The following is a 144179-nucleotide window of genomic DNA, read 5'->3' as shown; positions in this document are numbered from 1 at the left end:
CTGGTAAGATTGGCAAAGGTGAGTACGGAGAACGCTTCCGCACGGATCAGAATTGACAGCACGTCGTCGGAACTCCTCATTGACACCGGGCTTAGACAAGGAGATCCTCTCGCCCCCCTGCTGTTTGACTTTGCACTAGAACATGCAGTAAGGAAAGCTCAGCCACAACTGACAAACGGATTTGCCGCCCAAGGATCGAAAATACTATTGGCCTTTGCGGATGACGTGGACACAATGTGAAGTTTTCACCCTATTCGAGAATGGAGCCAAGGAAGTTGGTCTTAAGGTCAACGAGGACAAGACCAAGTACATGGTGGTGACGAAGAACCCAAGACCAGGGGTTAGACAAAACGTAACAATTAATGAATACAACTTTGAAGTTGTCAAAGAATTCAAGTACCTGGAACCGATCATAACATCTGAAAATAAATATGAAAAGACCGTGGCAGTCAGGATCATTGCAGGAAACAGGACATATTACTCAGTAATGACCGTACTTAAATCAAAACTACTCTCAAGACCAGCAAAAATAAGAGTATATAAGACGATAATTCGTCCCACAATAACGTATGGAAGCGAGACATGGACTCTGAACCAGCGAGAAACGTCAAAATTAGTGGTACTTGAAATAAAAGTACTGCGGACTATCTATGGGCCTTGCAGAGATGAGGCAACAGGAGAATGGAGAAGAAAACACAATGATGAACTTCAGACAGTATACGGAGATGAAAAAATAGTACGCTACATTAAAGCAAACCGAATAAGATGGGCAAGCCACGTGCTAAGATCGAGTGACGAAAAACTTCTGAACGCCACATTCTAGGAAAAGCCCGATGGCAAAAGGTCAGTTAGTCACCCAAGAAAGAGATGGAAGGACGCAGTAGCCAGTGATCTACGAAAAATGGGAGTACAGCAATGGGAAATAGCTGCGTAGGACCCACAACAACGGAGGGAAATAGTAAACGTGGCCAAAATTCACATAGAGTTGTAGAGCCAAATGATATTATGATGATGATGGTAACGTAGTGTTCGATTATGTGGTATAATAAAAAATAAATTTCGGTAAAAAGCAGACTAAATATTTCATTAACCCACATAAAATATAGTAATACCACGCTACTCGTATAAGGAGTATTCACTTCTGTCGGCATCCCCAAGTGCTACGCGTAGTTTTACCTTCACATTAACATTAACAGCCCTACGAGACAATTTAATATTCGACTATATTTTTTGTATAATGGATTAAAGAAAAAGACGTAAATGCCTTTTTAATGTACTACAGAATTCAATCATTTCATGTGTAACCTCGTCTTTACGAAGTCGTTTATTATGGATTCTGACAAAGACGTATACGTTTTAAATATGCTATATCGACACGGGGGCATTTTTGGCCCTTTTCCCTATAAAACTAATATTTCTAAAGTTTTTTGCTTGATAATATGGTTTACAGTGTTGCCAACAATATTTTACATACAAATTTTGGCTGATCGATACAGGGCTGGATCATGGGAAATGACTTTTGCAATTTTCCACTTCATGCTTTTTGTAACACTTAACGTAAGCTTTGTTTGTGATAAAATGGTATATAGTAGAGTGTGGAAAAAATTTATGAAAAACATAAACAAGCTTCATAGACCCGGAGAAGAAAACAATCCAATATCACACTGGATTCAAATTTTTTTTGTTATCTTGCCTCTAATAACTTCACAAGTACTAAGTATAAGACTTTTTATTGAGGTTTCAATAAAAAACCTCATTCAAGATTTCTACTTATTTCTTACAGACATTCAACTCATATATGGATACCTAGTTTTCTGGGAAATTTGCTATGTGTTTTCCAAGAGATATGATTATTTAAGGAAATCCATCAATGATATATTTTTTATAAAAATTTACACCAAAAATTTATATGTAGAAGAAATCAAGCTAAATAAATTATATTTGGTTATGATGCATAAGGAAGTTGTACGATTTAATAGACTTACTGATCGATTTTTATTTTTCTGGCTAGCTGCCACCTACGTTTTTATTGTATACCAGTTTGTTATGATCTTTACTTTTGTGAGCAATTCAAATGTTCCACACACTTTTAATACCCATACCGTTATTCAGATGTCATTGGGAATTGTAAGTATTACTTTATTTAGATATAATAACTAATTTAGATATACTTTTCAACCTAAGTGCCATTAATATCTATATGAAGCAACCAAATTTCGTTCCAATCGGAGCCTATTTACCATATATTGTTAGCTACTATTTGTAGTTCAAGGTTACCCCTTTTGGAATGAACATCTCAAATTAAGATTTATATCGATTTTCCAAATAAGTTTTTAGTTTGTGAAAACTGTCATTATACATAGATAGCAGTGCGTGAAGTGTTTAAAGTGTGCGTGAAGTAACAATGTATTTTAAATGGGACTTACTTTTTTGCACTGTTTTTAACACACTTTCATATAATCAAAATTTGATTATATGATATTTAGAGCACGAACGATAGCGGAGCGAGTGATATACATCGCGTAAGTTCGCAAAAAGTACTTCACGCACAGTTTCATACAATATTTTATCTACTCTACCATAAACAAATAAAAAAACTGTAACTCTTCGTCACTGGAATTCATTTCTATTCTACAATTTTTAGAACTTTGACATTTAAAAATTCTAACTTCTTTCAAACCACAAAACTCTCAAAACTTTTGTCGTAATTTATTGCTCATTATGTCATCACCATGACAACGTGAAAGTTAAGGATATTAAATATCCTTAATACAAAGCAATAAAGAAATTACGACAAAAGTTTTGAAAATTTTGTGGTTTGAAAGAAGTTAGAATTTTTAATGAGTCATCTCCTAAAATTGTTCCTAAAGGTAATCCATACGAGAATTTACAAGCTATCTGAAAGTCAAATTTCGTCCAACCAGTTGGGGTTCATAAACGCTGTTGGTACGGTGCGAGAGAGGCTTTGTTTTCAATACAAGTCTTATTTCAGAGATACAGAGACGTAAGCGACGTATACGCATGTCTGGTTGATTACGAGAAGGCGTTTGATCGAGTACAACACGCCAAGATGATGCAAATATTAAAAGAAGCAGGAATTAACAACCAAGATCTGAAAATAATTAGAAACCTTTAATGAAATCAGACTACAAACCTCAGAGTTGACGGTGAACTCACCGAATATGTCAAAATCATTCGTGGAGTGAGGCAAGGCTGCATTTTGTCCCCCGTAATTTTCAATCTTTTCTCTGAAAGAATATTTATCGAAGCTTTGCACGAAACTGAAAAAGGTATTCTACTAAACGGGTACCGGCTAAAAAATATCAGGTATGCAGATGACACCATAGTATTTGCGGACAACCTAGAAGACTTTCAAGTCCTCATAGACAAAATCACGTATTACAGTCAACAATATGGACTCAATATAAACGTAAAGAAAACAAAGCTTATGATCGTCAGCAAGAAAAAGATAACAGTAGGTCAACTCTATATCAACCAAACCCCTGTAGAAAGAGTGAGGCACTACAACTACCTCGGCATCATGATAAATGAAGAATGGACCAACAACCAAGAAATAAGAGCGCGCATCGGAAAAGCTAGATCAATCTTCAACCGTATGGGGACGTTTTTCAAGAGCACGTTTCTCTTGGTATAAAAGTAAGAATGCTGGGATGTTACGTCTTCTCTGTCCTTTTTTATGGTGTTTAATCATGGACCTTAAACGAGGATATGTGCCGAAAATTGGAAGGATTTGAGATGTGGCTATATCATAGATTTCTTAAAATCCCACGGACTGATCGGGTCACAAATGAGGAGGTTCTTGGAAGAATGGGGAAGAATCGAGAAGTACTAACCACCATCAAATTTCGAAAGTTGGAATACTTTGGACACATTATGCGAAATGAATCCAGATATGCCCTTCTACAAGCCATCCTGCAAGGAAAAATATTTTTAAAGCGAGGTCCAGGAAGAAGAAGATCCTGGTTAAAGAACCTCAGAACCTGGTTCAACACAACATCTGTACAGATTTTCCGCGTTGCTGCAGATAAAGTGAAGATTGCCATGATGATCGCCAACATTCGTCACGGATAGGCACATTAAGAAGAAGAAGAATTTTTAAATATCAAAGTTCTAAATGGAAATGGAAATAGAAATGAATTCCAGTGACGAAGAGTTACAGTTTTTTTATTTGTTTATGGTAGAGTAGATAAAATATTGTATGGAACTGTGCGTGAAGTACTTTTTGCGAACTGACGCGATGTATAGCACTCGTTCCGCTGTCGCTCGTGCTCTAAATATCGCATGCGTTCGCAAAAAGCATACTTCACGAACTGTTTTATAAATAACTATTTTGCACCAGGATACTCATTTTTGTTTTTAAAACAGGTTCTAAAAATTCTACAGGTTTTCATAATATTTCATCTTTAGATTTTTTCGTAATTACGCCATATTCCCAAATTGAACCGCCATCGCCAGGCGGTTTGCTGGATATGTCGATTTGACTATTCTTTGTTTGATTTTCTAATTTTTAGAGAAATATCCTTTGAAAGAAGATCTCAATACAGCTTTCAAGGAAAACAAAAGTAGGTAATAACGATGTTCCTGCCGTTCACATATAATCTCCAGATAGTAATATTTTGAGAGACGTAGATTCGGTCGATGAAGATGAGGCTAGTTTTATTGAAAATCTAAATTGTAACTATCTATCTTCAGGCGCGGAAACTGTATTTTCGGATAATACTAGAATCGGAGGCAGTGTTGAAGACACGATCATAGAAGAAACCACTTAGATCCACCCCGTACTAGCAGAGTAATTCCATCTACTCGCACTTCTACTGATGGAGGTCTAATTATGTTCACGGTGGTAGCAAAATGCAGATTAATGCGAAGAAAGAGGAATTAGTTCCTACAGTGTATGATTTTCCCGAGGTTAATTACTAAAAGTATGCTGGTTCAAGCCCTACAGTAATTTGTGAATTACACCAACTAGACCTGTCAAAAAGTTTTCAAAAAAAGAGAAAAACCACATTGTTGTTCTGGGGCCAAAAATATTGTTTCACAATACAATAATAATATGGGTGGCACCAGGGACGCGCCAAGTAACTTCGGCGCCGTCGTGCGAAATATTGATAAGCGCCTTTATCAAAATTACCAGGGTAGAAATATTATAATCAATCACCCCATCACATTTCAACGTGGAAAATTATGTAATTTTTTCTACATCTACCTAGATTTTTTTGAAGGAAACAGTAAGTACCCAGTGCACTTACAAAAAATAATATATTAAACACTATATTCCACAATAAAACAGAACAGAATATAAACTATATAAAGTTATAAAACATTACTTAAAATTATTTAAAAACTAAAGATCAAATAGAACATATTTATATTACGATTTTTTTTTAACAAATACACTTATTATGATGGAAACCAACGAAAATTTCTTCTAGAAATTGAACTTGTCTTGCTTTACTTTTGGCAAATTCATTAATTTTAGATTTTCAATATTCAGGTTCTTTAAAAACTCAGATTCTATAGAAATCCTATCTAGATTTTCTAGCCGCTCCTGATCCATTCTAGATCTTAAGTAATATTTAATTAGTTTTAGTTTAGAAAATGATCTCTCGGCTGAAGCTACAGAAATCGCTATAGTTAATAATATATCTACTAATATAATGTTTTCCGACGCAAATCTGTAGAAATTGTAATTCGGTTAAAGGTTCCGTTCCGTCTATGTCTCTCTCGTTTCGATTTTTGTCAGTTAACGTTTTTTCAAGTTTTTTACAAAAATTAAATTGATCTTCCACCAAAATTTGAAAACATCGACATGGGAGGATAACAGCTCAAATCTTTCATTACAGATGAAAGAGTAATATCTAGTATTAAAAAAAAACAGTTGACTTTGAATTTTAAATCTTGGTTTTCAATTGGCTGATCTTCACTTTGATAGAAAAATTGTTTTTTTATTCTTCGTGGCCGTAAGGTTTCTGCACTTTTGAATTTCGCATCTACGTCCAAGGCAGTTGCTAATTCTTTGACATCTACTAGCATGTTACTGAAGCTTTTATCTGAACACTATTCTTTTAAAAACGCATTTAGGCTGTTCAAACTTTCGCAAGAATTTAAAATATTAAATTTTTCAAACTTTCGTAAGAATTTAGAAATATTAAATTTTTTAGTTTGCAAAATCTTGATAACAATTCATGGTGTTATCAGTAATCAGTCAGTATTGGTGGGTAATAAAATTTTTGTTTTTTTATGTTGATCTTTTGTAAAGCGTCAGAAAATATTTAGTTTTGAATTGGATATTTATTTAACTTTGCCGACTCAAAGGGCGCCTTTAACGCCTTGGCGCCGTCGTGGCCGCACGACCTTGCCCATATGAACGGCGCGTCCCTGGGTGGCACTGGTTTGATGCAGAGCAATGTATCTTGCTATCGAATTGGAATGCGTTCCAAAAAAATGGTACTGGTATATTTTTACATAACTAGTAGGTGCAAATGTAACCAAAAAGATATAAAAACTCACTGAAAGCACCAGGAAGAGTGTCCGCAGCTGCAAGAAGTGACTCTCGAATTGTAGCTTTTCTGTATGACGGCGACGGAAAACATCATTTTGTGGTTTCTGTCTTCTTCTTCTTAAAGTTCCCTCTCCTATCGGCGGTTGGATATCATAATGGCTATGGTCACTTTGTTGGCTGCTGCTCTGAATAGTTGTAATGAACTACAGTTAAACCATTCTCTAAGGTTCCTCAGCCAGGAGATGCGTCTTCTTCCTATGCTTCTTCTTCCTTGGATCCTTCCTTGCATAATAATTCTCAGCAACTCATATTTTTCTCCTCTGGTAATGTGACCCAAATATTCCAGTTTTCTAGTTTTTATACTTTTCATAATTTCTAACTTCTTATTTAAACGTCGTAGCACTTCAACATTGGCAATCCTTTGAACTCACCAGAGGCGTGCGGTCCATGGAAGCGGGGGAAGCGCCGCTTCCCTATTTATTCGTCGATATAAGAAAATATATTATTAATTAATATTTAATAATAAAATTTCTTTCCCTAATCCAAATAATCTACATATTACCTAGCCAATAGGCATTGAAAAATATTAAAAATTAATTGCGTACGAACGAACTCAATATGCACACAATTCAACTATTTGGTCCACTCCTGGCAGAAGCGCATCTCAAAATCGCCGCTTGTCATGCAGTTGTCCCTTTTAAAATTGGTCAGGGTTCAATGACCGCACCCACTAGTCGCGCGAATTTTGGTATGCCATGGAAGCGCTCGTCGTATCGCCTTCCCGAAAGTGAGATGCTCCGACTGTTACTGCTGCTAAGGGGTGCTTAGGTATTACATACATTCGCTTAAAGGATATTTCGATTTAAATTTTTTGCAGAGATATTTCCTTTTACTGATCTTTTATTTGACATTTTACAGAAATCAAATGGTATTGCATTTTGTATGCGACAAATTGATGACTTTATTAATACGATAATTAAAAAAACGAGAGCAGTTTAAAAATATTTGGGATAAAACTGAACATATGGGGTTTGAACATGAAAGAAAAATAATGAAGATTGATAATTTCGGAGACAGAGAGACAGAGAAAATAGAGGAAACAAAGAGACCTTTTGATAATATTCTACAACAAATTAATTCTAGCTTTCAAAATTTTAACGATTTAAAATTTGTAGAATTATATATAATCTTAATATTTCCAATTATAATTCATCAAAATTTCCCACAGAGGAATTTATGTCATTACGATTAAATACTGAAAATTTTTTGATATCCCAGCTTTGCATTCTCAGTTAAGTATCATTTATGAAACAACTGACATGAATGATAAAGAAATACCCAGAAATCTAGGATTTCTTTATAACTACTGGTTTAAACAAGTCGCTGTGTGAAGTGGTCAAGTTGTGTGAATTAGTACTACTAACTATCCCAGCCACAAGTGCATCAGTTGAACGAAGTTTTGCAGTATTAAGATGCATTAAAAGTTTCAAATTAAGAGTTTAAAAGAAATTCAACAAGCGAAGACAGACTTTAAAAGTTAGCCCTATTATCCATTAAAAAAGACTGCATTCAATAATTATCAGAAGTTGATAAGAGAATAGACCTCGAGTATAAATAAGTGTCATTTTAGTGAAAGTTGTGTGTTGTGGAAAATGCCTCGGAGTATAATTTTTTTTTAATAGGATTCTTCTTTAGAAAACCAAGCCCGGCGCGAGGACTCAAGGCCCGAGCTAGCAATACAGATCAATGATAGGTCACTAGTCACTAGAAATAGCGGGAATAGAGTGCCTCACGCATTCACGCGTCACGGATTTAGTGTGAGTCCTTGTACGCAGGACGTCTCACATAATTAAGTAGTTTGCTGATAGAGAGCCCCTGCGCATCAGAGTGTTATCAGGTGGAAAGTTACTCGACCCTCGACCCTTAAGAAAAAATTTTTATATCCTTATTGAATCGCTTCCCCTTTCGAAAAAGTCACCGCACGCCACTGGAACCCACTGAATTTTCAATATTCTTCTGTGACACCACATTTCGTGGTTTCTGTACCAAAAAACAAAAGAAGAAGAACTCATACAGAAGTAAAATTTTCAAGTTGTATATTGGTATAAAATCGTTTATTAAAAAACTTCACAAAATGTCATCCGAATGGATTTCAAAACGTTTTCGTTCTAAATTAGAACATCTTCAGTGCCTAGAATGAAGTATTTCCACGTTAGATTAAAGCAAAAAGTTAAAATTGTGATTAACTATTTAGATTGGAAATAAGCCACAATTAAATTGAAAAAATAATTTTATTAACGTTTCGACGCCCAAATCGGGTGTCGTTGTTAAAATACAAAATACTACTAAATTAAACAAAAATATTGTTTTTAAGTAAAAAACTTCTCCTAATAATTTATTTAATCTGACTCATTTATATTGGCAATTCAGACGTATACCTATTATACATTTTAAAGAAGAAGACTTTAAAATGATATCGCCAATATTTATGAGTTGCATTTGGTTGTCTTTTTAAAGACAGATCACATGCTATGATTTTTTTGTGACGGATATTCTTGAGTTGGGATTGATTTCATGGAATCGAAGGACCTATCTTTTAGTAAAGTCGTCCCAGAAACGCAACTCATAAATATTGGCGATATCATTTTAAAGTCTTCTATTTTAAAATGTATAATATACGTCTGAATTGCCAATATAAATGAGTCAGATAAAATAAATTAGAAGAATTTTTTTACTTAGCAACAACATTTTTGTTTATTTTAGTTGTATTTTGTATTTTGACAACGACATCCGATTTGGGCATCGAAACGTTAATAAAATTATTTTTTCAATTTAATTGTGGCTTATTTCCCATCTAAAGAGTTAATCCTAAAAATGCCACAAGGAAATAGCTTCAGAACAACTTTAAAATTGTGACTGTTAATAAGAAAAACATGTGGAGAATACTTACATTCTGCTGAGTAATTGGAACTAGCACACTATTTAAAGGGGTAACCTTATAATATATGGTTTACATCGTATTGATTAATAAAACATGGTGACTACAAGTCGATGTTAAAAGATTAAATTATACAGGGTGAGTCATGAGGAACTGTACATACTCCTACCTCGTATAGAGGCCCCTATGGGGAATAACAAATGACCATTAAAAAGTGTCTGCTCCCATTGTTTAATAATATACAGGGCGAGTTTCGCATTTTGACAGAAATTTTATTCGTCATAATTTTTGAACGGTCAGATCGATGTGTCTCTTATTTTGGTCAATCGTTACACTATTGCCACCTAATCAACTGATTTACTCAAACTAGAAAAAAATCAGGTCCGGCTTTAAAAAAATTAGTTCGTTTTGGTCTTAGAAAAAATTTCACCCTGTATAAGCTTTTTGAAAGCTCTAATATGAATTTTACAAGTTAGACAAGTAGGTATAATTAAAATAACATATTTATTTTTTTTCCGCACACGATTGGTTAATTTTTTATAAAAAAAATAAATTTGATTATGAATTAAAAGTTTGGTAAAGTGAACCATAGATTTAACAAAATTAACTTTTATTACCAAAATTAATTTTTTTTAACAAATATTTAATTTATGTTACCACCAATCAACTGATTTATTCAAACAAGAAAAAAATCAGGCCCGGATTTAAAAAATAAGTTCGGTTTATGTTCTTAGAAAAAATTTCACCCTGTATACGCTTTTTGAAAACTCTAATATGATTTTTACAAATTACACAAATATGCAATTAAAATTGCATATTTATTTTTTTCCCTACACGATTACTTAATTTTTTATAAAAAAAAATCAAATTTGACTATGAATAATTAAAAGTTTGAAAATGAATTTTTTTTGAACAAATATTTAATTTATGTTATCACCCAATCAACTGATTTATTCAAACTAGAAAAAAATCAGGCCCGGATTTAAAAAATTAGTTTGTTTGGGTCTTAGGAAAAATTTCACCTTGTATACGTTTTTTGAAAACTCTAATATGAATTTTACAAATAAAACAAATAGGCAATTAAAATGGCATATTTATTTTTCCCCACACGATTACTTATTTTTTTATTAAAAAATCAAATTTGACTATGCATAAAAAGTTTGGCAAAATTTTTGCATAGATTTAAAAAAATTAACTTTTTTTACAAAAATTAATTTACAAAAACAACGTTTTTCTTAAAATTAAAAGTTTTAACATTTTTTTTTTCTATAACACGTCTACATCTAAAAGTTCCCATAACACTTCTTTTGGACCCTATAGTTTAACATGGACGTGATCAAATTGATAAATTTTAAATTTTTCCACCTAATTTTTGCGATTTACAACTTTGCAACTTTTACAAGAAGAAAACTGAAAGTCTACAACAATTTTCATAGTCTTCACAATGGTAAGAGGTATGTGCTGTAAAAATTTCAGAAAAAAAATATTAAAATGGAACAGAGTTGTAGCGAGTTAAACCGTGAGTTCATTTTTTTTTCATTTTTAGGTTAAAATTCCGATTTTGAAAAATTTTATTTTTTAATAAAAAATTAAGTAATCGTGTGGGGAAAAAATAAATATGCCATTTTAATTGCCTATTTGTCTTATTTGTTAAATTCATATTAGAGTTTTCAAAAAGCGTATACAGGGTGAAATTTTTTCTAAGACCAAAACGAACTAATTTTTTAAATCCGGACCTGATTTTTCTCTAGTTTTAATAAATCAGTTAATTGGATGGTAACATAAATTACTTATTTGTGCAAAAAAAAATTAATTTTTGTAATAAAAGTTATTTTTTTTTAAATACATGGTTCACTTTACCAAACTTTTAATTCATAGTGAAATTTGATTTTTTTTTATAAAAAATTAAGTAATCGTGAGAGGAAAAAAATAAATATGCCATTTTAATTGCCTATTTGTCTAATTTGTAAAACTCATATTAGAGTTTTCAAAAAGCGTATACAGGGGAGAAATTTTTTCTAAGACCCAAACGAACTAATTTTTTTTAAAGCTGGACCTGATTTTTTTCTAGTTTGAATAAATTAGTTGATTAGGTGGTAATAGTGTAACGATTGGTCAAAATAACAGACACATCGATCTGACCGTTCAAAAATTATGACGAATACAAATTTCTGTCAAAATGCGAAACTCGCCCTGTATATTATTAAACAATGGGAGCAGACACTTTTTAATGGTCATTTCTTATTCCCCATAGGAGCCTCTATACGAGGTAGGAGTATGTACAGTTCCTCATGACTCACCCATACATGCTTAAAGGGCAACATTTTTCTATGCTCGAAAAAATGCTAGGTAGTTGCCAGTTCAATGGGCACAGACCAACTGAGAAAGTTGGAAATTGGCATTCATTATGACAAGAGTGACATGACAAGACAGGATAAAGCCAATTTTTGGTTAAGAACTTTAAAAAGTGTAGTTTTTATTTTAACTAAAATCCAAAATTAAAACTACATTTTTTAAAGTTCTTAACCAAAAATTGGCTTTATCCTGACTTGTCATGTAACTCTTGTCATAATGAATGCCTATTTCCTACTTTCTCAGTTGGTTTGTGCCCATTGAACTGGCAAATACCTTTTGCCATTTTTGCCAAGCAGATGCTTGCCAATACTGGCAAGCATTTTTTCGAGCAGAGAAACATGTTGCCCTTTGAGCATGTATATAATTTAATCTTTTAACATCGACTTGTAGTCACCATATGTTTTTAATCAATACGATGTAAACCATATACTATGAGGTTGCCACTTCAAATAGTGTGCTAGTTCCAATTACTCAGCAGAATGTAAGTATTCTCCACATGTTTTTCTTATTAACAGTCACAATTTTAACAATTGATGGATTCGACCGTAACTTGATGGAAGTTCATTTTATCTGACAATAAAACACTAAAAACGTTTGTTTTCTATATGTCCACAACCTTTATTATAACTATGTGACTACAGCTGTTTCGGCAGAGTGCCTTTCTTAAGTGATTGGGTTTGCCTTTTTAAAGTGTTTAACTGAAGAGGTTGAGGAGTGGGAAGCTGTTTGTATAGAGTTGGCCATTCAGAATTATATCTGTATTTTTTAATTTATTAATTTCCATAGATTCTCATAAAGATAGCTTAAGGCCTTTATTTTGAATATGCAGAATTTGAAACTCTTCATTAAAAGTATGGTTTTGATCTAGAAGGCGAAGTGCGTATGTAAAAGTGTCTGTTTGTCAAAAGTTCTGCCAAATTGGTGGAGATACGTGGATAATATACTAGTATGCTTTACAGGAACTAACAGGCAACTTAACTAATTTCTATCATACATTAATTCACTTCATATTAAAATTGAGTTTACAATAGAAACAGAACAGAATAAGTCCATAAACTTTCTAGATGTAACAATTACCAGACCACACAACAAACAAGAGTTCTCCGTATATCATATACCTACCCATACTGACACAAATATACACAATTCATCATCCCATCCTACACAACACAAATTAGCAGCCTACCATAGCATGATACATAGACAGACAGAAATTCCCATGTCAAAAAATAACTTCGAAATAGAACTGAACATCATTAAACAAATAGCAGGGAACAATGGCTATAACGAACAAACAATTAATAAGATTTTAAACCAAAAACTCCATAAGAACGCCCTGAAATTAGTCTATTCACCACCATAGAAAGAACCCAGTACCTTCTGCTCTAGGTATCACACATACTGGCAAGATAACAACAAAAATAGCCACATACATAAAAAAGAAAGGAGTAACACCAGCTTTCAGAACTAACAACAACTTAAGCAAATATATTAAGAACAATAAGAGCCCAAAGAGAAAACAACTACAGAGTGGTGTCTACAAACTAACTTGTGGTGACTGTCCCAAAAATTAAATCGGTCAAACTGGCAGAACATTTGACAAACGGATAGCAGAATACAAAAGGCTTTCAATAATAGAAAATCAGACACTTCTATATACGCACTTCACCTTCTAGATCATAATCATTCTGAATATTCAAAATAAAGGCCTTAGGCTATCTTTATTAGGATCTATGGAAATTAATAAATTAAAAAATACAGATATAATTCTGAATGACCAACTCGAGACAAACAGCTCCCCACTTCCTCAACCTCTTCAGTTAAAGACTTTAAAAAGGCAAACCCATAGTAAACTTAATCACTTGAGAAAGGCACTCTACCGAAACAGCTGTAGTCACATCGTTATAATAAATTTTGTGGAAGTATAAAAAACAAACGTTTTCAGTGTTTTATTGTTACACAATTTTAACTTTTTGCTTTAATCTAACGTGGGAATACTTCATTTTAGGCACTGGAAATGTTCTAATTTAGAACGAAAACGATTTGCAATTCATTTGGATGACATTTTATGAAGTTTTTTAATAATCGATTTTATACCAATATACAACTTGAAGTTTTTACTTCTGTATGAAATTTTAAACTATGGCATACAGCCAGCTACTGGGATTTTCCCATTGATTTTAAAAGAAGAAGAAACGGACGAATTATATTTTTAAACCGGAGGAGAAAAACGTGCTGTAAATCTGATGTGGTCCTTTGTATTTATAGGCCTTGGGCCCGCATATACAATTATTATTTATGACCACACCGTTGAAACTTTTTGTACTTGTTATTTGGATGGAGTCGGACAAATTTTGAGCTTGGCGCATTATGGTAGTGGGGCGTTTGTCTGTCAAGCGGTGACGAAGTTGTCAATTTTATGCAAGAAAAAAATTTATTACCACATTGGTCATTCTATTTTAATCAATGGATTTTATCATATAAACAACGAAAACAATTTTGTCGGACAAAAATATTGGGGCATATGACGCGTCGGACACGCTAAATATGTCAAATTTATGAAAATAATAAATTTATTACCACATCGATAATTTTAACGGTATCTATCATAAAACCTTTTTACAATAATGTGGTAACCTTGTCGGACAATTTTCACGGGGCATATGGGCAGTCGGACGCGCCGAAGATGTCAATTTCCTGAAATTTTTTTATTTACAACCATTTTTCCGACAGCATTAGTAGGTTATAAGTAATTATATTCTTAATCAAAAAATCAAAGCGTCGGACAAAAATATTGGGGCAACTCGACAGTCGGACAAAAAATTTAATTTTTATTAGTAAAGTATACTTTCAAATTATGCTGGGTTCGTGCATCCCTTATCTTTACAACCATTTTTCCGACAAAAGTAGTAGGTTACAAGTAATTATATTCTTAAACAAAAAATGTAATTGTCTGACAAAAATGTTGGGGCAAACGAACAGAAAACTTAATTCTTTTAGGCTATCGACGAGGAGGTATTATCAAAAAAAAAAATTTAAAACAGTGTTTCTCGGTTACTTTTGAATCGATTTAGCTGAAAATTGGTACACACACTAAGTAAAGCATTTAAAAGGGTATGACGCAGATCGGAACCCAAAATTTTCTTAAAAAATTTTCCGACAAGAGGGAAAATTTTAGAAAAATTGTGATCTGATAATTTGTGTACATACTCCTTGAACAACGACAAACATCGTTCTGTATTTTTTTTTCTCGAATTAAAAAAAATTTTCAGCACATGTATCAGGTTATAAGTAGTTATATTTCAAATCAAAAAATCTAAGTGCCCGACATAAATAGTGGGGCACATCCAAAGTCGGACAAAAAATTTAATTTTTATTAATAAACTATACTTTTAAACTATTCTGGGTTCGTGCATCCCTTATCTTTACAACCATTTTTCCGACAAAAGTAGTAGGATACAAGTAATTATACTCTTAAACAAAAAATGTAATTGCCTGACAAAAATGTTGGGGCAAACGAACAGGAAACTTAATTCTTTTAGGCTATGGACGAGGAGGTATTATCCAAAAATATTTTAAAACAGATTTTTTCGGTTATTTTTGAATCGATTTAGCTGAAAATTGGTACACACACTAAGTAAAACATTTAAAAGGGTATGACGTAGCGCTGTACCCAAAATTTTCCCAAAAAAATTTCGGACAAGAGGGAAAATTTTAGAAAAATTGTGATCTGATATTTGCGTACATACTCCTTGAACAACGACAAACATCGTTCTGTAGTTTGTTTTCTCGAAATAAAAAAAATTTCCGACACAAGTATTAGGTTATAAGTAGTTATATTCCAAATCAAAAAATCTAAGTGTCCGACAAAAATATTGGGGCAAATCCAAAGTCAGACAAAAAATTTAATTTTTATTGATAAACTATACTTTTAAAATATGCTGGGTTCGTGTATCCCTTATCTTTACAACCATTTTTCCGACAAAGGTAGTAAGTTACAAGTAATTATATTCTTAAACAAAAAATGTAATTTTTTGACAAAAATCTTGGGGCAAACGAACAGAAAACTTAATTCATTTAGGCTATCGACGAGAAAGTAATATTAAAAAATTTTAAAAGAGTTTTCTCGGTTATTTTTGAATCGATTTAGCTCAAAATTGGCACACACTAAGTAAAACATTTAAAAGGGTATGACGTAGAGCTGTACCCAAAATTTTCTTAAAAAATTTTCCGACAAGAGGGAAAATTTTTGAAAAATTGTGATCTGATATTTGCTTACATACTCCTTGAACAACGACAAACATCGTTCTGTAGTTTTTTCTTTCCAATTAAAAAAAATTTCTGGCACAAGTATCAGGTTATAAGTAGTTATATTCTATATCAAAAAATCTAAGTGTCCGACAAAAATATTGGGTCAAATCCAAAGTCGGACAAAAAATTTAATTTTTATTAATAAACTGTCTTTTAAACCTTTCTCGGTTCGTGCAACCCTTACCTTTAAAACCATTTTTCCGACAACATTAGTAGGTTATAAGTAATTATATTCTTAATCAAAAAATCAAAGTGTCGGACAAAAATATTGGGGCAATTCGACAGTCGGACAAAAAATTTATTTTTATTAGTAAAGTATACTTTCAAATTATGCTGGGTTCGTGCATCCCTTATCTTTACAACCATTTTTCCGACAAAAGTAGTAGGTTACAAGTAATTATATTCTTAAACAAAAAATATAATTGTCTGACAAAAATGTTGGGGCAAACGAACAGAAAACTTAATTCTTTTAGGCTATCGACGAGGAGGTATTATCAAAAAAAAATTTTAAAACAGTGTTTCTCGGTTACTTTTGAATCGATTTAGCTGAAAATTGGTACACACACTAAGTAAAGCATTTAAAAGGGTATGACGTAGATCGGAACCCAAAATTTTCTTAAAAAATTTTCCGACAAGAGGGAAAATTTTAGAAAAATTGTGATCTGATAATTTGTGTACATACTCCTTGAACAACGACAAACATCGTTCTGTAGTTTTTTTTCTCGAAATAAAAAAAATTTCCGATACAAGTATCAGGTTATAAGTAGTTATATTCCAAATCAAAAAATCTAAGTGTCCGACAAAAATATTGGGTCAAATCCAAAGTCGGACAAAAAATTTTAAACTGTCTTTTAAACTTTTCTGGGTTCGTGCAACCCTTACCTTTAAAACCATTTTCCCGACAACATTAGTAGGTTATAAGTAATTATATTCTTAATCAAAAAATCAAAGTGTCGGACAAAAATATTGGGGCAACTCGACAGTCGGATAAAAAATTTATTTTTATTAGTAAAGTATACTTTCAAATTATGCTGGGTTCGTGCATCCCTTATCTTTACAACCATTTTTCCGACAAAAGTAGTAGGTTACAAGTAATTATATTCTTAAACAAAAAATATAATTGTCGGACAAAAATGTTGGGGCAAACGAACAGAAAACTTAATTCTTTTAGGCTATCGACGAGGAGGTATTATCAAAAAAAAAATTTAAAACAGTGTTTCTCGGTTACTTTTGAATCGATTTAGCTGAAAATTGGTACACACACTTAGTAAAGCATTTAAAAGGGTATGACGTAGATCGGAACCCAAAATTGTCTTAAAAAACTTTCCGACAAGAGGGAAAATTTTAGAAAAATTGTGATCTGATAATTTGTGTACATACTCCTTGAACAACGACAAACATCGTTCTGTAGTTTTTTTTCTCGAAATAAAAAAGAATTTCCGACACAAGTATCAGGTTATAAGTAGTTATATTCCAAATCAAAAAATCTAAGTGTCCGACAAAAATATTGGGTCAAATCCAAAGTAGGACAAAAAATTTAATTTTTATTAATAAACTGTCTTTTGAACTTTACTGGGTTCGTGCAACCCTTACCTTTAAAACCATTTTTCCGACAATATTAGTAGGTTATAAGTAATTATATTCTTAATCAAAAAATCAAAGTGTCGGACAAAAATATTGGAGCAACTCGACAGTCGGACAATAAATTTATTTTTATTAGTAAAGTATACTTTCAAATTATGCTGGGTTCGTGCATCCCTTATCTTTACAACCATTTTTCCGACAAAAGTAGTAGGTTACAAGTAATTATATTCTTAAACAAAAAATATAATTGTCTGACAAAAATGTTGGGGCAAACGAACAGAAAACTTAATTCTTTTAGGCTATCGACGAGGAGGTATTATCAAAAAAAATTTTTAAAACAGTGTTTCTCGGATACTTTTGAATCGATTTAGCTGAAAATTGGTACACACACTAAGTAAAGCATTTAAAAGGGTATGACGTAGATCGGAACCCAAAATTTTCTTAAAAAATTTTCCGACAAGAGGGAAAATTTTAGAAAAATTGTGATCTGATAATTTGTGTACATACTCCTTGAACAACGACAAACATCGTTCTGTAGTTTTTTTTCTCGAAATAAACAAGAATTTCCGACACAAGTATCAGGTTATAAGTAGTTATATTCCAAATCAAAAAATCTAAGTGCCTGACATAAATAGTGGGGCACATCCAAAGTCGGACAAAAAATTTAATTTTTATTAATAAACTATACTTTTAAACTATTCTGGGTTCGTGCATCCCTTATCTTTACAACCATTTTTCCGACAAGAGCAGTAGGACAAAAGTAATTATACTCTTAAACAAAAAATGTAATTTTCTGACAAAAATGTTGGGGCAAACGAACAGGAAACTTAATTCTTTTAGGCTATGGACGAGGAGGTATTATCCAAAAATATTTTAACACAGATTTTTTCGGTTATTTTTGAATCGATTTAGCTGAAAATTGGTACACACACTAAGTAAAACATTTAAAAGGGTATGACGTAGAGCTTTACCCAAAATTTTCCCAAAAAAATTTCGGACAAGAGGGAAAATTTTAGAAAAATTGTGATCTGATATTTGCGTACATACTCCTTGAACAACGACAAACATCGTTCTGTAGTTTTTTTTCTCGAAATAAAAAAAATTTCCGACACAAGTATCAGGTTATAAGTAGTTATAATCCAAATCAAAAAATCTAAGTGTCCGACAAAAATATTGGGTCAAATCCAAAGTCGGACAAAAGATTTAATTTTTATTAATAAACTGTCTTTTAAACTTTTCTCGGTTCGTGCAACCCTTACCTTTAAAACCATTTTTCCGACAACATTAGTAGGTTATAAGTAATTATATTCTTAATCAAAAAATCAAAGTGTCGGACAAAAATATTGGGGCAATTCGACAGTCGGAAAAAAATTTATTTTTATTAGTAAAGTATACTTTCAAATTATGCTGGGTTCGTGCATCCCTTATCTTTACAACCATTTTTCCGACAAAAGTAGTAGGTTACAAGTAATTATATTCTTAAACAAAAAATATAATTGTCTGGCAAAAATGTTGGGGCAAACGAACAGAAAACTTAATTCTTTTAGGCTATCGACGAGGAGGTATTATCAAAAAAAAAATTTAAAACAGTGTTTCTCGGTTACTTTTGAATCGATTTAGCTGAAAATTGGTACACACACTAAGTAAAGCATTTAAAAGGGTATGACGTAGATCGGAACCCAAAATTTTCTTAAAAAATTTTCCGACAAGAGGGAAAATTTTAGAAAAATTGTGATCTGATAATTTGTGTACATACTCCTTGAACAACGACAAACATCGTTCTGTAGTTTTTTTTCTCGAAATAAAAAAAAATTTCCGATACAAGTATCAGGTTATAAGTAGTTATATTCCAAATCAAAAAATCTAAGTGTCCGACAAAAATATTGGGTCAAATCCAAAGTCGGACAAAAAATTTAATTTTTATTAATAAACTGTCTTTTAAACCTTTCTGGGTTCGTGCAACCCTTACCTTTAAAACCATTTTTCCGACAACATTAGTAGGTTATAAGTAATTATATTCTTAATCAAAAAATCAAAGTGTCGGACAAAAATATTGGGGCAACTCGACAGTCGGACAAAAAATTTATTTTTATTATTAAAGTATACTTTCAAATTATGCTGGGTTCGTGCATCCCTTATCTTTACAACCATTTTTCCGACAAAAGTAGTAGGTTACAAGTAATTATATTCTTAAACAAAAAATATAATTGTCTGACAAAAATGTTGGGGCAAACGAACAGAAAACTTAATTCTTTTAGGCTATCGACGAGGAGGTATTATCAAAAAAAAATTTTAAAACAGTGTTTCTCGGTTAATTTTGAATCGATTTAGCTGAAAATTGGTACACACACTTAGTAAAGCATTTAAAAGGGTATGACGTAGATCGGAACCCAAAATTTTCTTAAAAAATTTTCCGACAAGAGGGAAAATTTTAGAAAAATTGTGATCTGATAATTTGTGTACATACTCCTTGAACAACGACAAACATCGTTCTGTAGTTTTTTTTCTCGAAATAAAAAAAAATTTCCGATACAAGTATCGGGTTATAAGTAGTTATATTCCAAATAAAAAAATCTAAGTGTCCGACAAAAATATTGGGTCAAATCCAAAGTCGGACAAAAGATTTAATTTTTATTAATAAACTGTCTTTTAAATTTTTCTCGGTTCGTGCAACCCTTACCTTTAAAACCATTTTTCCGACAACATTAGTAGGTTATAAGTAATTATATTCTTAATCAAAAAATCAAAGTGTCGGACAAAAATATTGGGGCAATTCGACAGTCGGACAAAAAATTTATTTTTATTAGTAAAGTATACTTTCAAATTATGCTGGGTTCGTGCATCCCTTATCTTTACAACCATTTTTCCGACAAAAGTAGTAGGTTACAAGTAATTATATTCTTAAAACAAAAAATATAATTGTCTGACAAAAATTTTGGGGCAAACGAACAGAAAACTTAATTCTTTTAGGCTATCGACGAGGAGGTATTATCAAAAAAAAAATTTTAAAACAGTGTTTCTCGGTTACTTTTGAATCGATTTAGCTGAAAATTGGTACACACACTAAGTAAAGCATTTAAATGGGTATGACGTAGATCGGAACCCAAAATTTTCTTAAAAAATTTTCCGACAAGAGGGAAAATTTTAGAAAAATTGTGATCTGATAATTTGTGTACATACTCCTTGAACAACGACAAACATCGTTCTGTATTTTTTTTCTCGAATTAAAAAAAAATTTTCAGCACATGTATCAGGTTATAAGTAGTTATATTTCAAATCAAAAAATCTAAGTGCCCGACATAAATAGTGGGGCACATCCAAAGTCGGACAAAAAATTTAATTTTTATTAATAAACTATACTTTTAAACTATTCTGGGTTCGTGCATCCCTTATCTTTACAACCATTTTTCCGACAAAAGTAGTAGGATACAAGTAATTATACTCTTAAACAAAAAATGTAATTGTCTGACAAAAATGTTGGGGCAAACGAACAGGAAACTTAATTCTTTTAGGCTATGGACGAGGAGGTATTATCCAAAAATATTTTAAAACAGATTTTTTCGGTTATTTTTGAATCGATTTAGCTGAAAATTGGTACACACACTAAGTAAAACATTTAAAAGGGTATGACGTAGCGCTGTACCCAAAATTTTCCCAAAAAAATTTCGGACAAGAGGGAAAATTTTAGAAAAATTGTGATCTGATATTTGCGTACATACTCCTTGAACAACGACAAACATCGTTCTGTAGTTTTTTTTGCTCGAAATAAAAAAAATTTCCGACACAAGTATCAGGTTATAAGTAGTCATATTCCAAATCAAAAAATCTAAGTGTCCGACAAAAATATTGGGGCAAATCCAAAGTCAGACAAAAAATTTAATTTTTATTGATAAACTATACTTTTAAAATATGCTGGGTTCGTGTATCCCTTATCTTTACAAGCATTTTTCCGACAAAGGTAGTAAGTTACAAGTAATTATATTCTTAAACAAAAAATGTAATTTTTTGACAAAAATCTTGGGGCAAACGAACAGAAAACTTAATTCATTTAGGCTATCGACGAGAAAGTAATATTAAAAAATTTTAAAAGAGTTTTCTTGGTTATTTTTGAATCGATTTAGCTCAAAATTGGCACACACTAAGTAAAACATTTAAAAGGGTATGACGTAGAGCTGTACCCAAAATTTTCTTAAAAAATTTTCCGACAAGAGGGAAAATTTTTGAAAAATTGTGATCTGATATTTGCTTACATACTCCTTGAACAACGACAAACATCGTTTTGTAGTTTTTTTTTTCCAATTAAAAAAAATTTCTGACACAAGTATCAGGTTATAAGTAGTTATATTCTATATCAAAAAATCTAAGTGTCCGACAAAAATATTGGGTCAAATCCAAAGTCGGACAAAAAATTTAATTTTTATTAATAAACTGTCTTTTAAACCTTACTGGGTTCGTGCAACCCTTACCTTTAAAACCATTTTTCCGACAACATTAGTAGGTCATAAGTAATTATATTCTTAATCAAAAAATCAAAGTGTCGGACAAAAATATTGGGGCAATTCGACAGTCGGACAAAAAATTTATTTTTATTAGTAAAGTATACTTTCAAATTATGCTGGGTTCGTGCATCCCTTATCTTTACAACCATTTTTCCGACAAAAGTAGTAGGTTACAACTAATTATATTCTTAAACAAAAAATATAATTGTTTGACAAAAATGTTGGGGCAAACTAACAGAAATCTTAATTCTTTTAGGCTATCGACGAAGAGGTATTATCAAAAAAAAATTTAAAACAGTGTTTCTCGGTTACTTTTGAATCGATTTAGCTAAAAATTGGTACACACGCTAAGTACTACACTTAAAAGGGCATGACAAAGAATTGTACACAAAATTTTCCAAAAAGATTTTCCGACAAGAGGGAAAATTTCGGAAATTTTTTTTTAAATTTTAGAATGTTCTCTACAAGGTGGAACCCGACATCCGACGCCCTGAAGGGCACTAAGGATTATGAGAAAGAAGAAGAAGAAGGAATGTTCTCTACGTTACGTCCTTATAAATATTATAAGGTGTATTTCTACAAATTTTCAGTTTGATCTATGTAGATCTAACCGAGAAAAATTGTTTATAGTTCGCTTTGGTCTCCTTGATGCTTATTATTTTTTTATATCCCAGAGAGCGGCTGTTCCCGTACATGCGACACTATATTATACAAGAAATTTTCGATTTTCTAAATGTGACTGAATTGAAAAAATTGGGCCAAATCCAATCTTAAAATATAGGAAAAGATATATATGTCAACCATCCATTTTGGTCCAAGGGTGTGGATTTTACGTCCCATTTAGAGTCTGTTTTTCGTTCTCGTTCCCAAAACTCCCAAAAATTTAGAAAATTTAAGTCCGGCTTTACAGCTTCCTTTAGTACTGAACATTACCTTTCCAAAGCATGTTTAATTTTGAAAATTCTTCTCTTCTTCTTCTTCTTCTTCTTCTTCTTCTTCCTTTTATATAGACATTACTCTGTCTGTTTTTCAATGTGCCTCCAGTAAGTTGTCATTCCACCTTTTTCGTGGTCTTCCCACTGATCGTCTTCCTATTGGGGAACCTTCTCTGACCGTCCTTACTACTCTATTTGTTGTCATTCGGCTTATATGGTCGTTCCATTCTACTCTTCTGCTTTTCACCCCATAGGCGTAACCAGGGGGTGGTTTTGGGGGTTATAACCCCCCTTTTGGATGTACTTTGAGCTCTATACGCTTAACACAATTATTATTCCATAACCCCAGAGACCTTCAAGTAGACGTAACTCCCCCTTAGGATCATCCTGGTTACACCTCTGTTTCACCCAGTTATTAATGTTGTCCACCTTGCATCTCCTTCATATATCTGCACTTCTAGCTCTATCCCACAGCGTCTTACCATCGATTTTTCGCAATGTTTTCATCTCTGCTGTTTCTATAGCATTCTTTTTGTCCTTTCTGTATCAGGTTGTGTTTCTGCCGCGTATGTCATTATTGGTCTGATGACTCTTTTGTAAATTCTGCCTTTCACTTCTTTTCTGATGTTTTTATTTCTCTATATTGTTTCATTCAGGCAACCTGCGGCTCTGTTTGCTTTATTCACCTGATCTTCCACTTTTGTTTCGAGCTTTCCGTAGCTGCATAGTGTGATGCCTAGGTATTTAAACTCCATGACTTGTTCTATTATTTGACCCTCCAGCTCTAATTTACACCTTATTAGATCTGCTGTTATAACCATGCATTTAGTCTTTTTTAGGGAAATTTACATGTTAAATTTTCTAGCGGTTATATTAAATTCGTGCAGCATACGTTGTAAATCATCTTCACTTTGAGAGATTAGTATTGCGTCGTCTGCATAGCAGATTATTTTAAGTGGTTTTTCTCCCATTTGGTATTCTTTTTTTGTTCTTACTTTTTTTATTATTTCGTCCATGATCAGGTTGAACAACAGAGGACTCAGGGAATCTCCCTGTCTTATCCCATTGTAATTTTGAAAATTGTATATACCATTCAAAAGTTACCGATCTCAGAAATTTTATTCAATTTCTATTTAAAAAGGGAAAAATGTTTTTTCTCAAAGTTCGCATCACCCCGTGGAATATTCTAGCATCTATAAAATACTAAAGTTAAAACCTAACTATAGCCTCATTCCTTCTCAACATTCAGTTTTTTCATTCATTCGTTTATGTTGGATAATAAAAAAGTTAAGGACTTTAATAACTAGCCATGTTTTTCATAGACAAAGTGTGTTTTTAAATGGCAAACTTTAAGGAGTAATTGTGCATGACAAAATAAAGTCAGTTTGCTTTACGAGAAAAACGTATGTCCACAAATGCATCGTTTCCGAGATAGGGGGTGTTGAAGTTTTTCTGACAAACTGACGATTTATTTATTGCTTTAAAACCAGTTGAGATATGCAAATGAAATTTGGTGGGTTTTAAGAGGTAGTTATTGCACATTTTTAACTACAGTTAAGAATTTAATATTCACCATTGGCGCGCATACGGGTAATATGAGCCGAAAAATACGTAATTTAATATGAAGTCAAAAATGTATAAAAATAAATTTTTTTTAAATTGTACCAAAACGCCCCATTATTTTTGTCCGACAAGTGATCCAATATGCATTACACATGTAAAAAAACAGTACAAAATAAAAATAACATCTGTGGTAATAAATAAAAAAATTTCAGGAGATTGACATTTTCGGCGGGTCCGACTGCGCATATGCCCCGTGAAAATTGTCCGACAAGGTTACCACATTATTGTAAAAAGGTTTTATGGTAGATACCGTTAAAATTATCCATGTGGTAATAAATTTATTATTTTCATAAATTTTAAGTTATTTTTCGGGTGTAACTTCAATGATATTATGCTAAAAATGATGGTGTATCGCATATTTAAAATGCGTTTATCTCGAAAACGGTTGAGTTTAGGAAGATGAAAGAAGTATACCTTTATTAAGTAAAACTAATAGGAAAATAAAAATTTTAATGTCAAAATTATACAGAGTGAGGGATAAAAAAAATTGAACGTAATAAATGAGTGCTGAAAGGCATATGTGGCGCCCTCTGGGCAATGCATAATTTTTGGTAAGGAATTTAGATTTCTCGACCCAAGAAACCCCCAAATATAAAATTTCAGGTTGTTATCTCATACCTATCAGGAAATATTAAATAATAAATAAAAAAAAAGTTTAACTTTGACACCCTGTATCTCGGCTATTATAAACTTTGTACTAAGGTAAGTTAGCTTAAATCGGCCTATTTTAACCTCAGGAACCTGAGGTTAAGCTATGGCCCATTCTTTACCAAACACCCTGTATGCATAAAAATTACTTCTTCTTTTAATTGTACCAAAACGCCCCATTATTTTTGTCCGACAAGTGATCCAATATGCATTACACATGTAAAAGAACAGTACAAAATAAAAATGACATCTGTGGTAATAAATAAAAAAATTTCAGGAAATTGACATCTTCGGTGCGTCCGACTGCGCATATGCCCCGTGAAAATTGTCCGACAAGGTTACCACATTATTGTAAAAAGGTTTTATGATAGATACCGTTAAAATTACCGATGTGGTAATAAATTTATTATTTTCATAAATTTGACATATTTAGCGTGTCCGACGCGTCATATGCCCCAATATTTTTGTCCGACAAAATTGTTTTCGTTGTTTATATGATAAAATCCATTGATTAAAATAGAATGACCAATGTGGTAATAAATTTTTTTCTTGCATAAAATTGACAACTTCGTCACCGCTTGACAGACAAACGCCCCACTACCATAATGCGCCAAGCTCAAAATTTGTCCGACTCCACCCAAATAACAAGTACAAAAAGTTTCAACGGTGTGGTCATAAATAATAATTGTATATGCGGGCCCAAGGCCTATTATACTCTGGGCTAATTAGCAAAATTCATGGAAAAGTTATTTACCAGCAATTTTATTACTGGAATCGAATTATAAGATCCTATATATTAATAATATAGGTATGCAAAGTCCGCAGATAGTGTGCTACTTTTTTTATAAACAAAATGGCGCCGACAAATCGTATTTTTTTAAATAATTGCTCTATAACTCCAAAGAATTTAACATTACAACAAAAATACTCGAATAAAAATTCACCGCAATTAAGTTCTGCATAGAGATATGTTTTTCCCGATTGGCTCCGACGAAAATTTTCCTCGGAAAATGCGGGTTTTCCCAACAAAAACTCTAAATTTCAAATAAAGTTTTAGGTAAGTAAATATTAATCAATAATTAAATAGCTTAGTGACATCAAAGCTTTCTTGGTATAGATTGTAATTCCAGAAGCCGGTTAAAATTAAACGATTATTTTAGCAACAATTCAATTGTTAATTAACAATTTACGATCGTAATAATAACCAAAATAATCATGATACATTGATCAAACTTATAAAGATTATAAAGATGAGATGCTTATTTAATATTTTATCGACAAAATATAAATTTTTTGTTTTTTTTGCATAATTATTAAATTTTGAAAGAAAAATAGTTATAATACGCTGGTATAATTAGTAAAGTACAAAGAAAGGTTATTTACCAGCAATTTCATTGCTGGAATCGAATATTATGATCCTATATATTAATAATATAGGTATGCAAAGACCGCAGATAGTGTGCTACTTTTTTTATTAACAAAATGGCGCTCCCAAATCGTGTTTTTTTCAATTATTGGTCTATAACTCTGAAGATTTTAACTTTACACCAAAAACACTCAAATAAAAATTTACCCCAATTTAATTCTACATATAGGCATGTTTTTCCCGATTTGCTCTGACGAAAATTTTCCTTGGAAAATGTGGGTTTTCCCAACAAAATCTCGAATTTTCAAATAAATTTTTTGGGCAAATAATTATTTATCAATAACTAAATAACTTGGTGAAATAAAAGCTTTCTTGGTATAGATTATAACTGCAGAAGTGGGTGAAAATTAAATGAATATTTTAGCAACAATTCAATTGTTAATTAACAATTTACAGTCGCAATAAAAACCAAAATAATCATGAGACATTGATCAAACTTAGAAAGATTATAAAGATGTGATGCCTATTTAATATTTTGTCGACAAAATATAAATTTTTTATTTTTTTGCATAATCTTTAAATGTTTAAAAAAAATAGTTATAAACAAATTAACATTTCTCAGGAATTGTTTATTATATTCTAATTTTAAAAAATACTTCAAATGTGTATTTCAAAGGTCTTGACAATGAATGCTTCAAGAAAATTTTCCAACCATTTGGAAAAAAGTTATGAAACAGCAAAATAAATATACGATTGTTCCGTTGTTTATAATTTGTTTTAATTGTTTTGAAGCTTAAAAGTAAGTCTGTGGTACAATCTAATTACTCACAAAAAATATCACATATTAGTTCAATGGTTCTATTTTAATCAAAGATTAAAAATACTTTTTTTTGTAATTTTTAGCGCGAAATTAGGCTTGATACAGAGCCGGAGATAAAATGTTCACTCGAAGCGACTGACACGCTTTAAACTCGCGCGAGTTGTGTATGTGGACGGGTATAATACATAATACATAGCTACGGTACTGTATTAGTCAACTTTGGCGCGTGCAAATTACAAAAAAAAATATTGTTAATCTTTAATTAAAATATAACCATTAAAGTAATAATCATTATTTTTTGTAAGCAATTAGCTTGTACTTTAAACTCACTTTTATGCTTTGAAAGAATTAAAAATAATTAAAAACAACGCAGTAATCGTATGTTTACTTTGCTGTTTCATAACTTTTTGGCAAATGGTTGTAAAAAAGTTTTAAAATATTCATTTTCAAGATAGTTGAAATACGCATTTTAACTATTTTTTAAAATTAGAATATAATAAAAACTTTCTGATAAACGTTAATTTGTTTATAACTATTTTTTTTAAACATTTAAAGATTATGCAAAAAAATAAAAAATTTATATTTTGTCGACAAAATATTAAAAAGGCATCTCATCTTTATGAGATTTCAAAGTTTGATCAGTGTATCATAATTATTTTGGTTATTATTGCGACCGTAAATTATTAATTAACAATTGAATTGTTGCTAAAATATTTGTTCAATTTTCACCAGCTTCTGGAACTATAATCCAAACCAAGGAGGCTTTTAAGTCACCAAATTATTTAATTATTGGTAGATAATTACTTATCTAAAACTTTATTTGAAAATTAAAGATTTTGTTGGGAAAACCCGGATTTTCCGAGGAAAATTTTCGTCGGAGCAGATCGAAAAAAGCATATCTCTATGCAGAATTTAATTGTGGTGAATTTTTATTTGAGTGTTTTTGTTGTAAAGTTAAAATCTTCGGAGTTATAGAGCAATAATTGAAAAAAACACGATTTTCGGGCGCCATTTTGTTTATAAAAAAAAGTAGCACACTATCTGAGGACTTTGCATATCTATATTATTAATATATAGGATCTTATAATTCGATTTCAGCAATAAAATTGCTGGTAAATAACTTTTCCCAAAAATGGCCTATTCTCCGATAATCAGCCCAGACTATTACTGTTTTCGCAATTTTCAGACCAAGTATGTAACTTTTAAAGAATATATATCGGGTTCTCGTCTAGTGGTCCCATAAGGGAACGGTTTTTCTTAATTATTATTATTTGAGTTATAAATAATTTTTTTCTTACGTTAGGTAGAGAATACTTAAAGATGTTTAATAAATAAATTAAATACATTTTGTCAAAATCAAAAAAAAATTTTTGTCAGCGTTATTGGGTTAATTAAATTATATTTGATGATGAATCACATGGAAATTGTACGATTTAATAGATATACCGATAGATTTTTTTCTTCTCGTCATTTGTTGTTTTATGGTGGACCAATTTATTGTAAGCAATCAAAATGTTCCGCACAATTTTAATATCCATATCGTTATCCAGATGTCATTGGGAGTTGTAAGTATTACTTTATTTAACAAAAAAAAAACACTGAAAACGCTTGCTTTCTCTACTTCCACAAAATTTATTGTAACTATGTGACTACAGCAGTTTCGGCAGAGTGCCTTTCTTAAGTGATTTAGTTAACAAAAAATGGATAACCATTTTCAATTTCGTTGCAAAACGAAAATACAGCCGAACCATATTCTAGTCCAATCAGAGAGTGCAGCAAGCACCTCTACCGGTTTCGAAACTTATTAGTCTGTCATCAGGAGGCACATATGCTGCTCTCCCTCATCCAACCAAAACAAACCCCAGCGTGCAGTCCCGGATTGCAACGAAAGAAATGGCATAGATGCCCTAGCGGCAATTGCTACAACAATACTAAGTTTTTACTCTAATGGCATATAAAATAACATAATACTATTCTACACCCCACCAGAATGAAAACAATGGGAACCTTCTCTGGTTACACCTCCGAGGCTTCTACAATATGCAAGCTATACGGATGCTGAGACTAAGGAAGATGAGGGAATTCTAAAATTTAAAGAGTGACGTGAATTGTAAATTATAGGTATAAGGTGTATTGATAGGTGTAACCAGAGAAGGTTCCCATTGTTTTCATTCTGGTGGGGTGTAGAATAGCATTATGTTGTTTTATATGCCATTAGAGTGAAAACTTAGTCTTGTTGTAGCAGTTGCCGCTAGGGCATCTATGCCATTTCGTTCGTTGCAATCCGGGACTGCACGCTGGGGTTTGTTTTGGTTGGATGAGGGAGAGCAGCATATGTGCCTCCTGATGAGAGACTAATAAGTTTAGAAACCGGTAGAGGTGCTTGCTGCACTCTCTGATAGGACTAGAATAGGGTTCGGCTGTATTTTCGTTTTGCAACGAAATTGAAAATGGTTATTCATTTTTGATTTATATTTACTCTGATTGGAGTATGAAGGGAACCATTCTCGTTGGAACTTTACCGCGCTGAGCAGATGGGACGTGAATTGTAAATTGTAGAATTCCCTCACCTTCCTCAGTCTCAGCATCCGTATGGCTTGCATATTGTAGAAGCCTCGGAGGTGTAACCAGAGAAGGTTCCCATTGTTTTCATTCTGGTGGGGTGTAGAATAGAATTATGTTGTTTTATATTATGCCATTAGAGTGAAAACTTAGTCTTGATTTAGTTTACTATGTGTTTGCCTTTTTAAACTCTTTAACTGAAGAGGTTGAGGAATGAGGAGCTGTTTGTCTCGAGTTGGTCATTCAGAATTATATCTGTATTTTTTAATTTATTAATTTCCATAGATTCTAATAAAGATTGCTTAAGGCCTTTATTTTGAATATGCAGAATTTTAAACTCTTCATTAAAACAATGATTATGATCTAGAAGGTGAAGTGCGTAGGTAGAAGTGTCTGTTTTTCTATTGTTGAAAGCCCTTTTGTGTTCTGCTATCCGTTTGTCAAAAGTACTGCCAGTTTGACCGATGTAAGTTTTCGGACAGTCACCACAAGTTAGTTTGTACACACCACTCTGTAGTTGCTTGCTCTTTCGGCTTTTATTGTTCTTAATATATTTACTTAAGTTGTTGTTAGTTCTGAAGGCTGGTGTTATTCCTTTCTTTTTTTATGTATTTGGCTATTTTTGTTGTTATCTTGCCAGTATATGTGATAGGGCAGATAGGTACTGGGTTCTTTTTGTGGTGGTGAGTAGACTAATTTGAGGGCGTTCTTATGTAGTTTGTGGTTTAAAATTTAATTTAATTGTTTGTTCTTTATAGCCATTGTTTACTGCTATTGGTTTAATAATGTTTAGTTCCATTTCCAAGTTATTTTTTGACATGGGAATTTTTGTCAGTCTATGTATCATGCTATGCAGGCAGTAGGCTGCTAATTTGTGTTGTGTAGGATGGGATCATGAATTGTGTATAGTTGTGTCAGTATGGGTAGGTTAATGATATGCAGAGAACTCATGTTTGTTTTTTAATTTATTTAGATATAACAACGCATTTTGCAGATTAGTAGAGAGCAATATCCTTTCAAGATTCGTCTTACTACACTTTTGAGCCTAAGTACCGTAACTAGCCCATAACTAGTGTTGCTACGCCACTGGTAGCAAAATTACATATACATTCATAGAACCTACCGGATAATTTTTCCCAGCAAATTGCCAAGAAAGCCCGTGTATAATGCACTCAAAAGATATTTTTAACCATTGAAAACTTGTACCTAGGATTCCCCGGTGAGCAAACATTCAGACGTGTAATTTTACCTACTTATAAAAATGACCTGTCCATGAAATTTGTCCATTCCGAATGTGGGTGGAATTTCTTTTGATGGTCAAACAGATCTATTAGTTTTGAACAGGAAGACGACCAGTGTGATTTATAAAGAAGAAGTTATCAACAATATTATTCCACATTTTTACACCGCTATTGCTCAAAAGACTTGGTACATTCCATGTCAAATCACTCAGGCAAAAACTTTTGGATCTCCGATTTTTCTGAAACTTTGGTTTAAGGTCAAAAAATCTTCTTCTTTTTTTTTTCTCAAAATGTTATTTTATGCGATCTTATAGTAATTTGGTGTTTATTTAAACAAATTTGCATTTTCTATCGTAAAGTATCAATGGAAAACATAACATTTTAATGTAAGGGGGGATTCAAAAATGTCATTAAATGGCATTATAACAAGTTATTTTCATTCAAAACAAGTTTTTGATCAAATTTTATAGCGTAGAAAACGTTAAAATACCGTTTTTTACATTTCCTCCATTTTCCTCCATTCCCAAAATACATCACAATCGAGTTGGCTGAAAATTTGCCCACAGATAGCCAAAATATAGGACTTTAAGTGGTTAGAAGGATTGGAATTATATTACAATACCAAAAAAGTTACATGCAATAAAATCAAAGTCAAAAGTATATTAGTTCAGTCGGGATATAATTTGAACTTGCATGACGAGCTGCCCAAAATTTTATTTTTCTAATCTTTAGTGGGGTCAATAGTAGCCTTAATTTAAAATCGCGGATGAATTCCTCTGTTACGTTAACCGCCATATTGATTTTAAAGAAGAGCGGTTTTTGCTCAATATCTCCTCCATTTTTAACTTTTCGACAAAAATGGTAAGAACTGAAATTGTTCCAAATAAATCGTATTTACAATTATTACAATTTCTTTTTAACAATTGTTGTCGTGAGGTCGATATTTTCCGAGTTAATTATTGTACTTAAAGTAGACGCCTATATTTCTGACTATGATATTGCATGTAACTTTTTGGTATTGTAATATAATTCAAATTCTTCTAACCACTTAAAGTCCTACGTTTTGGCTATCTGTGGGCAAATTTTTAACCACATCGATTATGACGGATTTTGGGAATGGAGTAAAATGTAAAAAAAAAAAACAGTATTTTAACGTTTTCTACACTATAAAATTTGATCAAAAACGTGTTTTGAATCAAAATAACTTATTATAATGCCATATAATAACATTTTTGAATCTCTTCTAATAAAATATTATGTTTTCCATTGATACTTTATGAAAGAAAATGCAAATTTTTTTAAATAAACACCAAATTACTGTAAAATCGCATAAAATTAACATTCACAGTAAAATCGCTCCACAATTTGAGAAAAAAAAAGAAGAAGATTTTTTGACCTTAAATATCTTATTTTTAGGTCCGTAGATGCTATATACCAATTTTCAGACAAATCGGAGGTCCAAAAGTTTTTTGATTCAAAATTGAGTGATTTGAAAAGGAATCACCCACTTCCTTTTTCTTGATGATAATGCCACTCCTCACCGGTCTGACACTGTAGCTGAAGCTCGAGAAAATCAAGTATTTCCTCATTATTCATTACCCAGGAAATCTCATAATCTCAACTGCATAGAACATGCTTGGGATCAACTCTAGAGAGCATTAGATGCACACGAGTAGTGTTGCCACATGCAAGACCAAGACGAGATTTAGACAGTCTTGGTCTTGGTCTTGCGCCAGTATACCTGGTCTTGGTATTGCGCCAGTACACCTGGTCATGGTCTTGGTATTGCACTTCCGGTCTTGGTCTTGGTCTTGGTCTTGCAGCACGAGCCTTGCAAATCTCGCAGTTGCCCATTAGCCTATTGCATATCTTAGAACAACGTAACAGAGAGGTACATTTTAAGCTTGAATATCATAGCCATAGTAAAGACTAGCCAAATTAATAAATATCTAAACAACTGACACCCGGTGGGGTTTGAACTCACGGTCTAAGTGATCCCTGCCTATGTTCTAACTAACTAAAGTTAAAACTACCTCTTAAAACCCACAAAATTTCATTTGCGTATCTCAACCGGTTTTAGAGCAATAAATAAATCGTCAGATTGTAAGAAAAATTTCAACCCCCCTATTTGGTAAACAAACATTTATAGTAAAAGTTTATGTAGCAAACTGTCATTGCTTTTTCGTGAAGAATTACCCATTAAATTAAAGTGTGCCATACTTATTTAAAAACATTCTGTATTGATGAAAAACATGGCTAGTTAAAAAAGTACCTATCTTTTTTATTATCCAATATAAGTGAATGAATAAAAAAACATAATGTTAAGAAAATATGAGGCTATGGTTGGGCTTTAATTTCAGTATGCTATTGCATGCTAGAAAAATAAGTTAGCATAATGCTACAATATTCCACAGAGTGAGAAAAAACACAGTTTGATTGGTATACACTGACAATAATTGACCTGTCTAGCAACAATATCTATTATTACTGCGATATTTATAAAGAATAAGACGAAATATTTAAAAAAATCACTTAAATTGAATAACAGGTTTAGGAAATTTGAGACATTAAAAATGACCCGTTTCTAAGGTGGTGCATTAATTTCTTGGAGAAGTGTATATCGTTATAATAATACATATTTCGGTATAATGTTTACACGATATCCGGTATTACCTCTATTACGCCTGAATCCCGCGTACGAAAAAAAAGTTGATTAATAGCAAGCTGAAAATTTGTTAATAGCTTAAGGGTGTCTAGTCGGATAAACTTTGGTATATGGGAACACTGTAACAGGGGTAGTTTTAATTGTGGAACAGGTTAAAAATTTGGAACGGTCAGACCATGAAAACGGCACATTTATTTTGTCCGACAGAACAGACCTAAACTCTCCGAACAGAGATTAAACTCTCATGCAAAAATCAGACTGCTATTTATCAGCTGTCATAATTCCTGTCATTTGACATATTCTATATGTTCTACTCATTAAAACGCCCATTTGGTGATAAATAACAGTCTGATTTTTGCATGAGAGTTTAATCTCTGTTCGGAGAGTTTAAGTCTGTTCTGTCGGACAAAATACATGTGCCGTTTATATGATCTGACCGTTCCAAATTTTTAACCCGTTCCACAATTAAAACCTCCCCTGTTCCAGTGTTTCCATATATCAAAGTTTGTCCGACTAGACACCCTTAAGCTATTAACAAATTTTCAGCTTGCTATTAATCAACTTTTTTTTCTTACGCGGGATCCAGATCTATATACTTTTGTCTGGTTATGATACTTATAACTAGTGGCCGCGCTGTTTCGGCAAATTTTGTTTAGGCGAGTGACCTCATAACACAAGACACAGTCAGCAGAAACAATACATAATAGTGTTACTATAATAATGTATACTGATTTCTGGTGTTTAGATTCCTAGAAACTAATAATGAAAAAAATTATTTATGTAAATTTATATAAGTGCTAAGGTCATGGTACAAAGACTCCTCGTCTTTGTCTTTGTACCATGTGCTAAGGTGATATATTTTTAAAAGAGTTTGGATACGATATTCGATATTACTGTAGGCGTCGCAACGCAGGAATGTTGTGTTATATGAATATGATTAGAAGACGACTATTCTCAAAACCAGGACAATTAATTTCAGAGCAAAGAAATCGGTTGCTGAGAAAGATTGTACTAGAAAATTTTATTTTTACATTATAATAATGACCTTCGAGTACATGGAGTACATGTCAAATGTATCGAGTGTTCTCTTAAGGGATATTTTGATTCGCTATGTATGTTTATGGTATTGTTCGTAATGCGCATAAGTCCAATTTTCACAATTTTTGTTACAATTTTTTTTGTTTCTTATAGAGTATCTAAGAATATAGCCGAACTCATATACTCCCTAAAATGACCCTCAGTTCTAACTGCAAGACGCAAGAGACTCGCAGGCTTAGTCTTGTTCTTGCTCAAGTCTTGCACGGTAAGTCTTGGTCTTGCTCTTGCTAAAATTAGGCGGTCTTGGTCTTGGTCTTGCGAAAGCGCAAGAACAAGACCAAGACTGCAAGACCAAGACCGATTTTGGGCAACACTACACACGAGCCACTCTTCGACGCTCAAACTCTTCAGAAATTAAGAAACCTATTGCCACAACTTTTAATGAAGATCACCCAAGATGCGCTTAACAATTTAGTGGAAAGTATACCAATATGTTGCCAAGCAGTTGTTGAGGCTCGTGGAGGACACACCACCTATTAAAGAACTTTTTGTTGGAATTTGAAAATTATACGGCGGCTACAAGAAATTTTTTTATTTTATTTACGAAACTAATTTTGAGTTGTGTATGCACTTTTGGTATGCACATGTGTATGTATGCACTTTTGGATGCATTTTATGCACTGTAAGTGGAATCATGCCTTTCCACCCATTTTTCTATTGTAGACATTTTTTCCTGACGTCATCCTGAACACAATGTAAACAGTTGAAAGTAGGGAAGTGCTGTATTTAAAAATCAATTTATTTTTCCTAAATGTCCAGGTCTATATGCTACCCCCCGTAATATAATGTGGTAAATCGAACTTATAAATGTATTTTTACTTCTTGTAACAATTTATTTTTTCTATTTACTCAATTCACTTCATCAATTAATTATACTGAAACATAAATTCAATATTATTATAATGGCTATGTCGTTTTAAACAAACGCATTCCAGAATTTTATTATCATTTTCCAACGCACACTGACTTTGCCAACTTGTTTCTACATAGATTTTTTGACTAAAATGGATGTGTTAAATACATTGTATAAATATGGGGGTATTTTTGGTCCCTTTTCCAATAAAAATCGTATTTCCAAATTATTTTATTTGATATTATGGATATCACTGTACACAATATTTTTATACATACAATATAACGATTTTAAAAACATTCCGTTGGTTACACGTATGGAATATAGGTACATACTGGTTACCATTATGCACATTAGTACGTTTATAATATTTAATACGTGTTACATTTATGTTAAACTACGATATCAGCTAATGTGGAAAAAGTTTATGGAAAATATGAATGAACTGCATAGAAACAGAACACGAAAGAATGTTTTAAGATACTCTATCCAGATTTGTTCTATAAGTTTTCCTCTATTAGTGAATCATGGAATGGATCTTCAATGGTTTATTCTCTCTTTCGATTCGATAAGAAGTATTATTCCAGAAATAATTTCATTTATTGCAGATATACAACTTTTATATTTTTCTATTGTTGTTTGGGAGATCTCTAACATCTTTTCAGAGATTTGTGACTACCAAGTAAATTTTATCAAAGAAACCTTTCTAACAAAAATTTGACACAGAAACAGATTTTTGGAAGACGTAAACTTAATAAAAAAACTACTGATAATGATTCATAAGCAAATTGTACGATTCAACATGCTTACTGACATTATTATATTTTCATTTATTCTCTTTTTAAATATATATACCATAGATCAATTTTTAATGATATGTCTTAGTGTAAGTGGCCAAAGCAATACGCCACTTAACAAGGGTTTAACAGTTATCTACATGTTTTTGACAATAGTAAGTATTTCTTTTTCTTTTATTAATTAAAAAACCGTTTAGGTAGTGTGAGAAATTTTAACTTTTTCTATTGTTTATAATCTATTCAATTATCACCCATTACTTAGTCAAGGTTGTGATGCCGTAGGAAAAATTTTCTTATTCGTGTTCGTTGCTGATTAGTACCTATAACAATAAATATAAAATATAAAAACTAATAAAATTAAAATCAAAAGAGATGTTAGACAAGGCTGTGTCTTGTCGACATCACTGTTTAATGCATAGTCTGAGAAAATACTCAAAAAGCATTAGAAAATTGAAGCGTTTTACATGTCTGCTCTAATGGGGACAGGGATAAGACTAACTACTTAAATACTGGGGGTCGAAATGGGGCTAGAGAAGAAGAAGCAGACACGCAAACCTTCATGCGAACGGCAGCTCATTGGTTGTGCGATGGCAGGTCGCAGATCCGTTAGGGAGGGTGAGAGGGGTGTTAAGGAGACTAACTACCATAACCAACTACAAAAGGGTGCTTACTCAGACTAGAGGATCTTTCTACTATTTAAAAAATGACGCCGTTCGAAACAAATCCTCTGGTTCACTTACGGGTACCAATTGGGGGGACATTCATCATAGATTCCTCGTTTGGGGTTACACTGGGCTACTATTTACTGTATTCTATGGCTTCTAGGACATTTCTTTTTCTTCTTGTACTTTAAAACTCATTACAGTTGCATTAGAATCTAGTTAATAATTTTCCATAGGGGTTAGAAAAACAAAAAAGGTACATTTTACAATGTTTATTCAAACCTTTATGACTTTATTGTTACTATAAAAAAAATACTCTCAAATCTGAAGTTACAGTTATTACATACATGACTACTATGGACGATAAAGGATTTACAATATTTTCTAACTTCCAAAAATATACAAAATTTATTATTTCACATGATTTTACATTACAAAAGAACTTTTAAGCTTGTTGGACAGTATATGTCAAGAAATATGTCAACATAAGATTTGACGTAGCTGTCAAATGTCAAAGTCACTGCCATTTTATTTTATGTACAAAAATTTACCATGTTGAAGAGAGAATATCTTTATAAAGATACTTAAACTTTTTACCAGCAAACTTTAATGTCCACTTGGAATTTAATCTAAATCAAAATATCTCATACCTTTTAAAACAAAATCCCATCGTCACACTTCAAACACTACACGGGGGCGGGGGAAACTTCATCAGACAAAGAGACTTCAGTGTCCTTGACACGAGGTGCAGGGGGGATAACAGGCACAACTTGGAAACACGAACATATACTGGAAACAAATAAGGGACAATACATCTCATCGGGACATCGTGAACTTCAATAGGAAACATCAAACTTCATGGCTAACAACTAGGGCTTCAAAATATAACAGAACCACCATCATACCGGCCTAAAACTACGTCGCCACAATTTGTTACTGCGTATGTACCCGATTTCCACTATAAAAATCCATCACTATGGAGTGAAATCTTGCACGGGTTTCTTCTATGGTCACAGAACAATATATCAAACCATTCTTTTGATTAAACTTAGCGACAACAAACAATTTCAAGCCGGCAGGTGCGGCATCTGGAGTTCCACGGCCGGCAGCTATGTTACCAACACGAAGGGTACTTAGGAACTGAACTGCGCTTCGCTCTGAAGACACAGATCGAGAAAAGTACCGCGCAATTACAGCGCGATTTTGATCCAATGCTTATTCGACAAAACACTTATTTACCTCGGACGGGCTCAACCATCTTTTCAAGTTGAGTTGGGGTACTTTCCCAACATATTTCAATGTTACGCAATACATGCTAACACTTTGAACAGGGTGGGCTTTAAAATATTTATGGTAAATTACGTCATGAAATAAATTGGAAAGATAGATTTTTTTGGGAATTAGGATAAAAAATTAATGAACAATATTAGCAAAACATTGTAGCGAGAAATTCATCTGCTACAAAATGAAGTAGCAGGCATAAAGATAAATGGCCTACCCATATGTGAAATTAGATGCTGATGATACAATACTAATAGCAGAAAATATTACCTACAATTTTTTAACAACAGCTTCTGAAATTAGATTAAAAAATGTTGTTGATAAGGCAACACATTTTCTAACTCCACTTTCAATATCAAACGCCTTTGTCATACCTCCAACTATTTTCACCATAGCTTTGGAACCCTCCATAGTCATCCGTATAAGTGTAACTAACTTATTGGGTATCCCTAACGTAGATAGTAGCTTTAACATATTCTGTCTATCTACTCCATCGAACGCCTGTTTGCTGGTCAGGGCTATGTCTTGTCGCCATCACTGTTTAATGTATACTCAGAGAAAATACTCAAAAAAGCATTAAAAGATGAAGTAGCAGGCATAATAATAAATAGCCTACCCATATGTGAAATTAGGTATGCTGATGATACACTACTAATAGCAGAAAATATTAACTATAAGGAATTTTAGATAACGAATGAAAAATTTGGTCTGTCACTAAACATAAAGAAAACAAAATTCATGGTTATATCAAAGAAAATATTGGAAACATCAATCTACAGGTAAATAATAAGATGATAGGACGAGTTCAGAATTATAACTACTTAGGGACAAACATTAACGAAGCAAAGGATTATACCAAAGAAATCAGAGTTAGAATAGGAAAGGCTAGAAGGGCATTCAATACTATGAAAAAATTAGTAGAAGAGACCTCAGCCTAAATCTCAAAAAACGAGTAATAAAGTGTTATGTATTTTTGGTTCGTTTGTATGGGGTGGAGACAGGGCCTCTTAATAGATTTAAACTATTTGAAATCTGGACATATCGAAGAATGCTGAAAAATCGATTTATTTTTTACTAAATGCCCGGGTCAATATGCTACCTCCCGTACTATAATGAGATCAATCGAATCCTCTAAATGTGTTTTTAATGTTACGCCTTCTTATAACAAATTTATTTTTTCTATTTACTGAATTGACTTTATCAATTAATTATACTAAAACATAAATTTAATATTATAACGGTGAAGTCGTTTTAAACAAATGCATTCTTGAATTTTATTAGCATATCCCAACACAAACTGACTTCGCCAACTTGATTTTCATAGATTTTTTGACTAAAATGGATGTGTTAAATACATTATATAAATATGGGGGTATTTTTGGTCCTTTTGCCTACAAAAACCGTATTTCCAAAATAGTTTACTTGATATTATGGATACCACTGTACACAATATTTTTATACGTGCAATATGGCGTTTTTAAAAGAATTTCGTTGGTTACACGTATCGAATATGGGTACATATTATTTACGATTATGCACATTAGTACGTTTATGATATTTAATACGTGTTACATTTATGATAAACTACGATATCAGCGAATGTGGAAAAAGTTTATGGAAAATATGAATGAACTGCATAGAAAGAGAACACGAAAGAATGTTTTAAGATGCTATATCCAGATTTGTTTTATAGGTTTTCCTCTATTAGTGAATCATGGAATTGATCTTCAATGGAGTGTTCTCTCTTTCGATTCGATAAGAAGTATTATTCCAGAAATAATTTCATTTATTGCAGATATACAACTTTTATATTTTTCTATTGTTGTTTGGGAGATTTCTAACATCTTTTCAGAGATTTGTGACTACCAAGTAAATTTTATCAAAGAAACCTTTCTAACTAAAATTTGTCACAGAAACAGATTTTTGGAAGACGTAAACTTAATAAAAAAACAGCTGATAATGCTTCATAAGCAAATTGTACGATTCAACACACTTACTGACATTCTTATATTTTCATTTATTCTCTTTTTAAATATATGTACCATAGATCAATTTTTAATAATATTGCTTAGTGTAAGTGGCCACAGCCATATGCCACTTAACAAGGGTTTAACAGTTATCTGCATGGTTTTGACAATAGTAAGTATTTCTTTTTTTAACTAAAAAACAATAATTTTGTTAATGTGATGGACAAAATTTCAACTTTTATCTGTTATTATTACCAGAGAATGGCAGTTCTCGTCAGTGGCGCACAACCCCAACAACAATACCCCTACAAGCGACACTATATATGTATACACGAAATTTTCAATTTTCTAAATCTGACTGAATTGAAAATTGGACCAAATCCCATTTTTAAGTTTAGGACAAGACTCACCCATCCCTATGTGAACTTTCGATTTTGGTTCAAGGGTGTGGATTTTACGGCCCTTCCCATTTAGGGTCTGTTTTTCGTTCTCATCCGCAAAACTCCCAAAAAATTCAAAAATTTAAGTCCTACCTTTACGGCTTCTGATAATACTGATCATTACATTTCCAACGGATGTCTAATTTTAAAAATATGAAGATATGTTTGTATGTATGTATTGTTATATTTCTATTTGATATGAAAATTAAATTTTGATAATTATAAACAGAATTCAATTTAATATAAAATATTTTCAATTTTCTCAACCACGGGCATATAAATTTAGAACAACCTGTATACAACAAATTGTTATATTTAATTTTAAGAAGTGATTAAATAAGACTCAAGTGAAATCGTTAATAGGCCATTATCGTTGTTCGCGGAAGGATCGGTCATTAGCCGATGCTAAATAAGACTAAGTGGAAATAGAGAATAGGTCATTAAAATTTGTATATAGTAGAAAGTAATTTTAGAATGGGAATTAACTATTTTCTTTGAAATCCATTAAGCATATTTAGAAAGTTTAAAAATTGGTTTTGAGGAATACTGCGAATGAGAGTTGGTGGTGGAAGTTTGATTTGTGAATCTGGAAGGGATATTTAGAAAGTAGGGGAATGAATGACAAATAGAGATCAGAATGTTTTGAGCTGTCGAGAAGTGAAGTCGAGTAGTAGACGGTAGTGTACGGAGAGTGAGAAAGCCGGTGTAGTTCCGTGAGTGTGGAGTATCTATCGTAGAACGAGAGGTAGGCCAGGTTGAGAGTAAAAGAACCTCCTTGAGCCAAGAGTTCCCGGTAGCTGATTGCAGTTTCGAAAAAGGTAGAACACAGCATCACGACAGAAGCAGGAAACGAGAGCTATACGAGCTAGTTTCAGAGGAGAACATTACTGGAAGCCAGGACGAGGTTTTGATTGCAGCCAAGGATAGCAGGAAACGGGTCTTGTGTGAAGACATTCTCAGTGCACCAGAAAAAGGTCAGTCTCATTTGTTTGGACATGAATGTATGGGTTTTTCGTAGTAAATACCACATTTAAAATTGAAAACACATAATCAATAATATCAGAAAAGCTTCATCAAACTTAAATAGAATTGTTGCTAATAAATCATAATAGTTAAATGTTAATAAAAACTTTCAATTGGAAATCAAAAGGAAATAAGATTCCCATGTGTAAATGTTATGTTTAAGAATAATAAGATATAGCAAATATTAAGCAGTGATTGCCATTTAAATAAAATAAACAATATTTTGATTACAATTGTAACCCATATGTGTTATTATTTTACTCTTTTCTTTCCTATCCCGATTAGGAACCATTAAGAAATACTTAGAAGCCACGTATGTAAGTAATTAATTTTATAAAAAGCCCTGAGATTGAAAACATATTGATATGTGATCTGGTAAATTAATTAGATTATTAGTAATGCATTGATTAAATTAAATGACATATAAAAATATTATCTCATATCAATAATCAAGATCACAACAACTGTCGTCCAACGTGGAGGGCATTGTAAAGTATTTCTAGTGGCAAATTTGAAGGATAGAAAGAGTAAAGCCGGTATTTGAAAATTTATATGCCTGTGGTAAAAAGTGAGATACTTACATTTGATAACATAAAATTTTAGATCTCTTTAGGTACAAATTTTACATGACTGATTTAATATTTTATTTTTACGATATTTACATTTGATATATTTATTGACAATTTATAATATTTGGGTGAGAAAAAGTCGTCTTGGTAACATACTAGTAAAATTTCATATTTGGCGGGGACAGTACTTCTTGAAAACAAATGTCTGTGACAAGAAGCCAAAGCAAAGACAACAAAAAACAAAAAGAACATTCAGACCAAGAAGATATTTTAGACACGACAATCATGGCATCAGAACAGCAAGAATTATCAGGAATAGATAAAATATTACAACTGATGCAACTCCAGTCACAAAAAATGGATGAAGCAAAAAGGACAATGGATAAAAATCAAGAAGAAACATCAAAGAAAATGGATAAAGTGGATCAAAAAATGGATGAAACACAACAAAAAATGGATGAAACACAACAAAAATTGGATAAAAAAATGGATGAAACAAAAAGAATAATGCAAGAAAATCAGAAGGAAACAAAACAAGCCATAGAAGAGAACAACAAGAAAATGGAGGAACGCATAGAAAAGTATGAAATGAAAATTCAAGATAAAATAAAGGAGTTAACGAATGGCCAGAAAAAGGAAATAGAAAATGTGGAAAACAAGTTTGAAAACGCTATTCAAGCAATCAGAGAAGAAATGGAAAGAAAGATTGCGGAAATCAATATTCAACAAAATGTAGGAGAAAGAAGAGAAAATGTTATACATAGCACAGATGACGTGAAGATAAGGTTTGGCGGGGATGTAAGAAGATTACACCCAGTGCCGTTCATAAATAGCCTGAAAAAGAAAATACAGCACATCGGAAATTTCGAAACAGCAAAAGAAACTATCAGAAACCATCTAAAATATGAAGCAAGCCTATGGTTCGATTGCAAAGAAGAAGAATTTGACAGTTGGCAACAATTTGAACAAAAATTTTTGAATTATTTCTGGGGAAAAGTCCAACAATTGGAAATTAACAAGGAATTGCAAAATGAGAAATTACATGAGGACAATGGGCATATCGGTAGCAGAAAAGTTTGGCTCGTTTTTAGGGAAAATTACATAAGCCGACAGGATTACCGCATTGCAAAGGAAATTACCCAGAAGTGCGATGTATGTCAAAAATATAAGAGTCGGAATTTCAAAAACGAAAATGTTGCCAAAAATATTGAAGCCCGAAACAAACTAGACATTGTAGCAATAGATATGTTAAGCGATCTAATTATGACCACTAAAAGGAACAAACATATTCTGGTAATGGTGGATGTGTTTTCAAAATACGTAAAATTATATAGTTGCCGCACCACAAAGGGGGAAGAAATATTAAGAAAAATCGACAATTTTATAGCCATAGTAGGAACACCAAAAAAGATTCTACTGGACAATGCAACGTATTTCCGAAACGATCGTTTCAAGGGACAACTTCGAGAACGAGGAATAGAGACAAATTTTGTCAGCATCAGGCATCCACAGAGTAATCCTTCGGAACGATTCATACAGGAAGTGACGAAATTTCTTCGCATTGCAACACATGGTCAACATCGCCACTGGGACAGGAAAATGGCGGAAATAGAAAGGTATCTAAATACAATTCCGAGCACAGTAACAAAAGAGAACCCAGAATACATCATGAAGGGTGTACTGCCGATAAGGCCATGGGAAGACCAAGAGCCAAAAGAATATCAACAGGTGATTGAAACCGTACAGAGAAGATTACGGCGAAGCAACGAAAAATATATCCAAAGACAGGAACAAAATAGAAAAAGAAGACCAGTGACTTTCCAAAAGGGTGAAAAAGTACTCGTGAGGGCATTACGAGTATCAAATCTTCCTGGGGGCATTTGCGCAAAGTTGATGCCTGTTTTCGAAGGCCCGTATATCGTGAATAATGAAAATGGGATAAATAGTTATGAGTTGAGGCACAGGAACTCGGAAAAGATCCGAGGAATTTATAATATTCACGATGTATACAAATATCACGAATAAAAGACAGATACATGAAGTAGATAGTAAGTTAGGAAATAAGACGTAGATTAAAGTAAGGAAATATACAGGGAGTTGGTTTTGCCTCGAGAAAATTTATTTAAAAATGCAGATAAATTTTATCGAATACAAGGCGGGGATTTGTTATATTTCTATTTGATATGAAAATTAAATTTTGATAATTATAAACAGAATTCAATTTAATATAAAATATTTTCAATTTTCTCAACCACGGGCATATAAATTTAGAACAACCTGTATACAACAAATTGTTATATTTAATTTTAAGAAGTGATTAAATAAGACTCAAGTGAAATCGTTAATAGGCCATTATCGTTGTTCGCGGAAGGATCGGTCATTAGCCGATGCTAAATAAGACTAAGTGGAAATAGAGAATAGGTCATTAAAATTTGTATATAGTAGAAAGTAATTTTAGAATGGGAATTAACTATTTTCTTTGAAATCCATTAAGCATATTTAGAAAGTTTAAAAATTGGTTTTGAGGAATACTGCGAATGAGAGTTGGTGGTGGAAGTTTGATTTGTGAATCTGGAAGGGATATTTAGAAAGTAGGGGAATGAATGACAAATAGAGATCAGAATGTTTTGAGCTGTCGAGAAGTGAAGTCGAGTAGTAGACGGTAGTGTACGGAGAGTGAGAAAGCCGGTGTAGTTCCGTGAGTGTGGAGTATCTATCGTAGAACGAGAGGTAGGCCAGGTTGAGAGTAAAAGAACCTCCTTGAGCCAAGAGTTCCCGGTAGCTGACTGCAGTTTCGAAAAAGGTAGAACACAGCATCACGACAGAAGCAGGAAACGAGAGCTATACGAGCTAGTTTCAGAGGAGAACATTACTGGAAGCCAGGACGAGGTTTTGATTGCAGCCAAGGATAGCAGGAAACGGGTCTTGTGTGAAGACATTCTCAGTGCACCAGAAAAAGGTCAGTCTCATTTGTTTGGACATGAATGTATGGGTTTTTCGTAGTAAATACCACATTTAAAATTGAAAAAACATAATCAATAATATCAGAAAAGCTTCATCAAACTTAAATAGAATTGTTGCTAATAAATCATAATAGTTAAATGTTAATAAAAACTTTCAATTGGAAATCAAAAGGAAATAAGATTCCCATGTGTAAATGTTATGTTTAAGAATAATAAGATATAGCAAATATTAAGCAGTGATTGCCATTTAAATAAAATAAACAATATTTTGATTACAATTGTAACCCATATGTGTTATTATTTTACTCTTTTCTTTCCTATCCCGATTAGGAACCATTAAGAAATACTTAGAAGCCACGTATGTAAGTAATTAATTTTATAAAAAGCCCTGAGATTGAAAACATATTGATATGTGATCTGGTAAATTAATTAGATTATTAGTAATGCATTGATTAAATTAAATGACATATAAAAATATTATCTCATATCAATAATCAAGATCACAACAGTATGTGTGTGGAAAAGTTACACCGATCTGAATTTTGTTTTCTTTGTTTCAAGTAGGTGTGAGGGCCTATTCAGCACCGGTGTAATTTTTGACTTCTGACTACCCGTAAGCCAGCTAGAGGGCTAGGGAAATACAAAATAGCATATTTTTGGGCGTATCTTAGGTTCAAGGAGAGACAGGAAAGGCACGATACACCAAATCAATAAGGTTGAATTAAAATTTCAAATGGTGGCTAAGCTATCAAGATGAAACATATACACTGCTTACCATAGCCGAAAAACTGAAAAATTGAACTTTGAAAATTTTGGTTTTTCTACAATTACACAAAATTTCAACCTACGAATTGCGCCAATAACTCGGCATTTGTATGAGATCTCTAGTCGCGTTTAACGGTGTATACCTCATATCTGGGAAAATTCGAATTTTTAAGTTATAGGCTTCATAAGTATGATCAAATCTATTTCTTATAGGAAAAACGGTTTTTCAAGCTCCATAATTCCTATTATACGTTCAGTTATCATATTATTTTATCAAAATCAATGGGAAAGTCCCCGTAGCTGGCTGTATACCATAGTTAAAAAACCATACAGAAGTAAAAACTTCTTTTGTATATTGGTATAAAAAGTTTTATTAAAAAACATAAAAGTCCTCCAAAAGGATTTGCAAAACGTTTTCAATCTGAATCAGATCATCCTCAGTGCCTAGAACGAAGTATTTCCACTTTAAAATGAATGCAAAAGGTTAAAATTGTGACTAGGTTAAAGAAAAATGTGGCAATACTTACGTTCTGCTTCGTGAAAGAAACTAGCAACTTTTTGAAAAAGGTTACATCGATATTAATGGTTTACATAATAATTAAGTGATATTTGTAGGGACTCCAAGTCGATGTTACAAGATGAAATGTGCTAGGAGTGCTCAAAGGGCAACATGGTTCCCTGCTCGTTAAGAACTTGTGGTTCTTGTCAGTTCAATGGACACAGACCAATAAAAGTGAAGGAGATGACAATCTAATTATCAGACCGAAGTGACATGACAAGATAGGTAGTCAATTTTTGGTTATGAATTTCAAATTATTATTGTTGATTAAAAAATTTTTGGATTATATATTAGTAACTGTATAAAATTTGAAATTTAAATTATAATAATTAGATTTTATTGTAAAAGTATATAAGGCAACTCTCTACTCTCTGTTACAAAAAGAACTGTTGTTAGTGTTAGGTAGATAAAATGCTAGTCAGTGACGTCATCGGTGATTAAATTTGAGAAAGAAGGCAAACAGTTTTATTTAGTTTGAAAGAAAAGGAAAATTAGTTCTATGTACACCACCTATATGATAGGTACCAAGATAAGGTGTATATTAATGTTGTAAAAATAGCTAGGTGAGGTTGGTTGCCTATGTATATGTTTGTAATGTTTATTGACAAATTGAAAATATTATAATTTAATTGGTTGTCTGAATTAGAGAACTAGAACTAGAAAAAATAATGGAGCAAACAGACTGATATGATAGTAATGTATATTATTGTGAAGCTTCCCACATAGGCGAGAAGATTGTTTAGCAAAATCAAGTTGAGAACGAGTGATGGTGGTTGCCTGATATTATAGGTTGAAATTAAAATTGTTTAATTAAAATTACTGAAAAAATATTAGTTATTTAATGATAATTACCTAAAAGATGTCAGAAATTTTTTTTTTTTTAATTTTTAAATTTTATAATTATGATTTAAAAGAATCCAGTCAAAGATGGAATAACCTGAATGATAATATCAGAAATGCAAAATGAATTATGTGTCAAACAATTGTTATTATTAAACTGAATAGATGAAGTTAATGAGTTATAACATAAGAGGCAACCATAGGAATTAGTTAGGGTGTGAGTATATTGGAATGGTATTTATATAATACAGGCTAAAAGTTGGGGTTATTGTCAATATGAGGCAAAGATCTTGATGGAATAATTCATTGGATGGGTTAACTGAAAATTTGAAATTTTATAGTCAGTAATGGAAAGCAGGTTGATATATTGTTGAGAGAAAAGTAGAGGGTAGTGTTGCCAAATGGAAAAAAGAAGAAGAACAACCAGATCAAGAAATGCATGGGGAACCGGAAACATCAGAGACAAGAGGTATGGCCATGTAACTATGTGGATTGGGAAAATGTATGAGAGGGGAATGGTAATGGAAGAAGGTAAACTTTGTTGTGGTTGGTAATCTAACTTAGATTTAGGGAAAATGTGTGAAGGAAGATTGGAAGAGAAAGGAGGTAAACTGTGGTAAGGGTGGGATAGATAAAAAAGGGGGGACAGAAAGAAAAGAATAAAAGAGCATATTTGAAAGTGTTAATGGGTGATTAGTAAGGAAATAATAAATGTTAAATGTAAGTGGGGTGAAAGGAAAGAGGGAAACAAAGTAAGGAAATGATTGATGAAACAAAAATATATAAAAATAAATAAATAGATAAAAAATGAAACAAAAATATATAAAATAAAGAAAAGAATGGAGGATTAGATCAAAATATTATTAAGGGAATAATTGTCGGTGAATAGGAGTAAAAGGTCGATTTAAAGTATTCTGGCGGTTAACGCAATTGGGGCTAGTCCTCATGTCTCTAGAGATCTCCAGGTCCTCATACAAATCCAACCGTCAAGAGTTCTTATCCTGAATATTGTGAATCAGTTTGACACCCTCAGGGATGTTCAGGTGGTGTTCGTTAACTTTAAGGTGGTGGGAGAAAGCTGATGTATTATCTCTTTTTGGATGTTCGGCAGATCTAGTTGAAAGTGATCTATAAGTCCTACCTATATACGAAGCATCACAATCAGAACAAGTCAGGCTGTAGACTCCACTACGATTCATACTCCACTACATACAGTAGACTACATGAATCGTAGTGGAGTCTACAGGCTGACTTGTTCTGATTGTGATGCTTCGTATATAGGTAGGACTTATAGATCACTTTCAACTAGATCTGCCGAACATTCAAAAAGAGATAATACATCAGCTTACTCCCACTACCTTAAAGTTAACAAACACCACCTGAACATCCCTGAGGGTGTCAAACTGATTCACAATATTCAGGATAGGAACTCTTTACGGTTGGATTTGTATGAGGACCTGGAGATCTCTAGAGACATGAGGACTAGCCCCAATTGCGTTAACCGCCAGACTACTATAAATCGACCTTTTACTCCTATTCACCGACAATTATTCCCTTAATAATATTTTGATCTAATCCTCCATTCTTTTCTTTATTTTATATATTTTTGTTTCATTTTTTATCTATTTATTTATTTTTATATATTTTTGTTTCATCAATCATTTCCTTACTTTGTTTCCCTCTTTCCTTTCACCCCACTTACATTTAACATTTATTATTTCCTTACTAATCACCCATTAACACTTTCAAATATGCTCTTTTATTCTTTTCTTTCTGTCCCCCCTTTTTTATCTATCCCACCCTTACCACAGTTTACCTCCTTTCTCTTCCAATCTTCCTACACACATTTTCCCTAAATCTAAGTTAGATTACCAACCACAACAAAGTTTACCTTCTTCCATTACCATTCCTCTCTCATACATTTTCCCAATCCACATAGTTACATGGCCATACCTCTTGTCTCTGATGTTTCCGGTTCCCCATGCATTTCTTGATCTGGTTGTTCTTCTTCTTTTTTCCATTTGGCAACACTACCCTCTACTTTTCTCTCAACAATATATCAACCTGCTTTCCATTACTGACTATAAAATTTCAAATTTTCAGTTAACCCATCCAATGAATTATTCCATTAAGATCTTTGCCTCATATTGACAATAACCCCAAATTTTAGCCTGTATTAGATAAATATCATTCCAATATACTCACACCCTAACTAATTCCTATGGTTGCCTCTTATGTTATAACTCATTAACTTCATCTATTCAGTTTAATAATAACAATTGTTTGACACATAAATCATTTTGCATTTCTGATATTATCATTCAGGTTATTCCATCTTTGACTGGATTCTTTTAAATCATAATTATAAAATTTAAAAAATTAAAAAAAAAAAAATTTCTGACAACATCTTTTAGGTAATTATCATTAAATAACTAATATTTTTTCAGTAATTTTAATTAAACAATTTTAATTTCAACCTATAATATCAGGCAACCACCATCACTCGTTCTCAACTTGATTTTGCTAAACAATCTTCTCGCCTATGTGGGAAGCTTCACAATAATATACATTACTTTCATATCAGTCTGTTTGCTCCATTATCTTTTCTAGTTCTAGTTCTCTAATTCAGACAACCAATTAAATTATAATATTTTCAATTTGTCAATAAACATTACAAACATATACATAGGCAACCAACATCACCTAGCTATTTTTACAACATTAATATACACCTTATCTTGGTACCTATCATATAGGTGGTGTACATAGAACTAATTTTCCTTTTCTTTCAAACTAAATAAAACTGTTTGCCTTCTTTCTCAAATTTAATCACCGATGACGTCACTGACTAGCATTTTATCTACCTAACATTAACAACAGTTCTTTCTGTAACAGAGAGTAGAGAGTTGCCTTATATACTTTTACAATAAAATCTAATTATTATAATTTAAATTTCAATTTTATACAGTTACTAATATATAATCCAAAAATTTTTTAAACAACAATAATAATTTGAAATTCATAACCAAAAATTGACTACCTATCTTGTCATGTCACTTCGGTCTGATAATTAGATTGTCATCTCCTTCACTTTTATTGGTCTGTGTCCATTGAACTGGCAAGAACCACAAGTTCTTAACGAGCAGGGAACCATGTTGCCCTTTGAGCACTCCTAGCACATTTCATCTTGTAACATCGACTTGGAGTCGCTACAAATATCACTTAATTATTATGTAAACCATTAATATCGATGTAACCTTTTTCAAAAAGTTGCTTGTTTCTTTTACGAAGCAGAACGTAAGTATTGCCACATTTTTCTTTAACCTAGTCACAATTTTAACCTTTTGCATTCATTTTAACGTGGAAATACTTCGTTCTAGGCACTGAGGATGATCTGATTCAGATTGAAAACGTTTTGCAAATCCTTTTGGAGGACTTTTATGTTTTTTAATAAAACTTTTTATACCAATATACAAAAGAAGTTTTTACTTCTGTATGGTATATTATTTTATCTTGGATCCATCAAATACTACTTGTAAATGCGTTTCAAACTCATGTTTATTGATCAAAATCGGTTAAGCCGTTCAGAAGTTATAAAGCTCCAAAAGTATAATTAGTCCAGGAACTGAAACTTTTCACTTCGCAATTTTTACAGAATGGATTGATTTGCTTGAAAATTGACAATATAGTCATACTCCAAGGATCAAAATCTATGTGATGCCGAAAGACGCTTTTACCATGGGGTGGTTGCCACTCGATCTCGGGGGTGAAAATTTTTTATTATATTTTGACCGCAAATGTTGGTAAAAACATTAAATGTGAGAAAAAAATGTTTTATACATTTTTTTTATTAAATTAATGGTTTTCGATTTATTGGTTATCGAAAGTGTTGGTTTTATGTCGAAAAAATCAATGTTGTTAATCAGTTTTCTGCTAAGAACTCAAAAAGTTTTTGTTTTATCAAAACAACTTTACTTAACGAATATATACCTTTTAAAAAAGAAACAAAGTGTTTTTTTTTAAATTTTATTTAAGACCAATAGTAATCGAGCTGTACTTTATTATATGTTAACTTTTCTTTGTTAAATACTAAATATTATAGTTTCAAAGTCAAAAGACGGAAAAACTATGCATTATCGACGATAACTTATAGAAACTAATTTTAAATGTTTAAAAATAGACTAGTAAGGATCTGTTTTTAGGTGGATGTGAGAGGTGGCATTCCGATTTTCGCGGATAAAGTTAGGTGATAACTTCGTTAATAATAATTGATTTATGCTCTTTCTCAAATATGCCCGGAACATTAATAAAAAAAAAATAAAATTTTTAAAAATTTTTAAAAATTTCGTTTTTTTTTCTAATTTTTTGGCTTATAACTTTAAAACGATTCATTTTGGAACAAAGTCGTATAGGAATAAAACAAAGATAATTAAATTTTCTATCAGATGCGATTAGTTAAAAATGTCTTAATTTATCACCCTTGCTGCAAAATAGCAATAAATATAAAATAAGGGGGCAAAACAAGCCAGTCTTTAGTCAATGATTTTCCATCACTTAGGTTACACTTGGAACCTTCCTAATTCGCTTAGAAAATTTTTGTAATGTGCTAAAACTGTACACCAAACTTTATTAAAATTGACTTACTAGATTTTGAATAATGATTTTGCAATCTAAACTTTTTTTAAAAAATTAAAATTTTTTAAAATCTTGCACAACAAAAACTAGAACATACAAAGACTTGTCAATTTTTTTACTTATAAAGAAGCACTGCACCTATCTAATGCACTTTACAGAATTGAAATCGGATTGTTCAAACAGCCTCAGCAATGTTTTAAAATTATAAACAATTTTTTGGCTTATAAACAAATTTGTCCTGTGGCCAGAAGGGGGTGCTACGGGCTCCTTTATCTAGATGTACTTACCCAAGATTTTTATGTATTTTTTGACCCGTAGAACACGATTTTTTTGGGTACCTAACAGTTGATTTTTCGCAAAATAAAATATTTTTTTGTATTTTTTGGGTAATTCTAAGCAATAAATGTTCTTACAAGTTTTTTCGTAGGATGCATAGTTTTTGAGATAAACGCAGTGGAACTTTCAAAAATTCGAAAAATTGCAATTTTTGAACGCAAATAACTTTTGATTAAAAAATAAAATAGCAATTCTGCTGACAGCATTTGAAAGTTTAAGTCAAATTATACAGGTTTTAATTATTTTCATTGCTAAAAATTATTTTTTTTTATTATTAAACAAAGCTATTTGTTTATAAGCCAAAAAATTGTTTATAAGTTTAAAACATTGTTAAGGCCCCTTAAATTATCCGATTTTAATTCTGTAAAGTGTATTAGATAGGTAGAGCACCTCTTTATATGTAAAAAAATTAGACAACTTCTAAACGGTCTACTTTTAGTTCAGAAAGATTTTAAAAAATTTGAACTTTTTTAAAAACATTTAAATTGCAAATTTATTATGCAAAATCTATTAGGTCGATTTTAATAAAATTTATAAAACGGTTTCAGTGTTTTACAAAGAATCTCCTCAGCGAATTATTAAGGTTCTAACTGCCACCAAAGTGGTTAAAAATATTGAATAACAACAGGCGTATTTTGCTCCTTTATTTTGTATTTATTGCTATATTGCAGAAAAGGTAATACGTTAAGACATTTTTGACCAGTCGTATATCATACAAAATTAAATTATCTTTATTTTATTTCTATACGACTTTGTTCCAAAACGAATCGTTTTAAAGTTATAAGCAAAGAAAGCAGAAAAAAATCGACGTTTTTCGAAATTTTTAAATATTTTAATTAATGTTCAGGGCATATTTGAGAAGGAGCATAAATCAATTATTATTACTGAAGGTGTCACCGAACTTTATCTGCAAAAATCCGAATGCCACCTTTCACATTCAAAAATAGACGTTTTTTCACAGATCCTTAGTGGTCTAAAAGATCTATCTTCAAAAATAAAAAATAAAGTCTGTAGCTTAAAAATTAAGTGACTTATAATGAAAAGAATGTCAGTCCCTATTTTTTCAGTCAAAAACTTATCGGAAACAACCCCCTTATTACTACCCTAATTAAAATTAGTCATCGACCTTATTCCGTATTTTTTATTTGCGTATTTTTAATAGAATACAGAAGTTTGACCGGCTTAAAACAATTAGTTTTTAAAAAACTGGAGTTAAAAGCGAATAACGAATTTTTGTTGTTTGGTAAAACATGCTCTTTTTTACATATGAGAATTTAGCTTGTTTAATTCTTAAAAACCTGGTTTACGAAAATTTTCTCTATGACAAAAATTGAGTGAGCTACAGACAATTAGAAATTGTAATAGCATGCAAAAACCACCTGTACCAACCCTTTTAAAATCACCTCTTTTTGCGACTGAGGGTTTTGAAAGGATTTAATATTAATAGTCTTATTGATCTTATAAAAACCTAAAAAAGAATTTTTTAACAAACTTTCTAATATAAAAAATAAAAAAGTTAGGTTAAAAAATCAATAAATTTTTTTGAAAAAAAAAAAAATGGAAAAATCCAATTGGAAGCATAATCCTGTAAGTTAGCGGTGTTTTTTGTATGGTGTACTTATATGTGTACGGTGTATAAAAACTTATTACCAGAGAACGGCAGTTCTCGCCAGTGGCGCATAATATCCCTACATGCGACACTATTTTTAAAGCTTAACGTGTATTCGATAAACATTGCATTCAACTTCATACATTAAATTTTTTATAAATAACTTTGAAAAACTCCTTATACAAGAGTAAAAAACCGCTATACGCCGTAAAAATGAGTGGCGCACACAATAGTCCAGGTACAAAAGAGCTGATATGAATATTACGTGGCGCGATAATGTATTTTCATTCTGATGGAAAATAAAATTCTAGTTTTATTTTAAAAGATTTTTCCATAATATTTCGCTAAATTTGAAGTAAAACGCGCCACAAAAGAGCTTCAAATGCAAATTGTGTCAAAGTTATCCTTTTGTGGCGCGTTTTACTTCAAATTTAGCGAAATATTGTGGAAAAATCTTCTAAAATAAAACTAGAATTTTGTTTTCTATTAAAATGAAAATACATTATCGCGCCACGTAATATTCATATCAGCTCTTTTGTAGCTGGAATATTGTGTGAGCATCTAATTTTTACCTGGTCGAAAGTAGAGTAAGGGCTAGAATTTCAAACATCAAAAAGGAAAGAGGCTCTAAACATGAACGATACAAGGTAAAAGGACTCAAAGAAACAAACAAAAATAAAGAGTATAAAGAAAAGATAAGCATCAAACTAGAAAACAGACCAAAACATGAAAACCCAAATAAGGAGTGGGAAGAGTGCAGAGAAATCATAAAAGAGACAGCTAAAGAAGTGTTAGGCATAGAAGGTAAAGAAAGAAGAACAAGAACGAATGACTGGTTTGACGAAGAATGTCAGATTATAACAGACAGAAAAAACAGAGCATATTTACTGATGCAACAGGGGTACAGAACCCGACAAGCAGAGGAAGAATATAAACAACTACGCAGAGAAGAAAAGAAAACTCACCGAAGAAAAAAGAGAGAATATATGAACAAAGAACTTCAGGAACTGCAAGAACTAAGTAGATCGACAGAGACAAGAAAATTTTATCAGAAACTGAACAAAAGCAGAAAAGACTTCAAACCGAGAACGACGATGTGTAGAGATAAGGAAGGTAATATATTGACAGAACAGCAAGAGATACTAAGAAGATGGACAGAACATTTTACGGAAAAGCTTGAAGGAGATGGGAGTGAGACGAACCCTGATATACCATTAGACCAAGCAGACAACAGAGAAAAGAGTCCACCAACAATAGCCGAGATTAGAACAGCAGTAGACAAATTAAAGAACAATAAATCACCGGGATCGGATCAAGTAGCATCGGAATTACTGAAGGAAGGAGGAGACGCACTACAGAAAACAATACATGTATTGACAACAAAGATATGGTCAATTAAACAGCTACCAGCGGAGTGGAATAGTGGTATTATTGTACCATTACATAAAAAAGGGAATCAGTTAGAATGTGGAAACTACCGTGGAATCACGCTGCTGAATGCAGCATACAAAATAATGTCCAACGTCATTTATGAAAGACTTAGACCACACGCTGAAAAAATAGTTGGCAGGTACCAAAGTGGCTTCTGTAGACAGAAGTCAACAATAGACCAGATATTTGTTCTGCGACAGATCCTTGAAAAAACAAGTGAACATAACATCGACACACATCATCTCTTCATAGACTTCGAAAGCGCATATGACAATATAAACCGAGAATTCTTAATAAAAGCAATGAAAGAATTTAATATACCAACACAACTAATAGAACTGATAAAAGAATCTCTAAAAGTAGAAAGTAAAATCCGGATACAAAACGAACTAACGGAAACAATAGATGTGAAAAAGGGACTACGCCAGGGAGACGCTCTATCATGCATCTTGTTCAACATTGTACTCGAGAAAATAATGAGGGACACAACAGTCAATACTCGAGGAAAAATAATTAATAAAAGCGTGCAAATACTAGCATTTGCAGATGATGTTGACATAATCGCAAGATCAAGAAGAGAAATGATAGAGGCATTCAATCAAATAGAACGAGCTGCACAAAATAGTGGCCTGAAAATCAACCAGAACAAAACAAAATATATGCAGGTAAGTAAAAACACAGAAATAAGGCAGCCACAAAATATAACAATAGGAGAATACAACATTGAGGGGGTAAAAAACTTTACATACTTGGGATCCCTAATCACATCTGATAATAACGTAGCAGAGGAAGTGAAGAGGCGAATATTTATTGCCAATAAAAGTTATCATGGCTTAATTCGGCAACTAAGATCAGACAACGTCGCAAGGAAAACAAAATGCCAAATATACAAAACCCTAATAAGACCGGTCCTCACATACGGCTCAGAAACCTGGACACTCACTAAAAGAGAGGAAACATTGCTAGCCATCTTTGAAAGAAAAATCTTGCGACACATATATAAGGGCACAAAAGAAAATGGAATTTGGCGAAGAAGGTACAACTTTGAACTATACGAAATATACCAGGATCCAGATATCATAACATTCATTAAAATAGGACGGCTGCGTTGGATGGGACATGTAGAAAGAATGGAAGAAGGCGAAATACCAAACAAAATATTTAAACAGATGCCAGTAGGAAAAAGAACAAGAGGAAGACCGAAGCTGAGATATTTAGAACAAATAGAAAATGATATAAAAACCTTAAAAATAAAAAACTGGAGAAAAAAAGCACGAAACAGATCAGAGTGGAGAAGAATCCTGGAACAGGCCAAGACCCAGAAAGGGCTGTCGAGCCAATGATGATGATGATGATGATGATCTAATTTTTACGGCATGTAGCGGTTTTTTATTCTTGTTTATTATCTAGTCCGTAAATAATTTGTACAACAAGCAATTGGATACCGTAAGTAATAGGTTTTTAGCCAAAGTGACTGAAAGTAGACCCATAGAAAGTCATATTGGAACTCTTTCTTTCTAACTTTGTGTCGATTGATATGGGATTCTACTAATAGTCCAGGGTAATAAGGATTTTTCCATGACACTTAAAAGCCAGGGTACTGAAGCGTTTTTTAGACAGGTAATACCTATAAGAGCAAATTGTAACTATTTCCTGCGTAGGATATGGCGGCCATTTTTATTTATGAACAAATAAGTGTCAAAAAATGACATTTTTCACTTTTTTTTTTCAAATCAATGGAAAACAGGGAAACTTATGGTTTTTTTAGTACAAATATCTTCGAGATTATGGAAAAAGCTTTAAAATTACGTATTACAAAGTTTGATATGCTCATTTATTGTTAATATAATTGCGAAAAAATTCTGAATCGCAAAGAAAATTATTTTCGCAATAACTGTTGTAAAAATTAGTGTAGAGATCTGAAATTTTTGTCAAATAAGGGTTCTTTGCTGCTTAATGTGTGATAAATATTTCAAAGCGATTCATTCAGTTGTTTAAATTTTATTCAAATTGTTTTTCCCAGAGAACATTTTTTTTGCAATAACATAAGTCAGAAAAAATGACGTTAAAACCATTCCACATGTGTCAAATGAAAGAGCATGAGCTATATTTTCAACTTGGTTTAAAAAAGTGAATAAAAAAGGCATTTTTTAGTAATAAATAATTATGCAAAAGTATCGTAAATCTTTCCTTATAAAATTTTTTTTTGGTTATATAAGAAATTATATATTTATTATAATTTTTTATCAATTATAATATAAATAACATTACTCGACAGTTGTACACTTAAAACAGGGTAAAAAAGTTAATATTTTAAATTTTCATAAATAAATAATTATTTAAATAATTTAAAATTTTTTATTTCATTAGTAATTCCAAAATGACACAAAATCTAGGCATCGGATAAAAAAGTTTGTATTTTTTTGTTCTTCTTAATGGCGGTACAGGCTCGTTTTTTAATATTGTATTTAATTACAGAGTAATTTCCACATATTAATATATTTTTCAAATTGGGCTCTGTACCGCCATTCTTTATTACATTACGAATACGTGTGTCAAATATCTCGAAAAAATATTCATAATTACAGCCGCAACCTTGGAACGCGTTTTTGGTACCTGTTGATCGCTACTGTTTCCTCTTAAGAATAAACAATATTCGCTTTATTTTGAAATTTATTGCCTAATTTTGCCAATTGCGCTAACAATATTTTGGAAAATTGAAAATTTTCTGTGAACTGTTTATCTTATAATTCCATAAGGTTCCAAGTACAAGGCTTAGCCCCGGCGCAAATTGATCCTAAGCCAGACACAACCTGCGTCGGCGGACTGCGTAGACCGTTCTGCGCATCCTACTATTAGTTCATGCGTTCGCAGGTCGAGCTTGGGAAGGCCTGTCGTCAACGTACAGTTTTCTGGGCCTTGGGACAGGTGACTCACCGCCAGATGTATATTTTTACGTGTTTTTGTTTGCGAGATGGAAATATCTGAAATAAATAAGCGGCGATATATTTTACATTATCTTGAATGAATAACATTTTATTACTCTGTTGTATCAATCAGCACTACTCTACAAGTTTTCGTTTATTCGTTGTAATATTTTATTGCAATAGTAGGGAATATAATATATCTGATTAAAACAGTGAAATTTTATGTTAATTATTTTTAATTTCTTGTGAACTATCTAGATAGTGTGGCTTTAGCCAATACATCAAAGTTATGCGTTTACAAGAGCATATTATTTGAAAAATAAGGAGTACCATAATGTGTCATAATTATAATCTCCTTTATACAGATCAAAAAATTGTTTAGTATGTATTTCTAAATCCACACAATCATTGGAAAATGATTCATGGTAAAAAATATCTATTAATGACACTGTTATCGACAAAGTCGATCAATTTTAAACTTGTCATTATATATTTATTAGACTTTTGTTTATGGTTAAAAATTAAATGATGGTTGTGAATTGTATTTTTTGTGTTATTTAATATTTTAGCAAAACCGTAATCAGCAAAAATCTTATTTAAAACATGCGAACCGTTTTTGCAATCACAATCAATGCAGTGTTTAACTTATGCTTGTTATTATAAAGGTATGTAGAAATAGAATACTTAGTGTAAGATATCTTTTTATGCACCCGCTTATGATCAAATTCAATGTTTTCGAAAGTCACTACCGCTACGACTACTACGGACGTGTAAGATATTTTTAAAACGTTACTAGTTACATGTACGGAACTACCGTTTTTTAGTTGCCTACTCAATTCAGTACAAGGATCAGATACATCAGTATTTTGTAATCAGTATTTGTACTCAGTACCATTGAGAACCGGTATCAATAGTAACCGTTACACGTTTGCACTTATTTTGCCCGTCTCTATTCGTTACTGCGATAGCCGACGGTCGGGTTAGCTTGTGTTCAATATGCGGCACGCTAGAAAAATAACTGCAAAGGTCACCCGTCCCACCGGCGCAGGTTGTGACTCGCTTAGGTTCAATATGCGCCTGGGCTTATAGTGCATTAAGGTTCCAAGTATACTGTAGACGTCGTAAAAATGTTACATAATCACACATTAGAATCTTACTTATGACATTATCTAACTTGAGACGTTGTTACAATCTACACTGTAACAAAGTTATGACACTTTAAAATTAGAAATTTGTTTCCTGAAAAATTTATGAAATGGCGCTTGGAACCGTATTGTTCTCAGCCCTCGATTGGTCGAATATTTCAAATATAGGTTTAAATGTAATGTATTAAATGTAAATGGCCTGTTTTATTTTCCCTTTTTCTTACAGTTTTGTCCAGTAGTTGTCTTGAGTAGGTATTTGATTTTGTTGGCCAACTGCCTAGAGCGGAGTTGAACAAACTACATGTAACTTATATGTCTCTTTTATTTTGGCTTAATCTGTATAATTGGTCATATTATACAGGGTGTCACTCACTTACCTATATAGGGTGAGGCAGATAAAGGGCCTATTAGAAATATCTCGAGAACTAAAAGTAACTGAATTATGAAAATTTGAATAATGGGGTTTTGAAGACTGATCTATTTAATTAAAATATTTTCATCTACTTGGTACTTCCGGTTATACCGGAAGTTGCTTATAACTTCGTTTTTTTAATGGGACACCCTGTATATTTAGACATTTTTGGGTTCTCCTCGATTTATTTTTTCTTAAAATATAATGTTTTGTAACAATACAGGGTAGGTTAAAAGATAATTTACGTTTTCTTATTAATTTCGTAGCAATATTCACACCCTGTAGGATTGTAGTAGTTTGACATAATAAACTCTATTTATGGTAAAATGATTTTCAATGTAGTCTACTATTGTTAGCAATTATTAGTATAGCTAAATGTTTAATTTTAGTATACAGGGTGGGTCTAAACTCGGAATGAGTATTTTCTGAGTTTTCTTAAATGGAACACCCTATATTTTAGTATTGTAATGAAATGATATTTCATGGTATTTTTTTATTTCTTAAGCATTCCCTATACCTAACTGCTTCAATTTGTGCTTAATTGTTAATCGCACCAACAATCTTTACTTCGATGGTATTTTGACAGTTCAACCATTATTGGCAATTTTAAGTATCAGTCTAGATTAATATGTATTTATTTCCAAAAAAATATTTGTGATTGAATATTTTTACGGCCAACCTAATACAATTTCACATGTTTTGTGTTGCAATTAATGTTTTGCTTGAATCACCAATAACTCACAAATTAAAGCAGTTAGGTATAGGGAGTGCTTAAGTAATTAAAATGTACCATAAAACAATATTTCATTACAATACTAAAATACAGGGTATTCCATTTAAGAAAACTCAGAAAATACTCATTCCGTGTTTCGACCAACCCTGTATACTAAAACAAAAAATTTAGCTATACTAATAATTGTTAACAATAGAAGACTATATTAAAAATCATTTGAACATAAATAGAGTTTATTATGTCAAAGTACTACAAGCCTACAGGGTGTGAATATTGCTACGAAATTAATAAGAAAACGTAATTATCGTTTAACCTACCCTGTATAATATTACAAAACCTTATATTTAAAGAAAGAAGAAATCGAGGAGAATCCAAAAATGTAAAAATACACAGGGTGTCCCATTTAAAAAAAACGAAGTTACAATCAACTTCCGGTATAACCGGAAGTAGCAAAGAGACCAAAATATTTTCATTAAATAGTTCACATCTCAAAACCCTTGTATAACAATTTTCATGATTTTCTTACCTTTAGTTCTCGAGATATTTCTAATAGGCCCTTTATCTGCCTCACCCTGTATACAATAGTGCACACAAAAAAAGTTACAGCCCTTTGAAGTTACAAAATAAAAATCAATGTTTTTTGTTATATCGAAAACTCTTAGAGATTTTTTATCGAAAATGGACATAGGTCATTCTTATGGCAGCAACATTTCAAAAAAGAAATGAAGTGAAATTTGTGCACCCCATAAAAATTTTATGGGGGTTTTGTTCCTTTAACCCCCCCCCCCAAACTTTTGTGTACGTTCCAATAAAATTATTATTGTGGCACGATTAGTTAAACACAATATTTTTCAAATATTTTTTTTTCTTAGTACTTTTTCGATAAGCCAGTGTTTATCGATATATTTTGAATATTTGTCGAATCCACCACATATTTGTATACCTATGGTTAAGTACGATTATAGAGACCTGTTAATAATCTGAAAATTTATTTATAATTTACAGTTTTAGATATATTTTTAAAAAGAAGCCACATCTCGATAAAAGGTGACTTGTCAAAAAAAGACTAATAGGCAAAAAAGTTTTAAAAACACTGAGTTTAACTAATGGTATCACAATAATAGTTTAATTGGAACGTACACAAACATTTGGAGGGTTTAAAAGAACAAAACCCCCATAAAATTTTTATATAAATACACTCCTGGTCAAAAAAATTGGGACACCTTAAAAATGGGTCATTTTTGATGTCTCGAATCTCCTAAACCTGTTGTCCGATTTGAGTGATTTTTTTAGTATATTATAGACTTATTCTTTAAGAATCTCGATTTAGTAATATTGTTGCTGAACACGTAAGTGTCCTAATATACCAGGTGTAACAATACTACTGTGTTTTTTCCTCAAAGTTCGGAATACCCTGTGGAATATTCTAGAATTTAAAAAATATTGAAATTAAATCTCAATTGTATTCTTAGGCTTTCTTAACATTATGTTTTTTGACTCATTCACTTATGTTGGATAATAAAAAAGTTAGGTTTAGCCATGTTCTTCATCAATACAGGGTGTTTCTAAATAAGTGCGGCAAACTTTAAGGGTTAATTCTACATGAAAATTAATGACAGTTTGCTTTATAAACATACGTCCGCGAATGCTTCGTCTTCGAAATAGGGGATGTTGAATTTTTTCTTACAAACTGACGATTTATTTATTGCTCTAAAACCGGTTGAGGTATGCAAATGAAATTTGGTAGGTTTTAAGAGGTAGTCATTTTACATTTTTTGACATACAACTAAAAATTTTATATTTACCATTGGTGTGCATACAGGGTATATGACCGGGTTATATGACCCGTATGCACGCCAATGGTGAATATAAAATACATAATTGTACGTCAAAAAATGAGCAATATCTACCTCTCAAAGCCCATCAAATTTCATTTGCATCTCTCAACTGGTTTCAGAGCAATAAATAAATCGTCAGTGTGCAAGAAAAAATTCAACATCCCGTATCTCGGAAACGAAGCATTTGCAGACATATGTTCATAAATCAAACGGTCATTATTTTTTCATGCAGAATTACCCCTTAAAGTTTATCGCGCTTATTTAGAAACACCCTGTATTGGTGAAAAATATGGCTAGTTGTCAAAGCACCTAACTTTTTCATTATCCAACAGAAGTGAATGAGTCATAAAGTAGAATGTTAAGAAAAGCTAAGGCTACAATTGAGTTTTAATTTCAATATTTTTTAAATGCTAGAATATTCCAAAAGGTGATGCGAACTTTGACAGAAAAACACAGTAGTATTGTAACACCTGGTATATTAGGACATTTACATGTTCGGCAACAATATTACTAAATCGAGATTCTTAAAGAATAAGTCTATAACATACTAAAAAAATCACTAAAATCGGACAACAGGTGTAGGAGATTCGAGACATCAAAGAACACCCATTTTTAAGGTGTCCCATTTTTTTGGGCCAGGAGTGTATATTAAAAAAGAAGCCGCATCTCGATAAAAACTGGCTTATCTAAAAAATACTAAGAGACAAAAAAGTTTTAAAAACGTTGTGTTTAACTAATGGTACCGCAATAATGAATTACTTGGAACTTACACAAAAGTTTGACGGGGTTTAAGGTAACAAAACCCCATAACATTTTTGTGGGGTGGACCAACTTCACTATAATTTTGTTCCTATCATAAGAATGATACATGTCCATTTTCAATACAAATACTCTAATAGTTTTCGATATACTGAAAAAAATCGATTTTTATTTTGTAATTTCAAAGGGATGTAACTTTTTTTAAGAGCATATTTGTACTAAGGTAGGTTAGGTTCAATCGAACTATTTTTGACCCCAGAATATTTGGTATGACCAATCTTTTCGGGACTCCCTTTATAGCTTCTCTATGATGTGCAAATTATAATAGTGCAGCCGATATGTAAAACAATTGTGCATTTAATGATAGAAGTATATAATTTGGACCACACATACTACACATATAAAGGTTCAAATTTAGATAAGAGGCCATCTCAGATTTTGGCTTTTACAAAAATGGCGGGCATTCAAAATCGCGACTATACATATTATGTGACTAATAATACGATAACATTTGAACGAGACGTCAGATTTCATTCAAATTTGGTATATAGGTTCCATTTTTGATGAAAAAGATCGAGGTCTTGAACCGGAAGAATCGGTTTACCAGAAGTTGTGTTTCTCCTGGTTTTAATGTAAAAATATGTTGTTTTTTTCTCAATTCTTTCACCCTGTTTGTATTAATTTTTCAAAAAGTTAGTACCGCCATTGAAAAGAGCGTAGTAATGTGTTTTAGGAAATATTTTGAACTTTTTAGTTCTTTTAATTACCATTTAATAAATGCATAACGTATCTTCACATGTACCTATGTGTGGCAGATTCGTGCAAATATTATAAGAATTATTGTGCATTTAATGTTAGAAGCATTTAATTTGGACCACATATACTACTCATATAAAGGTTCAAATCTAGATATGAGGCCATCTCAGTTTTTGTTTCTTTTACAAAAATGGCGGGCATTCAATATGGCGACTATACAAATGTGACTAATAGCACCGTAACCTTTGAACGGGACGTCAGATTTCAACTAAATTTGGTATATAAGTTCTTTTTTTGATGAGTAAGATCGAGGGGTTGAATCGGAAGAATCAGTTTACCAAAAGTTGTGTTTTTGCTTTTTTTTTATGTAAAAATATATTGTTTCCTTTTCAAATATTTCACCCTGTATATATAATTTTTTCAAAAAGATAATACCGCCATTAAGAAGAGTGTAAAAATTTTTTTAGGAGATATTTTGAACTTTTTAGTTATTTAATTACCATTTAATAAATGCATAACGTATATTCACATTTACCTATTGGCTACAGATTCATTTTGAATGCCGGCCATTTTTGTAAAAGACAAAATCTGAGATGGACTCATATTTAAATTTGAATATTTGTAGCTGTAATATGTGTGGTCCAAATTATATGCTTCTACCATTAAATGCACAATAATTATTGTTATATTAATATTCGCACGAATCTGCCGCACATAGGTACCTACATGTGAAGATACGTATGTAATTAATATAGCTGATGGGTTCCTAAAAAATATTTTACGCTCTTTTTAAAGCCGGTATTACCATTTTGAAAAGTTAATATATACAGTGTGAGAGAATTGAAAAAATAAACAACATATTTTTACAAAAAAATCAGGAAAAACACAACTTCTAGTAAACCGACTCCTCCGGATCAAGAGCTCGATCTTATACATCAAAAAAAGAACTTATATCCCAAATCGGACTTTTCGTTCAAAAGTTATTGTGCTATTAGTCACATATGTATAGTCGCCATTTTGAATGCCCGCCTTTTTTTTAAAGGCAATATCTGAGATGGCGTTGTATCTAAATTTGACCTTTATATATATAGTATATGTGGTCCAAATTATATGCTTCTACCATTAAATGCACGACAATTTGTATAATATGTTCACGCATCTGCCGCACATAGGTACATGTGAAGATACGTTATGCATTTATTAAATGGTAATTAAAAGAATTAAAAAGTTCAAAATATTTCTTAAAACATATTTTTACGCTCTTTTCAATGGCGGTATTATCTTTTTGAAAAATGAATACAAACAGGGTAAAAGAATTGAAAAAAAAACAACATATTTTTATATAAAAAACACAACTTCTGGTAAACCGATTCTTCCGGTTCAGGAGCTTGATCTTATACATCAAAAAGAGAACCCATATACCAAATTTGGTTGATGTCGGACTTTTCGTTTAAAAGTTATCGTGCTATAAGTCACATATGTATCGTCGACATTTTGAATGCCCGCCATTTTTGTAAAAGGCAAGATCTGAGATAGCCTCGTATCTAAATTTGAACCTTTATATGTGTAGTATATATTATGGTCCAAATTATGTGCTTCTATCATTAAATGCACAATTCTTATAATATTTGCACGAATCTGCCGAACTATAATATAATTCTGGACCTTGGAGGTAAACTACACTATGTCGACATGGCGTTGTTTTGTTTCTATTCTTTTAACTCACTCAGCTCTCCAAGAGCTTTCTAGAGGTATACTACACTTAATACTAATGACCACGAAAACAAAACTACCAAAAAAATAGAACACTATGTTCAAATAATTTGAGAGGTAAAAAGCGCCATGTAAGCTTGGGTGTTTTTACCTCACAGTTACTAACTGAGTTTTGATCGCAAACAACACTATGTTGACTTAGTGCACTGAGCACCTAGCGGTAAAGGGGTCATAGGTAACTATTCTTCTGACCAGAAATAAATCTCTTTGTTTTCATCTATTCTTTTTTTTTTATAGTTACCTAGTTGTTTTTATAAAAATCGTGGTTATTAATACATTGTAATAAACAAGCAACAAATAGTGTGTACCTTCTCTTAAAAACTGGTGTTTCTATTTCGAATTGTATTATTCTAATTATACATATAGTTTCAAAAGTTATGCATCACTTAAAATTATGCTAAATTTAAAAAAAAATATATATAAAAGAAACAGAAATAACAACAAATATTATTAAATATTATTATTTTGTTGAGTCACAATATGTCAGCAACAAACTGCCAACATTGTTGTTATTCCTGTTTTCTTTCAAGAGTCAATAAATACATAATGGTTCATTAATAATAATGTTCTATTTGTGATAAAATATATAAAATTAAATGGACAACCAAACAATATACCTTGTGTCTGGTACATACATAAAACCTATTTAGTATTACAATGGTATTACCTCATAATAACCATTTTTTAAATCTTTTATAGTGCGTCTAATATTTTGGCCAGAGACTCTATACTACGGAAAAAACAGAATCTGTTCAGATTGTTATCAGATGTTAGCGTTTAGTGAAGCGTTTTAAAGAATTCTTCAACTTACTTTTATTTTTTTATAATACAGCTAGAGACCGACCGATTAATCGGCTTCGGCATCGGCTTCGGCATCGGCTTCGGCCACCTTCGGCCAATATTTAAACCTTCGGCCAAAATTCGGCTTCGGCCAAAATGAAGCCGAAGGTTTCGCCGAAGGTGTAATAATAAAATGCTCCGAGTATACTATACTATATAAATAATCTCTAAACAATATGCTTCGGCGAGCCTTTGATACTTTGAATAATATTTACACCCTATTTTATACCCTAATAAACCAAAACGTTTTACAAACTTTCAGGTAGTAGGTAGGATATAAATTTTAACAATAGGCCAAGATGTCTCAAAGATCTTCATTTGGATATTTCTCACGTAGTAAAATTCTGAGAAACTATAATAATTTTATTGTATTTGTTAAAACTCAAGAATACTGGTGTTTTGACTACCTAAATATTAATGGCAAACATCGACCATCAACTATCCCTACTATAAATGCAAATATTTAGTCACCTTCGGCTTAGGCTTCGGCTTCGGCCGAAGGTATCCTTCGGGCCGAACTTCGGCATCGGCTTCGGCTTCGGCCAAAAAAGTCACATTCGGTCGGTCTCTAAATACAGCTTCATAATTTTACAAAACTATATTTTTCGGCAAACTTTTGTAAATTTAAACCAGACTTTTCACTTTCTCAGCTATTATAATATTTTTATTATGTTTCTTAGCGACAAAGGTTTCTTATTTTACAACATCCTTTCTTCGTGTTCGCCAACACCAACCCTTATGCAGGTTATTTTTAATCTCATTTTAGATAAATACGATAAGTAATAAAATAGTATAAGGTATTTCGCAATACTGAGTATTATCAACAAGTACCTATACAAAAATATTTTGGCCGATAGTAACTGGTAAATTTCTATAAAATGGGTTTTTAAAATAATAAGATTATTTGGCCGCGCCCATATTATATAAATGGCCGTTAGTACAGGTTGCCGATTTTGACAGGTGGCCGTTAACACAGGTTTTAATATAATAACATTTAACTAAAATAAAAATTTGTTTCATGGGAAGTACCTACCTATTTTTTGCGCTTAAATACCTTTAAATTCAATAAATATTTTATAAGCTTAGATCAAACCTATCAGAGGTAAACTGTACTATGTCACTGTAAATTACCATTAATTACAGTAATTAGGGCAAATTTTAACGTTTCATTAGTTGGATTGTACAAACTAGTTATATGTGATGATTAAAACACGATCGCATTTTCTTTCAGAGCGAAATATACCTAATTATGGGATATATAAGATTTTTAAAACATTCAGAGGAAAACTGCACTATGTCACGGTAAATTAGCATTAATTACAGTAATTAGGGCAAATTTTACCGTTTTATTAGTTGGATTGTATAAACTAGTTATATGTTATGACTAAAATATGATCATATTGTCTTTCAGAGCGAAAGATACCTAATTATGGGAAATATAAAATTTTTAAAATATTCAAACGGCCCTACTGAAAAGTTGCTTAAAATGACATAGTGTAGTTTACCTCCGAGGTCCCGAATTATGACTCGATTTTGTTTCCTTTGATTCTAATCTCTAGTCGTTTAAGACATAAAACTTCGATTTCTTCTACTTCTACCTTTTTTTCTTAAAATTCTTTATTTTTCTTGGATTTTGCAGTAAAGTAAGAGAAAAAGGAAACATTTAAACTTTTTATTGTTTTTATAAAATCCAATAAGTTTTTATACTTTATATCGATATAATCAATCAGAACAAACTGGAGTTGCCGTTTTTACACAATCTTCTTTAGTACGGAAATTGTTTTTGGTCGGATTGCAGCCTCCATAGATGGCTTTGACACATTTTTTCTCAGCGTCGCTCCATTTGTATACGCGAATATAGGCCTCACATGTGGATCCGTCTTTTTCTACACCGAGACTACAATCTATAAAAAAAATGTTAAATCACATTATTTACTGTCATAATATTGTTGAGGTGCATTCCTGGGACGACTTTATATGAGAATACTTCATTTGTCTGCATGTAATCAACTTTAATATGAAAATACCCGACAACAAAATAAAATCATGTGGTCTGTTGAAAAGGAAACAGCTCATCATGACCAAGCTCACCCTTTTTAGTCGTAAAACACTTTATATAGTATTTTTCCAACAACATCACGTTAAAGGGCGAATCAGAATGCCATTCGAATAATTTAAGTACAGTACAACCTCGTTTATAAGTATAATAAGGTTAATAAAACTACATACAAGAGCGGAACACCCTCAAAAAAGAGCTTAGTTTTCGAGATACTGACCACGGAGGGGTGAATGGCTAATTTTATTTATACTATATATTTTCGAGGGTGCTGAAAACGAAAATGAATTTTATTTTGAATTTTATGTGGGGGAACATTGTCAAAATCGCAATTTTAACCTAAAAATAAAAAAAATAAAATCACGTTTTTTTGCGTTTACCTCTCTACAACTCTGTTCCTTTTTAATATTTTTTTCTGAAATTTTTACAGTATATAGATCTAACATTTCTGAAGACAACGGTACCTGCCTCAAGCTTTTATTCTTATCCTGATAAAGGTTATGAATTTTTCAAAGGAAAAGGTGCGGATTTGTGCATTGCAAAGTTTAATCGCAAAAGTTGTACGACGAAGTTTAAAATTTAGCTTCCTAATCACATTTGTGTTAAAGTAGAGAGTACAAAGAAGTTTTTTGGTAAGTTTTAGATCAAAATATATTATAGAAAAAAAAATAGTGTCGACTTTTAATGTCGACGTTAGAAATCCCCAATATAACTCTTATTTTTCGAGATACTGACCATGGGTGGTGAATGGCTAATTTTGGTCTTAGATTATACTTTTCACCGTGACAAAAACGAAAATGAAATTTATTTTAAATTTTACGCGGGGGAATATTGTCAAAATTGCAATTGTACCCTAAAAATAAAAAAAATGAAATCACGTTTTTTTTTTGCGTTTAGCTCATTACAACTCTGGTCCGTATTAATATTGTTTTCTAAACTTTGTACACTAAATATATCGCTCACATTTCTGAAGACAATGGTTCCTGCTTTAAGCTTTTAGTCTTATTCTAGTAAAAGTTATTAATATTTTAAAGTACAAGGTGCAGATTCGTGAATTGCAAAGTTTAATCGCAAAATTTGACTGAAAAAAATTAAAATATAGATTTTAAATCAAAATCAAAAATAAAACATGAGTACAAAGAAGTTTTCTGGAAAGTTTTGGATCAAAATGTTTTATAGAAAACAAATGGTGCAGCGTTTATCATTTACGTTATAAATCCCCAAAATAACGCAAATTTTTCGAGATACTGATCATTGGTGGTGAATGGCTAATTTTGATCTTACTTTATGTTTTTGATGGTGCTGAAAACGAAAATCAAGTTTATTTTGAATTTTAGGTGGGAGAACATTGTCAAAATCGCAATTTTCCTCTAAAAATAAAACAAAGTTAAACCACGTTTTTCTTAAATTTAAAAGTTGCACCATATTTTTTTCTATAACACATCTAGACCTAAAACTCCCCATAAAACTTCTTTGAAATCTATGGTTTAACATGAATGAAATATAATAGATGAATTTTAAATTTTGTCACTTAATGTTTGCGATTTAACTCTACAATTCACGAATCTCTACCATTTATTATTAAAAATTCATAACTTTTATAAAAAACACTGAAAGACTACAGTTACTTTCATAGTCTTTACAAAGGTGAGAAATATATTGTGCTGTAGAAATTTTAGAAAAAAATATTAAATTGGAACAGAGTTGTAGTGAGTTAAACGTAGAAATTCGTGACTTCACTTTTTTTCATTTTTAGGTTAAAATTGCGATTTTGACAATGTTTCCTCACATAAAATTCAAGACAAACCACTCAACAAGAGTCAACTTTTTTATAAAGAGTTTGATGGATTCAAGAGAAAATTTGAGGTAATATCTGAAAAATAATGAAAGATACGTAAAAAAGTATAATAATGAAAAAATATTTCTTTTTTACAAAAATTTTGGTTTGCTTGTTTTTCCTATCACACAAAAATTGACAAAGATATGATTGATTAAACAGCGCGCGGCAGCGCAACCACAGCCTCTCTCGAGCCCTTTGACCCTTCACCGTTTCAAAATAAAAAAATTTTCAATACATATTATAATAAAAGAAGTTGTAGGTCTTTTAACCCGCCATTACACGCGCTATGAGGGAATCCCTCACCATATTTGTTTATAAGCAATGAAATTGTGTAAACTAATACGATAACCTTAAGCACCCAGGAATGCCTTTAGCATGGTTCATGAGAGGGTATGAAAAAGTTATAGAATATTTCAGACGGTCAGTGTGCTGTGTGATAGTTGAAAGAAGAGACATCCCTCTTCAAGTGAGGGAATTCCTCACTGCGCGTGCAATCACGGTGAAATCACATTTCTGTTATCTCAAAGAAACTTTTAGGTTTTTATTTAATATTTAGATAGGTTTAATTAAAATATTGTTTGGATTAGGTTAGGAACAGTGGCACACCGAGGGGGGGGTTTGGGGGTTAAAATCCCACCCAGAGCATAGAGAAATATATATAAAAGAAGGTAGGAAAATGTAACTTGTCTTTCACAAATAATACAAAAAACTTTCGGTGCCTAATTCCTATCCCCTATCCCCCCAGAGGAGAATTCTAGGTGCGCAACTGGTTAAGAACCCATTTTTAAATTTACCTATTCTAATTGGGAAATAAGCCACAATTTAACTTGAAAAATTAATTTTATTGACGTTTCGAATTCCACCTCGGACGTCTTTATCAAAATACAAAATATTAATAGTTAATTACATAAATGCCACAAAGAAATAGCTTCAGAACAGTTGTTAATTTTAATTTGTATTTTTAGTAAAATTAATTCGCGTAAAGAACGTTAATTTCTTCAGTGGCTTGCTGAAATTGAAAATTAAGAAAACTTGCTTTTGATCTATATTATTTTTACTTTTGTTTTGTTAAATTAATAAAAAAAATTGGTTTACGAGTATTTCTATAATATGTGAGTACAACCCATTTTATATTTATACATGTTGACATTCATTCTTTCTCGAAATAAGTCGAATTTATGTAGGTGAGGGCGACGCTCATACGCGTGCAACCACGTCACAATAGAAGACGCGTGTAACGGCGGGTTAATTACCTTCAAAATGGTTGTTTATAAGTTGTGATAGCTTCAAAATTGAAGTAGTTATGGCCCAAGAACTAATCGTATTTTTTTCTACTTAGTAAACTAAACATTTCGGAGCGTGAATTTTTGGAAGGTAAGTCTGTGTATTGTTGATAGTCTACTGTGCTTGTTCAATTTTTCCGTTACGAATTTCTTAAATATGTATGCTTTATATTTAGGGGTAGTTTGAAGGGTTAAAGAACTTGAGCATATGATTTTCCAACATAGCTTTTTCGAGAACGTGGAACGATATTTAAATCCGTTTTAGTTTATCAAAAGAAATTTTGTATAAAATTTTTAATCAAGGTGTCGATTTTAAGGGTTGAAAGGGGTTAACAATTAAATAATTAATATAGAGAACGTAAAATATTATTTACTCTATATTTAAGTCTTCTTGTCAAACCAAATTAATTTTTTGAAAATTTTTTCTTATTAGGCTGTTGTTTTTAAGGATTGAAAGGGGGTTAAAAATATAATAATTAAGATAGAAAACGTAAAATATAATTTATTCTATAATTACATCTTTTTATGTCATACTAAATTAATTTTTTGTAAAATTTTTCGATTTAGGGGTTGTTTGCAAGGGTTTTACGGTTTTTAAGGGGATAAAAATGAATTAAGCATGCGTTTATTGTGTTAGAAAACACTTCACTATGTCACTCTTTATTATTAAACATGTTTTCTGGCGATAAAATGGCTTAATGTCAATTTTTCCATTAAGGGGTTGTTTTCACCGCTTAAAAATAAAAAACGTAGTTCGGGTCAATATCACTTTTGAAGTTAAGGGTAAGAGAAGCCTAATTCCAAAATCTCATGTAAATAGGTTCATAATAAAAAATTTCGTAGGTAAAAAACCTATTTTACGCTTCAATGACTGCACTATAAGTATTTTTGAAAAATTTAAACGCAGAATGAAAGATTTAGTATATTAAGTATGGAGAACGGTAAGGGTTTTATACCGATCTCAGACAATTATTGTCTGAGATCGGTTACCCTTAAGGCTGATTCACATTATAGCTCAGGTCACGGTCCGCTCACGCTCAGCTCAAGGTTCGGTCAACTATTCTTACACGCATTTTAATCATGCTATCCGCACTAAACACGACGGTCAAATTACGTCCCTTTTTTTTGACCGCGTGGTTTCTCCGAGAGAATATTTTGATCGTGGCTTGAGCTGACCGTGAGCGGAGCGTGACCTGAGCTATTATGTGAATCAGCCTTTAACGTTCGACATGCTTATAACGTTTTTTGCACGATTGACACCATTATAAATTATAAAATTAAACATTTTCGTCATATTGACTATAGTTGATTTTTTTACCAAGAGGAGTAAACTAAAAAGAAAGATTCACACCCAAGAAAGTTACTAGAAATGTCACCAAATTCATCTTCTTTTTTCGTTGATCATATCAGCTTTCGATGATAATCCATACATATTATATTATACTAACACATCGCTAAAGAGTTCTAAAAACAACTGTTTTTATATAAAAGTAGACTAAAAATCTAAAAATTAAAGGAATAATGCAGAAAACAAAAAAAATCGCAGATATACTTAATTAACCTATAAAATGACAGAAGTGTCAAAATTTGATAAATGTCATTAGTGTCAAAATTTAATAACAGTGGAGTAAACTTGCCTGCCGTTGGACCAATTAGAAACAAGCATTACGGCGCGGTAAATTTGAATCACTCCTCTTGGTTAAAAAACAAACAATAGTTTCATTCATTTTATCAAGATATATACTTTGGTTGTTAGGTAGTAACTAGGGTGCATAACAACAATGGAGAATTGAGTTTTTATTTAGTTGTCAATAAGTTTAAGTACAATTTTGATTATTATAAATTAAAATATGAGCGAAAGTGAATTTGAAGAAATTGAACGGGCTTGGGAAGAAGGGTGTTCCGCAATTATTCCCGAAAAATCCAAAATCCGTTATCAAAATACCTACCAAAGTTTTAAAGAATGGTGCGAAGGCAAGAATTTAAGAATCGAAGAAAATACTCTATTGGCATATTTCATTCAAAGACATATGCAGTTGAAAGCTCCTGGAAGCCTCTGGGCAGAATATTCAATGATTAAATCCACCGTTTTTCTTTATGATGGCATTGATATTTCCAAGTTTTCAACTTTGATCGCGTATTTGAAGAGAAAAAATGTTGGATACTGCTAATGTATGCGATTCTGCAGGAGTTTCTGTTAGAAGTGAAACTACAGCCCAAACAGGTGGGATTTCATTAAATAATTTAACAAATTGTACCATATGTTTCAATATTAATAAATAATTCGTTAGTTTTCTTTATTCTTCCAAAAAATATATTAAAATTAAGAGACTTTTTAACTCGACGGTTAGTGAATTACTTACCGTCGAGTTGGAGTACTTACCGTCGAGTTGGATTACTTACCGTCGAGTTGCTAGTAATTGTCACCTACTGACGTAAAATATGTCACGGTAAACAGTCAAAAATGATCAATCGTGCAAAAACGTTATTAACGAGGGCCGAACGTCCCTTAAAATAAATAAAAAGTTTCTTTTCTGGAACAGGGGAAGTTTTGATTGTGGAACAGGTTAAAAATTTGGAACGTCACTACGAAAACGTTTCATGTATTTTGTCAGACAGAACTTCCAATAGATTTGTTACCCTTTCAATAAACTCTCATGCAAAAACCAGATTGCTATTTATCACCAACATAATTCCTCATTTAACATGTTTTACGTGTAGGACTACTAGTTTTCACAATCATAAATTTGTTAGGATAAGAAGTTCCACAATTAAAATCACGTTCCACAATCAAAACTTCCCCTGTTCCAGTGTTCCCATACATCAAAGTTTGTCCAAATAGACACCGTTAAGCTATTAACAAATTTTCAGCTTGGACTGTTAAACTAACGTCAGAACGTGTATGTATCGATCTGTAAATTGGTGCCGAAATTTGTAATTTTTACTATAAATACTAGTTATTAAAATTAGTTTTCGCGCAAATAGTGACTAATAACAATAATTGTGTTACGTGTAAATCATCAAGAACAAGCCGTAACTTCGTTCAGTAAGAAATTTTTTACTTAATAATCTTTCAACTTAAACAAATTCAGTGTCAAACTGTCAATAGTATTTCACTGTTGCTATCACGTCGCAATGGACGCCAACAGTTAGGCAACCAGTATTGCAGTGATGTATCGAAGGTTATCACTTATTTCCAGACATCCAAAGCGTTAATATAAACAAATTCAAGTTACTTTTGACTACATGAGTAACAATTTAAATCAATGTTCCCCCACTGTTAGCAACACCATGTCTGGACCCAATTCTTCCAGTAATCTTACTAGTTCATATGCAACTGCTACTATGACTAAACCGCGTCCGAAGTATCCGAAGAAGACCGAAGCAATTTTAATTCATGCAGAACCAAATTTAGTACTCGACTATGTCAAGGCCATAGGTAATATTGTTAATCCGAAAAACATCTGCTTCGCCTCAAGAATTTCGAATAACAGAATCTGTATCTACCTTACAAATTCTGAACTCGTCGATCAAATTATAACTGAACATCCTACAATTAAAATAAATACAGTTGAACTACTAGTACGCACACTAGTAACACCAGCTAAAAGGCTTATATTTTCCAGCGTTTATCCATCAATCCCACACGACATCATAGAAAAACATCTCAAGGATCTAGGTCTACAACTCGCGGCACCAGTCTCATATCTAAAAGCTGGAAACCCTGGTGATGTATTTACTCATATTATGAGTTTCAGAAGACAAGTATATGTCACTCCATCCACAGAAAACTTTGAGCTCCAAACTTCAATAGTAATCTCTTTTGACAACAACTCTCACAGGATGTTTCGCTCTACGGATAAAATGGTTTGTTTTTTATGCAAACTACAAGGTCACACGGCAAATAATTGTCAAAATCCTCCTAGAAATCCTTCCCTAAAAGAACAATCGTTCCCTACTGAACCCAATTCCACTTCCCCAATATCAAATAATGACACACTTTCAAACCCAACAAATAATCTAGATCTTAGTCAACAAATAAATACATTCGATGTTCCCATTACTTCCATAACCCCAAATATTGATTTTCTTCCCCCATCCACCAGTCAGAAACGAAGTCGTTCTGACATCAGTGATACAAGCTCTTTAGAAACACAAACTTCTAAAAATACACCCATTAAATCAATGAAATGCCCACATCAGATGTAATTGTTCCCACTAAGCATAAAGCCAAAAGATCTAAGAAAGACTCCCCCGATAAGTCTAAATTAACTAATTCCACAATTCACACTATCCAAAATCTTTTTCAAGAAAATCCAGACTCATTTTCCCTTCCTGTTGAAAATTTCCTAGCCTTCCTTGAAAATACATTCGGCAGTGATAACCCCTTGCACGAAGCACAGGAGTTCAGTCCAAATGTCCAGGCACTCATTGACGATATGTCAAAAATATACCCCTCACTTGAAGACAGAACAGCGAAAAATAGATTCACAAGAGTCTCTAAGAAAATTAAAAATCTAAAAAGAGTCTCAATCAACCAATAATGATAACGATTATCTCTCAGACTCTTCCTTAACTACCTAAAGCCATTACTTTCACGCTAGTTCAGTGGAATTGCGATGGGTTTTACCCTCGCTTAGAACGCATACAACAGCTATAGACTAGGGCGCATCTGTAAAAATATTAGTACATTTGGACGTTGAGAGGTGACTCAAATTTTTTTGCAGAAATTGCTTAAAAATAATTCAAATAATAATCTTTAAGTTATCCTCCCTCTCAAAAAGGTCCGGAACATTGTTTAAATAATCAAAATGTCAAAAAATGAAGAAGAAATTCGATTTTTTTCTTGGTTTTTCATTATAACTTTAAAAGTATTCATTTCCGAGAAAAGTTGTACTAACATAAAAGTTGCGTAATTAAATTTACTATAATATAGAGTTAATCAAAAATTTAAAAAACAGTCAACCTTGTTGCAAAATAGCAATAATTGCGAAAAAGCCATACAAAAACAAGTATGCGAATTTTACGTTTTTAACCATTTATGCTACACTTAGGACCTTCATATTTTACCCAGAAAAATTTTATGATACAGTAAAACAATACTGTAGATTTCAGTAGGATCGGTTCAATAGATTTTGCAAAATAAACTTTGCAATCCAGCTTTCGCAAAAAAAATTCATTTTTTCAAAATGTTACAGGACTGAAAATAAAGCAGATAGTTAGTTGCAATTTTTTTTGCTTATAGAAGTGTATTGTACCTTTCATTTGCAATTTGCAAAATTAAAATAAATTAACTACCACGGCGTCACGAATTTTTTTAAATAAACATTAATTATTGGTGCTGCGCGCAGGACAGCGGATAGTTTGTTTTGATTTGGCATTCCAGTGACCTTTGATAATGATTGATACATTTTAATTTTCATTACACTTTGATATAAATAAGTAAATTTGTTTATTGCAAAATAAAAACGCATGCTCTATCCTTTGAAATAACACTTTTTTTGGCAAAAACTTTCTTTGTTCCTATATTTTAATTTAGAAAATAAAAGTTAATTATTTTTAAACATATGCAATTGTCTAAACAATATTTCACAAATAGTAATAAAATTAGTTTGATTTTTGTGGAATTAAAATATTAAAATACAACAAAATATATAGTAAGAAAATAATATATTAGATAAAGATTGGAAGACATTTTGGTGGAAATCAACTTGTGTGAATCGAACACCGCTGTCCTGCGCGTAGCACCAAAAATTAATATTTATTTAAAAAGGTACAGTACAATTCTATAAGCAAAAAAAATTCAACTTACTATCTGCTTTATTTTCAGTCCTGCAACATTTAAAAAAAAAAATGAATTTCTTTTGCAAAAGCTGGATTGCAAAATTTATTTTACAAAATCTGTTAAATCGATCTTAATAAAATTTACAGCGTTATTTTACTATATTATAAAGTTTTTTTAGGTAAAATATAAAGGTCCTAAGTGTAGCAGAAATGGTTGAAAAACGTAAAATGCGACTACTTGTTTTTGTATGTTTTTTTTTTTCGCCATTAATGCTATTTTGCAACAAGGGTGACTATTTTTTAATTTTTAACCAATTCTATATTGTAGAAAATTTAATTGTGCAACTTTTATGTCAGTACAACTTTTCTCAGAAATGAATGGTTTTAATGTTATAATCAAAAAACCAATAAAAAAATCGAATTTTTCCTTCATATTTTGACATTTTGATTATTTAAACAATGTTCCGGACGATTTTGAGTGGGAGGATAACTCAAATATTATTATTCGAGTTATTTTTAAGCAATTTCTGCAAAAAAATTTGAGTCACCTCTCAACGTCCATCTCAAAACAGATGCGCCCTGGACTACTAATCAACAATACAGAAGCCGATATAATTTGCTTTCAAGAGACTTATTTTAAAGACTCTCATAAACGAGAGCTTAAAAACTTTGAAGGTTACCATTTTCTTCGAACAGCATTTACTAGAGCAAGTGGAGGAACCTCTATTTTCGTGTCTAACGATTTATTTTCTTTACATCATATTCTAACCACTAATTTGGAGGCTATAGCAGTAACTATCTGGTGTCCTGGTAAAATAACTATATGCAGTATTTATATTTCACCTAACTATAACCTCACTGAAATCGAGTTAGATGATTTAGTCCGCCAACTACCTAGCCCATTTATACTAGTCGGAGACTTCAACGCCCATAATACTATGTGGGGCTCCAAGAAAACATTCGGAAGAGGAAAAATCATAGAAACCGTATTGAATTGCAATAATGCTTGTTTGATGAACAGTGGAGCTAACACATATTTTAATATCGCATCAGGAAGTTACTCGTCTATTGATTTAAGTATATGTGATCCCAAGTTAGCTGACTCACTCTCATAGTATACGTTAGATAGCCTATACGATAGTAATCATTTCCCGATAGTCATAACAAATAGTCATAAAAAACATTGCACCGTCACTAAGTGGAATATTGCTAAATCAGACTGGAATCATTTCAAAAGTAGTGCCGAAAACCTACTCTCATTAGTACAAGAGTCTGAAGATATTGACGAGACAATAACTCTTTTTAACAATTGCATTATCATGGCTGCAGAAACTCATGTCCAGAAAATATCAATATGCTCCTCTAAAAAGGCCGTACCATGGTGGAATCCAGAATGCGAACAAATAGTACAAGAATGTAAAACTGCTCTTAACAGGTATCGAAGCAGGAGAAGTCAAGAAAACCTGATTTGCTTCAAAAGACTAAAAGCTAAAGCTAAATATATTGTTAAAAAGTAAGAAAGATTCCTGGCAAAATTTTGTTTCGACTCTTACCAGTGATAATTCTCCAACACAAGTGTGGACAAAAATAAGACAAATTAAAGGACAAAAATCTTCACCAAAAATTCCAGCAATTACACAGGAAGGAAAGGTAATTACAGATAACCAATCAATTTCGCATAATTATGGCTGAATGTTTCGCACTGAAATTTAGATATGAACTCGAGCATAACCAAAATCTAAATGAGCAAAATTCGTTTAACTTCTCACACTCCTCAAATTAGTAGACATGATATAGCGGCTATCAACCTCCCTTTTACACTAGAAGAATTAACATTAGCTCTAGCGTCTTGTAAAAACTCCACTGCCGGGCCAGATAATATTCCATACATATTTTTAAAAAAATTATCTAAATCCAGCCTTGCAAAACTTCTAAATCTGTACAATAAAATATGGCTTACTAAGAAATTTCCTCGTATATGGTCCGAATCAATCATCATACCAATAAAAAAACCCGATCAATCTTCCAATCTGCCAAAATCATATAGGCCAATTTCACTGACCTGCTCGTCATGCAAACTTCTCGAGAAAATTATTAACTCAAGGTTAACTTGGCTTCTAGAAAAATATGCTATAATTAACGAAGCCCAATCTGGCTTCAGACGACACCGTTCCACACTTGATAATTTAGTGTTACTGCAAACACAAATAGCTACCGCCTTTTCGAATAAACAAGATGTTATCGCTACCGCTTTTGATATAGAAGGAGCCTTCGATAACATTTCACGACCAGCCATTCTTCAAAAGCTTCTTCAATGCAATATTACAGGAAATATTTATTTCTTCATACAAAACCTTAAAAAAAAAAGAACTTTCAAGGTAAAAGTAAACGGTGAAATATCTGCAACATACCCGCAAAATAATGGAGTCCCACAAGGTTCCGTACTCAGTACAACCTTGTTTATACTCGCAATAAATGACATCTGTTCGAGTGTTTGTCAACCAGTCAAATATGTAATGTATGCGGATGATCTTATTCTATATTGTCAAGGAAAAAATAAAACCGCCACATGTAAAGTACTGCAAACCGTCGTAAATCAACTTAACGAATGGGCTAAAAAGACAGGATTGATACTATCACCTTCCAAATCAAAATTAATTCGATTTAGCAGAAGTCCTTGTAGCCAAAATCCTATTGTATATCTCAACGAGCAAACTGTAACACACTACAAAATAGTTGGTTTAATTATTTTTGATAGTAGATTAACTTGGAAAGAGCATATTAACAAACTAAAAGGAGATACCATGAAGAGGTTTAATATAATCAAGGTACTGTCACAGTATACTTGGGGTGCAGACGAAAGTATTTTACTCAATGTCTACAGAGCCTTAATTCTCTCCAAACTGGACTACGGTAGTTTCATTTACATGTCTGCATCAAAGTCTGACTTAAAGTTACTCAACTCTGTGCATAATACTTCCATTCGTCTCTGTTTAGGCGCCTTCAAATCCAGTCCTGTAGAGAGCCTTTATTGCGAGACTAATGAACCACCCCTCTGGATTCGACGAGAGTATCTCCTACAATCTTAGTTTGCTACAGTATCCGCAAATCCATCTAACCCCGTCTATCGTATAATAAATTCAAAACCTCTCTCAGATTTACCCAGAACGATCCAATCAATTATTGAAATCCAGAAATCAACCTTAAGAAATCCCATCGATCTTTCCAAAACACTTACATATCCAATTCCAGCTACCCCTCCTTGGAGCAGATCAATCCTACATTTAAATACTTCTTTGTTGACCTACAACAAACAACGAGAACAACCAATTCCAAAAAATTTTATACACAGATGCTTCCAAAAGTGAAATAGGAACTGGATGTGCTGTTATCACAGTTGATAAGACTATAAAAGCATTTTTATTACCAGATGTATTCAGCGTATATCCTGGAGAATTATACGCGATATTAGAAGCTTTTGAATCCTTAGAAATCGATAGTAAAACCAAGCAATATGCACAGATTCCTTATCATCACTCTTATCCATAAAAAGTTTATATGTTCAACATCCTTTAGTTCACGAAATCCATAACATCACTTGCTTCTCAAGGCGTTGTTGTTACTATCATCTGGATACCATCCCATATCGGTATCCCCGGTAATGAAAAAGCAGATCACGTCGCCAAACTAGCCTCTACCCTAAATGGTCAGCATTCAAAAGAACATGTTCAAATCCGTAGTGATTTGAAGCAGATGTTTAAGCAGCAACAACATATCTTTTGGCAAATCCACTGGAATACAATCAAAAACACATTACATGAGATCCGGCAGACTGTCAATATATTTGAACTCCCAACTATGACTAGAAAAGAAAAAGCAGTCATTAGAAGATTGAGAATTGGACATACCCGATACACACACGAATACTTACTGAAGTCTGAACCGAAGCCTAATTGTCAAACTTGCTTTAGTGTTTTAAGCGTAACACATCCTTACTGAGTGTCCTCAGTGTGTGACGCAGAGAAATCAACATAAACTTAAGTCAAATATTAAAGATATTTTAAACTCTTCCGATCAACTTCGTAACCTAATTAGTTTCTTGAAAGACATTCAATTATTTAACACAATATGATCTTTTGTCTTTATAATCTCTACCTGTTATTCAAAATTCAGTAATTAATAATTAATTATTATAATTAATAATTAATAGTTGTTGTAATAATTAGTTGTACGTCTCTATATCCCATGATTGTATATCCAATTTTTTTTCTTCATACTTTTTACCTAATTTTATTTAAGATTAAGAAATTAACTGTTATAATAATTAGTTTTAAGTCCTTATTGTAATTAATTATTGTATAACCAATATTGTTTGTGTCAATGGCCATTGCAGCTGAGACACATAAATTTAAATAAATAAATAAATAAATTTTCAGCTTGCTATTAATCAACTTTTTTTTTGGTACGCGGGATTTAGGCCCATGATGTGTAAATGACAAATAAAGTTTATTAATAAATATCGAAAATGACTTACCCGCCTTTGTAAACGGTTCTGGAACGCCATACACTTGGCTGTTGGCTAGAATGCAAAAGCAGAACACTAAGAGAGCAATTTTCATTTTTTTCTTCGTTCTTTACTATGTAGTTTGTTGTCTGGAAGATTGTTACTGATTATGTATAACATCAGGAGCGAAATACTTTATATTATCAAACTGCAGGATGTGACATATTGCATCTTTGATAACATGAAGAGCATAAATTATCATTCTAGCACTCGAATAGTAAACATCTATTTCGAGTGTATTATCAGCGTGTAATTATTAACTTGCGATTCAAAAACCAAACCCATTAACAGTTGAAGTGTAAATATTATAATTTTAATATTTAAATGTGAATGTGTGTGAATTTCAAAAAATGGATGATTAAAATTACATCCAAGGAGTAACAAAAACATCTTTGCAGTATGTATAGCCATCCCAATAATATACGGGGTCATCAAAACTTATCTACATCTGGTAATGTACCGGGTGTCCCAATAAGAAGGGCTCTCGGCCATATCTCAGGAACCGTTTATAGTACAGCTTTGGGAAAAAAATTATAACAAAAGTTACCTCGAGAAAAGCCTGGAAATTATTTTCATATTTGTAAGTCCACCGCTAGAGGGCGTAATTGAATGTCAAAAATTTAAAAATCAAAATTTTACAAAATTTACATAATGAAAGGGCACTGAAAATCCAATCATCGTATTCTTCGCAAAATTCTGCGAATATTTGATTTCACAAGTGTAACTCTACCCTTGCAAATAAGAGGTAGGGGTGAGTGGGAACCTTGTTATAAAAAATGGCTGTAAGTCCGGTTCTGCTTAATAGATTTTTGCAAACTTGGTCTCGTTGAAAACAAATCTTTTTCGTTAATGTAAGAGTTATAATTACGAAACAGCCTAATGAGTAATATGCCAGCTAGGGGGCGCTATTTTATGTTTTTCAGAAATCTAGTTTTCTTTGGAAAATATTAAATACAAGTATGCACTTTTAACCCTGTATTACAAAATTAGACAAAATTATTAACAGAATATCGAAAACCGCATGTCGATACCTTTTTTCTATCTCGAGATATCTTAAGAAACGTGTTAATTTTTAAACATGACTGATGATGTCTCCTGTAAACGAAGGTACGGAAATCAAAGTGGAAAAAAGTAGTGTGCTGTGGAAAAAAATTAAAACGTGACACTTGCGGAATGCCGACAGAAGTGAATACTTATTTTAGAATAAGCGTACGAAACTCGGAACAATGTGCTTAGATAAACAAAGTGAATGACGCGTACCATTATCGTTCTTCTCGGAAGGTCGATCATTAGCCTATGCTAAATAAAACTCAGTGAAATAGATGATAGTTCATTATCGTTTTTCGCGGAAGGTTTCGATCATTAGCCTATGCTGAATAAGACTCATTTGAAAGAGAGAATAGGTCATTAAAATTTGTAAATAATAGAAAGTAAGTTAGAATGGGAATTAAATATTTTCTTTTGAAATCCATTAAGCATATTTAGAAAGATTAAAAATTGGTTTTGGGGAATACTGCGAATGAGAGTTGGTGGTGGAAGAATGATTTGTGAATTTGGAAGGGATATTTAGAAAGTAGGGGAATGAATGACAAAGTGAGAGCAGAATGTTTTGAGCTGTCGAGAAGTGAAGTCGAGTAGTAGACGGTAGTGTACGGAGAGTGAGAAAGCCGGTAGTTCCGTGAGTGTGGAGTATCTATCGTGGAACGAGAAGTAGGCCAGGTCGAGAGTAAAAGAACCTCCTTGAGCCAAGAGTGTCCCGGTAGCTGATAGCAGTTTCGAAAAAGGTAGAACACAGCATCACGACCGAAGCAGGAACGAGAGCTATTCGAGCTAGTTTTTCAAAGGAGTACATTACTGGAAGCCAGGACGAGGTTTGATCGCAGCCAAGGATAGCAGGAACGGGTTTTGTGTGAGGACATTTTCAGTTCACCAGGAAAAGGTCAGTCTCATTTGTTTGGACATGAATGTATGGGTTTTTTGTATTAAATTCCACATAAAAATTGAATAACATAATCAATAATATCAGAAAAGCTTCATCAAACTTAAATAGGGTTGTTCCTAATAACTCCTAATAGTTAAATGTTAATAAAAACTTTCAATTGAAAACCAAAAGGAAATAAGATTCCCATTTGTAAATGTTATGTTTAAGAATAATAAGAAATAGCAAATATTAAGCATTGATTGCCTTTTAAATAAAATAAAAAATATTTTGATTATAATTGTAACCCATATGTGTATTTTTTTTTACTCTTTTCTTTTCTATCCCGATTAGGAACCATTAAGAAATATTCAGAAGCCACGAAAGTAAGTAATTAATTTATAATTCGCCCTGAGATTGAAAACATATTGATATGTGATCTGGTTAATTAATTAGATTAGTATTAATACATTGATTAAATTAAGTGACATATAAGAATATTATCTCATATCAATAATCAAGATCACATCAATATATAATTTAATACAAATATATAATATATACCTAATTTATTACATAATATTATATACTAGTGATTTCACCCGTTAAAATTAGGAGTAATAAGATATACAGATACATAAAGCTTTAAATTATTATTTTTCTTAATAATGTAACCGATATTTTTTAATTTAAAAATTTAATTACTGATAAAGTATAGTAAATACTTCGTGTAAATTTTAATCGTAAATAATGCATGGAAAAGTTCATTTATTTTTAGATACTCTCATTAAAGGGGAGGCCGTTATACAAAAGTGACTTTTTTAAATTTGTTGATTAAATTATTCCTTTCAACCTACTTATCCTCAAATTGTATTTTTAAACATCCCATTCATTTTATATAATAATAATTAAATTCACTATCAAATTTAAAGTAAAACTTCTTTTGAAAGTTTGTTAATTCTAAAATTAATGGGTAAAATCACTAGTATAGTTTGTCAAACGTAGCAAAAAGTTTAAAAATTTCGGCGATTGTAAGATTTTTAAACTCTTTTCTACGTTTGACAAACCATATATATTATGTATTAAATTGGGTATATTTTAAATATATTAAATTATAAGCATAATTATAATAAATATAATTAAATCCAATTAAATGGAATCGAATTGAATCGAACCGAATATAATTGAATCTATGAGAAATATTCCCTTCTGTCGGCACTCCGCAAGTGTCCCGCTCTAATTTGTTTCCATAGCACACTACCTGTTTTCACTTTGATTTACTTAACTACGTTTACCGGTGACATTATTAGTTTGTTTACAATTTATACGTTTCTTAAGATATCTGAGATAGAAAAAAGGTATCGACATGCAGTTTTCGATATTCTGTTGATAATTTGGTCTAATTTTGTAATACAGGATTAAAAGTGCATACTTGTATTTAATATTTTCCAAAGAAAACTAGATTTCTGAAAAACATAAAATAGCGCCCCCTAGCTGGCATATTACTTACCAGGCTGTTTCATAATTATAACTATTACATTAACGAAAAAGATCTGTTTTTAACGAGACTAAGTTTGCAAAAATCGATTAAGCAGAACCGGACTTACAGCCATTTTTCATAACAAGGTTCCCACTCACCCCCACCTCTTCTTTGCAAAGCTAGAGTTATACCTGTGAAATCAAATATTCGCAGAATTTTGCGAAGAACACGATGATCGGATTTTAAGTGCCCTTTCATTATGTACATTTAGTAAAATTTTGATTTTTAAATTTTTGATATTCAATTACGCCCTCCAGCGGTGGACTTACAAATATGAAAATAATTTCCACACTTTTCTCGAGACAACTTTTGTCATCAAATTTTTTTTCCCAAAGCTGTACTATAAACGGTTCCTGAGATATGGCCGAGAGCCATTCTTATTGGGACACCCGGTACAATTTTATCCTAATACACAATGCAATACAAATATACAGGGTCAACAAGCATGTTTATAACTAATACTTTGCCTAATAATTATAATATGATACCAAACTTTAACACACATGGTCGGCAAATTTTTTATATTCCTCAAAACCAATCATTGCAACCTAACACTAGCATGCCGAATCCGATAGCACCTGACGTTCCACCAGGACCTTCAGCGTCAACACACCACATGGATGATTTGGACTGCAGTCATTACTCCGATTATTCAATGAGTAGCAGTGATGAAGAAACACAAAATCCAAACCCAGAAACAGACAAACATTCTGGCAAGATGTTATTAAACAAAAGCGAAAAAGGTAAAAAAGGCTAGCACAAATACTGATAAACAAAACACACTTACTTCAAACAAATTTGATGCTTTACATAGTCTTGAAGACACAAATGAGGATACAAGCAAAAGTACATCTGAAAATAATAATACAGCAATACAATCCAAACCTCCGCCTATATACATCTACGGTGTTACTGATTATGCTGCTATGTTAACCAATTTATCAAACGTTTTAGCGGAAGAAGAATTCCACACTCGAACATTATCCGAAAACACTGTCAAAATATATTCCAAAACAGTAGACATTTACAGAAAACTAGTAAAATATTTGCGAGAAGAAGGAATAGTTCACCACACCTATCAACTAAAAGAGGAACGTGCCTACCGAGTAGTTATTAGAGGACTCCATCATTCTGTAAAAGTTAATGATATACAACATGAATTACAGTCCTAGGGACACAAAGTTAGAAATATAGTCAACGTTACACACAGAGTAAGTAAAGTACCTCTACCCGTATTCTTTGTAGACTTGGAGCCTCAAACTAATAATAAGGAAATATTTGATATACAATATTAACACTACACAAGAATTATGGTTGAGCCTCCTAGACCGTATAATGGAATAATTCTGTGTATGAGATGCCAGAGGTACGGACATTAAAAAGCATACTGCACAAAACCATTCAACTGTGTAATATGTGGGCGTGGACATGACTCAAAAACCTGCCAGAAACCACGTAACACTCCTGCCACATGTGCTTTATTTAATGGAGGCCATCCAGCCAATTTTAAGGGCTGTTGGACCGAGATTTAATTAACAAGAAAACCAACAATAGGGTCTACCTCAAATCCACCAACAAAATCAAGAAACAGTACACCAAATGCCTACTATTAATACTACTTTCCAAAATCATGATCCGAACATAAAGCCGACTTATTCTGCTATATTACAAAATAATCCCAACGGGCAGTCAACACACAATGAGACCGCAAATTTAACAGAGGTCTTAAGCAGCTTCCTTAACCAATTCAGAGACATGTTCAACCAGCTGCTTAATCAGAACAGCATAATCTTAACAATGCTCAAAACTGTTATCATATACAGGAGATTATTGTTTTTCTGAACAGCATGATCTTAACAATACTCACAACTGTTATTAACAAGATTGCACACTAATGGCTCATACACTTATCATAGCAGCTTGGAACTCTAACGGACTTGCAGATCATATACAGGAGATTATTGTTTTTCTGAAAATGCACAAGATTGATATACTTTTGATTTCTAAAAGTCACAGCACTGACAGAACTGTAGTTAAAATACCCAATTATGTGACATATTTATTATGCCAATCATCCCGATGGCGGAGCTCATGCAAGATCTGCTGTAATTATTAAAAACTCTATTAAACATTATGAACTGCAGCCGTATATTACAAACAAAATACAAAGTGCAAGAGTAAATATACAAAGCACAACATGGCATATTACCATAGCTTCACTATACAGTCCCCCTCGACATATGATCTCAACTGAAGAATATAATGAACTTTTTGATTGTCTAGGCTCCCACTACATAATTGCTGTAGATTGGAATGCAAAACACAGTACCTGGGGTTCAAGACTTATTACAACCAAAGGAAAACATCTCCTGGAAACAGTTCAACAAAAAAATCTCAACTATTTATCAACTATCGTTTATCAACTGGCGAGCCAACTTATTGTCCCACTGATAGAAATAAAATTCCAGACCTATTAGATTTTGCTATAATCAAAAGTATACCAATCCATCAATGTGATATTAAATCAAACTTTGACCTTAGCTCCGATCATAGTCCCATCATCATCAATGTGAGTAGTGAAATTCTGCAAATAGTTTCTCCTCCTAGACTATGTTCTAAACGAACTGACTGGCAATAATTTCAAGAGATCGTCAACACCAACCTAAATCTCAACTTAAGGCTAAAAACAGAAGAAGAAATTGAAAGAGCAGTTAACGATTTCACAAATCTGATGCAAAACGCGGCCTGGAAAGCAACACCTGTACATCATAAGAGAAAGACAGATGATGTTCCCAGATATATTAAGGAGTTGGTAACCGAGAAGCGTAGAGCACGCAGAATCTGGTAGCACACAAGAAACCCAGCGGAGAAAACCAATCTCAATAGACTGACTCACAGAATACATTCACCACTTCAAGAATCCAGAAATGCATCTTTTGAATATTTTATCAAAAATCTGACTCCCAGTAATCACTAAAAAAAAATAAAAAGACCCGTCGTAACAGCTTCTCCATTAAGACAGAACGATAATGCATGGGCTAGATCAAATAAGGAAAAAGCAAGAGTTTTTGTGGAACACCTTGAAAAAGTGTTTGCACCAGTAGATTTATTCAAAGATGAAGAAATAAATAGCTATTTAGATGCTCCCTGTCAACTATCACCACCTGCTAGATCAATTACTCCATCAGAAATTATGGAAGAGATAAAGAAAATCAACTCCCATAAAGCTCCAGGTTATGATCTAATAGTGGGAGAAATTCACATACATTTACCAAGAAAAGCTATCGTGTTTCTCACTACTTTATACAACCGAATTCTTTATCTTTGCTACTATCCAACGCAATGGAAAGGACATCGCACACATCTTATGGAAAATATAATGTCACTCAAATTCAATAAAATTTATACCAATAGATTCGTTTTAAATTAACGATCAAATCTTATTGCGCCAACTCTCTATTTTCAAAAATAAGAGCTGAAATTGATATAAATAAATCTGAAATCAAATGGGTAGGTACATAAGTTAGAGAGAGAAAAAATATTTTAAAATACCCAGATTTTCGGTACTCCATAAATCAGCGGATTAGTTTTACTAATCCGCTTAGGCCCAGCGGGATTTAAGCTGTTATGAATAGCACTCAGAGCAATAATGATTGTAAACTAACATTTTATGGACTCCAAAAATGTGATTTCGATAAACTTTAATTGCAATTTGCGCCGTAATTAATCATAATTAAGAGTTGGCGCAATGATAAGAATTGATCGTTATATTAAAACGAATCTAATCGTATAAATTTTATTGAATTTGAGTGACATTATATTTTCCATAAGATGTGTGCGATGTCCTTTGCTGAAATTATCAAGATCGCCAAACCTGGAAAGCCTCCAACAGAAGCTGCCTCTTACAGACCTATAAGCCTGCTGCCTATACTTTCTAAAATATTCGAGCGACTACTACAAAGTAGAATAAATAGTATAACCTCGATTAATAATTTAATACCAAATCATCAATTTGGCTTTATAGAAAAACACACCACAACTCAGTAATGCCATAGGATAGTAAATATATTCAGAGATGGTTTGGAAAACAAGAACATTTGCACTGAAGCATTTCTAGATATTCAGCAAGCCTTTGATAAGGTCTGGCACCAAGGGCTATTATACAAACTAAAAACAAGCATTCCGAGTCAGATTTACTTACTTCTAAAATCCTAACTTTCTAACAGACATTTCGATGTCAAAATGGAAAAAAATAACAGAAGATACCAACTCATAAAAGCAGGAGTACCCCAAGGCAGTGTTTTGGGACCATTTTTGTACTTATTATACACTGCTGATATACCAACTACTAACGAAACAACGGACGTGGCACAGCCCTGACGGCAAAGTAAAAAATGATATTGACTTTATACTCTCTAACTTCAAAAATATTGCTAAAGATGTTACTGTACTAAATTCTGTCGACACTGGTAGTGACCATCGATTAGTTAGGGCGCGAATAGAAGTAAATACGAAATTCGATAGAAGAAAATCATTAACACAGGATAAATTACCAAACATAGAAGCACTCGAAATGAATCAAGAGGAATATCAAAGTGAACTAAAAAAGAAACTAGGACCTTTACCAGTATTCAACACGAAAGATATAAATGAAATAACACAAAAATTAACGAATGACATAACGTCAACTACAAAAAAGATCTGTGGTAAAAATAAAAATCCGAGAAAAACGAAACTTAAACAAACAGCACTGGATTTAATGGAAGAAAGAAGAAGAACATCTAAAGAATTACCAGAATATAAGGCTATCAACAATAAAGTTAAAAAGAGCATAAGGTCAGACTTGCGGGCTTATAAAACAAAACAAATATTGCAAACCATCGAAAACAATAGAAACATGAGAGTATTGAAATCACATTTAACTAAAGGAAAATCGAAGATAACTAAAATAAAAAACCAACAGGGGAATACGGTGACGGAAAAAACTCAAATAATCAAGGAAATACAAACGTTCTACAAGAATCTTCATACATCCACTATACAGAACCCCGGAACAGACCATAGAACAATTCTAAACGTCGGCTCGGAAACTCTCCCTAAAATAACTTCTTCGGAAATTAGACATGCCTTATAGCAAATGAAGAATAAAACAGCTCCAGGCGAGGATCATATAACGTCTGAAATGTTAAAAATGGGTGGCAACACCGTTGTAGAGGTTGTGGAAGTCTTGCTGAATAGGTGTCTAATAGAGAAAAGAATACCCAATCTGTGGGAAAACGCCGAAATAATACTTTTACACAAGAAAGGAGCCACTACTAATATTGAAAACTACAGGCCTATAAGTTTGTTGTCACATTTATACAAATTGCTAACAAGAATAATAACCAACCGCATAACACAAAAACTTGATTTATATCAACCGGTTGAACAGGCGGGATTTCGAAAAGGGTTTGGTACTAACGATTACTTACAAACCATCAGAACACTGGTAGAAAAAACCACAGAATATAATGTACCCTTACATATGGCATTTATTGACTTTCACAAGGCTTTCGATAGTATTGAAACCTGGTCCTTTTTGTCAGCCCTCAGGGATGCTCGAATAGACTCACGGTACACTACACTCATTAAAAACATTTATGAATAGGCCACATTCCACATCCAAATCAATGAAGACCAAAAAACCGAAAAAATACGCCTTGGTAAAGGTATTAGACAAGGTGATACTATTTCACCAAAACTTTTTACCTTAGCATTGGAAAATGTATTCAAACAGCTCGACTGGGAGGAAAAAGGTCTAAACATTGATGGTGTACGTTTGAGTCATTTAAGGTTTGCGGACGACATAGTATTATTCAGTACAGATATCAAGGAACTGGAACTAAACCAGCAGTCAAATAAAATAGGTCTCAAAATGAATCTTCAGAAAACAAAAATAATGAGTAATGTACAAACTAATCTTGTTATTGACAACGTCAGTCTTGAAAATGTAGACAACTATATATATCTTGGACATACCATTAAAATCGGCAAAGAAAACCAAATAGCCGAAATAAAAAGACGCATACAATTGTCTTGGGTAGCTTTCGGCAAGTTAAGCTTTATCTTCAAGATTAGAGATATACCAATGTGTCTAAAACGTAGAGTTTATGACAAATGTATCTTGCCTGTAACTACATATGGACTGGAGACCATGGCCTTTACAAAGAAAACCTTAGAGCAGCTCAGTACAACTCAAAGAGCGATGGAGAGGGCCATGCTAGGGATTAGTTTGAGAGACAAAATTCGAAATATCGACATTCGTGAAAGAACAAAGATTACTGATGTCGCAGAACGTATAGCAAGGCTCAAGTGGCAATGGGTCGGACATGTTGCCCGAGATAATCCCGAAAAATGGACACAGAGACTAACAAACTGGAGACCAAGAGAGAACAGGCGAGGAGTGGGCAGACCGCAGAAGAGGTGGGCAGATGATATCAAACAAGTCGCGGGCAAATAGTGGATGAGAATTGCCAAGAGTAGAAATCGATGGAAGCAAATGGAAGAGGCCTATGTCCAGCAGTGGACGAACACAGGCTGAAGAAGAAGAAGAGAACGAAACAACTATCGCCATCTTTGCCGATGATACAGCAATATTTGCGCTTGACCATGATCCAGTAGTGGCCTCTAACAAGCTACAAACATATTTAGATCGATTACAAAACTGGCTCCAAAAATGGAAAATCAAAGTAAACCACGAAAAATCGTCTCACATAACATTTACGAACAGACATGTAAATTGTCCACATGTTACAATAAACCACCAAGTTATCCCAATAAAGATCGAAGTCAAATATTTAGGTATTCATCTTGATCAAAAACTAACATGAAAAGCGCACATTAAAGCTAAAAACAACAACTCCAATTAAAAACCAGACAAATGAATTGGCTTCTTGGTAGAAGATCACAATTATCCATAGAAAACAAACTGGCAATATACAAAATGATACTAAAACCTATATGGACCTACGGGATTGAACTATGGGGATGTACGAAACCATCAAATACCAAAATTCTGCAGACATACCAATCAAAAACTTTAAGAATCATTTCAAATGATTCACAAGATTTCAAATAAAAAAAAAATTAAGAGCATAAAATAAACCAAATATTTTGATTCTAATAATCGTTTCAAAACGCATCTTTGATAACAGGAAGTGCATAAAATAGACCAAAATGTTTTAAATCTAATAATCGTTTCAAAATATAACTATTTTGGTATGTTTTGGAAATTTTCGAAAATTTCCTCGAACTATTGATGCTTTTTTACTGCTGTCGAAAAGTATAAGTTGATTATTTCGTGACCTTAGTTGAATATTTTAACAATACAAGAGTATTATGTAGAAACATAAGGGATCTTATCATGTGTCAATTTCGAAATAAAGTATTTATAAAAAGTAGTAAAAATAAAGTATAGAAGTTATACTCTAATGGATAAGTCTAATGGATTAATTCCTGGATCTCCGCGTGCAAGACGTTTTTGTAGTTTTGTTCCAGCTATAAAGAACGTATTTTTTACTTATAAAACACAACAACAAAGAACGGTGACTTACGTCCACAGTACTGATAACCGCCAGGAATATGTAGTTCAAATGGCAGTTTATTAATTAGGGAGTTCACGAGACCGCCTCCTTCGAAGACCAACATTGGACTGATGTCATACAGGTGGTGACATCTATAATATATTGCCGTATTTATTTACTACACTTGTCACACGATGAAGGTCGTTCAACAAGAGCAGACGCTGCCAATTGATAATCTGGACATTTTCCAGAAAGTGACAGTCAGTAAACATGGTAAATTGCTACCAAACTCATTTAGAGCTATTATTTGCGGTCCAAGTGGGTGCGGAAAAACGAATTTCATGCTATCACTGTTATTTAATCCGAATGACGCCAAGTTCAAAAATGTCTATGTTTATTCGAAATCCCTCTTTCAACCGAAACACCAACTACTGCAAGATGTAATAGCGCAAGTCAAAGGTGTTGGGTACTTTCCATTCAAAGACAATGAAGAAATTATCGGTCCAGACGAAGCTCACCCAAACTCAATTTTTTTATTCGATGATGTTGCATGCGATGGTCAACAAAAGATTGGCAAGTATTATTCCATGTGCAGACATAAAGATATCGATGCCGCTTATTTATGCCAAACATATTCAAAAATACCGAAGCAACTAATAAGAGACAATTGTAGCATGATTGTATTATTCAAGCAAGACGGGATAAATTTGAAGCATATATTTGATGAACACGTATCGCCAGACATGTCATTTGATCAATTTAAAAAACTCTGTTCAGAATGTTGGATGAAAGACCGCTATGGTACTTTGGTCATTATGAAAGATTTTTCCCTCAACAATGGTCGATACCGCAAAGGATTTGATGAATATATAAAATTGTAAGTAGAGTGTTTAGTCGTCAACATAATGTCTTATGATGCGGTTGCCATTGCCATGCGCAAGAAAAAAGTTGCCGAATTGGTTAGATCAATTCGCAAAAAATATTTGGCATTGAAATTAGGCAAAACAGAACGAGATGAGTCACTAAATAAACTTTTTAAACCAATCTCGAAACCTCTCACGGACATTGCACAATCATCAAAAATGTTTCATCATGCTATCGATAGCAAGTTTAGACAAGTTAAAAAAGAAGAAGAAGAGGTGAAAAAGGAAGAAGTAGGACTCAAAAAAGAGCCGAATATAGAAGAAAAGCGTACACCAACACCACCAGTATCATTTATTAGTGATGGAGATGTGTTTGAAAACAACGATGAAGAAGATGAAGAATATGAAGATAGCATAGAAACACACCAATCGCAAGATAACGAAACCGAACAAGAAATGTTTGATCCTGATAATATTTCTGAAGATGCTTTCAACTTATATATGGAGCAATATCCTCCGATGAGTCATGAGTATATAAAAGAATTTTGGATGAAGTCTGATAAAATCGATAAAAACTATGGACCTATTTACAATGATTTGTTTGGCTGGACGTGGGGTAAACGACGAATAAAGTTTAACAAAGACGGTGCTATAGAAGTTATGGATGACGCCAAACATGGTCAATGAGGATCGGTGCAGGAGACGCCTGGCCTATATCACCTTATTTTCTATGATAATCCTGATACTGAATACTACAATGAAGAAGATAGAAATTTATACAAAACGTTATTAGAGGAAACCGAAGTTCATCTGGATTCAATAGGCCGCCTTAAAGGTTCAAGTGGAGACAAATATCATTATATTATTAAGCCATTGTTTAGACCTGCATCTACATCAACGGTAGCAAAGAAACCGTCACAGTCTACATCAACGATAGTAGAACTATCAACTAAAACAGCACAACTAAAAGAAGCTAATATAATAGAGTAACTGTGAATGACAGCATCATTTCCATTATGAGTGTCGACAAATTCGGTCATCATTCTCGTGGTGGTGGTGGTGGTATCACTCAAAAGGTGACGCGAGTTACATTTCCACATATTTCTGACGGAAATATTAATGCCGAAATTGTAAAAATTTGCAATGTCAAGGACCCATCGGAAAATGGTGATGCTGCAACGAAAAAATACGTTGATGCGCAAATAATGGACTTGCGTAACATACAGTCACCATTAATTCAAACACATGGTGAGTTGTTGCAGCAAAAAACTGAGGAGATAGAAGGTTTAGCCATCGGACTAAACGAAGTGAGAAAAGAGCTTCATAAAACCACATTTCCACTTCTCGAGCAAAAGTTACAGAAAATAATGAAAAATGAGTTGAATACTCTAAAAGAGGATACGGAGAATAATGTAAATAAGTTGCTGAAGCAGAAAACTAATGATATACAAGATTTATCCATTGGACTAAATGAAGTGAGAAAAGAGCTTCATAAAACCACAGTTCCACTTCTAGAATAAAAGTTGCAAAAAATAATTAAAGATGATTTGAATACTCTAAAAAGGATACGGATAAGAATATGAAATCTGCCGCAGAAACAATTGCAAATCATGCGATATACGATATGAAGATGAAAAAGGAGATAAAAGAAATAAACGAGGTATTAAAGGATGTAGTAGACAACCTTCATTCGATGAATATAGATACTCGCCTAAAAGCAATTGAAAGTCGTATGTAAGAATGTCTCAAGAAAAGAAACAGGTGGTTTACGAGTTGCATAAACCAGCACGAAAAAACTATCCTCGTCGACGAACAATAATCAAAGGACTCGATGACGTGTGGCAAATGGATTTGGCTGAAATGCGTCCTTATGCGCACCAGAATAAAAATTACAAATTAATACTAGTTGTAATTGATTGTTTTTCAAAATTTGTATGGACACGCCCTCTAAAGACTAAGACAGGTGAGGAAATTACTCGGGCATTTTCGGACATTCTCGCCCATACTCAACGAGTGCTGAAGAACCTACAATCCGATCAGGGAACGGAATTTTACAACAACAAATTTCAAAATTGAATGAAAAAACACGAAATTAATCATTACAGCACCTACACGATTAAAAAGGCTGCCATTTGTTAAAGAGTTATTAGAACGTTAAAAGCAAAGTTGTACAAGTATTTCAGTTTACATGGATCATACAAATGGCTGGATGTCCTACAGATAATCACCGAGGAATACAACAATACGAAGCACAGTAAAACAGGATACAAGCCATCTCAGGTCAACAAATCCAACGAAAAAAAAAGTCATTTTACACAAAAGTTATAGTCACTTAAAGATTGCCGGCCCGCGAAAATTTAAAGTTGGCGACATTGTACGTGTATCAAAGGCAAAATATTTCTTTGAAAAGGCCTACACACAAAATTGGACTCCAGAATTATTTAGAATTGTACAAGTGAAGATAACGAATCCTATAACTTATTTGCTAGAAAACATGGACGGTACACCGATTAGCGGTGGTTTTTACGAAGAAGAATTACAGAAAACAAAAAATCCCGACATTTACCTAGTTGAGTACTTAGACGAAAAGGCAATAAGATGTATCAAAACGGCAAACAGGTGTATGTTTTCAAAAAACTTTTGAAAGTGTGTAAAAAATATATTTTATATCAGCTAAGTACTTTCAGCACATAACGTGCCATCATCAGAGCTTCGTCCTCTTAAAATACCTTCATAGAAGAGCAATTGCTTAACAACACAACAAAAAACATGAATACTGGGCAAAAGCCACAGATATAGGGTAATAACCCTTTACAGTGAATAGAATCACATCTAAATTCTTTTATTAATTTATCAAGGCAACATGGCTGAGTCAGACCATTTTGAGCCCACGTGAACAGCAGATCAGCTGAGGAAGACTTGTCTTCTTACTGTAAAGGGTTATTACCCTATATCTGTGGCTTTTGCCCAGTATTCATGTTTTTTGTTGTGTTGTTAAGCAATTGCTCTTCTATGAAGGTATTTTAAGAGGACGAAGCTCTGATGATGGCACGTTATGTGCTGAAAGTACTTAGCTGATATAAAATATATTTTTTACACACTATCAAAAGTTTTTTGAAAACATACACCTGTTTGCCGTTTTGACCTATTCAGAAGTGTGTACAAGTCTTGCAGTCTTTTCCAATTAAATAAGATGTATGTTAAATGGTTAGGATTGGATAGCAAACACAACGGTTGGATTACTAGCTCAGATGTAGTTTAAAGATATTGGCCTATCTCCAGCCCGACAGTTTTCTCCATCCATTATTCTGTGTCGACAAATTTAAAGGAATAATTTTAAACACATTCGAGTGGACTAATTAAGATGTTCATAGAAGAATTCTTCATACCACCTTGCCTATGCCGATGATCCAATCGAATTTGAGTGTGGTGATTTCTGCAACCCTCCGTCACCCGTTGGATTATTTTCATGTACCGCAAGAAATGTGGATCGTTGACGACACTGGTTTTCTTCTACTGTAATACCGTTGTAATTTTTCTATGTATAAATAAATAATTTAGAGATTTTTTTATTAATAAATATGTTGGAGATTTTGTTGGTTTTTTATTTAAACATCTTATTTACTGATCAAGTCTTATATTACATGAAGATTCCAATTTTCTCTTTACAATTTCAAAAATAATTTTTAAAATTAAAATAAATACATATGCTAATATTACACAAGACAATGCAAAGACATTGTCTATCTCACTTTTCACATAATCGCTGGTGTTGTTGCTGGCACTTATGGTGTAGGCTGAATACGTCTCAATGGATATGTAGCTTGTGGGAGTTTTCGAAAGACGTAAAGGCATTGCTGCTGCTGTTGTAACTCTTCAAGTTTCCATGTTTTGTCCTCAATATGCAGACTATCGAATTGTTTTTTAATTTGTTTTATATATTCATACGATTTAATATCTTTATTTAACTGATTAAGTTTACTTTGAAATTCCATCATCCTATGTATGTACTCAATGGGATTCATACTAATATTGATGATGATGTTCTGCGTGATATGTCTCATAAATGTCAACAGTCACGTCCTTCTTCGACTGTCACGTCAATGCCACGTTCTGCGTCGTTTCACGTCAAATGTCAGGTCATGCGTCGAATATCACGCTCTGCGTCGAATGTCGGACGGAAGACTGAACAACGTCTCATAATGCGTTCTACGTTGAATGTCACATAAAAGTCACGTTCTGCGTTGAGTAAGCGTCGAACGCCACGCCATTCACGTCAAATGTCACGTCATGCGTCGAATGTCACGTCATTCACGTCAAATGTCACGTCATGCGTCGAATGCCACGTCATTCACGTGACATTTCACGTCAAATGTCACGTCATGCGTCGAATGGCACGTCATTTACGTCAAATGTCACGTCATGCGTCGAATGTCACGTCATTCACGTGACATTTCACGTCTAATGACACGTCAAGCGTCGAATGCCACGTCATTCATGTGACATGTCAAATGTCACGTCATGCGTCGAATATAAAGAAGAATTGGCAGTTTACATTGTACGTTGACAGAAGGAGAATTCACTTTTTCACGAAGTCGTTGACATTTAATATTGGAGACGTTGAAGACAGGTCCCCACCGCTTGACACCCCATACGTCACGATGGGACCAATAGAAACGGAGATACGATATAGTGCCGTTTTGGCAGTGCCACCATCTTTATTTTTTATCTCAACGTAGTCGTTACCCCCTCACCTTTCCAACGAGTCCTCTTACGTCACGATCGGACCAATAGAAACGAAGATATGACTTAATGCCGTTTTGGCAATGCCGCCATCTTTGTTTTTGTCTCAACGTATTCGTTACACCCTCCCCTTAATGTTGAACGTTGACAGAAGAAAGTAGATAGGCAAAGCGGTTTCTGGCGCAACCCCTAAATCGCAACCCTTAAATAGCAACCCCCGGTCGTAAATGCCAAACGGCTTAACGTAGGATGACGTGTGACGTATCGTTGGAAAGGGGATGAAAAAGGGGGTTGAATGCAGTATGTGGCGTGCGCATCAGAATATGCCAAAAGGGCATTACGTCATATCTTCGTTTCTATTGGTCCGATTGTGACGTAAGAGGGCTCGTTGGAACGGGGAGGGGATAACGAATAAGTTGAGACTCCTACCCCTCATACCTCTCTTTGCTGGTCTTTCGGCACAAGAGTAGTGAGAAATAAACTCCAAAAAAGAGGCTGACGACGGGACAGAAGCCAACTGTCAATTCTTCTTCTTCTTTTCGTTTGTCAATTCTTCTTCTTTTCCGTATAGTGCCTAACAGAACGTGACATTCGACATCTTTGTTGTCATTGGTCCGATTTTGACGTATGGGGTGTCAAATGAAAGCGGTAACGACACAGAAGCCAACTGTCAATTCTTCTTCTGTTAACGTTCAATATTAACTGTCAATTCTTCTTCTTTTCCGTATAGTGCCTAACAGAACGTGACATTTGACGTATGACGTGACATTTATATGACATTGTTCAGTTTTCCGTCCGACATTTGACGCAGAACGTGGCATTTGGCGTAGGACGTGAATGACGTGAAATTCGACGCAGAACGTGACATTTGACGTAGATATGTGACATTCGACGTAGGACGTGAATGACGTGAAATTCGACGCAGAACGTGACATTTGACGTAGATATGTGACATTCGACGTAGGACGTGAATGACGTGAAATTCGACGCAGAACGTGACATTTGACGTAGATATGTGACATTGTTCAGTTTTCCGTCCGACATTCGAAGCAGAACGTGACATTTGAACGTGAATGACGTGACATGTGACGTAGGACGTAAATGACGTGACGTGAATGACGTGAAATTCGACGCAGAACGTGACATTTGAACGTGAATGAGTGACGTGAATGACGTGACGTGAATGACGTGACCTGAATGACGTGAAATTCGACGTAGGACGTAAATGACGTGACGTGAATGACGTTACGTGATTGACGTGACGTGAATGACGTGACATTCGACTTGCTATCTTCTACTACCGTCTGCTAATCTCTATTACCTTCTGCTTCGCTCTGCTACACTCTGCTGACCCCTTATACCGCTCTGTGATCGTCTGTGCCTTCTGTTAGCGTGTCTCTGATGACGTCTGTACGTCTCTGGTACCCTCTGTGACCCTCTGCTACCCTCTGTGACCCTCTGCTACCCTCTGTTACCCTCTGCTACCCTCTGTTACCCTCTGCTACCCTTTGCTGTTACATTAAAAGTGGTTTAGAATATGACGTCTGTACGTCTCTGTGATCGTCTGTGCCTTCTGTTAGCGTGTCTCTGATGACGTCTGTACGTCTCAGGTACCGTCTGTGTCTTCTGTTAGCGTGTCTCTGATGACGTCTGTACCCCTCTGTGAGCCCAATCGTCCGCTGTACGACTTGGACATTGCACATTACGCGAAAATACTTAACATACCACATTTTCGAGGAGTTTTCATGAATGACGCTCTGCCTAGAGACGGTCCTCGACAACGGGAATGTGCAATAGTTAACTTGGATGTGTCCGCGCATAACGGAACACATTGGGTAGCATATAGAAAGATAAACAACGACGTGGAATATTTCGATTCATTTGGTAATTTGAAGCCGACCAAAGAACTTGTGAAATATCTGGGTGCACGTGCCAGAATTTTCTACAATAATCACCAGTATCAAACTTACAATCAAATCGTTTGTGGGCATTTATGCTTAAATAAGTTGAGACAAAAAACAAAGATGGCGGCAGTGCCAAAAGGGCATTACGTCATATCTTCTTTTCTATTGGTCCGATTTTGACGTAAGAGGGCTCGTTGGAACGTGGAGGGGGTAACGAATAAGTTGAGACAAAAAAACAAAGATGGCGGCAGTGCCAAAACGGCATTACAGCATATCTTTGTTGCTATTGGTCCGATTTTGACGTATGGGGTGTCAAATGAAAGCGGCGGAGACACAGAAGCCAACTGTCACGTTCTGTTAGGCACTATACGGAAAAGAAGAAGAATTGACAAACGAAAAGAAGAAGAAGAATTGACAGTTGGCTTCTGTGTCGTCACCGCTTTTATTTGACACCCCATACGTCAAAATCGGACCAATAGCAACAAAGATATGCTGTAATGCCGTTTTGGCACTGCCGCCATCTTTGTTTTTTTGTCTCAACTTATTCGTTACCCCCTCCACGTTCCAACGAGCCCTCTTACGTCAAAATCGGACCAATAGAAAAGAAGATATGACGTAATGCCCTTTTGGCACTGCCGCCATCTTTGTTTTTTGTCTCAACTTATTTAAGCATAAATGCCCACAAACGATTTGATTGTAAGTTTGATACTGGTGATTATTGTAGAAAATTCTGGCACGTGCACCCAGATATTTCACAAGTTCTTTGGTCGGCTTCAAATTACCAAATGAATCGAAATATTCCACGTCGTTGTTTATCTTTCTATATGCTACCCAATGTGTTCCGTTATGCGCGGACACATCCAAGTTAACTATTGCACATTCCCGTTGTCGAGGACCGTCTCTAGGCAGAGCGTCATTCATGAAAACTCCTCGAAAATGTGGTATGTTAAGTATTTTCGCGTAATGTGCAATGTCCAAGTCGTACAGCGGACGATTGGGCTCACAGAGGGGTACAGACGTCATCAGAGACACGCTAACAGAAGACACAGACGGTACCTGAGACGTACAGACGTCATCAGAGACACGCTAACAGAAGGCACAGACGATCACAGAGACGTACAGACGTCATATTCTAAACCACTTTTAATGTAACAGCAAAGGGTAGCAGAGGGTAACAGAGGGTAGCAGAGGGTAACAGAGGGTAGCAGAGGGTCACAGAGGGTAGCAGAGGGTCACAGAGGGTACCAGAGACGTACAGACGTCATCAGAGACACGCTAACAGAAGGCACAGACGATCACAGAGCGGTATAAGGGGTCAGCAGAGTGTAGCAGAGCGAAGCAGAAGGTAATAGAGATTAGCAGACGGTAGTAGAAGATAGCAAGTCGAATGTCACGTCATTCACGTCACGTCAATCACGTAACGTCATTCACGTCACGTCATTTACGTCCTACGTCGAATTTCACGTCATTCAGGTCACGTCATTCACGTCACGTCATTCACGTCACTCATTCACGTTCAAATGTCACGTTCTGCGTCGAATTTCACGTCATTCACGTCACGTCATTTACGTCCTACGTCACATGTCACGTCATTCACGTTCAAATGTCACGTTCTGCTTCGAATGTCGGACGGAAAACTGAACAATGTCACATATCTACGTCAAATGTCACGTTCTGCGTCGAATTTCACGTCATTCACGTCCTACGTCGAATGTCACATATCTACGTCAAATGTCACGTTCTGCGTCGAATTTCACGTCATTCACGTCCTACGTCGAATGTCACATATCTACGTCAAATGTCACGTTCTGCGTCGAATTTCACGTCATTCACGTCCTACGCCAAATGCCACGTTCTGCGTCAAATGTCGGACGGAAAACTGAACAATGTCATATAAATGTCACGTCATACGTCAAATGTCACGTTCTGTTAGGCACTATACGGAAAAGAAGAAGAATTGACAGTTAATATTGAACGTTAACAGAAGAAGAATTGACAGTTGGCTTCTGTGTCGTTACCGCTTTCATTTGACACCCCATACGTCAAAATCGGACCAATGACAACAAAGATGTCGAATGTCACGTTCTGTTAGGCACTATACGGAAAAGAAGAAGAATTGACAAACGAAAAGAAGAAGAAGAATTGACAGTTGGCTTCTGTCCCGTCGTCAGCCTCTTTTTTGGAGTTTATTTCTCACTACTCTTGTGCCGAAAGACCAGCAAAGAGAGGTATGAGGGGTAGGAGTCTCAACTTATTCGTTATCCCCTCCCCGTTCCAACGAGCCCTCTTACGTCACAATCGGACCAATAGAAACGAAGATATGACGTAATGCCCTTTTGGCATATTCTGATGCGCACGCCACATACTGCATTCAACCCCCTTTTTCATCCCCTTTCCAACGATACGTCACACGTCATCCTACGTTAAGCCGTTTGGCATTTACGACCGGGGGTTGCTATTTAAGGGTTGCGATTTAGGGGTTGCGCCAGAAACCGCTTTGCCTATCTACTAGGCAAAGCGTAGTAGATAGGCAAAGCGGTTTCTGGCGCAACCCCTAAATCGCAACCCTTAAATATTAATAAATGCCAAACGGCTTAACGTAGGATGACGTGTGACGTATCGTTGGAAAGGGGATGAAAAAGGGGGTTGAACGTAGTATGTGGCGTGCGCATCGGAATATGCCAAAAGGGCATTACGTCATATCTTCTTTTCTATTGGTCCGATTTTGACGTAAGAGGGCTCGTCGGAACGGGGAGGGGGTAACGAACACATAAAAAAGATGGCGGCAGTGCCAAAAGGGCATTACGTCATATCTTCGTTTCTATTGGTCCGATTTTGACGTAAGAGGGCTCGTCGGAACGGGGAGGGGGTAACGAACACATAAAAAAGATGGCGGCAGTGTCAAAAGGGCATTACAGCATATCTTCGTTGCTATTGGTCCGATTTTGACGTATGGGGTGTCAAATGAAAGCGGTGGCGACACAGAAGCCAACTGTCAATTCTTCTTCTTCTTTTCGTTTGTCAATTCTTCTTCTTCTTTTTTCGTCCGTTAAATCTTATGTCAACGATTGCGTGGAAAAGCCAACTGTCAATTCTTCTTCTGTCAACGTTCAATATTAACTGTCAGTTCTTCTTCTTTTCCGTATAGTGCCTAACAGAACGTGAGATTTGACGTATGACGTGACATTTATGTGTGACGTGGCAAAGCGCTGAAATTCGACGCAGAACGTGACATTTGACGTAGATATGTGACATTGTTCAGTTTTCCGTCCGACATTTGACGCAGAACGTGGCATTTATGAGACATTGTGACACTGAGCATGTTCAGTACTGATATGAATCCCACCGAGTACATACATAGGGTTATGGAATTTCAAACTAAACTTAATCAGTTAAATAAAGATATTAAATCATATGAGGATATAAAACAAATTAAAAGACATTTCGATAGTTTGCATATTGAGGACAAAACGTGGAAGCCTGAAGAGTTGAATTTACAGCAGCAGCAGCAAGGTCTTTACGCTTTTAGAAAACTACCACAAGCTACATATCCATTGAGACGTATTCAGCCTACACCATGGGTGCCAGCAACAACACCAGCGAGTATGTGAAAAGTGAAATAGACAATGTCTTTGCAATGTCTTGTGTAATATTAGCATCTATATTTATCTTAATTTTAAAAATTATGTTTGAAATTGTAAAGAGAAAATTTGAATCTTCATGTAATATAAGACTTGATCAGTAAATAAGGTGTTTAAATAAAAAAGCAAAAATCTCTCTCTAAAAATATTTATTTATACATAGAAAAATTACAATGGTAATATTGTATAAGAAAACCAGTGACGTAGACGATCCACATTTCTTTCTGTACACGAAAATAGTCCAACGGCGTGACAGGGGTTTGTAGCAGGACCAACGTTTCCAGTAGCAAGAGGCGTGCCATCAAACTTGCAAACATCAATAATAAGGGGAAAAACTCCAAAAATGTGACATTTCTTGCTTAAAAATTCTGCTTTTTGTTCTCCTCGAACGTATATGTAATCGGCTGCATACAACAACTTGGTTTCTAGTATTTCATTTATTTTGGACAATTCTACTGCTCCATCAGAATATCGAATGCCAAGCAGTTTTTTCTCCACGTATGATGCTGTCTTCTTATCATCATTACTTAGCGCATTGAATGGTTTCGGAGGTAAAAAGATGTAATGACTTCGTTTAAAACCTATTTCGATGGTAAGTTCTTTGGGAACAAACCACCCGTCCACAGCGAATCCCTGAATATCTACGAATGCTACTCTCATGATGACTGCTCTTGTACTACTGACACTTTATGCGTCTAATTTAGACTTTTTACAATTTCGGTAAGTGGGTAGTACTCCATTACGCAGTCGTGAATTATAATGCAGTAGGCCTTGGTATTTTCGGGAAAACCATTATGTGCTTCAATATCTAGTTTTACGTCAACAGTGGATGCTTTCATGCTTTCTTCTTGTTTTGAACAGTCGATGACGAACAATGCACGATTCTTGAAAGCTGAGAAATCGAGTAGAGGTCGCTTTTGGTGGGAATGTACGTAGCTGGGATAAAATTCGGTATAGTTGAAATAGGCCTCGTTGTAGTCAGTTTTGCTGAAATCCAACTGCATTCTCTCGTTTGGCCAATATTCTCCATTTAAGGATAATCTAATACTTTGGATGCTAACATTGTCAAATAAGGTAGGATCAGCTGTAATCGTGTTACGTTTGCCTGTTTGAAAGAAAACAATGACATAACGTGGTCTTTCAACTGATGTGCTAGTTTTGACGGCCCAAACTTCACGCCTAGCACCTTTGGTAATGGTAGGCAATTCGTGCAATTCCCACTTTCTAAATGGAATAACTATAGGTTGATCTTGTTGAATGGACTTCATTAGTTCTAGTTTAATTTCGTCATTTGGAAATATGTGCTTCACTCTGAGTTCAATGTTGGTGATGTTAATCTTTGCTTTTGTAGTTTCATCAGTAATAATTAAACAATCGTTGTCGTTTCGAGCTCGAACTAGTCTTATTGTTTGACGACCACACGTAATCATTGGATAATCGTTGAAAATGTTAAAAATATGCTTAAGAGGTATCTGTATGTTGAATGAATTATCTGCATCGTGTAGAATGGGATCATTAGGGTAATTCCAACCCGCCATAACCATATAATGGGAATCTTCTTGATTGTAACACGTCATGGCACGTACAGCACTTACGATACCAGGATCCCGCACTGTTTCCATCTCCCGTGCGCTTTCGCTGTACGTACACGAATCGAAAAGAAAAGCACCCACATTGTTGGCTAGTTTGACTACGCCAGATCCTTCTTTATCGACGAGTGATCCTTTAATGCACAACAAGGTTTCGCTCATTGCAAAAAACGAGTCAACTTGATTAATGCTAAATTCTACAATATCATTACAGTTGAATGATTTGATGAATGGTGCATAAGTTCGGTATTCGGCCTTTCGAATCGACTCATCAAACATTGGCTTACGATAAATATCGAATATTGGAGGCATTACGCTGCTGTCGTTTGAACGAGCTCGTTTTCCATACATTGTTGTCATTTTTTAGTTTAAAACCAAGTGATTGTAAAAACAATTTTTTTGCGAACGTAAGAGGTTTCCGCTTCGACACAACTAATGGTGTTCTTTTAATACGATATTGTCGCTTGGACGGTTGCACAACTAATGGTGTTCTTTTAATACGATGTTGTCGCTTGGACGGCTGCACAACTAATGGTGTCCTTTGAGCAGTAGATGACCTTATTACTAGTCCCATTTCCCTCTTGATCTAAGTTCCAGCACCAATGTGCTCTCTTCTCCTCTAAAGTTTACAGGTCGTCCTTCTTGATCGAGAGCCAAGACAGTGATATTGGTAAGTTCACGCTGCGGCACAACGGGTAAATACAACAAATTGTGAGGAGTTTCGTCAATTGCGTACCCAGGATTTGATTGTATGACAAATTCGTAGATCGTATGAGCAGGTCTGTTACCGTCGAAGGCTCCAGTACTAATGTTACATTCAAAGCGTATGCTAGATACTTTAATAATCCTAACAGGTAGATTCGAAGTATGTATCCGTCCAGGATTGAGTATTGCCGGAGAAAATCCCAATACTGTACCAAGGCTATCAGGTTGCTTAAACGAAATCCTATATTTGCTAAATATTTGACACTGCAACGTGTTGTGGTTAGGTTTTAGACTAAATATCGATTCTGGTTTAAGCTCATTGTCAGCACCCAGTTTCTTTTGTATGTATTCTTCAATATCGGCAATTTCATAACATCCATCGGGAAAAGCAAAGTTTTGCCATTTGTTTTTGTCATTGCAGTAATAAAACTTGTTATTTTCAATGTTCGGTATACTGTTGTAGGAATGGAAGGCACGAAGAGCTATTTCGTAATCTTTTTTCGGATCCAACACGATTGGTGTGGGTGGTTGAAATGAAAATGTATAAGTGGTGCTAACTACTCTCAACAACTGCGACATGATGACTGATTCAAGTCGATAGATTAATAGGTTTATATATATAGTTGAATAAACACCAATTTTTTTTTTCACATATTTTTTATTTGTTCTAAAGCAAGTTTACATAAATGACAAGATGCTTGAGAATCGGGTGGTCCATCCCAGTGAGTCCTCCAATCTGGTCTGTTGTAATGTACGAAGCACGGAAGTAGTATCTGCAAGTTAAATTCTCCTCGATATTCCCCAGGTAATTTATGCCATATACTTAACAATTCTGAAGGTCTAACAGTCCGTATAATATACTCTAGCGGTATGTGTTTTAGTTCTTCTTCACTATATTCCGTAAAACATTTTTCGCGAAACATATGGGACATAAGCAATCTACTACTGTCCATTATATAAAAATTTTAAGCATAAATGCCCACAAACGATTTGATTGTAAGTTTGATACTGGTGATTATTGTAGAAAATTCTGGCACGTGCACCCAGATATTTCACAAGTTCTTTGGTCGGCTTCAAATTACCAAATGAATCGAAATATTCCACGTCGTTGTTTATCTTTCTATATGCTACCCAATGTGTTCCGTTATGCGCGGACACATCCAAGTTAACTATTGCACATTCTCGTTGTCGAGGACCGTCTCTAGGCAGAGCGTCATTCATGAAAACTCCTCGAAAATGTGGTATGTTAAGTATTTTCGCGTAATGTGCAATGTCCAAGTCGTACAGCGGACGATTGGGCAGCTTTATTGGAAGTTTTTTTTCAAATACAAGCCGAATCCGCCTCTGGGTTTCTTACGTAGGTACAGACCCGAACCGATATGTTCCATTGCCTTATTATGACGTATATCCTCCTCCAATTTCTTTTGGGCATTTTTTGCGTCGACCACAGTTTTTGCCACCCCCTCATACCTCTCTTTGCTGGTCTTTCGGCACTGGGAACATAACTGAGTAAGAAACAGAAGAGTAGAATGGAATGCCCATATAATCATGATGACAACAAGTAAAGTAGTAAGCACATAATCATAATGACAAGAAGTAAAGTAGTAAGCACTGCGAGAGACGGTTCCCCAATAAGAAGACGATCAGTGGGAAGACCACGAAAACGATGAAATGCAAACTTATTAGAGATATGACATAGCATACAAAATTTACAAATGGATACATAATATCCAAGGGCCCTCAGCCGATTTACCATAAATATTAAATACTTCTTCTTTTTGTATAGAAATAACAAATAACTATCCGTTTTTTCAATGTACCTCTAATAAGTTTGCATTTCATCGTTTTCGTGGTCTTCCCACTGATCGTCTTCTTATTGGGGAACCGTCTCTCGCAGTGCTTACTACTTTACTTCTTGTCATTATGATTATGTGCTTACTACTTTACTTGTTGTCATCATGATTATGTGGGCATTCCATTCTACTCTTCTGTTTCTTACTCAGTTATGTTCCCAGTGCCGAAAGACCAGCAAAGAGAGGTATGAGGGGGTGGCAAAAACTGTGGTCGACGCAAAAAATGCCCAAAAGAAATTGGAGGAGGATATACGTCATAATAAGGCAATGGAACATATCGGTTCGGGTCTGTACCTACGTAAGAAACCCAGAGGCGGATTCGGCTTGTATTTGAAAAAAAACTTCCAATAAAGCTGCCCAATCGTCCGCTGTACGACTTGGACATTGCACATTACGCGAAAATACTTAACATACCACATTTTCGAGGAGTTTTCATGAATGACGCTCTGCCTAGAGACGGTCCTCGACAACGAGAATGTGCAATAGTTAACTTGGATGTGTCCGCGCATAACGGAACACATTGGGTAGCATATAGAAAGATAAACAACGACGTGGAATATTTCGATTCATTTGGTAATTTGAAGCCGACCAAAGAACTTGTGAAATATCTGGGTGCACGTGCCAGAATTTTCTACAATAATCACCAGTATCAAACTTACAATCAAATCGTTTGTGGGCATTTATGCTTAAAATTTTTATATAATGGACAGTAGTAGATTGCTTATGTCCCATATGTTTCGCGAAAAATGTTTTACGGAATATAGTGAAGAAGAACTAAAACACATACCGCTAGAGTATATTATACGGACTGTTAGACCTTCAGAATTGTTAAGTATATGGCATAAATTACCTGGGGAATATCGAGGAGAATTTAACTTGCAGATACTACTTCCGTGCTTCGTACATTACAACAGACCAGATTGGAGGACTCACTGGGATGGACCACCCGATTCTCAAGCATCTTGTCATTTATGTAAACTTGCTTTAGAACAAATAAAAAATATGTGAAAAAAAAATTGGTGTTTATTCAACTATATATATAAACCTATTAATCTATCGACTTGAATCAGTCATCATGTCGCAGTTGTTGAGAGTAGTTAGCACCACTTATACATTTTCATTTCAACCACCCACACCAATCGTGTTGGATCCGAAAAAAGATTACGAAATAGCTCTTCGTGCCTTCCATTCCTACAACAGTATACCGAACATTGAAAATAACAAGTTTTATTACTGCAATGACAAAAACAAATGGCAAAACTTTGCTTTTCCCGATGGATGTTATGAAATTGCCGATATTGAAGAATACATACAAAAGAAACTGGGTGCTGACAATGAGCTTAAACCAGAATCGATATTTAGTCTAAAACCTAACCACAACACGTTGCAGTGTCAAATATTTAGCAAATATAGGATTTCGTTTAAGCAACCTGATAGCCTTGGTACAGTATTGGGATTTTCTCCGGCAATACTCAATCCTGGACGGATACATACTTCGAATCTACCTGTTAGGATTATTAAAGTATCTAGCATACGCTTTGAATGTAACATTAGTACTGGAGCCTTCGACGGTAACAGACCTGCTCATACGATCTACGAATTTGTCATACAATCAAATCCTGGGTACGCAATTGACGAAACTCCTCACAATTTGTTGTATTTACCCGTTGTGCCGCAGCGTGAACTTACCAATATCACTGTCTTGGCTCTCGATCAAGAAGGACGACCTGTAAACTTTAGAGGAGAAGAGAGCACATTGGTGCTGGAACTTAGATCAAGAGGGAAATGGGACTAGTAATAAGGTCATCTACTGCTCAAAGGACACCATTAGTTGTGCAGCCGTCCAAGCGACAACATCGTATTAAAAGAACACCATTAGTTGTGCAACCGTCCAAGCGACAATATCGTATTAAAAGAACACCATTAGTTGTGTCGAAGCGGAAACCTCTTACGTTCGCAAAAAAATTGTTTTTACAATCACTTGGTTTTAAACTAAAAAATGACAACAATGTATGGAAAACGAGCTCGTTCAAACGACAGCAGCGTAATGCCTCCAATATTCGATATTTATCGTAAGCCAATGTTTGATGAGTCGATTCGAAAGGCCGAATACCGAACTTATGCACCATTCATCAAATCATTCAACTGTAATGATATTGTAGAATTTAGCATTAATCAAGTTGACTCGTTTTTTGCAATGAGCGAAACCTTGTTGTGCATTAAAGGATCACTCGTCGATAAAGAAGGATCTGGCGTAGTCAAACTAGCCAACAATGTGGGTGCTTTTCTTTTCGATTCGTGTACGTACAGCGAAAGCGCACGGGAGATGGAAACAGTGCGGGATCCTGGTATCGTAAGTGCTGTACGTGCCATGACGTGTTACAATCAAGAAGATTCCCATTATATGGTTATGGCGGGTTGGAATTACCCTAATGATCCCATTCTACACGATGCAGATAATTCATTCAACATACAGATACCTCTTAAGCATATTTTTAACATTTTCAACGATTATCCAATGATTACGTGTGGTCGTCAAACAATAAGACTAGTTCGAGCTCGAAACGACAACGATTGTTTAATTATTACTGATGAAACTACAAAAGCAAAGATTAACATCACCAACATTGAACTCAGAGTGAAGCACATATTTCCAAATGACGAAATTAAACTAGAACTAATGAAGTCCATTCAACAAGATCAACCTATAGTTATTCCATTTAGAAAGTGGGAATTGCACGAATTGCCTACCATTACCAAAGGTGCTAGGCGTGAAGTTTGGGCCGTCAAAACTAGCACATCAGTTGAAAGACCACGTTATGTCATTGTTTTCTTTCAAACAGGCAAACGTAACACGATTACAGCTGATCCTACCTTATTTGACAATGTTAGCATCCAAAGTATTAGATTATCCTTAAATGGAGAATATTGGCCAAACGAGAGAATGCAGTTGGATTTCAGCAAAACTGACTACAACGAGGCCTATTTCAACTATACCGAATTTTATCCCAGCTACGTACATTCCCACCAAAAGCGACCTCTACTCGATTTCTCAGCTTTCAAGAATCGTGCATTGTTCGTCATCGACTGTTCAAAACAAGAAGAAAGCATGAAAGCATCCACTGTTGACGTAAAACTAGATATTGAAGCACATAATGGTTTTCCCGAAAATACCAAGGCCTACTGCATTATAATTCACGACTGCGTAATGGAGTACTACCCACTTACCGAAATTGTAAAAAGTCTAAATTAGACGCATAAAGTGTCAGTAGTACAAGAGCAGTCATCATGAGAGTAGCATTCGTAGATATTCAGGGATTCGCTGTGGACGGGTGGTTTGTTCCCAAAGAACTTACCATCGAAATAGGTTTTAAACGAAGTCATTACATCTTTTTACCTCCGAAACCATTCAATGCGCTAAGTAATGATGATAAGAAGACAGCATCATACGTGGAGAAAAAACTGCTTGGCATTCGATATTCTGATGGAGCAGTAGAATTGTCCAAAATAAATGAAATACTAGAAACCAAGTTGTTGTATGCAGCCGATTACATATACGTTCGAGGAGAACAAAAAGCAGAATTTTTAAGCAAGAAATGTCACATTTTTGGAGTTTTTCCCCTTATTATTGATGTTTGCAAGTTTGATGGCACGCCTCTTGCTACTGGAAACGTTGGTCCTGCTACAAACCCCTGTCACGCCGTTGGACTATTTTCGTGTACAGAAAGAAATGTGGATCGTCTACGTCACTGGTTTTCTTATACAATATTACCATTGTAATTTTTCTATGTATAAATAAATATTTTTAGAGAGAGATTTTTGCTTTTTTATTTAAACACCTTATTTACTGATCAAGTCTTATATTACATGAAGATTCAAATTTTCTCTTTACAATTTCAAACATAATTTTTAAAATTAAGATAAATATAGATGCTAATATTACACAAGACATTGCAAAGACATTGTCTATTTCACTTTTCACATACTCGCTGGTGTTGTTGCTGGCACCCATGGTGTAGGCTGAATACGTCTCAATGGATATGTAGCTTGTGGTAGTTTTCTAAAAGCGTAAAGACCTTGCTGCTGCTGCTGTAAATTCAACTCTTCAGGCTTCCACGTTTTGTCCTCAATATGCAAACTATCGAAATGTCTTTTAATTTGTTTTATATCCTCATATGATTTAATATCTTTATTTAACTGATTAAGTTTAGTTTGAAATTCCATAACCCTATGTATGTACTCGGTGGGATTCATATCAGTACTGAACATGCTCAGTGTCACAATGTCTCATAAATGCCACGTTCTGCGTCAAATGTCGGACGGAAAACTGAACAATGTCACATATCTACGTCAAATGTCACGTTCTGCGTCGAATGTCAGCGCTTTGCCACGTCACACATAAATGTCACGTCATACGTCAAATCTCACGTTCTGTTAGGCACTATACGGAAAAGAAGAAGAACTGACAGTTAATATTGAACGTTGACAGAAGAAGAATTGACAGTTGGCTTTTCCACGCAATCGTTGACATAAGATTTAACGGACGAAAAAAGAAGAAGAAGAATTGACAAACGAAAAGAAGAAGAAGAATTGACAGTTGGCTTCTGTGTCGCCACCGCTTTCATTTGACACCCCATACGTCAAAATCGGACCAATAGCAACGAAGATATGCTGTAATGCCCTTTTGACACTGCCGCCATCTTTTTTATGTGTTCGTTACCCCCTCCCCGTTCCGACGAGCCCTCTTACGTCAAAATCGGACCAATAGAAACGAAGATATGACGTAATGCCCTTTTGGCACTGCCGCCATCTTTTTTATGTGTTCGTTACCCCCTCCCCGTTCCGACGAGCCCTCTTACGTCAAAATCGGACCAATAGAAAAGAAGATATGACGTAATGCCCTTTTGGCATATTCCGATGCGCACGCCACATACTACGTTCAACCCCCTTTTTCATCCCCTTTCCAACGATACGTCACACGTCATCCTACGTTAAGCCGTTTGGCATTTATTAATATTTAAGGGTTGCGATTTAGGGGTTGCGCCAGAAACCGCTTTGCCTATCTACTGAAGAAGAATTGACAGTTGGCTTCTGTGTCGCCACCGCTTTCATTTGACACCCCATACGTCAAAATCGGATCATTAGCAAAGAAGATATGCTGTAATGCCGTTTTGGCAATGTGTATGTGTGGTTGTTTTTGTCTCAACTTATTTTCCGTAAAATAACATATTTTTTCCGTTAACCACGATAACACATTTCCTGTAAAAATATGTTATTGTGGTTACCGGAAACTGATAACAGTTTATAATACTAATATCTGTGGTTACATGTTATTATCATCTGACTACATCCGGACTTTTAGCATTGTGGTTTGTCATATCTTTAGCGGTTTCCTGTTGTTGCAAAAAAATCGTCTGCACTCTTTCCTTGTCAGCCATCCACATCCGGAATGTTGATAAACAACTTGTTATTTAAAATATTTTTATAAATACTTCAAAATATTTGATTTTTCATAATTTGTACATATATTATATTTTCAGCCCTATATATGATGATCGTATAGCATTTCACATTTTTATAAACGTTCAGAATGGGCCATTGTCATGATGATGATTGTATAGCATTTCAAATTTTTATAAACTTTCAGAATGGCCATTGTCATGTACTTCACATGTTGGTGCATACATTGCCTTTTGCCTTTTCAAAATCAACAATCTTCTTACGACCCTCTGGTCATTGTTGGTCGCTTCTTTTACTTCTTGTACATTCAACGAGCCGTCGATGCCAAGGACCCTGATGGCTCATCGTGAGCGGGAATCGGTATACCGATTCTGGACCACTTTTTTCCCACGGTGAGCGGGAATCGGTATACCAATTCTGGCTCACTTTTTTCCCACGGTGAGCGGGATCCGCCTTATTCATCTACTCTTCTCTATTCTACATTTTATTTCTTGTGAGTGATCCCATTGTTCGTTTACTATTGTTCCAAGACAGTTATACTCTTTTACTCGGTCTACTGGTGTATTATTGATAAGTAGTTGGGCGTCTCTAATTTTATTTTTGCTGATAATCATAAATTTAGTTTTTGATATATTTACTTGAAGTCCAAATCTTTCACTTACTTCATTTACTTTGTTTATTAGTTGCTGTAAACTGTTCAAACTGTCTGCAAAAATAACGGTGTCGTATTCGGATATTTAACATCCTAAAATTATTCTGTTTACAAAAAACTTTACCATATTGAAAGCAATCTCCATAATAATATTAAAAAGAATTTACCAACTGCACATTTTAATATTTACTTGGAATTTAATCACCTTTTAAAAACAAAATCGTACAGTAACTTTCTTTATTTAAAAATCATCTCCTTGTCACACTAGACAAACAAAAACTTCCATCTCCATGTGTAAATCAACAGGGGGGGGGGGCTCCTTATGACGAAAACAGGCTCCTGAGAAAATGGGCACAGAACAAAAACTGGCACAAAAATCAGACATCTCATCGGGAGCGTTTAATACTATTAAAACTGGACCATTTTTGACTACACAGGGCTTCAAAAAGAATAGAAACTTCCACCACATACCTATCGGCTACAACTGCGTCACACAATTTATTTGTACTGCGTATCTAATTTTCACCTTAAAAATCCAACATTATGGAGTGAAATTCTTCATGGATATTCTTCAATAGACACAAAATCAATTGTACACCATCCAATCGATTTCACATAGCGACAACAGCCAATCTATGTCGGTAGGTGTGGTTTCTTGTGAGTTCGACGGGAGTTTCTCCTTTCACATTCTTCTCGCGCGTCGAGCCGATCACTTTCCTCGGCTGAAGCCATTGACCAATCGGCAGAGACAACCAAGGGATCTTTCAAAATCTACTCCAATAGTAGCATGGGATTCGTAGCGCTCAAAATAAAAGAAAATATGCGTAGACTGTTTCAATGACTTTCAACGAATTATTCTAGAATAACAAATGCTTACACAGATGAACATAAAGTTTCATAAGGTTTCTAAATGTTGCGTAATCATTTTAAATATTTCCAACAGGGGCCGTTTAGGATTTTTTAATGAATGATATTACCAACTCCAAATACAAGGAATAATTATATATTAGGCGGGTTTAAAACAAAACATTGTAGCGGAATTTATAATGCTACACAAATAGTTCACGATACACACGGTATGACGGATTTTTCAAACCGAACGTAATTATTAATTGACGAACAAGTTCCTCCCATGTCGAAATTATATCTTTAACTTCTTGATACCATTTTGCCGCGAAATCATCGTAAAGCATCGCGAGTCCCCGAAATGCATAATCGTCCGACACTAATGCACAATCTTTATATATTTATACGGAGCTAATAAAGGCATTTACGTTGGTATCCTGGTGTCCATTAAAACGCGAATGGCATATCGACAGGTTACCACTTTGGCACGACGGCAAGACGGGAGCACTTTGTACCGACAATCTCGGCAAAAGCCCTTGGAACTGTTCATTGGTCAACACCACGTTTTGAGTTATGTCTTTAATGTTTATATCCACTATCCACGGATCTATTTGAAAAATCAGAGTCAGAATGATTTATCGCACTCAAATGTTTAAGGTTTCTGTTTTACGTAGAACGTTACTTGTACAAATGATTTTGGATGCAAAAATTGGAAAGAACTTTCCAGTAAATAGCTGTGTCCAAGCTTGTTAAAAAAATACCTCCAGCACCATTTTGCACACCACACTGTATGATCCTTAGAACCTTGGAACAACTGGCACTAAATCACTTTTGAGTTCGACAAAACAGAAGGTTTTCACACGTAAAATCCAGTAAGTAGTACCGAAGCAGTCAATTGTCTAAAACTAATAAATTAAATAGAGAAAGCGTTCGAATACCCAAAGCACTTTGAACAATATGTCGACTAATTATATACCGAAGCCAATTATGTCCGAATACTATAATTACCAAATCTCTTTGATATTTGTTAACAAACAGTAGGTCCACTAATTATTTATACCGAAGCTAATGTACAATTTGATAAAATGTAATTAGCGAAGCACTTAATTTTTTTAACTTTGAGCTAACGATCTTATACTCGCGAATATGGTCCGATCCACCGATAATTTTCAAATAAAATCCCCACGTTGGGTGCCAAATATGACATACAGTCCACGATGGGTGACGAATATTACGTAATATGCGTTGGATAGCTGAATTTATGATGTGATTTTACTAATAATAATAATTAATCTTAGAGGGTTGAGGGTTTTTTACAATGAAAATCACGATAGTGGATCGAGCTGTGTATTTCGTGTTTACCATACAAAAATTGATCGTTAACTAAAGCAAAAGCAAATAAATGTCTTTGTGTGTTCTATTCACATCTGAAAACCTTAAAATATAAACACAAGTACTTGGATCTCCCACAGACTAGGACACTGGCCATGTATTTGTGGTTGACCAAAAGCATATTAAAACATCCCTTAGATAGGCGCCGCACAAGGGGCTGGTTTGTTGCAATATTTTATTGTTATGTTGGTTTGATACTTGTTGCAGTATGGGAAATTGTCTCTTGTGATTCGGTAAAGAAGTGTATGAGCCGTGGAGTCAAGTCGAAGTCGAAAACAATGACTTGTTTTTTCCTAGGTAACAAAAAAAATAATTTGACTTAGTTTTTCGGAACAGTGCAACCATTTATTTTGCCACAAACAACTAACTATGGTTCTTAACCTAGGCAGTCCACAACCTCGTTACCGTGTACCTATTTCAATATGAGATGGAACTCAGAGTATAAAACATACCATGTGTTTCTTTGACTTTGCAGCATTTTGAAGTTCTTGACGGTTGCTAAAGTGTATATATGTTTTGGATGTCACAAAGGGCGTTCACTGAGTCAGTTTTGATTGTGTTATTTTTCTGATCCATTTTTTTGTTAAATAATTTTGGAGCTTTAAGGATTGCGACAGTTAGGGCTTGGAGATGGTCCAGTTATTATGCAGCTTATATTTAGCATTATGCGCGCATTATGATGCATGTATGTAGATGCTTTGGTAGTTGCTAAATCTATCCATAATGCTTTTGGAGTGATTTAATACTATAATTGGTGGGGATTCATGTTTATTAAATTTTGATAGATCACTGATCATTCGTGGTTTATCTACAGCCCATGCAGAAGGAGGGTTTTGAATAGGGTGGTAAGTTGGGATTGTTATTTTGATTTCGATATTCTTCCCTTTGATTATAATCTCTAGTCATTTAAGACAAAATACCTAAGAGAAGAGCTTTGCACGGTGCGGTGCAGTCTGTCCTTCTTTACAAGGCCAGGCATAAGACCGATTTATATCCTTTACGGATTTTGCAGGAAAGCAAGGGAAAAAGGAAACAATTAAATTTTTTATTGTTTTTATAAAATACAATAAGTTTTTATATTGTATACGTATCGATATACAATCAATTAGAACAAACTGGAGTTGCCGTTTTTACACAATCTGCTTCTGTAAGGAAATTGTTTTTGGTCGAACGGCAGCCTCCATAGATGTCTTTGATACATTTTTTCTCAGCGTCGCTCCATCTATAAACGGGGATATAGGCTTGACATACGAGTCCATCTTGTTCTACACCGAGGCTACAATCTGTTAAAAAAGTGCTAAATTATTACATATTATTTACCATCATAATATTTTTGAGGTGCTTTCCTGGGACGCTTTATTGGAGGATAGTTTATTTGTCTACAAGTAATCAGCTTCAATTTGAAAATACTCGTCAGAAAAATGAAAACAGGTTTAAAAAGAAAACAGCCCCAATCTTGACATAGCTTACTCTTTTTAGTTGTAAAACTATTTGTTTAATCTTTTTCCACAAGAGCACCCCAGGGGCGAATAAAAATGCCATTCGAATTTCTATTTATACCTCAGATCTGGGTTTTGGTGGTCCTTGATGTGTAGCACAAAAGACTTAATGGGCGCGTAGCTCCAAAAACCATGGTTTTAAGATTTAAGCCTTTGAAGTTGTAGGTATTTTTTTTAGTAGAATGAGGACGTTTGAGTCGGAATAAATTCATTCTCTCGAGAATGGGCGACTCTGGAGATAAATTACGAGTCAGGTCGATTTTTATTTTTAAATTATAATTTTTTGGCGTATATGTATATCATACTAATCACGTTATCCATCTGGGCATGATGACTTTTTTAAATAAGAATAGGGATGATTTTTTAAATAAGAATAGGGATCGTGTGATAGCTCATTTGAAAGGTTATACAATTCTCTATTCACTGATATAAACATTTATATAATTATATATACAGGGTGCCCAAAACTTTTTTTGAATTAAATTAATTGAGACAAAATGAAGAATATATATAATTTATTAAATTCGAAATACATTTTACTGCTGCCAGAAAACAGAAAGAATGTTAATTTGAAAAATAAACATTTCTTTTCGCTTAAACTAAATGTTCAAGCTGCTAAGAGGCACGTGGGTGGCAGCTTTAATATTGAATTTAAGCGAAAAACAATATTTATTTATCAAATAAACATTTTTTTTTATATTTTCGGACAACAGTAAAATGTATTTCGAATTAAATAAATTATATACATTCTTCCTTTGGTCTCAATTAATTTAGTTAAAAAAATTTTGGCCACCCTGTATTAATAATTATGTTAATGTTTATAATAATGAATAGAGAATTTAATAACCTTTCAAATGGGGAATCACATGACCCCTATTATTATTTAAAAAAAATCATCGATTACGTCATCACGCCCACATGAATGACGTCACTAGTATGATATATATGCCAAAAAATTATAATTTAAAAACAAAAATCTACCTGATTCGTAATTTATCTCCAGAGTGGCCCATTCTCGAGAAAATGAATTTATTCCAACTCTCGTCCATTCTCGAGAAAATGAATGTATTCCAACTCAAAAGTCCTCATTGTACCTATAACTTCAGAGGCTTATATCGTAAAACCATGATTTTTGTAGCTACAGCTACGCACCAATTGAGTCTTTTGTTCTACACATCAAGAAAATGTTTCCGATAATTCAAGTCAATAAATGTTACTTTGTTATCTTTGTTATTTTTTATGATCTTTTAAATGGTAGGAAAGAAAAATTTTAAATTTTGCAGTCATATATACTTTACACACCCTATCAAAATAGCTATCAAAATGACAGTGTTGCCTTTTAAAAAAATCAACGATGACGTCATATCTCTAAATTGGGTCACCCTGTATACATTATTATTGTATGTCAAAAATGACAATTTGAAATACTAATCGAAGGGTCTGAGCATTTTTCAAAAAAACAATTAGTATTTAAATTATTGAATTTATTCCAAATTACAGACGTAACTTTGTTATTTTTTATTATCTTGTAAATGGTAGAGAATAAAAATTTGATATTTTGCCGTTATGCATAACTTTACACACCCTATCAAAATAGCTATCAAATGACAGTGTTGCCATTTAAAAAAATCAAACGATGACGCCATATCTCTAAATTGTGACACTCTGTATACATTATTATTGTATGTCAAAAAAGACAATTAAAGACAATTTGAAATACTAATTGACAGGTCTGAGCATTTTTCAAAAAAACCTTTAGTATTTGAGATATTGAATTTATTCCAAATTACAGACTCACTCTGTATAAGTATTTAACGCTGTAGTGACTTTGGGCTGTTCGATAGTCCAAGGTAGATAGTAATTGGAATTCGTTTGAAATACTGTTGGGAATTGAATGTTCAGTCTGAAACTATATACTTAATCGGATTCTCTCGTAGTAAGGTTTGGGGGCACGGGGCTTATTATTGTAATACAGTGGAACCCCGATAAGTCGGCCCCGATAACCCGGAAGTCCGGCTAACCCGGACCGATTTTCATCAGATAAACATTTTGATTTTCAATATTTTGTATTTTTCAATTTAATTGTGGCTTATTTCCCATCAAAATAGATAATTATCAGACAAATCTTTCAACAATAAAAATGTATGTAATATAATATTTGAGAGATAATGTGTATGTGTGTAATTTGAACTATACGATATTAAAAATGACTCATAGCACACGCCGAAGAAACAACAGCCACCTGTCTGTAGTACCTATTCCTTTTTATTTCAAACTGTCTTAGCATTGTTTGGGAAAGACTATTTAAAAAATTATTTTATAAACAATGATCTTTAGTTTTCACTGTTCTTAAATAACATTACATCGTTGTGACTGTATTGTGTGTCTTGTATTGTTCGCTTCCGTTTGCTTACGTTTTTGTTTGGTGTTTTTTTTAGTAATTTTAATGAGTAGGTACTGTGCATATTTATAAATATATTTCATGTTATTTCAATTCTAACGGAGTTTATCTGTAAGTATACCGTATTTTATTAATTTTTACCATAATCTCCGGCTATCTCGGATTTTCGATAACCCGGATCGGCCGCGGTCCCGATTAATCCGAGTTATCGAGGTTCCACTGTAATTGATATATTTGTTATTAAAAGTATTACAGAAGAGGGGTTTCTTTATATTTAAGGCTATAGATGTAGGATGTGCTAGAGCCTAGTATATTCTTCGGTAGTTTAGAGGTGGTTCGCCGGCTTCGCTCAGTATGCTTTCGGAAGGAGTTGTCCGGAAGGCTCCAAGTGCACTAATACCAGCGTTGTGTATGCTGTCAAGTTTTTTAAGTAATGTTTTTGAAGCAACAGGTTTGCATCTTGAGGTGCCGCAAGCGGTTGGAAAAGATAGGTTTTTAACAAAAAATGCAGAAAATTTCAAATATTTTATTTATTTAACCTGGTGCCTTAGCTAACATTTCTTAGTTAAATATTGTTTCTAATAACAGTTAACATTGTTACCATTGCTATAATATGTAGACATTGCTATAAGATTTTTTAGTTATAATATTCCTTTTGATACTTAAATAAATTGTTTTTTGGCTCAAACTTGGGCATAATCTTTTGGGAAGCAATATTTGCTCTAACACAGCCATTTTTGCTTCAAGACTACATACACTAAGAGATGACTCAGTCACGAGTTTTATTACTCTTTTCACTGCCTGTATATGACAGGGAAAATACGAAAAATCCACATACTGCACCTGACAACTAGGGTCTCTGGCTTCACTTATACAGGGTGTTTCATTAATAATTGTCCATACAGTAACTGGAGAAACCTTAGAACAAAATACGAAGATTTAACCTAAAACACTTAAATAAAATGTGGTTTTTTACTGAGTTACAGGGTGTTTTATCTAAAAATATAAAATCTATTTTTGCTCAGCATTTTAAAACGATTCGACGTATCCTTTTCACAGTAAGTATAGGTACTATACAAACTACTAAATTATGTTAAACAAACGTTTCTGGCTATTACCACAGGTGTACTACGGGTTAAAGTGAATGGTTGACCCTTTCCAAATTGTACGCCACTGGCGGAATTGCTGTTTTAGTTCAATTTTTGGATTCTCCAATACTTACTATGAAAATAATATCCTCTTCATTCGTAACGATAAAGTCATTAGTTTTCGAGATCTGTGAAGTTAAAAATGAAACGACACGGTTATTTTGATTAATGTATTGTGTCGCTTCATTTTTAATTTCAAATATCTCGAAAACTAATCATTTTATCGTTACGAATGAAGAGTATATTATTTACATAAAAAGTATTTAAAAATAAAAAAATTACACTAAAATAGCAATTTCGTCAGTGGCGTAGAATTTGGGAAGGGTCAACCAGACACTATCCCCTGTCGTACGCCTCTGGTAGTAGCTAGAAACGTGTAATTATCTTACTATAGTAGGGTGTACAGTACTTACACTTTCTGCCAAGTATGATAAGGAAACGCCAAATAGTTTTAAAGTACTGGGTACAAATAATTTTTAAATTTTTATTCATATTAATCATAATATATCATTGGATGGCGTTATGCAGAAAGCTACCAACCCTCAATAGTGGCAAACTGAGATAATCAAGTTTAAAGTTTTTATTAATTTAAAAAATCTGTAGGATATGTTGCTACTACTTTGTAACTTTTTTTTTGACTGTGGATAAATATTTTGGTATTTTCTACATGTTTAAATATTTTAATTGTAAACTAAAAAGAGAAATGGCCAATTTTTGTGGATTGGTAGGTTTCTGCATTTTGCAAAGTGGGAAATTAATACCAACAATATTAAATCAAAACAATAGTAAAGTTAGAAAAAATATTTTTATTTACAGGAAAGTTAAGGATATGAATATTTAACGTATTATTTTAATAAATTTTAATATTAATCTACTTCATCCACTTCAAAATCTAGATCTTCAACATTGACATTGTAACCCTCAACATCTTCAGTTACATTGGCACCCTGCAAATTTTGATAAAAATCAATGCATTAGCAGGAATAAGGTGCATCATTTCCTTTAAATTTTGTAATTTTGCCTCAGCGATAGGCTTTCCGTTAGACCACAGTGGTATTAAATCGCTAATAGACCAGGGCGCATCTGTAAAAATATTAGTACATTTGGACGTTGAGAGGTGACTTAAATTTTTTTGCAGAAATTGCTTGAAAATAACTCAAATAATAATATTTGAGTTATCCTCCCTCTCAAAAAGGTACGGAACATTGTTTAAATAATCAAAATGTCAAAAAATTAAGGAAAAATTCGATTTTTTTCTTGGTTTTTTGATTATAACTTTAAAAATATTCATTTCCGAGAAAAGTTGTACTGACATAAAAGTTGCGTAATTAAATTTCTTACAATACAGAATTGGTTAAAAATTTAAAAAATAGTCACCCTTGTTGCCAAATAGCAATAATTGTGAAAAAAACATACAAAAACAAGTATTCGTATTTTACGTTTTTCAACCATTTATGCTACACTTAGGACCTTCATATTTCACCCTGAAAAACTTTATGATACAGTAAAACAATACTGTAAATTTCATTAAGATCAGTTCAATAGATTTTGCAAAATAAATTTTGCAATCCAGCTTTCGTAAAAAATATTCATTTTTTCAAAATGTTACAGGACTGAAAATAAAGCAGATAGCAAGTTGAAATTTTTTTTGCGCATAGGAGTGTACTGTACCTTTCATTCGCAATTTTGCAAAATTAAAATTGATTAACACCACGGCGTCAGGAATTTTTTTAAATAAACATTAATTATTGGTGCTACGCGCAGGACAGCGGATAGTTTGCTCTGATTGGGCATTCCAATGACCTTTGATAATGATTGATACATTTTAATTTTGATTATATTTCGATATAAATAAATAAATTTGTTTATTGCAAAATAAAAACACATACTCTATCCTTTGAAATAACACTTTTATTAGCAAAAACTTTCTTTGTTCATATATTTTAACTTAAATAATAAAAGTTTATTATTTTTAAACATATGCAATTGTTTAAACAATATTTCACAAACAATAATAAACTTAGTTTGACTTATGTGGAATTAAAATATTAAAATACAACAAAATATAGAGTAAGAAAATAATATATTAGATAGAGATTGGAAGAAATTTTGGTGGAAATCAACTTGTGTGAATGGAACACCGCTGTCCTGCGCGTAGCACCAAAAATTATTGTTTATTTCAAAAATTTTCTGACGCCGTGGTAATTAATCGATTTTAATTTTGAAAATTGCAAATGAAAGGTACAGTACACTTCTATAAGCAAAAAAAAATTTAACTTGCTATCTGCTTTATTTTCAGTCCTGTAACATTTTGAAAAAATAAATTTTTTTGCGAAAGCTGGATTGCAAAATATATTTTGCAAAATCTATTAAACCGATCTTAAAGAAATTTACAGTATTATTTTACTATATCATAAAGTTTTTCTGGGTGAAATATGAAGGTTCTAAGTGTAGTATGAATGGTTGAAAAACGTAAAATGCGAATACTTGTTTTTGTATGGTTTTTTCGCAATTATTGCTATTTTGCAACTAGGGTGACTATTTTTTTAAATTTTAACCAATTTTATATTGTAGGAAATTTAAATACGCAACTTTTATGTCAGTACAACTTTTCTCGGAAATGAATACTTTTAAAGTTATAATCAAAAAACGAAGAAAAAAATCTAATTTTTCCTTCAATTTTTGACATTTTTATTATTTAAACAATGTTCCGGACCTTTTTGAGAGGGAGGATAACTCAAATATTAATATTTGATTTATTTTCAAGCAATTTCTGCAAAAAAATTTGAGTCACCTCTCAACGTCCATCTCAAAACAGATCCGCCCTGGACTATAAAGATTTCTTCGTTAGCAGTTCTACCTCGAGAAGATTTTTTGATAGAAATTTTTTGATACGGTTGTGAAAAATTGTGTTGTTGTATCATTAGCCGAAATGGGTCAGACTTTTCTATTTTGATTGATCTAATCTTCAACCAATTAATTTTTTCTTTAGCTTCGGTCACTTTGCGATTAGTAATTTTTTTCTCAATGTTTATTACGCCTAAAAAATCTTCGACGTGCATTTGGGTTCCTACCAATGGTCTCTGCTTTCAACAAGAACGCATTACCTCGATATAGTCATTTGGGGTATATATTCTTTGCTGTCGTTTAAGAGCCGACTCAATATCACTGAAATCAGTGTCGTTGGGTAAAAAACTAGGACCAGAACAGAGATATTTTACGGTAATACTTTCTAGGTTTGTGCGTGTCCCATGCAAAATTGATATAAGCATAAGTATTAACTTAATATTTCGATTTTTCCCACCGCAAGAATCACACCAAAGCGTAAGATGTTTGACTTCTGGAGTTAATTTAGTTGTAACATGTTTTATAAGGCAAGAGCCTATTTCTTGGGCGCCCAAACAATAAGTAATAAAAGATACTTACCTGGATTTGTCTTTTTTGCCAGAATGCTCTTCTACAATCATTTCCTTAGAAAATTTGTCGCATTTAGTAAGTGTAGCAACTGAAACAGGTGTGAGAGTTGTTGAAACATCATAATAACTTGGAGGTAGTGTGTTCTCAGATGTGCTGATTTGGACGGCAACATTTGGCGGATTTGGTCCTACTACGGTTTTCGCATCACATTCATAAAATATTTTATCTAAAATAAAATTTTATTAATGCGAAAGTGCTGACGCATGTTATGATACATAATACCGATCGTAATGGACCCAGGCCCCATAAACAAAATCAAAAATATTTACAAATTTTAAGTACCTAAGTAACAATTTGATTACCTAATTTATTTAGTCTAGTTTGTTTAGTTACAATCCGTCAGTAAGCTTTTGTACCAAAATTTGGAGGATAAAAATTAAATAATATAATACAAGATACTTGCCTGAATTTTCCTGTATTGCAAGAGCAGCCTTTAAAATCCTAACACTTCGATTACTGTCCTGTACGTTATGCTAAATAAAAAGTGTACTTTCAACCACTTTTTTACTGTATTCAAAGTTCTTTTTAACTATCTAGACAATCTAGACCACTGCTACTAAAACACATTAAACACGCCGGTAATCCAGTAAACCCATGTAAACCGCACGCAAAACAATACATAAAATTATTAGGGTCGGCTATTATAACTGTAGATAGAGTTGTAGAGTCCAATATTTGGTCGCTACCAACCCACTTGGATGCAAGTGGCGGTTTATTAAAATTCTACCAAGTGGGTTGGAAGGTTTCTGTAAATTAAAATACACTACCAAGTGGGTTGGTAGGTTTCTGCAAATTAGAATATTAGATAAATTTAATATGTGGCTTAGCATTTTTATAGTTTTTTAGGTTATGTATTAAACTAGAGGTGGTAGGATTTTACAGAATGCAGAACTCGTATTTTGTTGTCCAAATATGCATCCAACCCCATATCTGATATATTGAGGGTTGGTAGCTTTCTGCATAACGCCGTCCTTAATCAAAATAACTGTGCCGTTTCATATTTAACTTTAAATATCTCGAAAATTAATGACTTTATCGTTACCAATGAAGAGTATATTATTTACGTAGAAAGTATTGGAGACTCTAAAAATTGCACTAAAATAGTAATTCCTCCAGTGGCGTAGAATTTGAGAAGGGTGAATCATTTACTATCCCCTGTCGCACGCCCCTGGTAGTAGCTAGAAACGTTTGTTTATCATAATTTAGTAGGTTGTATAGTAATCGTACTTTCTGCCAAGTATGAAAAGGATACGTCGAATAGTTTCAAAATGCTGAGCAAAAATAGTTTTTAAATTTTTAGATAAAACACCCTGTAACTCGGTAAGGAACCACATTTTATTTAAGGGTTTTAGGTTAAATCTTCGTATTTTGTTCTAAGGTTTCTCCAGTTACTATATGGACAATTATTAATGAAACACCCTGTATACTTTTTTAGATCCTCGTCAGATATATGTTTTGTCATAGGAGGCTCAGATCTTCTTCCGTCCAGTTAATTATATCAATGTAGTAGTTGACATTAAAGTTAAGCTTCGGGACAACAAACGTCCTTACACCATTTATGAGTTCCGATCTTGCCTTCAAAACTCGCCGCAGACCTAGCTCCCTTATGTGTTTTCTCTTGTCACATAACATGGAGAGAAGCATATTTTCTAGGTGAGAGAATTAACAATTACTTTAAATTACTGCATCAATTATTTGAAGATGTTTCTCGCAAAGATAACGTGAAAATTTAGTAAGTCTCCATAGATGTTTTGGTCCATATACACAAAATGGTTTCAGTTTGATATGAATCCAGACTGGGGCGGGCATACACCTTCATCACATACATAGTTACACTTTTCAGATTATTTGAAGGATTCTCTGTTGCAACATGTAACCGAAGAAGGCGATTAGCCAACGTAAGCCATCGTGAATGAGCTAATTTCCCAGGGGTTTTTAAAGAAAGATCAGAAGAATATACACCACTGGAGATTGCTTTGTACATTTCATGCTTTGTACATTTCAAGTAAATATTTTTGATCTGTGCTTAGAACATCTTTGATCTCTAAAATAGAGAGGTTATTTTATATGGGAGCGAAATTAACCATAGGAAGCGGGTTACAGATTTTAATTTCTTTACCTAGAAGCCCTCCAAATTCATTAGGGCCTTTAGTTTTTCCATCCAATGTGCAAAACAAATGACGCAAAGGCAATGCATTGGTTCAGCAAATAAATCAGCCAGTTCAGCGGCTAATTTAGGTTTCTTTCTATTAAAGCAATTACACCATTGTTAACACCGGCAATGTTAGTAGGAGTTCCATCACATCCGACAGCTGTTCAAAGGATTGTCACCTTGAAAAGACCCTATTATGCCATCTTTTATAGCTTCATCTCTTCCGGCAGCAGGAGTTATAATATGTCCAAGGAAGGTTGATCCAGTTTTCTCTACTATTGAAATGTGTTCTTCTATTATAGTTAGGATGTTAAATTATACAGTATATTCCTGTAAGTTGTATCCATATAACATTATTATTGTTAATTTTACGAAAAAAAGTTATTCTTCATAAAAAGCTCTGCATGGTCCAAAACCTAAGATTTAATCATCAAGTTTCAAATTTTTTGAATATTATACGAGGTATGTCAAAAAGTTTGAATTTCACTCAAGAGTAAAGTGAATTTGTTTGGAATTGAAAACTATATTCTAATATGCAATTAGATCCTTCTAATTGATTTTTTTTTGAAAATTATGGATAACTAACATTATTTTCAGTTATTTCAATTCAGATAACTCTTTTATTATTAATTTTACGAAAAAAAGTGATCCTCAATAAAAAGTTCTGCATGGTCTAAAACCTAAAATACAATCATCTTATGTCAAATTTTATCAATTTTATACGAGGTATATCAAAAAATACGAATTTCGCTCAAGAGTAAAATACGTTTATTTTTCACAATATCGAAAATTGTTATTATGAAAAGTTATTTAGAATTAAAAACTATGTTTCAGTATATAATTACATCCTTCTAATTGAAATGTTCTAAACTTTTCATAATAGCAATTTTCAATATTGTGAAAAATAAAGCTACTTTACTCCTGAGTGAAATTCAAACTTTTTGACATACCTCGTATAACATTCATAAAATTTGATATATGATTGTTGAATCTTGAGTTCTGGATCATGCAGAACTTTTTATAACGATTAAATTTTTTCGTAAAATTAATAATAAAAAATTAATAAAAAAAGGCATACTGTATAAAGGAATGAAATAAATATTTACTATTAAATATTTCTTTAATTGTGGAACTCAAGTTGAATCTTTGCCAGTTTAAGTAAAGATAAATATTGGATTGTTGTAGTAAGTTAAAACTAAAATTATCTTGAAAAAGTAGTGAAAAGTGTGTACATTGGTACACATACATTTTGGTGTACATTTTGGTGTGAAACCAAAATCATCAAAATTTGCAAAATTTAACCAAAAATTCTAACTTTTAAACATTTTGCGGCATCTCTAAAAATATTTTGTTTGGAAAAATATTTTATTTGTGGCTTAACAATGGCTATAGGCAACTTTCTATCACTATTACAAATTGAAACTATAAAAACATTTTTTTCGTTCCAGCCTACTGTATATACTAAAAAGTACATACCTACCCGCCTTTGTAAAGGGTCCTGGTGGTAAAACTTCCTCACTTGCCTTAGTAACTATGATTTCTGGAACGTCACCATACACATGGCTGCTTGCTAGAATGTAGAAGCAGAAAAATGGGAGAGCAATTTTCATATTTTTCTTCGTTTGTTACTAGTTTGTTGTCTGGAAGGTTGTTACTGATATATTATGTATAACATCAAGAGCGAAATACTTTTATATATATCAAAATGCAGGATGTGACCCATTGAACTATACGATGTATTTGATAACATGAAGATCACAAAATGAAACAAATATTTTGATTCTAATAATCGTTTCAAAATAGGTACATCTTTGATATCATGACAAAATAAACCATATTTTTTGATTCTAATAATCGTTTTAAAGTATAGCTATTTTTGGTGTTTCTTGGGTTATTTCTTGGGTGTTTCCAAACGGTTTTGGTATTTTTTGGAAGTTTTTAGAAGCTTAAGGGACCATTATCATGTGTCAATTTTGGAAAAAAACTATTTATTTTGGAAGTTATTGTGTGATTTTTATGGTACATAAGGTTCTACATTTTTTTTCTATCTATCTATCTATCAGCGAGGTTCCTACAGCCTCTGCCGCTTCTCGCATTTCGACCGCCATCGCTTTCTGTCCATCCATTCGTCTTCTTTGATGGCTCTATCTTTCATGATGTGCCGTACATTTTCTTCCCAGGCAACTGAAGGTCTTCCCCTTCTTCTTCTTTGGTGTGGTATGTAATTTAAAGCTTTCTTTGGCCATCTATCTTCATTCATTCGTTTCACGTGACCATACCACACTAGTTGTCTAGTTTCAATTTTATCTACACTGGAATATACAGTATGTGTCCTCCTTCTAATATCTTCATTCCTGATGTGATCTTTTTTAGATATACCACACGCTCTCCTTAGATAATCCATTTCTACTACTTCTATTCTTTTCCTATCTTTTTTTGTCATCTGCCAAACTTCTGCCCCATAAGTCATAATAGGCTCTTTATTTATTTAGCGTATGGCTTAAGTAGATCACAGAATATATTTAGATTTATGCATTATACAATGCATCACAAACAGATGTCCAATTTTTTTATATATTCGATTGATCCTTCGGTTGCCACTACAAAGTCTATAGGGTCGCCTGTGTATGCTCTGAGTGGGCAGTCCTGAACAATGTGACTGATCGTCTGTCTTGCAGCGCCGCAGTCACAAGAAGGCGAGGGGAGTTTACCCCATCTGTGGAGGGAGTCGGCGCATCTTCCACAGTTTGTTCGAATTCGATTAAGGGCTGCCCAAATCTTACGGGGACGTTCAAATTCGCCAGGTTTCCCTATGATGTCCGGTAGACTATGGTAATGCGGATCTGTCCTACTTTCCCAATCTTCTCTTCATCGGGTATTTAAGTCAAAGTTGGATTGCTGCAGCGCTTGAGCAGATTGTAGAGGGGGTAACCTGGATCGGAGACGGTTTCCAAGAATATCGGGGATGTCGTTGTGGACTAGAAGCTGGCGACTGTCCATTATTTTGTTATATTCTTTAACCAATGCATGTTCGCGGCGTAGGTTGGGTGGTGCTATATTACTAAGGGTAGGTAGCCACATTGTAGGGGTGGGCTTAATTGTGCCTCTTATCATACGCATAGTACGGTTTAGTTGGGTGTCGACCAGGTGGGTATGCCTGCTATTTAGCCACACTGGAGCACAGTATTCTGCCACCGGATATATCAGGCCAAGAGCAGAGGATCTTAATGTTGATGCTGTAGACCCCCATGTAGTGCCGCAGAGTTTCTGTATTATATTGTTGCGTGTTTTCAATTTTGCTGCTGTTTTCGTCAGGTGTTCTCTGAATGTGAGCGTTCTGTCTAGAGTAACCCCAAGGTATTTCGGGTATTTATTGTGTTTTAACAGCTTGTTATTAAAATACACTCGCAATTCTCTGTTTGCCAACTTGTTGTTTAGATGAAAAGCTGATACTTCAGTTTTTGTAGTACTTGGCTGTAGTCTCCATTTCTTAAGGTATTCGCTGAGGATGGATAAGTCATTCGTGAGAGTGATTTCTGTAGTTTCTAAAGATTGGTGGCTTGTTGCAAGAGTCCAGTCGTCAGCATATCCAAACTTCCGAGATTCGGTTTCAGGCATGTCAGCAATATAGAGGCTGAAAAGTAAAGGGGCAAGGATATCGGGGATAGATATCTTCCCTGTGGAAGACCATTGTTAAGTTTCATCTGTCTACTCGTCTCCTTTCCCATTATAACCTGGAAGGCTCTGTTGGTCAGCATGTTGTCAATGAGGTTAATTATCTTTCTGCAGGGGATAATGCGGGCCAGTTTATATATTAATCCCTGCCTCCAAACAGTATCATATGCTGCTGTTAGATCTATAAATACTGTTGCTGTCTTTTGTTTCTTTTGAAAACTAGCTTCTATAAAAGTTGTTAATGACAGCACTTGGTCCGTACAGCTTCGATGAGGGCGGAAGCCAGCTTGTTCAATGGGGACATTTTCTAGTATCCTGTGACTAATTCTGTTGAGGAGAAGCTTTTCTAATAGTTTATATACCATGCTGAGTAGAGCTATGGGGCGGTAGTTTTCTGGCTTATCGTTTGATTTGCCCGTTTTCGGAATTGCAATTATCTTTGTTCGCTTAAGTGAGAAAGGAATGTTACCTGACTGAAGTATATTATTAAAGAACATTGCAAGCCACTGGTTCGTGTATGCACAGCTGTGTATCAAGAACTCTGGATGGATACCATCAAAGCCAGGTGCTTTACCTGATTTCATTTCTTTCAGCGCATGTGTGATTTCAGAAATAAGTATTCTTGCTGAATATTCGGAGTTCGTTCTGTTCATTTGTTTTAATGCCCTTAAGTCTCTTTTCACGTTGGTAGTATGTGTTCGATCTCGTGGAGCTCTGGATAGAGGTACTATATGGGAGGCAACCTTGTTAGGAGACATTTTAGACTCTCTGGATTTCAGCTGGTTAGCTCCTCCAATTTTCCGCAACAAGGACCATGCCTGCCGGCTTGATTTTTTGAAGTCAAGGTTTTCGACAGTCTTTATCCACTTTTGGCGTCTAGCTGTATCGATGTTGTGTAAAAGCTCATCGGCTATTTCTCGGTCACCACTTTCGAGAAAATTCGTGTATAAGTCACATGTTTCAGTCCATCCAGGCACATATTCTTTGCGATACCCCCTAGGGATGGTTTTCTTGGCAGTGCTTATTACTGCGCCCACAAACCTCTTATAATGTTTGCTGGTTGGAGGCACCCAGCTCAAGGTCCGGTCTAGTTGTTCAGAGAACTTCTTCCAGTTTGCTTTTCTAAGATTCCACCTGGGTCGAGGATATGATCTAATTATTGGAATTGATATTCCGATGGTGATAAGCACCGGACGATATTGAGTATGTGGGAAGTCTGCAAGGACACCTCTCGCAGTTGTTAGTGGTCTGTCATCGGTATCTTTTGAGACAAAACATAGGTCTGGGTTATATTCTTTTCTCCATGCAGCTCTACCAAGGTACGATAGATTGTCAATTTCGTTTCTTGCCTTATATCTTTAGACCACAGTAGAGAGCTCAGAATGTTTACCGCTTTTTTGCCCTGCTGCGTTCTCTTTTCGATGTCTCTTTTGGTAGTGCCTTCTTTAGATATTATAGATCCGAGATATTTATATTCATTACATCTTTTCGTGGTTCTAATTTCTAACTCTGGATCTTCTTCATAATCCCCTATTTTAAGATACTCTGTCTTTGACATATTCATATTGAGGCCCCATTTTTCATATTCTTTCTTTAGTTTTCTAAACATGTAGTCCATGTCTTCCTCATCATTCGCTACGACTACCTGATCATCTGCAAAAAACAAAGTTGTTAGACATTTACCACTGCCTATGTCTATTCCCATTCCGGATACTTGTTTCCTCCACTGCTCTAGCGACGATTGAATATATATTTTAAATAAAGTCGGAGACAGACAACATCCTTGTTTAAGCCCCTTTGATATAGGGAATGATTCAGATATAAAGTTTCCTTCTTTAACGACACTTCTTGCATTTTTGTATATATTTGCGATAGCATCCACATACTCTCTACTGAGACATACCTTCGTCAATGTTTGAAACAGTTTTTTCAAAGGTACCGTATCGTATGCCTTCTCCAAATCTACAAACAATAGGTGGGTAGATAGATTCCTTGCCTTCCGTTTTTCTATTACCTGCTGCAAAACGAATATATTATCAGTGCACGATCTTCCTGCACGAAATCCACTTTGTTCTTCCATGTCTTCGTATTCTGATTCTATTCTTTTCTTTATTATTCGACCGTACAACCTCCCTACTGAGCTGGTAACAGTTATTCCTCTATAATTAGAGCATATGCGTTTATCCCCTTTCTTGAATACTGAGCTGATGTATCCAACATTCCAATCATCAGGGATATTTTGTCCTTTTAAACATTTATTAAATAGTTGAACCAACATCTCATGTAATATGTTTGGTCCGTACTTTACCAACTCAATTGGGATGTCTCCAGGTCCTGCTGCTTTACCGTTTTTAGATCTTTTGAGGGCTTCACTTAAGTCTCCGGTTGTTATCTCAACTATTTTTGTATGTTCGGCTAATTCTTCCATTTCGATCTCTTGGAATTTACATCTATCTTCTGTCAGTAAAATCTCATAATGGTGTTTCCACTGTTTAAGATCTATTAACTTTATGTTAGATTTTTCCTTTACTTCCCGCTGGAGAGACTTTATTACCTTCCACGCTTGCCCAACTCTTGTTCCACCCATATACCTATCCACTTCTGCGCATTTTCGGTCCCATATCTCATTTTTACTTTTCACTACTTCTCTTTTTACATCTCGATTTAATGCTGCATATCTCTTGTGATCTTCCTCCTTTCTTGTTGACATCCATTTCTGATAAGCAGTTTTCTTCTTGTTTACTAACGTTTGCATATTCTCCGACCACCATTCTGTATTTTTTATTTCATGTTTGTATTTATACCCCAAAGCTTCACTTGCAGCCTCATGAATGTATTTTTTAATTTGCTGGTATAATTCTTCCGCTGTTATATTTTCTCGTCCCACATTTTGTAATTTTGTGGCCAGTCGTAATTTATATAGAAATTTCGTTGAGTCTTCTTTCAAGCTTTCTAGGTTTTAGATTTCTAGGTTTTAAAACATTTTTTTTACTTAACTAATTAACTCTTAAAAAAAAAACAAATATTTTTTTTGATAATTTTCAACATCTTATATTGTTAATTTTACCATGAGAGTAGTTGCCATTCCATCAAGGTGTGGAAATTTTTTATTATATTTTTACCGCAAAACTTGGTAAAAAAATTAAATAAGTAAAAAATGTTCTATACGTTTTTTTGATAAAATTAATAGATTTCGATTTATTTGCTATAAAAAGTGTTAACTTTACACTGTTTCCATACATCAAAGTTTGTTCCACTCGACCCCGCTATGAACAAATTTTCAGTTTACTATTAATAATTTTTTTTCGTACGCGGGACCTACGACTAAAACATTTATTTTATTTTTATCATTAATACTACAAAAACCGACAATATTTTGCTCAATTATATTTTAATTATTTTTACATTATAAAAACCATTTGGATGTAAATATTTTTGTCGTCCAGTGAATTGAATATTAGAGGTAATGGATTTTGACAAGAGCTATGAGCTTGTAAATAGCATGTAAACTTGTGTAATGTTTCGGTATGACTTATAGATCTGGTTAAAATCCATTATCTCTATAGTCTAATAAAATTGAATTCAAATATGTAGAATTTTCTGTGTTTATTTGAAGACAAAAATGTCCACATTGAACCTGATCTATAAATATGGTGGAATTTTTGCGTGCGGGAAAGTGGCTGTTTTAGCACAGCCGTAGAAAAACAATATTTCTTAAGTTTGTTGCTTGATGTTATGGACAATATTGATAAAAATATAAAAATGTATACCATTTTTTATTCAGTTGCAATGCGAAGGCAAAACAATCTTACTTTTCAATTAGAATACGGAGTGCAGTCCAGTCCCTTGAACCGCGATTTTCGGCTCTTATTGGAGCCTTCATTGGAGCATTGGAGCATTCAGTTCGCATTGCAACTGAATAAAAATGGTATACATTTTTATTTTATAGTCGTATTACTCCGTAGAGTAACTAGGTGCATTTTCCGTTGGAACTTTACCAGCTGCAGATGGGGGATGTGAATTGCATAGTGTAGAATTCCTTCCCTCTCGTCTTCACTGCAGCATCCATTTGACTTGCAAATTGTAGAAGTCTTGGAGGTGTTACCAGTAAAGTGTACCAATAAGTTTTCAATTTAAAAATCTTTTAGTAATATTTTTAATATTTTCAATACAGGGTGCGGCAAAAGTCAGTTCCCGCTATGTAGTTTCGTGCATAAGCGCTATAAGTACATGCTAACAATCGGCCTCGCATAACAGCTAGGTGCCCCCTACTGTTTGTAGGGTTAACCTTGAGTTTCGTTCATCTGCCTGTCACGTGTTGCTGTTCGTTGTGTGTGTCGGTGCGTTGTTAGTAACGAGTTAAACATGCAGGCGGGCGGCAAATACACGAAATAAGAACGCGTTTTTCTTTTGCGATTTCTTTTTATGGGGTCTGCTGAAGAATAGTGTGTATGCTAGGCGACCGCAAACTCTCCCACAGTTGAAGACAAAATTATTGAGGAAGAATTTGAACACCTCCGTCAGAACAAGGCAATCCTCAACCGAACATGCCGTAGCGTTGCGAGCCGTTGTGAACGTTGTATCGAGGAAGATGGACACCAGTTTGAACATAAAGCTTAGATTTTTATATGCACCTTTGTAACCCAAATTTACGACTTAATTAAACGTTTTGCATTTTCATTTTCCGATATTTTTCGATTCTGCAAATCGGGGAACTGACTTTTGCCGCACCCTGTATTAATAATTTACTATTAGGATTGAAAACTACTTCGTCTGATAAAAATATATTCGATTTTGAAATATTTCGATTTTGAAAACTTGAGAGTAAATTATGCCAATATGGAATATGGGAAAATTTGGTTCACAATTACTTACTTATGTGTATTCACAATGTTTAATATCTATTACATTTATGATAAAACACGAACTAATAGTCAACAGGAAAACATATGAAAAGCATCAACGAACTTGATCGACTAAAAAGCTGACTAAAAAATACTTGGCGATGTTTGATATGGAAATTGTAAGACTCAACAGTCTTACTGAAAAATTGATATTTTTATTGGTAGTATTTTTGAGTTTATATATTCTAAAGGATGCAAAATTTGCAGTTGATAAAGCCTTACGGGAACCTATTGTGTTGTGAAGATTAGCTCCAATAAAGTAAAGTTTTTCATTTTAGTGAGGACTTTCCACTTATTAATTTAATTTTACATTTCTAACAATTGGTTTTTCCGATTCTAGAGCCATTTATCCATAATTCAAAAAATATCTCGAATAAGAGTTTCTTCTTTTTACGTAAGAAATTAAAATCTGCATTAAAAAAAGAGCTCCTATTTAAGATTTTAAAATAACTCATCACCCCACCTACCTGGGGGTCGTGTTTAGTGTAATTAGTTAGATTTTTCAAAAATAATCACGACTTTTTAAACGCTTTTCTTTACTTCAATAGTTTGCATCAAATTTTTAGACGTTAATTTGACTGACTTTTCTTCAATGCTAATGAATAAAAATTTGTAGACATATGTATTCGCCGGAACAATACACGAATAGTCAATAAAATTTTTTTTATGGTTATTAATTGTTTAAATAAAAAAACGTTTACGAATTGTAGCTAATGATATGAACTATACATAATTTCACTTTTTACGGTAATTTTACAAGTTTCATAAATAAACAATAAAGTTTCAAATTTTGAACGCTCGTATATTTGTTTATATACCGGGTGGTGAATTGGAAAACGGGCCATAGGAAACTCAATGTAAAATTCTAAACTGTTGAATTCCTGCTTCCCTATTTATTTTACATCAAGAGTCATAAGAAACTACTTGTAGAGGATTGAAATCTGTATTGAAAACAACTGTTAAAATTGTTCTATGAACAATAATTATTCAAAATTTTGTAAAAATATAATACAATTTTTAGAGTAATTCGCCAAAATTATGCCACACACAGTGCAATAATGTGTATAAGGTTGCATTTGGTGACAATGAAGTTACCATATTAACCATTTGAACTGTAAATTTTTTATTTCTTTTATCATTTATTGTTTAAAACACGATAAAGTTGATAAGATACCCTCAGTTAAGGAGAATGTATTAATAATAAAGATATTTTCTTGTCAATAGTGTGCACACTGTCAGTTAAATAGTAACGTGTGACCTAATATGCCCACACATACCTACTGCGGTAAACACATAATATTTTTCAAAATTTTGGAATGTGTTTAAATCGTAGAACAATAATTGTAGCTTTTGTTTTAATACATATTTCAATCCTCTACAAATAAGTTCTCGTGACTTTTGATGTAAAATAATTAGGGAAGCAGGAATTCAACAGTTTAGAATTTTACATTGAGTTTCCTATGGCCCGTTTTACGATTCACCACCCTGTATAAATCGGCGTTTATTCGTGTCAAATTTCAATATGATACGAAACAGAACTTTAACCAAAACTCGAATTCAAAAACTTCGTGTTTTTATCGTAGTCTTAGAAAAACCACCGGTAGAGACGTTTTGTGCTACAATTAACATTATAATTCGTTTTGTCGTATTAATTAATTAAACGCTTTTCTTTAGTTCAACCGTTTGGGTCAAATTTTTGGACGTTAATTTAACTGCGTTTTCTTCAATGCAAATGACCAAAAATATGCAGACATATGCATTCGCGGGAACAATACACGAATAGTCAATAAAATTTTTTTTTTGCTTATTAATTATTTAAATGCTTAAATTCTCTTGTTTTTTTCAATGAAAAAACTTAAAACTTTTACAGATTGTAGCTAATTATATGAACTATACATAATTTCACTTTTTACGTTAATTGTTTATGTTATGCTTCATACATAAACAATAAAGATTTAAATTTTTTGCCGATTCCGACTACTTTTAATAATATATATTTTAATAAACATGACGTTATATTTTAATGTTTGAAAAGTGTAAGACTAAAAAGTAAAAAATAAAAAATATGAAAAAATATTTTTAAGGAACCCTTTTCTTTAGGTAAGAGTGACTGAAATTAAACATATTATAAAAAATCAACTAAAAAGCAAAAAATAAAAAATCCAGCACATTCATTAAAGAAAAGGGTGGTGCGAAAACCGTTTATTCGATGAAGACGCACCACGCTTTTCTTTGACGAATGTGTTAGATTTTTCATTTTTTGTTTATTTTTTGCTCTTTAGTTGATTTTTTATAATATGTTTAATTTTAGTCACTTGTAACTAAAGAAAAGCGTTTTTTAAAAATAATTTTTCCATATTTTTTATTTAATTTTTCGATCTGACCTGTATTTCTTGACATATTCGCTTATTTTGTGAAACTTCGTGACTCGCCCATTTTATTACGCCACGCTGAAATTGTCAGATTTTTGAAATATACACTGTTCTTGTTTACTTACTTAAAAGTCTGTTTTAGACTATAACATAAAATGATATAAGAAAATTTTATACTAAATTTTGTCATAATGTAAAACGGGAAACAAAATCTGTTAACAGAAAATGTTATACAAATTAGAACATGTCCTATTTGATAACAATTTTTAGTACACAGGCATGCGCAGTTAGGTTATATTCGTTATACTGTCACATTGGTTTTTTTAAGGTTAACTCTTCTTTTAAGAAATGTTGCAATGGAAGCAGCTGATAATCATAGAGTTTTCTTATCCATCATATAAAATACATCTTTGTAATATAAAATATCAAAGATAAAACTAACCAGTTAAATGTGGAGAAAAGTGAGGTTAAAATATTCTTAAAAGAAAATAAGAAAAAGAAAATTGAGGTTAACAGTACATGTCTTGTACATGTACCATCACAAAAATATAAAAAAGTACTTTTTTAGCATGTAATGCGCAGAATCACATAGCATATTTTGATATCAAAATGTGACAATTAGGCTACTGATTATATTCAAAATAAGACAGCTAAAAGGAACTACAACGTCAACGGGGTGTACAAGAATTCATCTGTACTCATTAGATATCTTTTAAAAACACCCTTTAATTATCTACGCTAATTTCTTTCGGTTATTTAAATGTCATCATAAACAATTCCAACCTTCTTTCGTTACATAAACATTGTTGACCTAGATCGTGAGGTGTAATTATACATACAGCCACTATAAACACTTTTCAGGGTCGACGCTGACTTTGCACTTTTAAATATATTTATACAACCAAAACATAATAAGGGAATCCTCATTACACATTCCACATTCGTCATTCTATTTTATTAGATGTAAGATTATTCACATTAAAAGATAGTGTCATCTACATTCCGAGAGACGACGTTACGTAGGTTGCTACCAGCTTGTACTCATGCGAGTATAATAAAACAACTTCAACAGTGAAACGACTATTAATCATTCCACCCCTCGGATAAGGGTTAACCACCCTTACCGGGAGAAGATAGCCCTAGTAATCCTGGACTATTATATGGCGATCCAAGACCAGGGAAGAAAGACTGGAAAGACGTCACAGGACTGGTAAACGAGAAATGGAGAAAAACGTCAATGTTCTGGTACCTCGACCACCCTAGAATACAGTGTGGTATGTAGAAAGGATGGAGACAGCAGGCCTGACATGGAACTAAATGGACAATGGTATGGAGATGGAACATCGTGGGACAATGGACAATGCCAGGGAACGTGGATCGAGAACTTTTGGTGATACGAACACAAACGTTTAAAGTGGTGAGTCTATATTTTGTTCTTATGGTATTTCCACGATATTTCTTAACAAATGAATGATATAACAGTAATGTAAGGTATATTTCTAGTATTTTTATCTATTTATTTTTAATTATCTTTATGGGTATTATTGGAATTTTTTTTAACACATATTAAAGTTAGTCACATGGCATATTACTATTATTATTTGAGGTATATATTATTTATATTATTTATTACGAGGGTACATTTTTGCAATTTTTTTATGATTTTAATATTTGCTATCGTAAATATACACTATCAATATAAATATACGATATAAATATATAACAAATATACGCTATATGCATAATACATTTACATTATTATTCTAACTACTTATTTACAAGGGTTAATATAACGTTATTTATTTTTGAACTATTATTTATTATTATTGCAATTTTTTTTTACATATTTTTACCATATATTGACGTATTATTTTATCTCGTTATTTTTTTTACTATACATCTATATACTACATATCTATATACACCGTAAGACTATCGAATTTATATTTTCGCTAAGAAGTGCAGGAACTGAGGATAGAAAATTATGTATAAATGAGTAGCAACAAAGTTACTTGGGAAGATTTTGTCAAAATAGTTGAGGAACTTGCACAAGAAGTAGGAAGACAGAGCAGAAGGGTCTTAAAGAAAAAAGTACCGAAATCTAAGGACATACAGGAAGAAGTAACGACACAGCTAATTAAATCCTATAACAAGTTCACGCACTTAACTAAGAAAAACTGGGAAGCACTTTCGGACAAACAGAGGGAAGCGTGCAACAAATATTTTGGAAAAATCAGAGACAAAGTTATACGCTCATTTCAAGCAGTAAATGTAAGAACAGTGGTTCCAAATTCAATACATCAACCAATCGACGAGGAAGTTGAAGAGGAACAAAGCGACGAGGAAGTAGAAGAAGGAAAAAGCGACGAGGAAGTAGAAGAAGGAATAATTAACGACGAAATAAAAGAGGAAAAAGGTGACATAAAACAAGATATAACAATATTAAACATGGCTCTGACAATCAATGAATTTTTGAATATCGCAAGCAAGATATTGCGCAACGAGTTCGATGGAAGCGCAGGGAAATTACAACCATTTTTGGACGCATTAGAACTACTTGGAAAATTGGCAGAAGGACATGAAGACACAGCTGTAACGCTAATAAAAACACGACTTACCAATAGGGCTAGGAACTTAATAACCACGGAAGATACGATTCCACGGATAGCTGAAGCACTGAAGAAAGAACTAAGAGGTGATAATCCGAAGAATTTAATAGCCAAATTAGCCAAGAAAAGGCAAGGGCATAGAGATGCAGCAGTGTACGCATCTGAAGTGGAAGAGTTAGCAGAACAATTAAAAGTAGCATACATAGCGGAAGGAATGCCACTGGAGTTAGCGAAGAAATATACGACGGAAACAGTAGTAACAACAATGAAACGAAACGTTAATGCAGAGAAAGCTAAGCTAATACTGGAAGCAGGTAACTTTACATCACCGCAGGAAGTAGTATCTAAATATTTATCGATCGATACGACTGAAGAAAATGCACAAGGAAGAGTCTTAAATTATAGGACAAACTACGAGAATAGGAGAGGACAGCAGCAATACAGAAGAGGATACCATAACAAATATGACAGAGGAAGAAGAAATAACTTTGGACAACGGAACGAAGGAGAAGCAACGGACAATCAACGAAATTATTCGAACAGAAGATACAGACAATTTAACAATCAAACATACAGAGGAAACCAGAGAGGAGGACGTAACAGGAACGTAAGGTTACTAGAGATAGAGGACAGTCAAGAAGAACAAGAAAACCAGCAGTTGGGGTTTTGAATGAACAAGAAGTTGGAAGCACACAGGCAGAAATAAAATATAACATTTACAACTTCGACCTGAACCTAACGAACTTTGTACGAATGAAAACAGGAATCCTTGAAAACACAAGCACCTTTATCATAGACACAGGAGCTGATATTTCAATACTAAAATGTTCACAAGATTTTATGAAGAAACAGGTGAAACCAAACACAAAGGCGAAAATAAAAGGAGTCACTAAAGGAGAGTTGCAAACAATGGGAGAAGTTGAGACAACACTAGAAGTAAAAGGAACTCGATTCGAACACATCTTTCAATTGGTAGAACCTAACTTTCCAATTCCAACAGACGGAATCATTGGGAGAGACTTTATTTCTAACTTTCAATGTATACTGGACTACGCAAACCTTAAAATGCACATTAAAGAGGACAACGATTGTTACATTAGTACGAAAATTCTGGATAATATAGATAATGACACCATAATAATACCACCCCGATGTGAAATTTACAGAATAGTCAAAATTTTTCAAACGCTAAGGAACGACAGGATAGTGGAGCAACAAAAAATACAACCAGGAATATTCATAGCAAGAGCAATTATTTCAAGTAATAATCCATACATCAAAATTTTGAACACAACATACGAAACAGTAAATGTAGAGACAAGCACAATCAGGACGTTGGACATTAAACTATTCAATATATATAGACTAGTCAACGACAGCAAGGATAGGAAAAAAGAATTACGAGAATCACTGAAACTAGACATACCAGAATATATATGAGATAACTTAGTATCGTTATGCGAAGAATATGCAGACATATTCGCCCTAAGGCATGATATGTTAACCTGTAACAATTTCTACGAACAGAAACTAAGAGTTAAAGACCAAACTCCGGTATATATCAAGAATTATAGGACACCTCATGCGCAAACAGAGGAATTAAATCGACAAGTACAAAAACTAAGAGACCAAGGAATCATAGAACCATCTACATCCGAGTACAACAGCCCAGTAGTACTGGTACCGAAAAAAGCTATAGATGGAGGAAAAGCATGGAGATTATGCATAGATTTTAGACAATTGAACAAGAAGATAGTTACAGACAAATTCCCATTACCAAGAATAGATTCGATATTAGATCAACTAGGAAGAGCAAAATGGTTTTCAGTTATAGACTTAATGTCAGGTTTTCATCAAATACCATTAGAAAAGTCATCGAGAAAATACACATCGTTTAGCACGGAAAACGGAGCATTTCAATTTACCAGATTACCTTTTGGATTAAATGTAAGCCCGAATAGCTTTTCAAGAATGATGTCAATAGCATTTTCAGGATTAACACCAGACAAAGCATTTCTTTGCATGGACGATATCGTAGTAATTGGAATATCCGAAAAACATCACCTAGACAACCTGAAAAAGACATTTGAGACATGTCGAAAATTCAATTTGAAACTTAACCCAGGAAAATGTCAATTTTTTAGAAGGGAAGTAACATATTTAGGACATGATCTTTCTCAAGAGGGAGTATCACCCGACAAAGCGAAGTATGCAGCAATTGAACAATATCCGACACCTAAGACAGCGGAAGAAACAAAGAGATTTGTAGCATTTTGCAACTATTATAGACGTTTTATTAAAAATTTTGCGGAAATATGCAGACCACTCAACAGATTATCGAGGAAAGGAGTAGAATTTTTTTGGTCTGAGGAGTGTGAAAAAGCATTCAAAAAGCTTAAAGCATCTCTGACGAAACCACCAATTTTAAAATATCCTGATTTCAACAAACAGTTTATCCTAACAACAGACGCATCCAATGAGAGTTGTTCAGCAATCCTAAGTCAAGATTACAACGGAATAGACCTACCTATAGCATATGCATCAAGAAGTTTTAGTAAAGGAGAATGTAATAAACCTATAATCGTTAAGGAATTACTAGCGATTCATTGGGGAATTAATTATTTTAAATGTTATCTATATGGAGCACCAACATTCAAAGTAAAATC

The 144179-nt window shown here is 33.6% G+C and overlaps 1 protein-coding gene across 4 annotated transcripts; it reads right to left on the bottom strand.

The window, feature by feature from the left end:
• Positions 1 to 68739: 68739 nt before the first annotated feature.
• Positions 68740 to 129689, bottom strand: LOC126892824 (trypsin inhibitor-like). Of its 4 annotated transcripts, none has more exons than XM_050662558.1 (2): positions 129434 to 129689; positions 68740 to 68985 (listed from the first exon to the last, which is right to left on the bottom strand). In XM_050662558.1, exons 1-2 carry the CDS (start codon positions 129561 to 129563, stop codon positions 68804 to 68806), a joined length of 312 nt encoding a protein of 103 aa, XP_050518515.1. In that variant the 5' UTR covers positions 129564 to 129689; the 3' UTR covers positions 68740 to 68803. The 4 variants fall into 4 exon arrangements, 3 of the variants coding, with proteins under 3 accessions (XP_050518515.1, XP_050518516.1, XP_050518514.1); XM_050662559.1 differs by lacking the exon at positions 129434 to 129689 and adding an exon at positions 82579 to 82735; XR_007701015.1 differs by lacking the exon at positions 68740 to 68985 and adding an exon at positions 118308 to 118559 and having other exon boundaries at positions 129430 to 129578.
• Between the last annotated feature and the right edge of the window lie 14490 nt (positions 129690 to 144179).

This window comes from Diabrotica virgifera, chromosome 9 (assembly GCF_917563875.1).
Source record: "Diabrotica virgifera virgifera chromosome 9, PGI_DIABVI_V3a".
Classification (NCBI taxonomy): domain Eukaryota; kingdom Metazoa; phylum Arthropoda; class Insecta; order Coleoptera; family Chrysomelidae; genus Diabrotica; species Diabrotica virgifera.
The sequence above is the reverse complement of the archived record's forward strand: the minus strand, read 5'-3'. Positions and strand labels throughout refer to the sequence as shown.

What these genes read in the sequence shown, in the direction of transcription:
- LOC126892824 (XM_050662558.1), bottom strand. Translation starts at nt 129,563, where the DNA reads ATGAAAATTGCTCTCCCATTTTTCTGCTTCTACATTCTAGCAAGCAGC. An exon ending in AGGACCCTTTACAAAGGCGG is followed by an intron (nt 68,986 to 129,433) that starts GTAGGTATGTAC and finishes TTTTTTTTATAG; the next exon opens with ATTGTAGTCTCGGTGTAGAA.